Genomic DNA, 144,179 nt, shown 5'->3' on the forward strand with positions numbered 1-144,179 from the left:
CGCAGCTGTAAATACTCGGAGCTCGGCCGAGCATACTCGGCGAAAGGGTTAACAGAACATACTCGCTCATAACTAGGAGGGACGCCAAAGGAGAATAAGGGGGTGGGAAGTAGCCCCACGCATATTGATACAAATGTGACGTCCTTATAGGTAAGTATGGTTTCGAAGTAATCACACTGACTCGAATAATCATGTTTCTTAGTCATTTTTACCATACATAAATATTGTAAAAGAAAACTAAAAAAAAAATGTGCGGAATAGCATTTTTTTAACCATTTCATTCCACTTGGAATATTCTTCCTTTTTTTCAGTACATTGTGTGGCAATATGAAAGTGGCACGAAAACAAGCCTTTATATGACTATGTCGACAGAAAAATGGAAAAGTTATGGTTCTTGGGTTAATAAATTTATCTTGGCTTTGCCTTAACTATTCAATTTCAGTTTGTAATATATGTAAATATGATGGATGGATGGATGGATGGATGATCGATCGATAGATAGATAGATAGACAAATAGATTGACAGATAGATTTTAGATATACCTAGATAGGCGATTTTAAAAACAATTCTTACCTGGTATATCTCATTTTCCACCACGCAGACAGATTCAGGTACTATAAAATAGTGTATTGGTTACTTCATATTTTAGTAAACTTACATAGGGCTAAAAAAATTCATTGCAAATATTTACAATACTTAAGACCCCAAAAAATGCAACTACGTTTATTAGTCAGATGATTTTGAATACATATTTCATTATTAGATACTTATAGTTTCTAAACTGGCACTGCCAAGGATTTCAACTTTATAAGTCATTCTTACCACAAGTGATATTCGGACAGCAGGCACCTGGAGGAGTAAAGGTAGCCACTTTGAAGCCTGGGTTACATTTAGGCATTTGGCACTGACAGATTCCACATGCTATGAGAAAAAAAAAATTAAACTTCTAAAAAATGCAAAAACTCCTAAAAAATATATTGCATATATTTTCAGTAATATTTAAAAAAATATGATATATTATATGGTACTATCTAAAATAGTCTGAGAAAATTAAAGAATTACACGTACGTGTGGTGCTGGAAACATTTGGAGTTGTTGATGGAGTTGTAGGGTATATGATTGTTGACAGGGTAGATTCAGTTGATGATGATATGGTTGATGTGATTTCTGTGGACACTGGGGTTGTAGAGGTTCCAGTTACTGTGGATAATGTTGCTGGAGTTGTTTTGGACAATGTAGAGGTAGCGGATTCGATGGTTGTGGTTGTTGGTGTTGTAGTTGTTCCTGTGGTGGTTGTAGTTGATGAAGTACTGGAAGTTGATGTTGGACCACCAGTTGTTGAACATGGTCCAGTATGTCTATCTGTGGCACACACAGAGTTGCAGATGGCGTAATATTCACAGCCATCGGCGTCTGCGGTTCTATAAATGAATTCACCTGTAATTTAAAGTCCAATATGATTTATAATTAGATCTTATGAGTTAAAATATATCACAGTTTATTTAGTAATTGTTCTATATGACAGATAACTGTAAAAACAATTGTGTCATGAAAACTAATAGAATTTTTCACTAAAATTTTTGTAACAATATCTCAACGTTTTTATTTTCTTTGTTTTAATCTTTCAATAGGAACCTTCATACCTTATTTACCAAAATATATCCTGGTCATGTGATGATTAAAGAGGCACCTGACACTTTACAATGCACAATGTCTGTACTGTAAATGTGACAACTTACGGTCCATTTACATGGACTGACCATTGGCACAATATGACCGCTGACTATTACACCTTTACCGATTAGTGGTCATTTAAATGTCTGTTTACACAAGCAGACCAAAGTAAACCATGCAAACTGAGTTATCAATAATAGATCGCTCAATAAGCATAGGATGCCATGATTCTTACAAAAAAATAGGAAATACTGTCAGTTCAGCGGATATCTCCTGTGTTAGAGATAAGTATGGCAGGAAACTTGAAGGGCAGACAATCTGTTGTCATGTATTGTGCACGGAGTACGTACTGATCTCACTTCCAGGACAACTAGATTCTCAATGGTCTGAAAGGAAAGCAGTTACAACTTAGACTTTAGTCATATAAGATTAAAAAAATGGCAGAATGTGCACATATTAAAAAATAATAATTTGTACGCATTTCGGTAGAAAAAACCCTTAATCATAGATAATAATGATAATAAATAATATGATTAAGAGTTTTTCTACCTGAAACGCGAAACCATTGTGATTTTTATTAGTATGTGCACATTCTACCAATTTTTATGATTAAAGGCTAAGTTTTAACTATTTTCCTTTGGTGCTGGAGAACATCTTCTTATGGACCATTGAGTGCCATGATTCTTGGCAGCGGAAGTCCTGTTTACATAGGACAATGCACTGCCGAGAATGAAGATATTTTTTGCTGTGCAAAACATCATTTCTCCCAATGAATGAGCATTTTGCTCATTCATCAGATAATCAGCAGACTGTTTCCACTGAAAGATATTGTGAAACGAGTGTTTTTAAGAACTCTCATTCACGAATATGTTGCAGCATTAATTACCTGTGTGTCTATCACAACAACAGGATAGATTTTTATACCTCAGAAGGAACAAAAGAGGTTCCCATTGAACGCTGTTTCCAGCAACCTATAGACTGTGAGTGAAGTGGCAGCATGCACACTCATCTTCCACACCATTCAATCTTTCCTCACTTCAGCTGTACAGACAAAGAAAAACAGGGACATAGAGTCCCATCCTAATGATTGGTTGGTGTCGTCCTGTTAGGTGATAAATGTATTTGGTGAGAAAACCCCTTTAAACGGGTTAGGTTGACGTACATGGGGCTGACATTGGGCATGGAGCCACATCACTATGAGATGAGAGGTTTAATAACCTAGACACATCCCCTCTAAAGGCTATAGGGCAATTCATTAAAGGGGTGGAAGGTCTGAAGTTAAACTAAATTTTCTTGTAAATCCCTATCTATTCAGTGACATACTCTAAGCTTTATTCTAATATGCTTGTATTAAAAATTCCCTACTGTTCCCTAACTACACTATGTAACTGCTCTTCTATTTTTTTCCTATTTCCCATGTGATGGCGCTCCGTTGGGAATCCCAGTGCATGCTGTGATCCTCAAACAACGTATCATCAGAGCAGGGAACAGAGGCTGCGGTCACTGTCACAACCTCTATCTCCTCCCTGAAACAAAGCGTCATCACTGTTCTCCTGCATGGCGAGTATTCTGACACCGCTCTGCTGCCCGCTGATTATTACTGATGTTAGCCAACAACAGAGCAGACATTGTCAGTGCACAGCTCGTATGGAGGGACACAGCAGGGACAAGGGGTCGTGGCAGTGACCGCAAGTTCTGCCCCCTGCTCTGATGATGCTTAGTTTGAGTATCCAAGCATACACTCTGATTCTTAAATGAAGCGTCATCACGCAGGAAATAGGAAAAAAAATAGAATAGCTGTTAGATAGTGTAGTTAGGAAAGGATAAAGAATTTTTAATGCAAGTACATTAGAAAATAGCTTTGTTTACGGCATTAAACAGGGATTTAAAATGGAATTCAGTTCGACTTCGGACCACCCATTTAAGACTGGCATAGCACATGCCAGTCTTAATGAAATGTTCGCTGGAGCACATTGACTTGATTCATAAAACGTCCTTAATGAATCAGGTATGTCTAATACCCAGCATGCGCCATTGACAGAAATGTATGGCTGCCGGGGGCTGGCATAAATTTCTTAAGTACATTACGCCAGTTTAGTGGTGTAACTCATGGCAAATTTGATGGGCGGGTGTGACAATGCCCAGTTTCACTCATGTCCGGTCCACACCATACCCACATTGGCATAGCTGTCCCGGATTGGTGTGTCACAAGATTTCTGGAGTAAACATCTTAATAAATTGCCACTATACTTTTAACTTTACAAACTTTATTTTATCTTATAAATCTAAAAAAAATGAAAAATGAAGTAGAGTTGCTAAAAGCCTTCATTAAAGTTTTCTTTTTCCATTTTGTAAATGCAGCTTGTATGCAAACCTATGGTAGTAGATTTTATAAGTACACAATTTCATTTCATTTTGTTTAACATAATGGGACTTTAATGTTTGATATTTAATTTCAACTCTAATATATTGAATTATTTGGATATATTCCAATGCAATACTGTTTCTTAAATATACCATATTAAAAGGGCTTTCCAGGACTTTGCTTATGTTTTCCTATGGGGCTCAGGGCTGTCAAGGACTGCTCTTGCCAGCAAATCTGCGGCTTCTGGTGATGTCAAAGCGACAAAGCTGCGTCTTCTCTCCGGCTCTTTTCTGTTGACAGGACATTATTGCCAACATCATGCTGATTGACAGCCGATTACCCACAGCGGGGAGCCATCTGTCAATCAGCATGATGGTAGTAGTGATACCCCATTGACAGAGCAGATCAGAAGAGAAAGAGTTTTTCTGCTGATGTGAAGTCAAATGAAGCTGAAGAATAGCCAGCAGGAAGAGTCCGTGATGGCACTGAGCTACCAGAGATTGGCGCCAGACAGAACAGGCAGGTAGTTGTCAACTACCTGCCTGTCATGACTGTGCCTCATAGGGAAAAATAAGCAAAATCTTAGATAACCCTTTAACAGTAATTTTGCAACTAAGGAAACAAATCTTAGATTCTGAAGAGGATATACTGTAATATTTTGTTCTGCTTGACATTTTAAGAATGTTACAATGATTGACTGTTGATTGCATTCTTGCTTACCTGGTGAGAATAGCTCATTGTTCACTTTGCAGAAACAGGATGTTGTGCTGGATGTTGAAGATTCTGTGAAGGTTGAAGATACAGGTGTAGTGGATTCTTTGGTTGAAGAAACGCTGGTTGTTAGTGTTGTGGGCCTTGAAGTTGGTGAAGTAGAGGAAGTTAAGGCAGTTTTAGTAGGAATTGGAGATATTGTAGTTCCAGAGGTTGATGTAACAGTAACAATATGTGTAGACGTTAGAGTCGTAGAATATGTGCTAGGAGTAAATGAAGAAGTATACTCTGTGCTAATAGAAGTTGTCTCACTCAGAGTTACAGTACTGGAAGAAGCTGATGGGGTTGCTGAACCAGTGCTAGTGGGTGCAGTTGTATCTATTACAATTTTAGTAGTTGTTGATGGAGTCACTGAACTTGTGACAGTGCTGGTGGAAGTTGTATTCGCAACAGTGCCTGTAGTAGATTTTGTTGGAGTTGTTGAAACAGTTCTAGTGGGTGTAGATGTCTCTGTTACAGTTTTAGTAGTTGATGATAGAGTCCCTGAAGTTGTTGAGACAGTGCTAGAGGGAGTTTCTGTCACAGTGACTATAGATGATGTTGGAGTAGTAGAGACAGTGCTAATGGGTGTAGTTGTCTCTGTTACAGTCTGGGTAGTTGGTGAAGTTACTGAAGTTGTTGAGGCAGTGCTAGTGGGAGTTTTTTCTGTCAAAATGACTGTAGTAGATGTTGTTGGAGTTGTTGAAACAGTGCTAGTGGGTATTGTTGTCTCTGTTACAGTTATAGTAGTTGATGATGGAATTCCTAAAGTTGTTGAGACAGTGCTAGAGGGAGTTCCTGTTTCTGTTAGAGTGACTATAGATGTTATTGGAGTAGTTGAAACAGTGCTACTGGGTGTTGTTTTCTCTGTTACAGTTTTAGTAGTTGTTGGTGGAGTTACTGAAGTTGTTGAGACAGTGCTGATGGGAGTTAATGCTGTCAAAATGACTGTAGTAGAAGTTGAAGTTGTTGAAACAGTGCTAGTTGGTGTAGTTGTCTCTGATACAGTTTTAGAATTTGATGACGGAGTTACTGAAGTTGTTGAGACAGTGCTGGAGGGAGTTCCTGTTTCTGTTACAGTGACTATAGATGTTGTTGGAGGATTTGAAACAGTGCTAGTGGGTGTAGTTGTCTTTGTTACAGTTTTAGTAGTTGATGAAGGAGTCACTGAAGTTGTTGAGACAGTGCTGGAGGGAGTTTCAGTTTCAGTGACCATAGATGTTATTGGAGTAGTTGAGACAGTGCTAGTCGGTGTAGTTGTCTCTGTTACAGTTTTACTAGTTGGTGGAGTCACTGAAGTTGTTGAGACAGTGCTGGTTGAAGTTGTTTCTGTCAGAATTACTTCAGTAGTTGAAGATGTTGAAACAGTGCTAATCGGAGTAGCTGTCTCTGTTACAGTTTTAGTAGTTGATGGAGTCACTGAAGTTGTTGACAAAGTGCTAGAGGGAGTTTCTGTTTCTGTCTCAGTGACTAGAGATGATGTTGGAGTACTTGAGACAGTGATAAAGGGTGTAGATGTCTCTATTACAATTACAGTTTTCGTAGTTGTTGGTGGAGTCACTGACGTTGTTGAGACAGTGCTAGAGGGAGTTCCTGTTTCAGTGACTATAGATGTTTTTGGAGTAGTTGAGACAGTGCTAGTGGGTGTAGTAGTCTCTGTTACAGTTTTATTAGTTGGTGGAGTTACTGAGGTTGTTGAGACAGTGCTGATGGGAATTGTTTCTGTAAAAATTACTGCAGTAGATATTGAAGTACTTGAAACTGTGCTAGTCGGTGTAGTTGTTTCTGATACTGGTTTAGTAGTTGATGATGGAGTCACTAAAGTTGTTGAGACAGTGCTAGAGGGAGTTTCTGTTACAGTAACTATAGGTGTTATTGGAGTAGTAGAGACATTGCTAATGGGTGTAGTTGTCTCTGTTACAGTTTGAGTAGTTGTTGGTGAAGTCAATGGAGTTGTTGAGACAGTGCTGGTGGGAGTTCTTTCTGTCAAAATGATTGTAGTAGATGTTGAAGTTGTTGACGTGCTGCTAGTGGGTGTAATTGTCTCTGTTACAGTTTCAGTAGTTGATGAAGGAGTCACTGAAGTTGTTGAGACAGTGCTAGAGGGAATTCCTGTTTCAGTGACTATAAATGTTGTTGGAGTAGTTGAGACAGTGCTAGAGGGTGTAGTTGTCTCTGTTATAGTTTTACTAGTTGGTGGAGTCACTGAAGTTGTTGAGACAGTACTAGATGGCGTCTCTGTTTCTGTTACAGTCACTATAGACGTTGTTGGAGTATTTGAGATGGTGCTAGTGGGTGTACTTGTCTCTGTTACAGTTTTTGTAGTTGGTGGAGTCACTGAAGTTGTTGAGACAGTGCTGGTTGAAGTTGTTTCTGTCAGAATTACTTCAGTAGTTGAAGATGTTGAAACAGTGCTAATCGGTGTAGCTGTCTCTGTTACAGTTTTAGTAGTTGATGGAGTCACTGAAGTTGTTGACAAAGTGCTAGAGGGAGTTTCTGTTTCTGTCTCAGTGACTAGAGATGATGTTGGAGTACTTGAGACAGTGATAAAGGGTGTAGTTGTCTCTATTACAATTACAGTTTTTGTAGTTGTTGGTGGAGTCACTGACGTTGTTGAGACAGTGCTAGAGGGAGTTCCTGTTTCAGTGACTATAGATGTTTTTGGAGTAGTTGAGACAGTGCTAGTGGGTGTAGTAGTCTCTGTTACAGTTTTATTAGTTGGTGGAGTTACTGAGGTTGTTGAGACAGTGCTGATGGGAATTGTTTCTGTAAAAATTACTGCAGTAGATATTGAAGTACTTGAAACTGTGCTAGTCGGTGTAGTTGTTTCTGATACAGGTTTAGTAGTTGATGATGGAGTCACTAAAGTTGTTGAGACAGTGCTAGAGGGAGTTTCTGTTACAGTAACTATAGGTGTTATTGGAGTAGTAGAGACTTTGCTAATGGGTGTAGTTGTCTCTGTTACAGTTTGAGTAGTTGTTGGTGAAGTCAATGAAGTTGTTGAAACAGTGCTGGTGGGAGTTGTTTCTGTCAAAATGATTGTAGTAGATGTTGAAGTTGTTGACGTGCTGCTAGTGGGTGTAATTGTCTCTGTTACAGTTTCAGTAGTTGATGAAGGAGTCACTGAAGTTGTTGAGACAGTGCTAGAGGGAATTCCTGTTTCAGTGACTATAAATGTTGTTGGAGTAGTTGAGACAGTGCTAGAGGGTGTAGTTGTCTCTGCTATAGTTTTACTAGTTTGTGGAGTCACTGAAGTTGTTGAGACAGTACTAGGTGGCGTCTCTGTTTCTGTTACAGTCACTATAGACGTTGTTGGAGTATTTGAGATGGTGCTAGTGGGTGTACTTGTCTCTGTTACAGTTTTTGTAGTTGGTGGAGTCACTGAAGTTGTTGAGACAGTGCTGGTTGAAGTTGTTTCTGTCAGAATTACTTCAGTAGTTGAAGATGTTGAAACAGTGCTAATAGGTGTAGCTGTCTCTGTTACAGTTTTAGTAGTTGATGATGGAGTCACTGAAGTTGTTGAGACAGTGCTAGAGGGAGTTCCTGTTTCAGTGACTATAGATGTTGTTGGAGTAGTAGAGACAGTGCTAGTGGGTGTAGTTGTCTCTGTTACAATTTTACTAGTTGGTGGAGTAACTGAAGTTGTTGAGACAGTGCTGGTAGGAGTTGTTTCTGTCAGAATTACTTTAGTAGTTAATGTTGTTGGAAAAATGCTAGTCAATGTAGTTGTCTCTGTTACAGTTTTAGTAGTCGATGATGGAGTCACTGAAGTTGTTGAGACAGTGCTAGATGGAGTTTCTGTTTCTGTTACAGTGACTATAGACGTTGTTGGAGTACTTGAGATGGTACTAGTGAGTGTACTTGTCTCTGTTACAGTTTTTGTAGTTGGTGGAGTCACTGAAGTTGTTGAGACAGTGCTGGTGGGCGTTGTTTCAGTCAAAATGATTGTAGTAGATGTTGAAGTTGTTGAAACGCTGCTAGTGGGTGTAATTGTCTCTGTTACAGTTTTAGTAGTTGATGGATTCACTGAAGTTGTTGAGACAGTGCTTGAGGGAGTTTCTGTTTCAGTGAATATAGATGTTGTTGGAGTAATTGAGACAGTGCTAGAGGGTGTAGTTGTTTCTGTTACAGTTTTAGTAGGTGATGATTGAGTCACTGAAGTTGTTGAGACAGTGCTAGAGGGAGTTTCTGTTTCTGTTACAGTGACTATAGACGTTGTTGGAGTAGTTGAAACAGTGCTAGTGGGAGTAGTTGTCTCTATTATAGTTTTTGTAGTTGTTTGTGGAGTCACTGAAGTTGGTGAGACAGTGCTAGAGGGAGTTCCTGTTTCAGTGACTAGAGATGTTGCTGAAGTAGTGCTAGTTGGTGTAGTTGTTCCTGTTACAATTTTAGTAGCTGGTGATGGAGTCACTGAAGTTGTTGACACAGTGCTAGAAGGAGTTTCTGTTTCTGTCTCAGTGACTGGAGATGATGTTGGAGTAATTGAGACAGTGGGTTTAGTAGTCTCTGTTACAGTTTTCGTAGTTGTTGGTGGAGACGCTGAATTTGTTGAAGCAGTGATGGAGGGAGTTCCTGTTTCAGTGACAATAGATGTTGATGGCATAATTGAGACAGTGCTTGTGGGTGTAGTTGACGCTGTTACAGTTTTTGTTGTTGTTGGTAGAGTCACTGAGGTTGTTGAGACAGTGCTGGTGGGAGTTGTTTCTGTCAAAATGACTGTAGTAGATGCTGAAAGAGTTGAAACAATGCTAGTTGGTGTAGTTGTCTCTGTTACAGTTTTAGTAGTTGGTGATGGAGTCACTGAAGTTGTTGAGACAGTGCTAGAGGGAGTTTCTGTTTCTGTCTCCGTGACTGTAGATAATGTTGGAGTAGTTGAGACAGTGCTAGTAGGTGTAATTATCTCTGTTATAGTTTTTTTAGTTGTTGATGGAGTCCATGAAGTTGTTGAGACAGTGCTGGTGGGAGTTGTTTCTGTTAAAATAACCGAAGTAGATGTTGGAGTAGTTGAAACAGTACTAGTGGGTGTAATTGTCTCTGATACAGTTTTAGTAATTGTTGGCGGAGTTACTGAAGTTGTTGAGCCAGTGCTAGAGGGAGTTCCTGTTTCTGTCACAGTTACTATAGTAGATATTGGAGTACTTGAGACTGTGATAGTTGGTGTAATTGTTTCTGTTTTAGTTGCCAATGATAGAGTCACTAAACTTGCTGTGACAGTGCTGATAGGAGTTGTAGTTATTGAGGCTGTGGAGGCAGTGCTACCAGTTGTTGTCTCATTTGTTTTCTTACAAACTTTAGAACAGCATTCAAGTCTTATTTGGTAGTTATAACATGTCTGAAAATATATTTGATCACTGTTTTTACACACCAAACCATTCTGCAGGTCACATTGATATGTTTGTTTGTTAACTGTGCTGTTGTCTGTAGCTTGACACTCTATGTTTTTCTCTATTTCGTCTTGTTTGCATATTTCTATTTGCTTTGATTTAATATTTTCTAAGGTCTCGGTTTCTCTGCCACTAATGCCAGGTAATGGTGTATTTAAATCAAACCATGGAGTGTAGTGACAATCCATATATGTGCACGTTGGTGTAGTGATTACTATGTTGGTCGATGTTGATTCTGCTGTGGACTTGGAACTTGAAGGTATAGTTGACTCTGGTGTTGAAGATACTGGAGGTGTGGTTGATATGATGATAGTAGTAGGGGTTGTTGTTTCTGCATTTGTTACTACAGCTGTTGTGCTAAAAGGTGTTGTTTCACTTTTACAGACCTTAGAACAACACTGTATTCTTATTCGATAGTTAAAACACATTTGCAATGCATTATCTTGATCCCTGTTGTTACATATCAATCCACTCTTTAGGTTGCATTGATAAACTTGTTTATTGATATCATTGTCTTGTGCTCCATAGACAAAGGCTTTGCACTCTATGTCGTTTTCCATCTCTTCTTCACTACAAACGGAATATCCTTTTGATTTAATATTTTCAATGGTTTCAATGTCTCCATCGTTGATGTCAGAGGTTGGAGCGTGCAAATCGAACCAGTTGGTATAACGGCAAGTCATTTCATACGCACATGTTGTAGAAGATGTCGTTAAAATAGTTGGAGTAGTTGTGTCAAGAATTGTTGGTGTTGTCTCTGATATAGCTACTGTCGTGGATGTCACAGGAGTAGATGATACAGTGCTTGTTGGTGTAGTTGTCTCAGTTTCAGTTATAGGTGTAGATGATTCTGTCTTTGTTGGAGGTGATTCAGTAGTTGTTAGTTTAGTTGAGGTGGTTGAAAATGGAGTTGTCTTTTCACAAAACTTAGAGCAGCACTCAAATTGTACTCTATAATTAAAGCAAATTTGTGAGTCAGTCTGATCATAATTATTGCATACTAGACCATTTCTGAGGTCACACTGGTATGTCTGATTTGAGGATTTACTACTTGGTACACTAAGTACTATAGCTTCACATTGGATGCTTGTCTCAGTTTCATCTGCGGTGCAAACCTCATAACCTTTTGATTTAATTTCTTCCAAGCTTTCCTTATCACCATCATTAATATTTGACGTAGGTGCATGTAAATCAAACCATTTGGTGTATCGGCAATCCATTTTTGTGCAGGGCGGAGCAGTTGGCGTGGTTGTAGATATTTCAGTAACTGAGGTTGGAGGGCTGGTTGTCGTTGGACCGGCAGTTGTGAGAGACTCACAGCATTCTATACTTATTTCATAGTTATAGCAGATTGGTAGGTTATTATAGTTATAACAAATTAAGCCAATATCCTTGCTGCATGTTACTTTTTGTCCCAAATCCTTTAAGTCACTTTCTGGAAATGCCTTTGCTCGACATCTGACATTGTTAGGTGATTCACAAATACTATAGCCAGCTTTTCTGATATTATCAAAGGTTTCAAAGTCTCCAGTGTCAGTTTTTCCCGATTGGAAAATTGGATAAGTAACATCATACCACTGTGACCAAGCGCATTTTGCATACACTAAAAGGGAAAATAATAGATTGTGAACAGATATACAAAGTGCTGTGATCTTATTAATAAGTCTGAAATATTTAGAAGACTAATTTGCTATATGATAGCTCGTGAGCAGCATGCAGCAACCACTTGGAGAGGGGTTGGGGGACATTACTCCATGCATATGTTAATTAATAATAAAACAATATACAGTCAAGTGCATATTGACTGCATGCAAAAAAAGAGCAGAAACAACAAAAGTAAAAATTTAATTGGATGTACACTTCAAGAAAAACATTTTTTTTAGAATTGTTCCTTATATGAGTATATAGAACCTACTAATATACTTTTATTTTCAAAGGCGTTTCTACCTTCAAATATCAGTCCAGTCCTTTGTTAGGCAACTCCATTTCCAGTCATGACCTTAACGTAGGAGAGCATTTTTAGTGTCAGGCTGTATGTGAAGTGGGCTGGCTGACTCGCTTATTTAGATAGCCAATCAAACCCCCTTTCCCACCTATACAATGGCCGTGGGAGAAAAAGAGAACTGGCTTAGTTATTGGAATGAGCCAGTTGGCCAACCCCCTTCATACACCACACAGATGATATGCCAACACAGAAAAAGTTTTCCTGTGTCAAGCATAACCATAGAAATGGAATTGCCTAACACAAGATAGAAGATAATGTTTTAAAATAGAGACAATGACGTGTGATGCACAGCATCCTCAGAGGTCTGGTAGTCAATGGAAGCCTGGACTGAACAGGCCAGGAGATATGTCTTGAAACAGGGGAAAGAATCTGATCTGAGGACCCGACGGAGGACAGCGAGCAGCATAGGGGCCAGAGAGGTGAGCGGTGACGTGAGTCCAAGGTTTTTTTTGGTCTTTACAGCTTACATTTTTTTATGCTCTGGGGTCTTGACAGACCCCAAAACATAATAAGGGATGAATCAAATTTCCTGGGAAAATACAGGTGCATCTCACTAAATTAGAATATCATCAAAAAGTTAATGTATTTCAGTTCTTCAATACAAAAAGTGAAACTCATATATTATATAGAGTCATTACAAACAGAGTGATCTATTTCACGTGTTATTTCTGTTAATGTTGATGATTATGGCTTACAGCCAATGAAAACACAAGAGTCATTATCTCGGTAAATTAAAATACTTTATAACAACAGGTTGAAAAATGTTTTTTTTAAATCTGAAATGTTGGCCTACTGAAATGTATGTTCACTAAATGCACTCAATACTTGGTCGGGGCTCCTTTTGCATCAATTACGGCATCAATGCGGCGTGGCATAGGGCGATCAGCCTGTGGCACTGCTGAGGTGTTATGGAAGCCCAGGTTGCTTTGACAGCAGCCTTCAGCTCATCTGCATTGTTGGGTCTGGTGTCTTTTTAAATGCTTAGGAAGTCTTTGCAGATGTTTTTTGTTAATTATTCTAATTTACTGAGAAAATGACTTTAGTGTTTTCATTAGCTGTAAGCCATAATCATCAACATTAACAGAAATAAACACGTGAAATAGATCACTCTGTTTGTAATGATTCTATATAATATATGAGTTTCACTCTTTGCATTGATGAACTGAAGTAAATTAACTTTTTGATGATATTCTAATTTAATGAGATGCACCTGTATGCCCAAATTGGCGAATTAGAATTTTTCACATCCTCTCATTTCTATAAGTAACTTTTATATACTAATCATATTACAAACACATCTAAACATATTTTTTAATGATTAGATCAGACTCTTTAATCTATACATAGTGGCAAAAGGTGGAGGTCACGTTTAGTATATTGCGATCATGTAAGGGGAATCTTCCAGGTAGAAACGTGAAACTCGCTCGTAGTGATTTCAATCTAAATTCTAAATATTAATATAAGGATAACTCACCAGTTGTCACTATGGTAGTGCTTGGAGTTGTGACTATTGGGATAGTAGAGCTGACTGTTGGCGTGACTGGGGATGTTGTAGAGAACAGGAAAGTTGTAGATGGAGGTGTTGTTGTTGTACTGCAAGAATCAATTATTCTGGAGACTTCTCCATTGTAACATATGGCTGTGATGCAACCTCCAATGCCATCAGTGGTGTTGTAGATTGTGTCGTTATTCTTATACATCTTTCCAGCATACATGCAGCAATCTGATCAGAAGCAGAATAGGTTTAATCAATATTGTGTACTTTGAAACATCTTAATTTTCCTGACTTGTATTATCATTGTATAACGTGATGTACAATACAAAATTATATTGTAGTACCCTGTTAGCCAGAAAAATTGATGTAAATACTTTTATGCCCAAAAATGACAAAAGTATTCTCGGAGTGATTCCTTTATTGGCTAACCACAAAAAAATATATTTGCAAACTTTCGGAGCACAGGGGCTCCTTCTTCAGGCAGGATTTTGCAATCCTGCCTGAAGAGGGAGCCCCTGTGCTCTGAAAGCTTGCAAATATATTTTTTCTGGTTAGCCAATAAAAGGATCACTCCGAGAATACTTTTGTCATTTTTGGGCATAAAAGTATTTACATCGATCATTGTATAATGTGATATTGTTTTGCAGACAATTTTCATGGCACTTCTGTACAAGTAAGCTTGCATCTTTACTACTGAAGTACCTTTTACCTGTGGTGTGGTTAGGACACGGCAAGATAGTGAGGCTGCGGTACAACTGAAAATCCATCTAGTTATGGCAGTACAATTGCATCAATCATCGCTGGTATACTGATTAATAAATTACACCTCTATAGTAGTTAGAGGTTTTCAGACAGCGTGAACTGGTAAATTCTATAAATTAATCATATAGCTTTCAGTGTACCTCTCCTGTTGTAACTGCTCTGGTCTTGGGTCACTGCCCCTGTAATGTGGTCCTGTGCTCGACATAGGACAGGATTTCCTGTGACAGCAGAGCACCAGAACACTATGTTTATGGAGGTGTTAAGCACCTGCCTTGGCTTGACATGACTTCACCACCTTCCCCTCTGGTCACTGCCCCTTGCTGTGCTCCACCATGGGTTTTTAGGTTTTACAAGTGGTCTCCATGATTTCATCTGCCTAGGTCTATTTAAGGTCCACTAAGACACACACCTGTGTCCTGGTATTAAGACTCCTAGTCCTGTGTTCTGTTTGCTTGCTGTGCTCCTCTATCAGCTCCAGGTCTGCACCTGCCTTGTGACCCTGAATATCTGCTGCCTTTGTCGCTTTGGACCTGCCTGCGTCCTCTCTGCACCTGTTCTTCTGTGGTCTCCAGTGTGCCTTGCTCTACACGTGCCTTCCTGCCTGCTATACCAACGGTTGGGGTCAGTGTGCCCACCCTGACCTGAGACTTAGTGGATCCACCTCACTACGTGAGCCTAACACTGACTCACTGCTCATTTAAAAAGTTAAGTTTCTATCTATATATCTATGAAGGCGGATGGCTTAGCTATTGAGATAATCAGCTAACTCCAGAACCACATTGCTCTCACCATGTGCCAACACAGGAAGCATTGTCCTATGTCTAGCACAGGACAAGAGTCAAGGATGCAGGAGTCCTTGATGAAGGCATCTAAGGCATAAAATAGTAAATTATACAATTTACTATTTCAAGCTTATTAAACTATATTTTTTTACGGAAAACTCCTTTAAAGTCCAAAACACAAAGCTTCAAATTCTTTTAAAAAAGTGTATGTTCTAGAGATCTTACAGATAAATATCAGGAGCATCATATGTCAGAAATTAGTTCCTTCTTTATGAATATATAAATATAGAAGACCATACTGATGGATGTTCATAGAAATGAACACATACTGCCATTCTGATAAGGATTTTCCAAGTAAGTACACCAACCTCACAAGAACTACAGAATGTATTTATTAATGTATGGAGTTTAAATTGTACAATATGATGACAGATTCATTTTTTTAGTTTAAATATTTCCCTTTTAATTTAATTTAACTATTCTGTAGGCATTGAAAAAGTAATTAATTATTGTAATATACTTCAGTACCTTATTTTGCTTCCTTCTTTACCAAACTGTATGCTGTGTTTCAATATCTAGTTCATGCTCCTTTAGAAGCTCCTTTCAATGGCTGCTTGGCAAAAACTGTACAAGGTACAGGAATTACCCTGTCTGAGCATGGGATTTGGCCCAGAAAGGCTAAGACAGGAAAAGTCCCATACACAGTCTGTTTGAATGTCGTATACAGATCTTGCAGAGCAGCAGAAAGGTTGGGGACCTCTGATATAGATGAATAGCTGTCCGTCTAATACAAGGACATCTTGAGTCGGTCAGAATGGTAGATGCTCTCAGAGAGTAAATCCCTTTTTTGGCTCCACAGTGGGGGACCCTACTTTATGATGTCCACATATAAAGTGTAATGGATCTTCATGGGAATCCGCTTTCACAGTGTGAATCTGTAGCACTTTAAAAAGGAAAGATTTTTACTTGCTTACCATTAAGGTTGTAACATGTTTTGCCTTCTTTTGTACAGTTGCTGTATAAGAAAACAAATGGAAAGAGAATATAAATATTGTACCAGGCCTATCATAGCATGGTAAGCGATTTAGCAGAATTGGATCACCTATTAAATATACTATATAAATCAGCAGGACTGATCTGCTAAAGGATCGCACTGCAGCCTTACATTACATCACAAGTTCCTTCTATTACTAGCAGGTAAATTTAAAAAAAAAACAATATTCACCAATTCTTAGTGATCTCTAGAAAAAAAACTTCACACTCAATGTGAATAGTTCCTGAAAATCTTCAAATATATGGCTTCATCTATGTCCATTAGGCACGGATTGTCTGGAGACAAGAGCCCTCGACCCATCAGATAGCATACCCCCCCGGACCACCATTATACACAGATTAAAGGGAATATATCAGCAGTTGTTTGCTATGTAATCTGAGGGCAGCATGAGGTAGGGATTAAGACACTGATTTCAGTGATGTGTTACATATTAGGCTATGAGCTGTTGTTTCAAAACAATGAGTGTTTTATCAGCAGGAGCTTATCTCTGACAGACTAGCTCCCTCCAGCCAAATGATCTGACCACACCCCAAGTGCTTATTGTCAATATACAATATACATTTAGAGATGTGCTGTGAGCGGGGTTAGTTTTCTAAGTTTTGCTACAGACTACAGCTAAAAACTCTGATTGTGTCACAACTGCAGCACTCAGTAAACTAAGTGATGCATCCCTGGAATCAGTGTCTCTTTTCCTATACTATGCTGCTCTCAGATGAGGTAGCAAAAACCTGGTGACAGATTACCTTTAAACCAGCGCTCATCACAACCCTTGTCATAAAGTCACTCTTTAAATAGCTTGATCTTCGTACTTTCTATTTTATCATGCAATTTAACCTCATCTATAAATATCTATTCAAGAGACCCAAAAATGGGACTAAGTGAAGTCCTGGCAAAGAGAAAAGATGGGAAAAAATGGTCTGAGGCATTGGATATCTAAGGAAAGTTGAGCGTGCAAAGTTGTAAGAAGCCACTCTGGCATTAATAATATGCGATCATAGGTGTTATGGTGGGACTGTCTTGAAAAGCTGCTCATCATGGACAAAACAGTAAGTTTCCTTACATGAGGTTAAGTTGTGATGGTTAGACTGTTTGCATCTTTAGGATTCTATATGAAGTCCTGCACTTGCAGAATACTCACCAGACTGTGCAGGTGTCATTGCTGTAAGACGGCATTACATATCCTATGGGATATTTGTTGTCATATTCATCATAACAGTCACATTCTGGCACGCACTGCCTTGTCTCTTCATTATAGTAAGGTGTATCCTCAGGACAATTAGGGTAGCATCCTATATAGTCAGAACATAACCACAGTCAGTAGGGAAGAGTTACATTTTTGATCATGTCCATGTCATGTCACTAAGATGCCATATACTTTACTTGTCTCTCTTTACCATTGATTTTATAGTATAGTATGTATAACATTGAGCTGTCAGTTGTAGAGCTGAAGGTATAGATTACAGCTCTCTGATATATAGTAAAATTATAAAGCTAATAGCTGTACTTGCATCTTCTACATAGTAAATGTGTTTAGGTATTTAAAGGGGTTGCCAAGGCTTGAAGTTCAAGTCTACAGCCATTCTATGTGAATGCTCACAGCGCGCAGTGTGTGCACTATCAGGATTTTCCAGTGCCGGCATCGGGAGCAGATGGGCGCATGATTGCAAGTATGTGTGCCGACTAGACATGCGCAGCTCACTCAATACAAGTGACTTCAGCGAGGCAGAACATGTCTAGTCGGAAAATATGCAAATCACATATTTGTGGTCAGATAACAGCCCTCTCTAAGCACCAGTAACGTAGAATCCTGACAGTGTGCACTGCAGTCACATAGAGTGATTGCAAATTTGAGCCAGAAGTCTGGACAATCCCTTTAATAATCAGACATGGGGTATATTTATGGTTTATGGCACTAGTGTTATGCTGTAGTTGGAGGGAACCAGCCATCCTAAGATCTCCATGCTACAAGACCTCAGGTAAGTCTGGTGGATAATCAGCCCTAAGCAACAGGTTAAATGTATTATCTGACCTCTGAAAAGGTTTAAAGAACCCCAAAAAGGCTGTAAAATAAACAAGTAATACTTTGCCAGCAACTCTTGTTTCAACACTTTCCCGCTCATTGCCGGTCACCATACCTCCTGATCAGTTAGGTAGACAAGTGGTTGCAGCGGCAGTCACGTGTCCATTTGGATGGAGTAGGAAGTACAGAGAGAGAGACCCAGGAAGCACAGAAGTGGAACAACAGTTGCTTGATAAAGTAGGTATGATGACTTATTTCATTACTTTACAGCATTGTGGGAATTTGGGTTTTATTTTTCAGTAGCTGGACAACCTTTTTAATCATTAGTATGCCTACAGGTCTATAAAATAAAATAATATATATATATCTGTACAATTACTTTTTGCACTAGCCAGTAATAGAATTATATAACATAATATTCTTTTGCATGTAGTCTACCAGATTTTAAAACCAAGTAAATTTGGAAAATATTGTAAATTTAAGTCAATGTCTCACCTTCTAAGCCTGGAAGATTATGGTAACAGGTTCCTCCAGGGTTCCTGCAGGTTTTCATACATGGAGCACCACAGGCTTTGTAGTGCCACTCACAGTGGCCTTCTTGGTTGTAGAAATCACAAAACAGCGCTGTTTTTAAAGTAATAGAAATGATTAATAACATGGTGTCGGTGGCTGCATAGGGCGTCAATGAAGTGATTCAGTTTTTTGATAAAAAAAAGAAAAAAAAAAGTAAGAGATGTTTAATTTAGTTGTAAAGATATGTTCCAGATACCCTGTAAAGTGGCTGGCTGGTTCTGAATTAAAGGGAATCTGTCACTAGGTTTTTGCTACCTCATCTGAGAGCAACATGATGTAGGAAAAGAGGCCCTGTTTCCAACAATGTTCACTTACAGTATTTTTCGGACTATAAGACGCACTTTTCCCTCACAAATTTGGGAGGAAAATGGGTGGTACATTTTATAGTCTGAATGCAGGCTTACTGGGGGTTACGAGGGGTGGTCGAGCAGGGTCCCTTCCTCAGGAAGCCGGTGGCAGCAGAAGTGTGGTGATGCTGCAGGCCAGTGTGGGCGGTGAGCAGAGCGAAGTGCATCATTGCTTTCTCAGTGACCATTTTCCTGAAGCAATGGGCCACTGCAGGCAGTGCGTACACAGAATGAGATCTCAGCTGGGTGGAGATCCCAATCTGCACACACGCTGCCTCCAACGGCCAATTCCCTGAAGCCCACGGCTTCAGGAAAATGGTAACCAGAGGCGGCACATGCGCAGATTGAGATCTCGGCTGGGTCGAGATCCCAATCTGCGCACACACCGCCGGGGGCAGCCCACGGCTTCAGGAAAATGACTGCCGGGAAAGCAATGATGCACTCCGCACTGCTCACTGCCCACACTGGGCCCGCAGCATTGCCACACTTCTGCTGCCACCGGCTTCCTGAGGAAGGGACCCTGCTTTATGCAATGCACTCTGCTCTGCTTCACTGCCAACACCGGGCCCGCAGCAGAGCACCGTTGGGACACCCCCTCCTCTCACCCAGGGCCCATAGCATTGCCCCACTTCTGCTGCCGCCAGCTTACTGAGGAAGGGACCATGCCTCCTGTGACCCTGCTCCACTGCCACCTCCCCCCAGGGAAGATACTTTAATTTCGAACTATAAGACGGATCTCCATCTTCTAAAAATCTTTTTTCTCCTATTTTCCATCTCAAAGTTTCGGGTGAGTCTTATGGTCCGGTGCGTCTTATAGTCCGAAAAGTACCGTAATTTACTGAATTCAGCAGTTGTGATGTAATGTGGCTCTGGGCAGTAGCCATGGGCAAGGTGCCCGTCTTTCACGACCCAGCACGCTACATGAAGGTGGGGATCCTGGCAGGGCGTGTGGGCTTCATCTATGCAGGGACAATGCAGGCCATATGATACTGATGACTTTGGTTTGCCAGGACCAGATGTTGAGAGGGTCAATGAGGGAGACCACCAATCGAAGGTAAACAGTCTTTCACTAAACAACAACTTGGTGGGAATTATGTATCATAGATAGCGGGTGCATAACTTCATGAACATTTCCTTTAGTTCATGGAGCGTCTTCACACATATTCTCTTTCCTTCTCCAGGTTCCCTTGTTTCGGCTTCAACTAGTTTGTCTGCCTTCACCACAATCCAGCACAGTACTTCGTGAGCTTCCCTAGTCCCCACTAATGGTACCACAGCCCAGTAAGTGAGAGTCCTATATGTCAACTGGCGGTTCCACATCTTTTTTCCCTTCAACGAGCTACGTTCTTCTACTATGGCTGTTACTTAGCTTCTCAGCTTGCTGATGCCTTGGAATTACCACCCGGGGCACTCGCTTCATCTCACATTCCTTGTTCCGTCCTGGCCCGGTACCTCTTTTTCTTGCGGGCCATACTGCTAGGAGTCCTATCCCAGGACCCATCTCAGTACATCACTCTGTCCTTCTGTCACTTTTCCTCTCTCTTCTCAGGATCATGCTATCCCTTCCCTCAGTCTATGCTCACTTCAGGGACACCCACGTAATGCGACTCTGCCCACTTATCAGACCATAGGTCTGCTTCTGTTACAGGCCAGGCCCTATTGGACTTCCTGACAAGAAACTGTTACTGTCCCTTCATTTTATCCCCTCTCACTCTAGGCTAGTCCCAATCATTAACCCTAACTCTCCCTACTGTCTGGCAAAATACAACACCATCACTGAAAACATACGTCACAATATACATTACAACAATACGCGTGTCTCCAAAGGGGAACTTGGGCTTTATGTCCATCTCGTACAGTAATACAATCAGAGTTCATAGATGTAGGATGAAGCAGGGCTTTGAAAGCTTCCCCCACCCACACCAGGCTCTTTATATACATTGTCTATTGACAGTGAGCTGCTTATCACAGGAGGGGGTGAAGTCAGCCTAGAAGTCATATGCATATCAGACCTGGCAATGATAATCTCCTAGTGATAAAACCTTTATTATAAGTAAACATCAGCACACAGCTTGATAAGTGACACATAGCTGAATTCTGTGTGTCAGCCTCTATCTCCTGCCCTCTGCAGATTACATAGCAAAAACCTACTGACAGATTCCCTTTAAGAACTGCACTTGTTGAGAGGGTAACGCTGGATGAAACTGATTCAATTTTAGGTATTAAGACTAGGTTTGGACCTCATTTTGAAACCACCTACTCCACTTAAATATGTTTTCTTTTAATTATTAATGTTTTAATTATTATTGCTTTTTTTTTCAAATGAAATGCACCTAGTGAACAGCTGACCATCATTGGTCCTGATTTTGAAACCAGCTTATATTGCTTTGGAAGCTGCTACTTACCAATACATGGTTGAATAGGGTCTAATAGAGTGAAAGCGTCCCTTTGTTACTCTGTTCTGGCAAATAGAGTGGAACATGAAGATGGGACCCCTGGTATAATGACTATAAGCCAAAATAGTGCTAATGGTAATGAATAGGGGTTGTTGCATTACAACAACCACTTTAAATACTGAATAAAATTTGAAACCATTTTTTCTACATGGGAATCTCCATAGGGTAAAGTCCAACTCACGGCACATTGTTGGGGTTCTCCAGCTGACGCAAGTTCCGGCTTCACTACAAGCTTGGGCGTATGATGCAACCGCGGTACAGAAGCACTCACAATCTCCACCAGTGTCACAGGCACAAGCATCGCTGACACATGCATCATAATATTTTAGTGGATCCACCTAAATAAAATAAAAAAATTGGTGTAGGTCAGTATTCAGTTTCGTGACCATTATACTGCATGTAAAATGATTTTGGTATCTCTCAGAATTCTCAACAGAGTATATACTGTACGTCAGGTATTTTTGGTCTAGTAAGGGAACTTGTCATGTTGACCATGCAGTCTGATCGATGGGTATCATGGTTTAAGAGACGATGCCGAGTACATTGATGCATAGTTTACCCAGCAGACTCTTAAGCAGTGTTCCTCAACCCCAGTCCTCAAGAGCCACCAAGAGGTCATAAAAACATGATCTGTTGGTGGCTCTTGAGGACTGGAGTTGGGGAGCACTGCTCTAAAGACACTTACTGTATGATTACAGTTCCAGTTATAACCATTAATCTAATTTTTATTCAAAATATATACTTCAGAAAGTCTTACCAGAGCATGACAAGCACTAAAAGTGGAGCTAGTGATGACACTGCATTGTCTTTGGGCCCATGATTTCCTGTAGGGGTTGAGGGAACAGGGATCCTTGAGGGTCATTGCATCTGGGCAGCTCAGTGATAGCTTCCAGCTGTTTCCAAACTCAACCACATTTCCTACTACTGAAAGACTTCTAGTAGTGAAATCATTTACTGCATTTCCATCGTAGTTACCACACAATCCGCAGACTTGACCCTATGGTTAGAAATACAAGATGGATTAATATCAAATCGCTAAATAGACTGAAATAAAACAAGTATACTGAATACAGTTGTGACATTTTTTTTTACGAAGAACTGTTACATTTTTACAAATATTCTTCTAAGATACCTGAAAACTTGGTTCCAACTTGATAAAAATAGTAGTCTTTGTGTCCCATACCAAAACCAATCCATTGAGGGCTTCAATAACCATATAGATGCCCATCTGCCGCACTTTGTAAGGTACATACACTCCAACATCAAGCTTTACAACCTCAAATTTTTCATCGCCTAGAATCAGCTGATAATTCTAAAGAAACAAAAAAAGTCATTCATTACAACAGACATTTTACCTCTATCGCATTTCGTTTGCGCATAAAATACATTTTTCCAAAGTGTTAACAGGTTTAATTGTATAAAACTTTACTTACGCCAAGGAAGACCTTGATGGCTTTGGAGCAGGTGGTACCTGTGGATCCGCATGGAATATTTTCTGTGATAACACGGAATGTTCCTTTGGAGGGATCGTCACTACAGTAGTCCTGGATATCAAAAAAGTAAATTGGAAGTATCATTTTATGAATAGAGACTATTATGTTTTGTATTTCGGTAAGCAAATTATTAAAAACCAACACTTACTTGAACCAAGGTGTATTCGCAGTCACCGCTGAAGATATATCTCTTAGTGTCAAACGTGATGTAATTACCGTCCCCGTATACAGTGCAGGTTCCCATACATTGATCGCTAGTGCATTCCCAGTTTCTGTTCACACAAGTACTAAAGAAAAAAAATGTAAAAAAATAACAAATAGTCTTGAAATTTTACAAACGCCCAAAATAAATAGGGAAGCCCTAAAGAAAGCAAACTGAACACTTTCCATTATAAGCAGGTATATGCACATGGTCTTAAAGGTTATCTGTCACCAGGTTTTTGCCACCTAATCTGAGAGCAGCATGATGAAGGGGCAGAGGATTCCAGTGATGTATTACTTACTGGGCTGCTTGGTTTAGTTTTGAAGGCCTAGTAAATATGTTTCCATCCAGGTAGTCCTCCATATTCATGAGATCTCTATAACCCCGCCCCCACCACTGATTGGCAGCTTTCTGTGTACACTGTGCATAGGCAGAAAACTGCCAATCAGTGGTGTGGGTGAAGTTATACAAAGCTAAAAAATCAGTTAATTGATAGATCTGCAGATGATATAATAGTGAAATTATCAAAATGACAGCAATCAGCCTAATAAGTGATACATTACTGTAATCGGGGTCTCTGTCCCTATATTATGCTGCTCTCAGATGGGATAGCAAACCTGGTGACAGATTCCCTTTAATGAAATCATTTTCGCGGCATACATAAAGTGGGTGTGCTGTACAGCTAAAATAAAATGGGGGAAGTTCTGCAATGATTCTTGGCATTGCTGTTGCCAAAGTAGTGCAGATGAACATTAGAAAATACAAATCAATTATATTTACCTGGTATCTATTTTTCTCTGAAGGCAGCAAGCATGCATTGCAAACTCCGGCCGTGCCATGCTAGCTGAACACATTGCTGTCTGCTCTTAGAGAATTGCAGGCAATTTTGCACAAGGAACAAAAACAGAACTTACTAAATTTCTGACTCCCAGGTCACTGCTGTGAACAATGTTGTCAGAGTATTATGCCACTTTTACGGACTCACAATAAAACATACAAAAACGAAACCAAAATGGATTTTCCTGGGAAAAATGTTAAGGAACATCCTTTCCAGGGTAATGACTTGTATATAAGGCAAAATAAATAACCAAAAACAAAAATGCTCCTCCACACCTTGGGCTATGTTCACACGTAGCGTTTTTGATGCGTTTTTGTACTTTTGCATTGCTTTCAACAGTGAAAAATACATTCACCAGTAAATGTAATTTTAACATTTTACTACCTTATCTGGACATGTTGTGTGTGACATATCATTAGACACATCCTGTTTCATTTATGAAGGAGGGACTCTGAAAGTCACAAAGCCTATTTTTATAGGGCCATCAGGCGGCCCTTACTATTTGTAAAGGGCCAGCAGTCGGCCCTCACTATTATTAGAGAGTCATTAGCCGACTATGCTTTGTTGTTCCCATTATTAAAGAGTGGGTCTCCTATACTGTTATTGTGTACTAGATGGTGGCCCGATTCTAATGCATCGGGTATTCTAGAATAGGTATGCGGCCGACGGGGCGCAATTAGCAGAGCGGTGTTTAAATTTTGCGTCAAAATCGCTGATTGGTCGCGTTCGGCAACCGCGACCAATCAGCAAAGCGGTGTTTAAATTTGGCGGCAATATTGGTGATTGGTCGCGGGCGGCGGCCGCGACCAATCAGCGAACCGTGTTAGTGAGGACTGGAGAGCGTGTTTAAATTTGGCACCAAAATCGCTGATTAGTCACGACCAATCAGCAGAGCGGTGTTTAAATTTGGCGCCAATACTGCTAATTGGTCGAGGCCGCCGGCCGCGACCAATCAGCGATTTTGGCTCATAATTTAAACAACGCACTGCTGATTGGTCGCGGCCGTCAGCCGCGACTAATCAGCGACATTGGGGCCAAATTTAAACCCCGCTCTGCATCGCTCTGCTGATTGGTCGCGGTCGCCGGCCTCGACCAATCAGCAGAGCGTTGTTTAAATTTGGCGCCAATCTGGCTGATTGGTCGCGGATGGTGGCCGCTACCAATCAGCAGAGCGGTGTTTAAATTTGGCGCCAAAATCGCTGATTGGTCATGGGCGGCGGCCGCGACCAATCAGCGAACCGTGTTAGTAGTGAGGAATGGAGAGCGTGTTTAAATTTGGCACCAAAATCGCTGATTAGTCTCGGCCGGCGACCAATCAGCAGAGCGTTGTTTAAATTTGGCGCCAATCTCGCTGATTGGTCGCGGCCGTCAGCTGAGAACAATCAGCAGAGTGAGGTTTAAATTTGGCGCCTATACTGCTGATTGATCTCGACCAGCGACCGCGATCAATCAGCAGAGCGTTGTTTAAATTTGGCGCCAATCTCGCTGATTGGATGCGTCTGGCGTCCGCGACCAATGAGCAGAGCGTTGTTTAAATTCTGCGCCAAGCTCGCTGATTGGTCGCGGCTGGCGTCCGCGACCAATTAGCACAGCAGTGTTTAAATGTCACGGCAAGATCGGTGATTGGACGCGGCCGCTATTTAAATGTGGCGCCCAAATCGGTGATTGGTCATGGTCAGCGTCCGTGACCAATCAGCACAGCAGTGTTTAAATGTGGCGCTAAGATCTGTGATTGGTCGCGGCAGCTATTTAAATGTGGCGCCCAAATCGGTGATTGGTCGCGGGCAGCGGCCGCGACCAATCAGCAGAGCGGTGTTTAACTTTAGCGCCAAGATCACTGATTGGTCTCGTGCAGAGAGCGCGACCAATCAGCGAATCGTATTGGTGAGGAGCGGGGAGCGGAATCGTATTAGTGAGGAACGGGGAGCGCCGCTGCCTGTGCGGATACTTCCACTCCGAGAAGCCGGGAGATGAGCGACTGCTCGCAGCAGAAGTATCGCGACCCGCAGTGCCGCTCCCCGGTCCTCCCTTCACACCTTAGCCGCTGATGTCTCCACAGTATCCGCATAGTGTTACAAAGGTCCGGACATTTGTGTGAAAAATCGCTGATTGGTCGCTGGCGCTGCCCGTGACCAATCACCGATTTGGGCGCCAAATTTAAATATCGGCCGCGACCAATCACCGATCTTGGCTCCACATTTAAACACCGCTGTGCTGATTGGTCGCGGCCGATATTTGAATTTGGCGCCCAAATCGGTAATTGGTCACGGGCAGCGCCAGCGACCAATCAGCGATTTTTAGCACAAATGTCCGGACCTTTGTAACACCATGCGGATACTGTGGGGACATCACCGGCTAGGGTGTGAAGGGAGGACCGGGGAGCGGCGCTGTGGGTCGGGATACTTCTGCTGCGAGCACCCGCTCATGTCCCTGGTTCTTGCAGCGGAAGTATCCGGACAGGCAGCGCCGCTGACATCCAATTGGTCGCGGACGCTATTTAAAATTGCCGCACAAATCGGTGATTGGTCGCTGTCTTGGCCCGCGACCAATGACTGATATTGGCGCCAAAGTTAAACACTATTGTGCTGATTGGTCGCGGATGCTGACCGCGACCAATCACCGATTTGGGCGCCAAATTTAAATATCGGCCGCGACCAATCACCGATCTAGGCTCCACATTTAAACACCGCTGTGCTGATTGGTCGCGGCCAATATTTGAATTTGGCGCCCAAATCGGTGATTGGTCACGGGCAGCGCCAGCGACCAATCAGCGATTTTTAACACAAATGTCCGGACCTTTGTAACACCATGCGGATACTGTGGGGACATCACCGGCTAGGGTGTGAAGGGAGGACCGGGGAGCGGCGCTGTGGGTCGGGATACTTCTGCTGCGAGCGCCCGCTCATGTCCCTGGTTCTTGCAGCGGAAGTATCTGGACAGGCAGCGCCGCTGACATCCAAATGGTCGCGGACGCTATTTAAAATTGCCGCACAAATCGGTGATTGGTCGCTGTCTTGGCCCGCGACCAATGACTGATATTGGCGCCAAAGTTAAACACTATTGTGCTGATTGGTCGCGGACGCTGACCGCGACCAATCACCGATTTGGGCGCCAAATTTAAATATCGGCCGCGACCAATCACCGATCTTGGCTCCACATTTAAACACCGCTGTGGTGATTGGTCGCGGCCGATATTTAAATTTGGCGCCCAAATCGGTGATTGGTCGCGGGCAGCGTCAGCGACCAATCAGCACAATAGTGTTTAAGTTTTGCGCTAAGATCAGTGATTGGTCGGGTCCGAAGACCGCGACCAATCATCGAATCGTCTTGGTGAGGACCGGGGAGCGGCGCTGCCTGTGCGGATACTTCCGCTGCGAGAACCCGGGACATAGCGGGCGCTCGCAGCAGAAGTATCCCGACCCGCAGTGCCGCTCCCCGGTCCTCCCTTCCGCATGGAGGTCAGCGGCGCCGGCGGTCCTTCCGCTGCTACCGGCCGGGAGATGAGCGCCTCGCGCCGGTCATCTCCCGGCTGCATCGCCGCTCAGCTCCGTCCCGCAGATGAGCCGCTAACGGCCACCATCTTTTTTTAGAAATCCCCCGGCGCTGATTGGCCGCTGCCGGACCAATGAGCGACGTGGGATTTCCTGGACAGACAGACACACAGACACACAGACAGACAGACAGACAGGATAAGACGATTATATATATAGATGCAGTGACTCCAAGGGCTGCCAAAAATGTGGACACACCCCAATATCCCTTTGAAGAGACATAGAGGAGGGCCTCAGTAAAAAAAAAATTTCCCATTATAAAGGAGTGGGACTCCTATAGGAGTAATTCCCATGCTGTGACTGCAAGGGCTGCATAAATTTGTGAAATACCCCAGTACCAATTTGAAGACATAAAGAGATGGGCCTCAGTAATGACATGTTCCCATTAGAAAGGAGCAGTTCTGCTATACAGTTATTGCGTATGCAGTGAGTACAATGGCTGCCTAAATTTGGGAAAAACTCCAATACTGATTTAAAGACACAGAGATGTGGGCCTCAGAAACAACATGTTCCCATTAGGAAAGAGCGATTCTGCTGTACAGTAATTGCGTATGCAGTGAGTATAATGGCTGCCTACATTTTGGGAAAAACCCCAATACCAATTTAAAGACACATAGAGGTGGGCCTCAGTAATGACATGTTCCCATTAGAAAGGAGCGGTTCTGCTATACAGTTATTGCATATGCTGTGAGTGCAACGGCTGCCTAAATTTGGGAAAAACCCCAATACCAATTTAAAGACACATAGAGGTGGGCCTCAGTAATGACATATTCCCATTAGAAAGGAGCGGGTCTCCCATGCTGTTCTTGCGTATGCAGTGACTGCAAAGGCTGCCAAAAAATTGGATGCACTCCAATGCCCCTTGAAAGAGACGTAAAGGAGGGCCTCATGAAAAAAATCTTCCCATTATTAGGAAGTGGGTCTCCCTTACTGTTATTGCCTATGTAGTGAATGCAAGGGCTGCCAAAAATTTGGAAGCACTCCAATGCCCTGTGCAAGAGACGTAGAGGTCGGAGGGCCTCCTGAAAACAATGTTCCCATTATTAGGAAATGGGTCTCCCATATTGTTTGCCTATGCAGTGAAGCAACGGCTGCCAAAAATTTGGAGGAACTCCAATGTCCCTGGCAAGAGACGTAGATATGGTGATATGGTAGATATTGTGATGATATGGTGGTGGAGGATGAGGATGAGGAGAAGGAGGAGGACAAGAGCAAATAGACAAAATCAAGAAGCGTATACCCATGTCTGAGTGTAAAGAGGTGCATGGAAAATAGACCTCCAAAAAAAAAAGACACTGGATTTGAGATTGTTATGCTGCTATCATTCTGTGGTGTTGAGAAGTCTGGCCCAAATCCAGCCCTTGTTCATTTTTATAAGAGTCATCCTGTCAGCATTTTCAGCTGACAAGTGGATGCGCCTATCAGTTATAATTCCCTCGGTGGCACTAACAACCCGCTCTGACAAAATGCTAGCGGCAGGGCAGGCCAGGACCTCCAAGGCGAAGAGAGCCAGGTCATGCCACGTGTCCAGCTTGTATATCCAATAATTATAAGGCACAGAGGAATCACGGAGGATGTTGGTACGGTCAACAAAGTACTCCTTCAGCATCTTCCCAAACTTTTCCCTCCTTGTGAGACTACCCCACGCATCAGGGTTTGTGCGATGGTAGCGTCTGAGAAAACTGTCCCAGAACTTTGACAGTGTTCCCCTGCCTCTGCTGGATTGGATTTGTGCCTCTCTCGCCTGTACTCCTTGGTTGTCAAACGAACTGTGACCTCTGCCTCCAGCATTTTCAGATGGGAATTTTTTTTAATAATTCCGAAACAAGGGCCTTCTGGTACTGCCCCATTTTAGCAGACCTGTCCACCACGGGAATAAGAGATAGAAAGATCTCCTTGTAGCATGGGTCTAGAAGTGTCACCAACCAGTAATGACTGTCACCCAAAATTTGGACAATGCGAGGATCACGGGAAAGGCAGCGTAACATAAACTCAGCCATGTGTGCCAGATTGCTGACAGGCAAGACTTCTGTGTCTTCACCAAGAGGATTATTAATCATGCTCTCCTCCTCATCTTCCTCCTCCTCCCTCTCCTCAGGCCATCCACAATGAACAGACGGTATGACAGTTGTGCGAGTAGTACCATCTATAGTGCAGGAAACTAGCTCCTGTTCTTCCTCCTCCTCATCCTCTTCATCCTCCTCCTCATCCTCTTCATCATTGTCAACCAATCCACATTGGGATGAGATGAGGCTGGGCTGTATGGAATCACCCTGTGTGGTTCCTTGCTCCATCTCATCGTGCTCCGCCTGCAATGCCTCCTCTTTAATTGTGAGCAGAGAGTATTTCAGAAGACAGAGAAGCAAGATGGTGACGCTAATTATGGCGACATCGCCGCTCACCATCTTGGTGGAGTCGTCAAAGTTTTGGAGCATGGCACAGATGTCTGACATCCATGCCCACTCCTGAGGTCTTATGTGTGGTGGCTGACGTGAATACCAATGGCCGTGTTGATGCTGGTAGTCAATAACTGCCCTCTGCTGCTTACAAATCCTTCCCAACATCTGCAACATTGAGTTGCAAAGCGTGGGGACATCACACACCAGTTGGTGAGCTGGAAGCTGCAAATGCTGCTGAATCACGACAAGGGCGGCGGAAGCTGACTTTCTAAAATGGGCACACACGCAGTGTACTTTGACAAGCAGATCCGGCACATCCAGGTAGGTTTTGAGAAACCGCTGAACCACGAGGTTAAGCACATAGGCCAGGCATGGTATGTGTGTGAGCTTGCTTCAGAGCCGCCACCAGGTTCCGGCCATTGTCACACACAACCATGCCTGGCTGTAGTTTCAGTGGTGTCAGCCACAGATCTGCCTGCTCTTTCAGAGCTTTCCACAACTCTTAAGCGGTGTGCGGTTTGTCAGTTTGTCAGCTAAGAATATTATCTTCAGCACAGCCTGTTTTGCCGCTTGGCCGAGGCAGTGCTGCAGTGCTTCCAGCTTGTGACTGATGTGGTCATTTCGGAGATGGAGGCTGAAGAGGAGGAGAAGGTGCAGGAGCTGTAGAATGTGGGGGTAACCCTGATTGACCCAGGGCCCGCAATCCTCGTGTTCCGTCCCAAGGTCTGACTGGGCCCCAGCTTCCACTATATTAACCCAGTGTGCCATCAGTGAGATGTACCGTCCCTGCCCAAAAGCACTTGTCCACATGTCTGTGGTTAAGTGGACCTTCCCAGTAACTGCATTGTTGAGGGCACGGCTTAGGGTTCTGGGACACGTACTTGAGTAATTCGGGGACGGCACACTGGGAGAAATAATGGCGGATGGGGGCCGAGTACCGAGGGACGGCCGCCGCCTTCAGGTTGCAGAAAGCTTCCATCTCCATGAGCCTAAAAGGCAACATTTCGAGCGCAAACATTCGCGAAATGTGTGAGTTTAGTAGTGTGGCCTGTGAGGCGTTGGCTGTGTATTTGCGCTTGCATTCCAAGGACTGTGGTAGGGACAACTGAACCCTGCTCTGGGAGAAGGACATGGACGTGATTGCTGATGGTGCTAGTTGAGAGTGTACAACGACAGGTGCAGTTCGGGAGACATCTTTGCATGCGCCATGGACAGGGGATTGGCATACAAGCACAACAGCGGAACAAGCAGTGGTGTCACCTGCAGACACTGTTTCTGGACCCTGGCATTCGGCCCACTTAGTTGGGTGCTTTGCTTTCATGTGCCTGATCATGCTGGTGGTTATCAGGTTGCTAGTTTTGCTACCCCTGCTGATGCTAGCCTGGCAGATGTTGCAAATGGCCTTTTTAGGGTGATCTGCAGAGTCTTTAAAAAAGAAATAGACTCAGGAAGACCTAACAGTTGTACTGGCAACATCTGTCGTGTTGGTGTTCTGGGGAGTGGTTACCCACCTTGTGTCTGTGGCCACCACACTGCTTGTTTTTGCCTGTTGTGGTGCTATGCCTCCCTCCCCATGTGTGCTGCTGTCCTTGCTCTGCATGTAACCTTGCCAGGTTGGGTCAGTGTCTTCATCACCCACCACCTCATCTTCCACTTCTGCACCCTGGTCCTTCTCCTGACTTTCTGGCAATTGTGTCTCATCATCATCCACCTCTTGCAACAGTAATTGCATTTTCCCACCGTTGCCTTCTTGTGACCGTGGCTGCTCAAATATTTGGGCATGGCTACACGTGAAGCTGGCCGGGCAAGAGGCCCGACTCTATAAATGGAAAAGTGAACAGCTCTTTGGAGTGTCCAAGTGTGGGATCATTTGTCTCCAGGCACTCGGCATGGTGGGAGGAAGGAGGATCAGGGTGAGGAATATGCGGTCCAGACTCATGGCTACTGAGACTTGACCGTGTGGAAGGCAGGGTGGTGGTGGTGGCAAAGTGACTGGAAGCATTATCTGCTATCCAACCAACAACCTTTTGACACTGCTCTGGGTTCAATAGTGGTGTACTGCGGTCCCCTAGGATAGGAAGGTTGAGCGACAAGATGTGGGTGTTTGCTGTGGCACAATTTCAGCTGCATGCACCATCACATCCACTTCTCCGTCCCTTGCCACACGCCTTGCCCATTTTAAATGGAGGACAATATTTTCCACGTCCACTACAAATGGCTTGATTTGAACCGCATTTATATGTGATACGTCTGACGGACACCCATTGTTTAAATAGCGGCCCTGTAGTTTACTATTCTTCACAGCGACCACGTGTGGATAGCTTCAATGACACACTGATGTAAAACTCTAAATGGAGGACAATATTTTCCACGTTCACTACAAATTTCTGGATTATTATCGCTGTAATATGGGATCACGTCTGATGATGGAAAAGATCTGGCTGTATTCTGCAGTGCTAACAAGCAAATGAAGCACTAAAATGGTGTACACTGGATTGCTTTTTAAGAAAATAATTAGGATTAAGATAAAAAAAATTAGCCCTGGCTCCTGATATCTGGGGCTATGTCTACGGATATTTGTAACAGTAGGAGCAGACAGAATGTGCAATGGACCCTCTTGTGCTGTATTTACTGCCACAAACCCTGCCTGCCTGCCTAACTCCTGCAATCACCACTGAATATATGCAGCTGGATTAGTCCTCAGAAGGACTGTTAGTTCAGATGGATATATAGATATGTTGTGGAATACCTATACTAACTAATAAACAAGTAAATCTCTCCCTCACTCAGCAGCAGCTCTCCCTACTCTGCCTTTTTCCGGGTTAGACTGTGACAAGCATAGCGGCACCAGATCTTATATAGACCCGATGACTCTGTGCAGCTAGCCAATCACTGTCATGCCCACAACCAACATGGCTATGGCATTACAGTGTGTGGCAGGCAAAACCTGCATGTTCATTGGCTCTCTAAAGAGCGTCAAACATGCAGGGCGGGGACCCGCGCTCCCGCCCAAGCAACCCGGAAATACTTACCGAGTGCCGAGCATGTCTAGCACAGTGATGCTCGAGCGAGTACCGAGCAGTGGCGAGCATGCTCGCTCATCACTAATCATCATCTTTACTCCTCTTTGCAATGTCTACTAGATGTTTTCCCCTGATACCAGTCCTAGAGATTTAGGAGCATGCTCTTCATCTCTATATGGTTCTGATGATCACATTCTAGGTGGACTTAACACTCGCAGCTGAAGAGAGAGGACATTGGCAGCATTTCCATCCCATTATTCCCAGCCATAAACTGGTGTTGTGCTCATCCCTGCACAGCTCCAAAATTTAAGCTTCTTTCATCCTTTTCGTATCTTTTTTTTCTGGAACCAACTAACCCTATGTTCGCACCCTTTTCATCTCCTTTTTAACATATGCTTTCCAACCAGATTATTGGTAAAGAAGTCATGCCCTAGACATCGAAAAAATCATATGCGTAGTTCATACATTTGGATTGTAATTAGTGTTGAGCGAATTTGTTTGGCATTTCAAATTCGTGTTCTTGTTCGGGGTTCCGACTTGTTTGCACCAAAAAATTGGCTTCGCCCATGAACATCCCTGATTTGCCAAACAAATTCGTTCAGCACTAATTGTAATACATGTAAATTTTTACTAGCCATTCACAGAATTACAGCATATCCTTCGTAAACATCAGCAACAAACTGTAAGGCACTAGAAGTTGTCACCTAAAGCTGTAGTAGATAAATGCAGTTCATGTTTGCACACTCCACAGGCTTCACTAGACTGGAATAACCACCCATGGTAAAAAAAAACATATTTATAATAATTTACAAGTATTTAGTGTATGATATGGAGATGGACAATCTCTATCCTAGAGTTGTACACCCCAAAGATGAATACATTATAGTCTTGCCCTTGCTTGGTCCATGCATGGTTTTCCTGGTAGTAATTTAAAAGGGTTGTCCAAGCTTGTGGCTCAAGTATGCAGTCACTCTACGTGACTGCAGACTTGTGAATCCTCACAGCTTGCAGAATGCCAACTGACAGGATTCTGAGCAGGAAATTTGCATACATGTCGTCAAATGCAGACTAGATGCGCGTGGCCTCACTCTATACAAGTGAGGGCAGATACAGTCTAGTCAGAATGTGGCTGGATATATGCAAATCTCACACTTGCACACATGAGTGCCCACTTAGAGCGCCAGCACCGATGAATCCCGAGAGTGTGCAATGTGCGCCGTGAGGATTCACAAGTCTGCAGTCACATAGAGTAACTGTAGACTTACGCCCAAGCTTGGACAACCCCTTAAACAAGGTATTTTGTGATTAAAAGTAAAGTTTTTGTAGAAGAATAGCTTATTTCTATAATTATTGACAACCATTTTAAGTAATTATTTCTCCTGCAATGGAAAAGTAAATTTACACAAGCATGCCAAGGCCATTGGGGTTCACCATTTTGACTAATGGAGAGTTATCCTGTATTTTATCCATATGCTTTAACTTGACTTATGGTTAGGGAACAACTTTGGGTTTTAAAAACTTTAACATTTGATTACAAAGATTTATTTGCATGACACATTCGAGGCTGAAGCACTCACCAGCTGTTGCAGAGCATTTTGATTTTTGAGCCTGGTGCGTAGACTTCATTATTGTGTATACATGGACACTGCTCCTCTGACACGCATGCTCCGATCCCATCAGATATAAGGCCATCAGGACAAACACAGCCAGATAAGCACTGAGTACTGTACTGTAAAAGCCATGGAGATAATAATGTAAAAGTTTTGTTTTACTAATTATCTTAAATGTTGTAGAACTGAGCTTGAAAATTGTTCTAAAACTGAACTTTAATGCACCTACGGTTTGCGTGACACAGCACAAATGTGTCCTAATATTGCAAATCACTGGTGGTAAGAACATCATTCAAGCCTAACTGTCATGGGTGTTTAGCGTCCACTGTACAAAACAAGCAGATTTGGGAGTAGCTGATCATTAGGCCATGAACGTACAGTAGATATAATAGAAAAAGACTTGAAGATGGAAATGTTATGCTTCATCTTGTGTTGACTTTAAGTTAAGTGTGCAAACAAGAATGGAAAATTTCCATGGAAAATTATGCTGGACATGTCTTCCTTCTTTAATACAGTATACTTCTACTCTGGTGACACCCAGTGTTCTCTTTAAGCTGAGCAATCTGGAAACGGAAAAAGCTAAAGCAGCATACTAACAAGATCAACAAGCCAATTACAGGTATACCTATCTGAAGAGTATAGTAGTTTTCAACTCTATCATTTCCAGAGTGCATAGCTTATTGGAAAAATAGGGTCAGAACATTGGTTGCATTCACCCTTCCCCAGCAATTGAGACTGAACCCGTAGGATAGGGTGCCCACGGACACCAGAGCCTATTTCAGCCGGATGTGCATCCAAAGATGCAAATTCAGATGAAGTGTATTGCAGTGCAGAGACATGCTGGCTCCCTGCACTGCAAAACATGCTGCTGGCCAATCAGAGGCTGGTAATTGATATCGGTGTGCCTGTCTTCAGCGATGGGGAGTATTATACAATGAAGGGACCCAGTATGGGGGACATTATACCAAGACGGAGCCCCAGGATGGGGGCATTATAACAGAAAGAGTCCTAGGACAGGGGAAAATATACCAGGAAGGCGCCCAGGATGAGGGATATTATTACAGGATGGGGGCTAGGACAAGGGAGATTACTACAGAATGGGGCCCAGGATGGGGAACATTATTACAGGAAGGGGGCCATTATTACAGAAAAGGGGTAGAAAGAGAAACTACCGCACTCCTACTTTTTTAGAAGGGGGTCATTTGCAACACCACCACATCCACATCCAAAACCACGGCGGCCAGTCTGGGACTAAAAAATAAGAGCACATACCGACTCCCACAATACTATCATGCGGCTGAGACTTTTATTCATTTTATTGATCAAACTTTCCAAAAACTACGGTCTGATATTGATTTGGGTCAGATACATTACCACCACAATCTATCCTCTTTGGATAGACAAGCACTAAAAACTTTGGAATCAGACCATTCTATCATTATCAAACCGGCGGACAAGGGTGGGGCGATAGTCGTCATGGACAAGTCCTCTTATCTCAACGAGATCCAAAGGCAGTTGGAGGACAGTTCAGTGTATCAAAAGCTGACACACGACCCCACCTCTACAATTAGGGATCTCCAAGACCCTAGAACACCATTCCCTGAATGGGACAATAGATTCTAAGACTTGTGAATATTTATCCAAAAAATTCCCTATCACCCCGGTGTTCTATACACTACCGAAAATCCACAAGAATTGAGAGAGTCACCCGGGACGTCCGATCGTAGATTAAATGAGATGGGACAAAAATTTACAGATAGAGGTTACCCATCAGGCACCCTATCTCAAGCATTAGAACCCACCACCCAAGCTCGTTTTACTTCCAATAATCAAATTCCTTTTGTACACACCTACCATCCCATAGCCTTTATACTTCATAGAAAAATCAGACAACATTAGAACATACTCCAAACAGCTTACCGAACAGTCCCTGAATACAAAGCCCCTTTTCTACCTTGCTACAAAAGAGCTCCTAATTAGAGATGAGCGGTGTTCGACTAGAACTGTTCGCCAATCTCAAATTCGAGCTGTTTTGGGCGGTGTTCGAGTTGTTCGACGAACCCGAACGATTTGCAAAAAATTCGGCTGTTCGAGGTTATGTTCGATAACTGTTCGTGCACCAAAAGCGTGTCCTGCATGTCTGGCGCTATTTAGAGCACCAATCATGCAGGGATTGTCTGCCACTCACTGTAATGCCACAGCCATGGTGGTTGTGGCATTACAGTGATTGCCGAAATCGATGGGAACAGTGCCAACAGTGAAACATGAAAAGCCGGCAATTCAGCAGCGGCATACACCTGTACCCGACAATTTAGAACCGAAAGAATAGAGCTTCACACATAGATTAGATAGATATAAACATGTCAGCCACATATATACGAAGTACAGTGAAAGTGCTGCTTACTGTACTTGTCATTTAGCGTAAAGGATTTATCAAAAAAAATAATAGTGTTTTCATGCACTGTGCATGAGGTGAGCCGAGTTCATTGGACATTAACTCGGCTCATCTGGATGCCCTCACAGAGAGACACTGTGGAGCGCAAGCAAGCCTGCGCTTCTCAGTGTCTGCGGGATGACAGGCTGGATGGCAGCGTTCTGCTGCGGTCCAGCCTGTCATCTCGATGTAGCAGAGCTGAAGCTGTCATGGGAACCATGGAAAGGTAAGGATGATGTTGCTTTATTATTTTTCTTTTATTTCAGGAGATCGTTGGCTTCAGCTGGAATGGGCGTGATGGTAAGTATGGTTTAATTTAGAACAATAAAGAATTGTGTGTTTATTTCAATTAAAGGACTTTTTTCTGGGTGTTGTGTTTTTTTTAAATACTTTACTAGAAATTCATGGTGGTCATGTCTAATATTGGCGTGACCCCATGAATTTCGGGCTTAGGGCCAGCTGATAATGCCAAGCTGGCCCTAACCCCTTTATTACCCAGTGAGCCACCGCATCAGGGCCCTGGATGAGTTGGGTACAGCGCCAGAAGATGGCGCTTCTATGAACGCGCCATTTTCCGGGGTGGCTGCGGACTGCAATTTGCAGCGGGGGTGGCCCAGAAAGCTTGGGCCTCCCTGCGCTGCGGATTCCAGCCCCCAGCTGCCTAGTTGTACCTGGCTGGACACAAAAACAGGGCGAAGGCCCACGTCAATTTTCTTTAAATTATTTCATGAAATAATTGTAACGGGTCCGGGAGGCGGAACCTCTGAGCTACTATACAAGGGGGCGGCCCTTGTAAGGGAGCGGGTGGCAGTCTCTGGATGAATGGACAGGGAGATACGGCAAGTGATCAGGGCAGTCTCTGGGTGAACGGACAGGGAGATACGGCAAGTGATCAGGGCAGTCTCTGGGTAAGGGGTAGGTACGACCTGTGATGGCAGAGCCTCCGGGTAGGCTAGCAGGCAGATGGTAGATGGGTGCTCCCAGGTGAGCAAGCGAGAGTCTCTGGAATAGCAGGTGGTCACGGCACGTGACGGCGGGGCCTCCGGGCTGGCAGGCAGGCAGGTAACGGAGAAGCGCTCCCAGGTGAGCGGGCAAGAGTCTCTGGAATAGCTGGTGGTCACCGCACGTGACAACGGGACCTCCGGGCTGGCAAGCAGGCAGGTAACGGAGATGCGCTCCCAGGTGAGCGGGCAAGAGTCTCTGAGATAGCTGGTGGTCACAGCACGTGACAACGGAGCCTCCGGGCTGGCAAGCAGGCAGGTAACGGAGAAGCGCTCCCAGGTGAGCGGGCAAGCTGGTCCATAGACAGACTGACCGGAGTAGTAAAGCAGACCGTCGGACCTCAGGCAAGCAGGCAGGTAGCTGATATGCGCTCCCAGGTGAGCGGGCAGGCTGGTCCTTAGACAGACTGACAGGAGTAGTAAGGCAGACCGTCGGACCTCAGACTGGCAGACAGGTAACAAGTATTCAGGCAGGAATCAGGCAGGTAACTGGCAGGTAACTGGCAACGGGACCTGAGGGCTGAAGCACAGGTGAGACACAGGTGCAAACAACATTGCTCGGGCACCTCCATTTTGGAGGAGGTGCCTTTTATATGATGAAGTCCTCCGGCCATTGGCCGGGGACTCTTTAGGGCGGCGCGCGCGGCCCCTTTAAGAGGAGGGGAGCGCGCGCGCGCGCGCCCTAAGCACAGGGGCCGGGAAGGAGCGCGCGCCGAGAGCAGAGCAGGAGGAGGACGCCGGGACGGAGCGCGCGCTGACAGCAGAGCGGGGAGAGGACACCGGGCAGGAGCGCGCGCTGACAGCAGAGCGGGGAGAGGACGCCGGGCACGGAGCAGAGCGGTGAGGGGAGCAGCGTCCCTGCCTAGCAGAGGGCAGGGACGCCAGCGCTACAATAATTAAGAAAAAAAGGGCTTCCCTATATTGTTGTGTCCGGCCAGGTACAAATAGGCAGCTGGTGGTTGGGGGCAGCCCGTTCCTGCCTGCTGTACCTGGCTGGACACAAATATAGTGCGAAGCCCCACGTCAATTTTTTTTAAATTATTTCATGAATTTCCTGAAATAATTTAAAAAAATTGAAGTGGGGCTTCGCACTATATTTGTGTCCAGCCAGGTACAGCAGGCAGGAACGGGCTGCCCCCATCCACCAGCTGCCTATTTGTACCTGGCCGGACACAACAATATAGGGAAGGCCTTTTTTTCTTAATTATTTCATGAATTTCATGAAATAATTAAAAAAAAAGTACGTGGGGCTTCGCCCTATTTTTGTGTCCAGCCAGGTACAACTAGGCAGCTGGGGGCTGGAATCTGCAGCGCAGGGAGGCCCAAGCTTTCTGGGCCCCCCCCCGCTACAAATTTCAGTCCGCAGCCACCCCGGAAAATGGCGCGTTCATAGAAGCGCCATCTTCTGGCGCTGTACCCAACTCATCCAGGGCCCTGGTGCGGTGGCTCACTGGGTAATAAAGGGGTTAGGGCCAGCTTGGTATTATCAGCTGGCCCCAAGCCCAAAATTCATGGGGTCACGCCAGTATTAGACATGACCGCCATGAATTTCTAGTAAAGTATTTAAAAAAAACACAACACCCAGAATAAAGTCCTTTAATTGAAATAAAGACACAATTCTTTATTGTTCTAAATTAAACCATACTTACCATCACACCCATTCCAGCTGAAGCCAACGATCTCCTGCAATAAAAGAAAAATAATAAACCAACCTCATCCTTACCTTTCCATGGTTCCCACGACAGCTTCAGCTCTGCTACATCGAGATGACTGGCTGGACCGCAGCAGAACGCTGCCATCCAGTCTGTCATCCCGCAGACACTGAGAAGCGCAGGCATGCTTGCGCTCCTCACTGTCTCGCTGTGACGGCATCCAGATGAGCCGAGGTCATGTCCAATGAACTCGGCTCACCTCATGCACGTCACTGACAGCGTGGGAAAATTCTCACGCTGAAGTGCTGAGTGCAGGAGAATTCTCCCACGCTGTCAGTGATGTGCATGAGGTGAGCTCATGTCCAATGAACTCAGCTCACCTCCTGCACGTCACTGACAGCGTGGGAAAATTCTCCTGCAATCAGCGCTTCAGCGTGAGAATTTTCCCACGCTGTCAGTGACGTGCATGAGGTGAGCCGAGTTCATTGGACATGAACTCGGCTCATCTGGATGTCGTCACAGAGAGACGCTGAGCAGCGCAAGCAAGCATGCGCTTCTCAGTGTCTGCGGGATGACAGGCTGGATGGCAGCGTTCTGCTGCGGTCCAGCCTGTCATCTCGATGTACCAGAGATGAAGCTGTCGTGGGAACCATGGAAAGGTAAGGATGAGGTTGCTTTATTATTTTTCTTTTATTGCAGGAGATCGTTGGCTTCAGCTGGAATGGGCGTGATGGTAAGTATGGTTTAATTTAGAACAATAAAGGATTGTGTCTTTATTTCAATTAAAGGACTTTATTCTGGGTGTTTGTGTTTTTTTTAACTTTGACTATGGGGTTAGTAATGGGGGTGTCTTATAGACGCCTCTCCATTACTAACCTGGGCTTGATGTCAGCTGGCATTATAAGCTGACATCAACCCCAACCCTATTACCCCCTGCCACCGCACCAGGGCAGCGTGGAAGAGCGAGGCTAAGTGCCAGAATTGGCGCATCCTATGGATGCGCCATTTCTGGGGCGGCTGACGGCTGGTGTTTCTAGCCTGGGAGGGGGCCAATATTCATGGCTCCCTTCCTGGGCTATTAATATCAGCCCCCAGCTGTCTGCCTAGCCTTTGCTAGCTATTAAATTAGGGGGGACCCCACGTCATTTTTTTGGGGGGGTCCCCCATTTTAATAGCTAGTAAAGGCTATGTATTCAGCTGGGGGCTGATATTAGTAGCCTGGGAAGCTCCGTGGGTATTACCCCCTTCCCAGGCTTCAAACATCTGCCCCAGCCGTCTGCTTAACCTCCGCTAGAGCCTAAAATTAAGGGGAACCCCACGCCAATTTTTTTAATAATAAATCCTTTATTTTAATACTAAATGACAAGTACAGTAACCAACACTATCACTGTACTTCATATATATGTGACTGACATGTTTCTATCTATCTAATCTATGTGTGATGCTCTATCTTTCTGTTCTAAATTGTCGGGTACCGCTGCTGAATTGCCGGCCGGCTTTTTTAAAGAGACAGTGCATGAAAACACTATTATTTTTTTAAATAAATCCTTTACACTAAATGACAAGTATAGTAAGCAACACTATCACTGTACTTATTATATATGTGACTGACATGTTTCTATCTATCTAATCTATGTGTGAAGCTCTATTCTTTCTGTTCTAAATTGTCGGGTACAGATGCTGAATTGCCGGCCGGCTTTTTTAAAGAGACGGTGCATGAAAACACTAATATTTTTTTTAATAAATCCTTTACACTAAATGACAAGTGCAGTAACCAACACTGTCACTGTGCTTCTTATATGTGTGACTGACATGTTTCTATCTATCTAATCTATGTGTGATGCTCTATTCCTTCTTGTCTAAATTGTCGGGTACCGGTGTATGCCGCTGCTGAATTTGCCGGCCGGCTTTTTTAAAGAGAGTGTCTTCTGAGCAGTTTGTCAGCTTTTGGACACCTTTGCAGGTGTTTTCTATGTGTTTCTATGTGTTTTTGTTTGCCTGCCATTGGTTTTAACGGTGTTCGACGGTGTTCTAAGGTGTTCGACGAACAGTTCGACGAACAGTTCCTCGAACATCCCGGTGTTCGACGAACCGAACCGAACCCGAACACTACGGGGGTGGCTCAACACTACTCCTAATATTCGTGATCACATTGTACACGTTGACATTGGCATCACTTATACCAGACCCTGTCAAAGATTCCTATCTACACCCAAAACGGGGACATTTCCGTGCTTACAATGTTACCAATGTAACAATATAATTAGAGGAAATACCCTCTACCATCCACAATCAGGGAAACAATATAAGATCAAAGATTATTTCACCTGCAATTCTTCCTATGTGATCTATGTCATCAAATGCCCCTGCGGCCTCATTTATGTTGGTGAAACTACCCAATCCATCAAAGATAGAATTTCGAAACACAAATCCACCATTCGTTGCAAAAATCTCCTTTTACCCATTCCATCACATTTTGTGTCAGCGGGGCATTCTGTCTCGCAACTCAAATTTCAAGTCAGTGAACAAGTTGCCCCACCGAGACGTGGAGGAGACCGTATTCGCTTACTTAAATATAGGGAGGCACTCTGGATACACGAGTTACAATCCCTGTCCCCAAAAGGTTTAAACAAAGAATTATGATCTCTGCTCATTTATCTAAGTACCCTGCATATATTTATGTATTTACTTATTGTTATTCTCTTGTTCAGCCATCTGAATATAACATTAATTGATAATATTCCTTATGCCAGATGACTTCTATGAATGTGTATCACTCATGTCTAAAGACTTAATGAATATCTATTACCATAATAGGACTGTTTGTGTATGCAACATATTTATACTGATCTCTTGTTTTTTAGATACCACCCTAAATGGCGCTCCTATTCCTGATCCCCATCCCTCCTGTATCCTTATCTGGGTCCATCCTCCTATTTTTCTCATCTAAACTATCACCTTAGCGCTTCCAGAACCTGGTGGAACGCACAGAACAACGGTGGAAAACATCGCATGCGTCACTTCCGGTCACATGACCGGCGATCTCTTCACAGGACCTGACGAACGTCACTATGACGCCACTTCCGGTCGCGCAGGTCCTACGCCACTAGTACTACCGCTCTCATTCACTCCACTGCCACCAATGATTGGCCAACCTGTTAATACAACACCCACCCACCACCTACTTATAACTCCACCGTCCCACCCTCTCTCAGACTACCTTGAACAAATGGTGGACACCGTGTTCTGTCACCACTACGGCTGCGTTTGGCCTCTACACCTTACAGGTATATATCTCCACTCCTACTTGGACCCTTTGGCACCTTCTAGGAAGTTCACACTTACACTTTCCATTTTTCCTACAGCTACCACATCAACAAGACTTTTACCTTATACATACCTCCATCTATACTCTGGTAGGTTCCACCTTTTGCACTTCCATTACCAACCCCTTTTTCCTCCTTCCCATTCATTTCCCATGTTGTACATACAATGTTTATTTTCATGACGATATGGTTTAATTTTGATTTAATTTTACTCTTACTGTATCTTGTATATGCAGTGATCTACGTGATACTTATTTTTATTTATATGTCAATTCTGTAGTACACCAATGAAGGTCCTTTGCGACCGCAACGTCTGCTTATTGTACTATAAAATTATTAAATATAATTCAGAAATCGAGTCAATTGAGTGCCAGGTTATTTATTGGTATTATTACAGAAAAGGCCAGGACAAGGGACATTTTTACAGAAAAGGGACATGATGGGGGGAGACATTATTCCAAATGGGGCCAGGACTGAGGACATTATTGCAGAAAGGGGCCAGGACGGGGAACATTATTACAGAAAGGAGCCAGGTTGGGGGACATTATTACAAGATGGGGCCAAGATGGACATTATTAGAGGAAGGTGCCAGGATGGGAACATCATTACACGGAGGCTGAACCTGTATGTCTTTATATGATCTAGATCGCTACAAAGGCCTATACATCTGACCAACATGGAGGTGGAAGCTGAGGTCCAAATTTTGCACTGGAGCCTATCCGACTCTAGTTATGCCACTGCACAGCAGTGAAGAGGAATATCACTGTGTTAGCCTTGGTACTGCCAAAATAAGTGACTAGCTTAGTAATTTCAACTACTGTACAAAGTACAATCATTTTATATATGGCCTCCACTTACAACTTTAACAATGACATGTACAGTTCCACTTCATTGCCTACAAGAATGAAAACAAGCACAACTAAGACTACAGCAAATACGGCAAGAGGTAAAACTATGGAAAGGAAATGTTCATAAATGACCACCACTTCACAGCTTCATGTCATTGCATACAAGTAGGGCAATAGTAAAAGCCAATGAGACTACTGCAAATTACAAAATTCCTACTGAAAGCAGGGCTGTGGAGTCGGTAAGCCAAACCTCCAGCTAAGCCTCAATTTCCCTGACTTCCAACCCCAACTCCACAGCCCTGCCTCACTACTGAGCATGTACATAAAGTGCAACACAGATTCATCTCAACTAAAAGCTGAGATCCTTAGATCAGGAACAGAACAGACATTTATAGGACATTTCACAACTTTCCCAAATACTTATGAAAAAAGTTACAGCACTTACTGCATTTTACTACTGAGCCCAATTTACTATATATTTTAGAAGTCAGAGTCGGTCCATTTTATATTGACTCCGACTCCACAACTCTGACTCCCAATCTACTGCCCTGACTACAAGTACAACAGAAATGACTACTACATATACAAATGCTAATCCAACTACAGAACCAAGTGCAGCTCTACTTTATTTCATATAAGGATAACAGTAAGACCAACTTAAACCACAATCAAGGCAGGCGGCATGACTATTCAGTATATCATAGGATTGTCTCATTTTGTTTTATCTGTAATGTTAGGTGTATTTTCTTCAATATAATAGTTAAAACCATGGATCTAATATGAATATAATGTGAATGTAGTTTTTTTTCAGGAACCACTGATACCAGTAGTGAGAAACTAGACATCATATGACTTCTAGCATAACATTCTGAATATTTAGGAATTTGTGTAGTGCATAAAGATACAGCTGTATAAAACTACACCTGTGTGAGTAACTCCATTGACTAGAGATTATTGATCCTTTTAAAATTTGAATTCGGCAGATTCTCCAATTTTTTCCCAGACATTTTAAGCAATTTTTTTCTCAGCAAATCTCAAGTAGTCCAATTGCATTGGAATGGTGTATAGAACTTTTTGCCCACACTCAATAACGCATTTAATCTGTTTTATTGTTAAAATTTTGTACAGTTTATTGTTAAAATGCTACATAGTTGGTTTATAGTTTTTGCCTTGGGTAGGCGGGTAGGAGAGTGAAGGGAAGAGAGGAGAGTGAGAGAGGACCTGTGAATTTCAGGAAATTTGACTCGATAATGACTTTTAGGATCGCTGCTTCCAATAGGTGGCACTAGAGTTCAAGTTCTCTTCCTCTCTGCAGAGACAATTTGCCTATTTAATTTCCCAGAGGAGCATGCAAGACGTTTAAGTCTCCTCATACTGGTGTGCCAGACCTGGCATGTCACTCTCCACAAGGAGAAACCTTACCCCTTAGATCCCAGTCTTAGCCTCTCACCCAGCCAAGTCAGATCTCATACTTTGCACTGATGAGGGGCAATACCCCGAAACACTGTGTCTACAAATTGAGATTCTAAATTGGCTTTTATCCTAAGTCATATTTCAAGGCTCTTTAAAGGGTCCATAATGACTTGTAGGATTGCTACTACCAATAGGTGGTGCTAGAGATATAGTCCTCTTCCTCTCTGAAGAGACAATTTGCATAGGAAATTTGACTAAAATTCAGTTCGCTGCAGATCGATGAAGTCATCTCTACTATTGATTAACATTAGTTCTGTATTTGAAATCGCATGGGTATAAATGTAAAGGGGTTGGCCACTTTCCAGTCAAATGTCTGATATGCCATAACACCTTGGCCCTGATTCATTGAGCAGTTTCCTTAGGACAGGTCAATGCTATCAGATTGCTGTGCCAATACGAGGCACTGAACCATAGTTCCTTACATATTGTTGTGGCCGTTTTAAGGTACTGCAACCCAGCAGCCATTAAATTCAATGAGAACCTAGCTGCAGTACCCCAGGTCAGCCACTACGCGGTGTAAGGAGCTGTGATACTTTTGCTTCATACATTGTATAATTTCAGTGGCCGAAGGATCTGGTGACAGCTGATTGGTTTTGGTGCCCACCAATCTAATATTTTTGACCTACCCTAAGTATATGCCATCAATATCTGAATCTTGCACATCACCTTGTATGGACTTGCAAGATTTTCTAAGAAAATAAAATAAAACTTACACACTGCATATCTAAAGTCTGGCAACTCTTCTGGCATTCTGCCCCCTTAGTGCCCGCTGTCTTGTTTGTGCAGTCAAAGTAAACCTTAGGAGCAGCACACACTATAAAATACATCAAAAAAATAAATTAAGTTGATGAAAGACAGTAAAAATAATTGTAATGATAGAACAATAAATGTAATAAAAATTTATTTTAAATTACAGGATATTGAATCTCCAAATCTTGGCCAACAAGTATGTTAGAGAAATGTCAAGGAAGTTCTTAGGAAAAGAAATGATCTCTTAGATTAGCAAAGAAGTAAGCTATTCTTCTGTATGTGAGCGTCCCTATTGGTTAATCTCCAGACTTTTTTCCCTACATATCTAAGACCTGAGAATCTGTGCTGCTATGGGTCGGATGCTGGGGACGCTGTCACAAAGCTGGGGTTACCTTGAATCAGTAGAAGACCTCTGGTGCACCATTTTATTCTGGTGTAAGATCCCTTTAACAGCTTTTATATTTAATAACAGAAGAACACACAGTACGTTCTATTGTCTTCTCTTTGACATGCACTCAGTCCTTTGTTTGTTTTTCACTTTCTAGGAAATGGTGAATACATACCTGTTTGTTCTGTTCTTCCAATACAGTCTAGTTTTCCAGAGGAGCAGGTGCTGAAAAAAAATGTATCTATGAGCATGCAAGGAGTCATCTAAGGGTCAATGAAGGGTTATAAAAAATGGGGGAACTGCTTTTGTTTTTCGAAAACAGCTCCACACTTGTCTATGGGTTATACCTGGTACCATGGCTCAACCCTATTCATTAGGCCACGGCCCCACTATCAGTATTTGGTCAGTATTTGGTCAGTTATTTTTCTCAGGAGTGGGAGCCAAAACCCAGTGAGGAACAATCAGAGAAAAGGTGTGGTTTTGTCTCTCACTCCTGAGAAAAAATACTGACCGAATACTGACCAAATAGTGATAGTAGGGCCGTGGCCTTAGGATGAATCTAGGATACAGCCCATGAACAGGTTTGGTGCTATTATTTCTGTACAAAAAGCTGACCTTTTCTAATTCTAGATTACACTTACATTCTAAGTACACAAGGTCTTAAAGAAAGTCTGTCAGAGCAAAATAACTGGTCAAACCAAGTACAGGCACTGGATGCACCCTTGGATTTGCCAAAACTTTCACAAGACCTTCCCACCTACTTATTTTTTATGTCCTGACTTCTCTAGCTCCTCTAAAGCATACATGCCAAATTCTGGCCCATGGGCCAAATCTGGCCGGAAACACCAGAACCACCACCTCCATGTGGAGCCCATTATTCTGTATGGAGGATTATGTGGGGCCTATTATTCTGTATGAAGGACTTTATGGGGCTCATTACACTGTATGGAAAGCTATGTGTGGCCATTGTACTGTATGGAGGACTATGTAAAGCCCATTATTCTGTATGGAGGACTATGTGGGGCCCATTATTCTGTATGGAGGACTATGTGGGCATCATTATTCTGTATGTAGGACTTTGTGCGGCCCATTATATTGTATACTGATTGGCCCACTACTTTGTCCAAGTTTTTCATTTTGGCCCTCTGTGTGTTTAAGACTGACATCCCTGCTCTGAAGCCAGAGCTGTCAGTTAAAGAAGAAGAAGAAGGACAAGATAGATGAGAAACAAGCAAATGACTAAATGCACTGAACTGTTTGGCCCTATCAAGGGTGCATCTAGCCCTTGTGCTTGGTTTGAACAGTCATTTTATGTTGACAGTTTCCCTTTAAAGGGATTGTCCAGAACTACTTTTGTTTTACTAACAGGTAGGTGGTTGCTAACAGAGGAAGCTACATGCCTGTTCTACCCCTTGGCAATTCAGTTGCTCCACATCAATCGAGCAGCTCTTCTTCTTCCAGGCTGCTCTGTCAACAGATATGACTGCCAACATTAGCTGATTGACCATCAGCTCCCCGCAATTAAGGCAGAGGGAGCTGGCTGTCAATCAGCATGATGTCTGCATTGACGCCCCATCAACTGAGCAGAGCAGAAGAGAAGTTGCTGTCCTGTACACGTGACATCAGCGGAAGCCACTGAATCATCGTCAGGAGCGGTCATTGACAGCTCGGTGCTATCAGAGATCAGTGCCGGGCACAACACGCAGGTAAGTAGTAGTTACTTGCCTGTTATTTCCTAGGCCCATAGTAAAAAACTTTTTTAAAAAGTCCTGGGTAACCCCTTTAAGTTGTTTTTTTAAAGGCAAAACTAATAAATGATGCTTGAAGTCCAATGTTTAAGGCATTTTGATTGGTAAAATGTAGCTCCCAAGTGGTAATTTTAGGAAACATGGAAGCAGGGGTAAAGGCAGTTTTGTTTTTTTTACATATGTACATAATGTTCTTTGTACATATCAGATTCATTGACGCAATAGTATGAATGCTATAGACTAATCAGTACTCAGAGAATGTCTTCTGAATTATAGTAAAACTGATACTAAAAGAGGGCACTCACCATATGGCTCCATTGTCATGAACTACTTCACCGGGGGGCACTGCTGTACCTTTGTAGTAGCAAGAACAGGCTGATGGGAGCACGCATCTACCGCTATCATCTAGGTAGGTTCCATTCTGACAAATGCATCCATCAACCGGGACAAAGGAGATGTCACAAGTAATATCATGACTACTGAGAGAACGACAAGTGGGCTGGCAGGTGTTTATTGAATAACTGTAGGACAAGGATGCAGGACACATGGATGTGAATGAACCTGGGATATAGAAACAGAAAATGTCATCAAATGTTTTTAAGATAATTCTTAGCAGAAGAACAAAAGTATTTGGCCTTTAAATTCTAATTAATGCCTACTGATAAATGAGAGAAATAGGTCACACATGATCCACACAAATGATGATTGTATAAAACAACTTGCCAAATATACAGAAAGATTTGGCCACAATCCAACAAACCTTCTTCTACAAGGAACTTTTAGGTACATTCAGAACAATTAACCTAGTAAAAGTTATCCTGCATTTTATCTGAAGAATTTAAAAAATCACCGTAAAGGGGATTTCCAGTTCTTTAAGTAATCATTTCAAACAAGATTTTCTCAGTTAACAGAATTGATGACGTGCATAAAAAGCTGTAAATCGCTTTAATTACACACTTTGCACTTTTAAGTCTGAAAAGTCTCTCTGAAGAGGGTGTTTCCCTCCCTAACATTTCTGCAGTATGTTGCCTGTTGTTAAGGCAAATCCATCTTTAGTTACAGAGCTGCAGAGACAGATTGTGTCATGGGTATATCACTGCTACCATACCGAGCATCTTGCCTGTGTTAATAAATCTCCTCTTCTCTCATAAACTCTTTTTTTTCTCAGCCTGTGTGATGAATTATAGGGTTTTGATATTTTATTACTGGGATGGCATTTTATTCTTTGACTTGTCATAGTTTGGAGCAACATAACCCAGTACTTACTCCCCTTACGAGCAAGGTATAATGCATGTTGGAAGTAATCACACTGAAATACAGGCAGACTCCTAAGTACTATGCATGCTCTCCTTCATGGACAGAAAAACAATTTGGTGAGCATAGGCAAAAGGCACACAGGGAAACACAGTGGCTCAGTGGTTAGCACTGTTGCTTTGCAGCACTGGGGTCTTGGGTTCAAATCCCACCATGGACAACATCTGCAAGGAGTTTGAGTGTTCTCCCCATGTTTATGTGGGTTTCCTCTGGGTGCTCCAGTTTCCTCCCACACAAAGACATACTGATAGGCAATTTAGTGAGCCCCAATGGGAACAGTGATGATGATGATGTTTGTAAAGCGCTGTGGAATTAATCATACTATGTAAGCTTATAAAATAAATAACTATAAGAGAATAAAATAAATAAGAACCCTGTAACAGTGATGAACCCTGTGACGCATAAAGGCAGAGGCTTGTCAGTCACTGTCAGCGGTCGGGGAGAAGCCTGTATGACTAGTGCACAGTGCAGCCCAGTCCGCGGTACACCCATGCCTGTAATTCCCATAACAGTTTGTGTTATAGGACTTTACAGTTGTTTGGCGCACTGAGTGCTTCATTTTGGATTTTTCTTTTTTTTTTTTTTTTTTAAATAGATGTAACGTATAGAAAAAGGTTATTGATAAAGACGGGCGAACCCAAACGAAAATGTTCGGCGTTCATACCAGACAGTAACTGTTCGGGCCTCAACACCGAACATGGACTTTCTCCTGAAATCCATTGTGATGTTCGGAAGGGGTGGGGTGAGTGATAGAGATTCTTACAAGTTCGGATCTTCATTATTTTCAATGGGGTTCGGGTTCTTATGGAAGTTCGGGTACTGTTCTGGTACCCGAACCAAACGTTCTCAACAGTTCGGGTCAGGTACTAGAAGTCGAACTTCCGCCCATCCCTAGTGATCCCTGACCTAAGTGAATGTGGCTCATTATGACCAGCAAGTTGTCACGACCATAAGCAAGTTGCAAAAAACACAAACATTTGATTTTTTTTTCAGCAGGTGACAACTTGCTGTTCACAATACAACCACAGTCATATACATTATGGTGCGGTATATGGTGTGGGATATTGTGATCTTTGGCCGCTCTTTGTGTCGCGATTAGAGATGAGCGTTGTTCTACTCGAACTGTTCGCCAATCTCAAATTCGAGCTGTTTTGGGCGGTGTTCGAGCCGTTCGGCGAACACGAACAATTTGAGAAAAATTCGGCTGTTCGAGGTTATGTTCGATAACTGTTCGTGCACCAAAATCATAACTGGATTTTTTCTCAGTAATGATGAAAATTAATGTTAATACGCAGTTTGAGTGTACAGCGGGGTGGGGGGAGGGGCAGGGGATGGATCTCTGCAGGAACAATGAAGATCTCCATTTTTTTTTCTCTTTCAGCCTATCAGCAGCGCACACACGGAGCGAAGTGCTTTTTTTCACACAAGCAAGGGCATGTGTCATTGGCAGTGTATGTCACATGTCCTTGCCCTATAAGACCAAGCCATTTTCCCCGTCGCCACCATTTTCTCACTGCTGCAGCTGCGTGTTAGACGGCACCGCTGTTGCTGTGTGCGCTATACCTTGTTAATTTCAAGCCAATTTTCGCACAAATATACAGATAGCTTGGGAGTAGGGAATAGTTGTGATTGCAGTCCTTTTAAGGACTAGGTTACAGCATTTCCTACGACTTTTATCAGGGAGGTCTGTGCTCTTAAATAGATAGGTTGTGGGAGTAAAGACTAATTGTAATTGGAGTCCTTTTCAGGACTAGGTTACATCAGTTCCTATCAGTTTTTGCCAGGCAGGTCTGTGCCAGTGCTGTGCAAGTTTTTTTCACAGCATTTGGCTGAATCTAGCAAAGCTAATCCTTTTTGGCCTATTGCAGAGTGTGTTAGTCAGTGGAGTAGCCTATCTGTGTTGCAAGATATACCACCTGTGTATAGAATACCAATTTTTTTACTGCACCTAGTGAAGTAAAATCTTTTGGGCATAGCATCATTCTATTAGTCCATCTATACTGACCTCCATCAGGTTGCAAACTGAATCTAATTTTTTTCTGCATCTAGCTCTGAAAAAATATTTGGCCTTCTAGCAGTGTGTCGGACTTTCTCTATTAGTCCATCTATACTGACCTCCATCAGGTTGCAAATTCAAAATAATTTTTATCTGCATCTACAGTACCTCTGAAAAAATATTTGGGCTTCTAGCTGTGTGTGGGACTTGTTGTATTAGTCCATCTATACTGACCTCCATCAGGTTGCAAACTGAATATATTTTTTTCTGCATCTACCTCTGAAAAAATATTGGGCTTCTAGCTGTGTGTGGGTCTTGTTCTATTAATCCATCTATACAGACCTCCATCAGGTTGCAAACTGAATATAATTTTTTTCTGCATCTAGCTCTGAAAAAATATTTGGCCTTCTAGTAGTGTGTGGGACTTTCTCTGTTAGTCCATCTATACTGACCTCCATCAGGTTGCAAACTGAATATATTTTTTTCTGCATCTACCTCTGAAAAAATATTGGGCTTCTAGCTGTGTGTGGGTCATGTTCTCTTAATCCATCTATACTGACCTCTATCAGGTTGCAAACTGAATATAATTTTTTTCTGCATCTAGCTCTGAAAAAATATTTGGCCTTCTAGTAGTGTGTCGGACTTTCTCTATTAGTCCATCTATACTGACCTCCATCAGGTTGCAAATTAAAAATAATTTTTATCTGCATCTACAGTACCTCTGAAAAAATATTTGGGCTTCTAGCTGTGTGTGGGACTTGTTGTATTAGTCCATCTATACTGACCTCCATCAGGTTGCAAACTGAATATATTTTTTTCTGCATCTACCTCTGAAAAAATATTGGGCTTCTAGCTGTGTGTGGGACTTGTTGTATTAGTCCATCTATACTGACCTCCATCAGGTTGCAAACTGAATATATTTTTTTCTGCATCTACCTCTGAAAAAATATTGGGCTTCTAGCTGTGTGTGGGTCTTGTTCTATTAATCCATCTATACAGACCTCCATCAGGTTGCAAACTGAATATAATTTTTTTCTGCATCTAGCTCTGAAAAAATATTTGGCCTTCTAGCAGTGTGTGGGACTTGTTCTATTAGTCCACCTATACTGACCTCCATCAGGTTGCAAATTCAAAATAATTTTTTGTATGCATCTAGCTCTGAAAAAATATTTGGCCTTCTAGCAGTGTGTGGGACTTTCTCTATTAGTCCATCTATACTGACCTCCATCAGGTTGCAAACTGAATCTAATTTTTTTCTGCATCTAACTCTGAAAAAATATTTGGCCTTCTAGCAGTGTGTCGGACTTTCTCTATTAGTCCATCTATACTGACCTCCATCAGGTTGCAAATTCAAAATAATTTTTATCTGCATCTACAGTACCTCTGAAAAAATATTTGGGCTTCTAGCTGTGTGTGGGACTTGTTGTATTAGTCCATCTATACTGACCTCCATCAGGTTGCAAACTGAATATATTTTTTTCTGCATCTACCTCTGAAAAAATATTGGGCTTCTAGCTGTGTGTGGGACTTGTTGTATTAGTCCATCTATACTGACCTCCATCAGGTTGCAAATTGAATATAATTTTTTTCTGCATCTAACCCAGCCAATAGTTTTGGCCTAATACCACAGTTTGGCCACTCAGCTCTGCTCGGTTACCATCCATTGTTTTTTTGTGCAAACAACTCCAGAGTTGTGAATTAGTTAACCACCAAAATGAGTGGAAAAAGGCCTGCAGCTGGTGGAAAGGGGAATAGGCGTGTTGGGAAGGGGAAAAAAGGTTGTGTCCGTGGGGTAGGTGTTAAAGCAACAGTAACATCTGCAGAAGAAAGACCATCTTCCAGCCAAACTAAAATGTCTACTTCTTTTAGCGGACAATGTGATAAGATCCCTTTCTTACGGCCACGCCAATCGCTACAAATTCCAGATGAGGCACAAAAACAGCAGGTGCTTCAACGGATATCAAGTGCTCCTTTAAGTGGGCTCTCCTCCACATCAACTTCAACATCACAAATACTCCAGTCCTCAAAGGTGTCACCCAAATCGCACTTGCTTCCTCACAGCTCCCAAATCTCCAGCTGCCCGTCTGAGTATGAGGTAGAACAGATGGTTGAGTCTGCAGGACTGTTTACTCATACTATAGCCTGGGAATCAGAGGTCGACTCCAGCGCTTCTGTGAATCCAGACGAGGAAATGATCTGCACTGATGCCCAGAATCTTTATGAGTCGGATCCAGGACCAGACGCAGAAGGTTCTGACCATAATGTAGACCCTCATTCCCAAACTGTAACTCCTGTTGGTGGAGACAATGAGGAAGACGATGATAAGACTCAAATACCTGATTGGAGCGACAACTTTAGTTTTTTGTCAGGGCAGGAACAGGTTGGCTCTGAGGACGACGGGTGTGATAACGCACAGGGTGATGATGATGAGGTCGGAGATCCCACTTACTGTCAACCCACAGTCAGCCAAGAGATGAGGTCAGCAGAGGAGGTGGAGGAAGATGCTAGTGACGACGAGGTCAGGTTGCGCCTTCCTGGACAGAGACGTAGTACTGGAAGCACGTCAACAACTGCATCCTCAAACACAACTCTGCCTCTCACCACAAGTCGTGGTGGCTCTTCAGGTCGCATGGGTGCTAAGCCTTGCATAGCCTGGGCATTTTTTCAGATCGATAAAGATGACCCAACTCGTGTTATCTGTAACATTTGTCAGCAAACGCTAAGTAGAGGCCAAAAAATACATAGTTTGAGTACTTCATGCATGAACCGGCACATGGACATGAAGCATAAGTTGCAGTGGGAAGCTCAGTGTGCTACAATGCGGCCTAGCCGGCCGGGCCAACCACCGTCTGCCATATCTTGTGCATCCGCGGCCTCTTCATCCTCTGTGACTGGGGGGACAGCAGTCACACCTGTTTTGGGGCGCAGACCTGCCACCTCTTTACCCGCAACAGCCAGCGTGATTGGCAGGTCATCATTTTCTTTGGAGGTGGTAACACCAGCTGGTGTTGAGCGCTGTCCGACATTGATAGCACCACCTTTGGATCAAGGCAACCTAACATGTCCGCCTGCATCTTCCTCACAGACCGGCAGTTTGCCGGGGACACCCTTATCAACCCCGTCTAAGCACAATAGCCAGCCCTCGGTCCCTCAGATGTGGACAAGTAAAAGACCATTTCCTCCTAGCCATGAGAAAGCTAAGAGGTTGAATTTCACCATCTGCAAGCTCTTGGCTACAGAAATGCTGCCTTTCCGCCTGGTGGACACAGAGGATTTTCGAGACCTTATGTCCGTCGCAGTGCCCCAGTACCAGATGCCCAGTCGGCACTACTTCTCAAAGAAAGGTGTGCCTGCGCTCCACCAGCATGTCGCACACAACATCACCGCTTCTTTGAGAAACTCTGTGTGTGACAGGGTGCATTTCACCACAGACACTTGGACGAGTAGGCATGGACAGGGGCGTTACATGTCGCTGACTGGGCACTGGGTAACTATGGTGACAGCAGGACAAGGGGCTGCTGTCCAAGTCTTGCCGTCCCCACGAGTTGTGCGTCAATCCTCTTTATGTCAAAGTTCCTCCACTGCTTCTGCCTCCTCAACCTCCTCTCGGTCTTCCACCTGCACCCAAAGCCTGTCTGGTCATGCCACAAGCTTTCTAACTGCGCAGAAGGGATCCTGCACACCTCCTTACTATGCTGGCAGTAGGGCTCAACGTCATCAGGCGGTTTTTACATTGAAATGTCTGGGAAATGTGAGTCACACAGCTGAGGAGTTGTGGTCAGCTCTGGAGAACCAATTTCATGAATGGTTGTCTCCACTGGACCTGAAACCAGGGAAGGCTGTGTGCGACAATGCTGCAAACCTGGGTGCGGCCCTTCGCCGGGGCAATGTCACACACGTGCCTTGTATGGCTCACGTGTTGAACCTGGTTGTCCAGCAATTTTTAGCCCACTATCCCAGACTAGATGGCCTTCTGCAGAGGGCACGGTCGCTGTGTGCTCACTTCCGCCGTTCGCATCCCGCAGCTCAGCGACTTACATCTCTACAGAAGTCGTTGGGCCTGCCACTTCACCGGCTAAAATGTGATGTGCCTACCCGGTGGAATTCAACTCTGCACATGTTGCAGCGACTGTAGCAGCACCGACAAGCCCTGGTGCAATACGTTCTGACGTATAGCCTGGGCCAACGAGATTCAGAGGTGGGGCAAATCACGCTGGAGGAGTGGTCTCAGATCAGGGACCTATGCACCCTTCTGCACAGTTTTGAAATGGCGACGAAGATGTTTAGTGCTGACGATGCCATTATCAGCATGACTATTCCGGTGATTTACATGCTGGAGCACATGTTAAACAGAATTCGGAGTCAGGTGGTGGCACAAGAGGAGGTGGAGGAAGTAGAGGAGGAGGAGTTGTATGCGGAAGGGCTAACATCTGCAAGGTCCAGACGGTCGGCAGCACCAAGGCGGCAGGCATGTGAGGGTGGGGGAGATGGTTTTACCAGGGCGCATGGTAGCAGCCAAACTAGTGAGGAAGGTGCAGGAGCCCAGGAAGAAGTGGAGGACGAACTGATGGAAGACTCATCAGATGAGGGAGACCTTGATCACATTTCTGTTGTGCGAGGTTGGGGGGAGAGGACAGAGGAAGGAAGCATGATTGTTACCTCGCCACCAATGCAACAGGGACTTGGTGCTCCTGGATGCGCAACACACATGAGTGCCTTCTTGCTGCTCTACCTGCAACATGACCCTCGAATTGTGAGAATTAGAAATAATCCTGACTACTGGGTTGCCACACTGTTAGATCCCCGGTACAAAAGTAAATTTGCAGAAATTATTCCTGCCATAGAAAGGGATGCACGCATGCAGGAGTATCAGCAGAGACTGTTGCAGAATCTTACATGTGCTTTTCCACAAAATACCAGTGGTGCACGTAGTGAATCTCACAGTTCCAACTTGCCAACCGTGGGACCGTCAAGTGTTCAGCACTCAAACCGTAACAGAACCACAGTATCTGCTGGTAACATCAATTTTGCGGAATCATTTCACCACTTTTTTAGCCCATCCTTTGCAAGGCCACAGGAGACAAGAAGTCTGACACATAGTCAACGCCTAGAGACGATGGTACAGGAGTATCTCCAAGTAAACATTGAAGCCACGACTGTGTCACTGGACCCTTGCTCTTTTTGGGCTTCCAATCTGGATAAATGGCCGGAGCTAGCCACTTATGCCTTGGAGATCTTGTCATGCCCCGCAGCCAGCGTTCTGTCTGAACGCGTGTTCAGCGCTGCTGGTGGTGTGCTGACAGATAAGCGCACGCGGCTCTCCACTGATAATGTAGACAGACTCACGTTCATAAAGATGAACAAATCATGGATCCGAAACGACTTTTCTACCCCTGTGTCATCCTGGGGAGAGTAAAAGCTTGATGATTGGTTAAAATCACCCTACCAACCGTTTTAAGCTTTCAAATTACTAATCATGTTTATCTGTATCTTGACTGGAAAATAATTTGGGCTTTGTAGCAGTGTGCAGCACTGATCCTATTAGGCCATCTATACTAAAGCTTCACCAGATTTAAAATTAAAAATAATTTTTAGCTGCATCTAGCCCGGAAAATAATTTTGGGGCTCCGAGATGCGCAAGACACATAAGTGCCTTCTTGCTGCACTACCTGCAGCATGACCCTCATATTGTCAGAATTCGAAGTAATCATGACTACTGGGTTGCCACACTCTTAGATCCCCCAAACTTTTCGATCAACCTTTTCATTTTAATAAAGACCAAAAAAATGGTCATTTTTGAAATTATAAGCATTAGCAGGTTGTTAGAAACTGAAATCAAACAGTTTTCAACTCAAAACTTTATTCTAGGTGATGTTACATTTTCACATAGGACCCCTTGTTCGAAAGGAGCTTCTGAACTCTCTCGTCCATTGAATTTGTCAGGTTTTGGATGGTTTCTGCTTCAATTGTTTTGCATGAGGACAGAATACCCTCCCAGAGCTGTTGCTTAGATGTGAACTGCCTCCCGCCATCATAGACACTCCTTTTAATGATGCTCCAAAGGTTCTGAATGGGGTAGAGGTCAGGGGAGCATGGGGGTCACACCATAAGTTTGTCCCCTTTTATGCCCATATCAGCCAGAGATGCAGATGTTTTATGTGCAGCATGAGATGGTGCATTATCATGCAGAAAAATGATCTTGCTGTGAAATACACGGTTCTTCTTCTTGAACCATGGCAGGAAGTGCTGTTTGAGAAAATCCACATACATTATGGAGTTCATCTTTAGCGCCTTCAGGGATCCTAAAGGGGCCGACAATCTCTCTCCCCATGATTCCAGCCCAAAACATTACTCCACCTCCTCCTTGTTGGCGCTGTAGCCGTGTTTGCGTGGGGTGTCCATCAACCAGCCATCCTCCACTCCATCCATCTGGACCATCGAGCGCTGCACGGCACTCATCCGTGAACAAAACAGTTTTGAAATCAGTCTTCATGTAATGTTTGGCCCACTGGAGCCGTTTCTGCTTGTGTGAAGTGGATAGAGGAGGTCGACAGGATGGCGTATGCACAGCTGCAAACCTCTGAAGGACCCTGCATCTTGTTGTTCGGGGGACGTTGGAGGCACCAGCAGCTTCAAAAACTTGTCTGCTGCTATGACAAGGCTTTCTTGCCGCTGCTCTTTTAACCTGACGTAATTGCCTGTAGGAAAGAGTCCTCAATTTGCCCTTATCAGCACGCACACGTGTGTACTGTGAATCAGCTACATACTTCTTGATTGCCAAGACACTTCATCCTGATCATCGCACAATGTTGATTGTAGTCATGCCTTGACCTAAACACTCCACAATTTGTTGCTTCTCAGCAGCCGACACATCCTTTTTCTTTCCCATTTTGGCAGAAAATGTAGGCTGCTTAATAATGTGAGAGAGCCTTCTTAAGTAGTCTTGCCTTTCATTGGACACACCTGCCAAACTAATTAGCACAGGTGTCTGCAATTGCTTACAGTGATATAAAGAGCCCTGACACACATCACCATCAATGAGTTTAACTGACAAACAAACAAATTCTTCCCTTATCACTCCTAAACACTTTTTGCATAATAATTTGGAACGCAGTGTACATGTGCTTTTCCACAAAACACCAGTGGTTCACGTAGTGAATCTTACAGTTCTAACTTGCCAACCGTGGTCTGTATGGAATTGTTCAATAAAGGGCCCAAAATTAAGATAACATAGATGGGAGAGGTCTCTATGAATAGGAATTCCTAAGTATTTGATACCCTGTGAGGGCCAGGCAAAGGGAAAGTTGGATTGGATGGAATCCTATATGGATTTGGGGAGGGAGACATCGAGGGCCTCAGACTTCGCTGCTTTGATTTTAAAATTTTACCATGTAACAAAGTGATCTATTTCAGCCATAACAGCAGGGATGGATATATGTGATTGAGTGATATATACTAGGACATCATCAGCAAATAGAGAGCACTTGTACTCGGTGCCTCCCACCTCAATCCACCTAATATTGGGGTTATGGCGAATTGATGAGAGCAGGTGCTCCGTCACTAGGATGTATAAGAGAGGGGACAGAGGACATCCCTGCCTTGTCCCATTGGTGATTGTGAAAGGTGATGAAAATGTTCTGACGCACCCCCTGGGCCTAGGGACACCTGGAGCCGGACCCTTTTTGGTGGATGCTGGTGGTTGTAGTCTTCGTGGCGGCGACCCGGTTCCGTGGCTCAGGGCGGTCAAACCAGTGGCGGAACTATTTATGTGGTTTTGATGTTTAAATGTCCGACTACGCCACCCGTGGATTGCGGTCAGAGTGAACCGCCGCTACAGGGCAGACCGCTGAGGCTGGTGTTGTGGGTGCAGCAGAGTGTAGCATAACTCCCCACGGGAGGAGTATAGCCTCAGGGCAGTGTATGCGGAGGATGGGGGTGATGGTGCAGGGCAGCAGCAGTAACGACACGGAGTCAGTGATGCAGTCCAGGGCCTTTACTCACAGTTCTTATTATCCAGACCACGTCTGCAGGTAACGGCTGCCCACGTCGTACTGTGCTCACCAGGTGAGGGGCTCAGACATCTCCCAGATAACTTTGGAGCACTTCACAGGACCCCCTTTGTGTGTCCTTTGTCTGGCCTTTCTTACCAACACTTCTGTCCGGCTGCCTCGGGCCTCCTCTTGGTAAACTTGGCGCCAGTTTCCCTGACCCTATGTGGTGCCTTCCTAGCGGGTGTAGCGAGGGGCTGCGCCACATAAAATGTCAGAGCCTCCGGTTTCTAGCTGAGGGTCGTTTCCTGCCTCCACTAGTTTGGGGACCGGTCTCCCCCTTTGGCCTGACCCCTCCACGCAGGTGGATTCGGGCGTGCGGTGGCGACTCGCCCGTCCGCACCCCTGGGATCCCTTCATTCCTCGTTCCTGGAGCCTTCTCCACTCCTCTTCCTTCCTTCTCCCTCTTCCAGGCCTGGGCCTCTGTTACTAGGCCCGCCTCCGGAGCAGAGCTCATGCAGAGCCCCTGCTCCCTGCCACTTCTGCTCAGACTTCTCTGCACTGAACTAAGATGGTGCCCACCTTTTATACTCCCTTCTCAATGCACCCAGGAACTGCTTCCTCCCTGCTCCTGCACTACAGGGTTCCCCTTCCTCAGTGTTCCCTCCCCCCACTCCAGCCAGGGACAGGGACTGTCGTGCCCATCTCAGGGGCATATTGGTCGCCCTGCCCCACGGCAATGTGGTGTAATGCATGCAGGTGTCGGGTCCTGATCCACACTCCATCCTTACCTGAGAGTGAGATATCACACCTCTGGGTGAGGTGCAATACGTCTGTAGCAACCGAGCCCTCAGGGTGCTACAGTTCCATTTATCTTCAGCCTAGGTGACGTATTGCGATACAGGGCCGTGATTTTGGCTATAAAAGGGTCCCCTAGACCCCTACCCCAAGCTTTTTAAGAGAATCATATATGGCGTGCCAGGAGACTCTATGGAATGCTTTCTCAGCATCCAACGAGAGTATCTAATTACAAATTTTTAACTGCATCTAGCCCAGGAAATACTTTGTGCCTAGTAGCAGTGTCTGCTAGTCAGCGGATTATCCCGACTGTTAAGCAAGCTACACCACCTGTAGTTTAGACACTTAATTTTTTCAAAGGAAATGCTTCGGGACCATGGGATACTTAGTGAAGAGCATCAGGAGGCACCCCAAGGCATAGGGGCTGGGACTGGCAGTAGGATGCCTTGCGGTGGACAGCCGAGCTCAATCCTTATAAAAGCTTTTTAACTGCAGCAGCTTTAGTGGACACTACTGGAGCTGGAATTACCGCAGCTGCTGGCATGAGACTTGCCCTCCAATAGATCCTTGTAAATGGATTTAAACTGTATTCATTCAAATTAGAGAGACAATTTAAATTAAAAAGCTTAGAGCTGCCTCCACCACAGGGGGGCTCTCTCGACCCACCAGCGGACAGGCACCAGTATTGGGAGAGGGGGGCTGGCCGTCAGGGTTCACCGCGGCTCTGGCACAAACCCGGCGACACGGAGGTGGCACGGGCAGGAGCGGACTGGCCGTGTCGGCTTCTCACTTTTTGGATTTTAGAAGGGCATGACATGCCTATATCTGTGTCTCCCCCTCCTTTTACTCCTCCACCTCTTTTATTTTCGCATGACTATATGTACTTGTCACTTTTCCATGTGTTAGTTATGTCTTCTGAGCAGTTTGTCAGCTTTTGGACACCTTTGAAGGTGTTTTCTATGTGTTTCTATGTGTTTTTGTTTGCCTGCCATTGGTTTTAACGGTGTTCGAAGGTGTTCGACGAACAGTTCGACGAACAGTTCGGCGAACACACGGGTGTTCGACGAACCGAACCGAACTCGAACACTACGGGGGTGGCTCAACACTAGTCGCGATTTATACGGTTAGTTTATAACTGAAAGCTAGGCATAAATAAAAGCATCAATACAATTTTGTTTAGCAAGTATTTTATGAGGGTAGTTTACTGAATAATTGATTAAAACAATAATTTGAATATTTTATATTTCTCTTCATGAGAATAGCATTTTACTTACTGCAGACATTTTGGCGCCATCCTTTCAAGATAACTCCTTTCCTAGCGCAGGTGTACACATAGGAGGACAGAGCGGCACACATGCACTCCTCGCTTTTGGCACAATTGCATGAATCAAACATACAGTTCTAGAAAAAATAAATAACTAAGACTGAGCATAATATCGAACCTTTGTATTTACAATGTAAGCACGACATGTCCCAAGTGCTGTACTCAATTAATATGGGATCTATGGTGGTATTCACTTCCCAATCATGCCGACTTATTCAATTATCACTGTCGTCAAATGTTGCATCAATAAATAGTACATGTGAATTTAAGGCAATTTGTAATATATCACATCAAAGAAATCTGCTTTACTTATAAGACACTATTACCCCTCCCAGACTGCTAATACAGTGAGATGTCAGGAAACAAAGCCTATTAAAATCTATGGGAATAGGAGGAGGAAGAAAGAGGAATGAGGGGCATTCAGCACAGTGAGATACAAGTCAGATTGATCAGCAGCTTGTAGAATATGTATTTTAATTCAGTGCTGGTTTCACAACCACACAGCTCAGTACAGCTGTATTATGTCTTCCACCTGCTCTTGCTGCTGTCTGTGTACTATAGATAAGAAAAAGTCAGGATAAATAGCCTATTAAAATATATGAGGATAGGAGGAGGAAGAAAGAGGAGTGAGGGGCATTCAGCACCGTGAGACACAAGTGAGATTGATCAGCAACTTGTAGAAAATGTATTTTAATTCAGTGCTGGATTCACAGCCACACAGCTCAGTACAGCTGTATCATGTATTCCATCCTGCTCCTGCTGCTGTCTGTGTGCTACAGATTAGGAAAAGCAAGATTTCCTCTGTTTCTGAGCACTGTATATAGGATACCTCATATTAGCTAGTCTCATCTCATCAGTTTATAGAGAACTGACAATTAGAAATGGAGTTTACAGAGGAGAAAACTGGTGAAAAATGAGAGATACAGGTTAAATAATGGTCATAAATAGTGTTATTCTTCATGTACACTCATATGACAGCTTATTCTGAAAAGTTGCCTGAAATGACAGGTATACGTTTAATGATTTTGACGGCTGTACAATACAACTAGTTATGTCAATCAGGCAGAACTAATTTTACAAGTTGCTGCCAGCAGAGAGCAGCATCATATCCTCAACATAAGTTAAAAGGGTTATCCTCGCTTAGATCCTATATCAATATGTAGTAGGTATAATAATAATAATAATATTATCAGATACCTTCAGTTAGAAATGTAGTATAGTTCTTCTGATTCGTTATGTTGCTTACCCCATGTGCAGGGCATTGCAGTAACTTGTGTATCTATGGTTATGACTGTCATTATATGAGTGGTTGTAACCTTGGATACCTAAGCTACTGCAATGCCCTGCACATGGGGTATGCGACATAGCGAATCAGAAGAACTATAATACATTTCTAATTGGAGGTGTTTGCTAATATTATTCTTGTTACTTCCACTATAGATTAGGATAGGATCTTGGAGATGGAAATACCACTTTAAGGCTAACTCCGTGATAGTGACACATAGTGAGGCTTTATTTTACACTAAATGTTTACTGTATGCATCATATGGGCAAATATGGCGCTCAGTGGGCACTATTGGCATGATCTCACTTTATGCGGGCATGGTATGATAAGATATGGCCAGTAGAAGGTTCTGTGTACATAAAAGAAAACTCCAGCCTTATTAATACAGTGTAATAACCATAGGTAAGTAAAATTGTACCTTGGTGAAACTGTACAATGCACTTACTCCTCCAGTCTTGTAAGGTATTTTTGTATTTCCCTTATACGTTTTGTGATTAATTATATATTATATTTACCTGAGTGTAAAAATCCGGATTAACTTTAGGATGGCATTCTGCAAAGGGTCCTGCATCATCACTTAGCATTGAGCACCAATGTTTAGCGTACAGTTCTAAGAAGAAAAATACAGCATGTTACATCTGAACGTATGCATCTTTGTAGACGGTTACTGTAAATTAAATCAATTAAATGATGAATGTTAATAGATTTTTGGGAAAAAATTCAGGATGACTTGTATTTTCATTTCATGCTTTTAAAGGGTTTTGGCTAAAGTCTTACCCTAGTTGAAAAATAACATCATTACTTTGAGATAGTACAATATGAAAACAGAAAACCGCTTAAATCCCTACTATGTGCAAGGGTCCAGTAGGCGGTACTATTCAGTGATTAACAGTCTTTCTTATGACTGCACAAAAATCAATAGTTGTCAACAACTATGTAGGACCGCCCACTGGAGCATGTAAAAATTTTCATAAAATACAATAAAGATTTATATCAATCTGTTCAAATTTTTCTGCTCTATAATATGCTACACAGCAAAAAAAGGGACAGCCTTACCAACACCAGGTCTGATAACCAATGGATTAGCAGGATGCAGCAGGCCTCCATGATAAAGACGGGGGCAGCACAGGTGCAAAAAACTGATGCAAACAGCTATTCGCTAACCTACCTATTCATGGAGGGGGTGGCTGTATAGTATTAAACATGCACATGGATGGAGCTTGCATAGGAGGCCCATCGCACAGATACGTGTGATGCACAGTGTCTGCCCCAAACTGTTGGATCAGAAGGGCTGTCTAGCCCTATATAAGTGCACCCCACAAGACAGATGCCCCAATTCACCCAACCAATACTAAAGGGCCCGGCTGCATCATGCGTAAAAACAGAAAAATGCGCAATAAAAAGATGAAAATAATGTATAAAATAAATACATTACATGAGGTATTAATTGATATTTTGGCCAAAATAAGCAAGCTCGCAACCCACATCAAGGATCCTCACACTTGCAAGTCCTAACACTAAAATTAAAAATGGCTTACATAGGACAAAATTTTGTCCTATGTTAGCTATCTATAACATGCTGCCTAACGATAGAACTGTGTGCACAATGAAACAGGTTCCCTTAAAGGGCTGTATGTGTGAGACATATAAATAATTCTTTCTTACACCTATTAAAAACTTTAACTCCAAAACTTTTTATGTGTAATTGTTTTGTAGCACACAAATATGATGAGTAATTATTTATAAATGAATGGAGGTACAAATGGCTATTAGTTTGATATGTATATTTTATAATTTTATATTTAAACTCTCCTGTATTTGTTCCATGAGTAACTTACCATTTTCAATGCTGACGGCACATGGATTCTCAAAGCTGTTTGAAACAATCGGGCAGTCTGCTTGAGTCATCCAAGTGTTGGCAAAAGAAGATCCTGTTCCTTCAATCACACCGCTAAGAACTCTAAAGTCATCAGACTGTATGTTGTTAAAGTTTCCACAAAGACCTGTAAATCAAGGAATTAGTAAGAAACTATCATCTTCTTCTTGAAGCTAAAATAAAGTAAAGCACATGTCCCAGACTTCAGGCAGAGAGTAGTCGATCTCTGGGTGAGTGTCACTTTGAACTGTATCACCATCAACACGATACGAGGACAAATCAGTTGGATCGTGTGGTAGAATGGAGCCATGAGCTCACTGCTCCACCATTTTCCATCATTTAGGCCCTGGCCTTGGCTTAGAAGATGTCAATGTCTTGGCACAGGTGCCACAATAATGTCACTGCATTGTGCTGCCAGTACCTGCCCACACTGTGTGAAATGGAGAAGAGGACTTAGTCTGCCTGATCAGTTGAGTATGAACTTTATTCTTTTGCTGGGGCTGGCACAAAAGAGGCTTCATTATTTTGGAGGATTCCCTCAAGGAACATCATTGTTTTTAATGGCGGTTGCACTAAGGGAGCATTAATTCTTTCTAAAGTAGGCACTATTTGTATTAAGGAGGAACCTCAGGACTTTATTAATGGGTTAGGTGGAGTGATACTTGCCTTGCCCTGGGCTCTGGCAGCCCATGCAATGCCACTGAATCATCAGCAAGCACTGCAGTTTGTCGAATTTTAACTGTGTGTAATACACACACCATAAGTATTCAGCTACACTTGCCCGTTCTAGCAGTCGTCAAATTACTGCAAGTATGAGGTTTGCAAACTTAAGGTCACATCAACGTCTTTCAATAGAACATTGCGAAATGTGTCTGAGACTCACATGTTTGCCATCACGTGATGACCTCTTTAACCGCCTAATGGTGTCAAATTGTAAAGGTGTGTACATTGTGCAGCATTAGGATTCTACAAGATAATTAATTCATAATTACCGCAAACTTCATTTCTATAAGACGGATCCAGATTGATGTAGAGCTGCATAGTGGGCACAAGCTGGATCTGCAGCTGTAAGCCAAAGGTGGTTTGCACGATGATGAAGAATGTTGAAGGTTTGAAGATTGTAACACTGGCTGTGAGTCAAGAAAAGAAAGAAAAGAAAAAAAAAAGCTTGTCAACATCGCCTCCTGCTGGAAAAATAGTGGTTCTGCAAGAACTGAACTTCAGTTTTACTAGGATCAATTACTATAATTCTCTAATATGGCAGCAGTGAGACTTGCAGGATGATGGATATAGATAGATGATAGATAGATAGATAGATAGATAGATAGATAGATAGATAGATAGATAGATAGATATGAGGTAGATAAATAAATACGAGATAGATATATAGATAGATAGATAGATAGATAGATAGATATTTTCCTGTGAGTCTCTGTTATATTAAAATATTATTATATCTGCATTCCGAAATTAATAGAATGTAACTGTACTTCTATACCAATAAAAAAATCAAGATTTTTTTAAAAAAGTTTGTCCCAAAATAGACATCACAGGCATTTTGCTAGGATATGGCACCAATATCCTACTGGTGACACTCTGCTCACTTTATCTCTACTCAAATTCACTCAGCTTGTTCTTTACAGGCAATGACTGTCCATGAGGCCACCCGGAAAATGCCTACAGGAGATGAAAGGACATAAAATTTCACTTTGCTTAAATAATTGGTGGGGCTAACAGCAGATGCCCCCTAAGAGGTAAGCATTGGAAGGCAGGATGGTGGCTCAGTGGTTAGCACAACTGCTGTTCAGTGCTTCAGTCTTCAGTTCAAATCTCACCAAGGACAACATCTGCAAGGAGTTTGTATGTCCTTCGAGTGTTTGTGTGGGGTTTTGTGTCTAAGTGGAGTGCCAAGTTCCTGCCAGTAACATTGACTTTGGGTGCCCATTGTTCAGCTATGATCAGATATTATGCTTTCCTCATTCACAAATTTATATAGTAATACACTGGTGGTTTGTTAAATAAATGATGTGATTAATACCTGGTTAACACATGATTAATCCACCTCTCTCCTCGCTACCCCTCCGCTTTGCTCCTCTACAAATCCATTCATTTGCAAAGAATTTGGTTCAAACTACTCACATTGACCCACAAGGCCATCCATAATCTGTCGCTTCCATATATCTCTGAACTAATCTCCCGATATCTTCCTAAACGTACTCTCTGGACCTCCTTCTCTCCTCCACATTCATACTTTCCTCACCCAATCACTTTCAAGACTTTTCCAAAGTATCCCCCATCCTCTGGAATTCTGTGCCTCAACACGTCCGATTATCCGCCACATTCAGAACCTTCAGATGGAACTTAAAATCCCATCTCTTCAAGAGAACTTACAGCCTGCACTAACCCCTCTGCCATCTCATCACTAACGGAGCTGCTGCAACCCCCAACCTACTGTCTCCTTCCCCATTACCCTATAGTCTGTAAGCCCGCAAGGGTAGGGTCCTCTCCTCCTCTGCACCAGTTTGTCACTGTTAGTTTGTTCATTGTAATTTATATTTGTATGTTGTATGTAACCCCTTCCATGTACAGCACCATGGAATCAATGGTGCTCTAAAAATACATAAATAATAATAATGAGATGCTACTTCTGTCTGTACATAGTGAATCAACCGTACTGTGCCAACTACTGCCCATATAAAAGAGGTAAAAGGCCCATTCCTGTATAAGGGGCCCATTGGAGGATTTACCTCTTTCTTCTGTAGGCCAGTCCGAGCCTGTCCATAGGGAATTTAGATTGCGAGCCCTAATAGGGACAGTTACGATGTCTGTAAAGTGCTGTGAAATATGATGGAGCTATATTATAAGTAAAATAAATAAAATATACAAGCTACATGCCAGGAATGCTTGTTCTGAGACAAATCTTTTAAGCATATTCTTATTCGAGAGTAAGGTCCCTATTCAGTACATTTCTGCCTGGGCATTGGGAAAGAGGCCCATCATACCTGATGAGATTGGCAATTGGGTGTAGAGCGAATTCACATATACACTGCCACAAGGCTTTACATAGATCAACTGCAACAACAGAGTATAAAGGTTATTGTACAAAAACTATGCTCAATAAGAACTTCCATTAATCTTTAATTTTACACTATTATGTAGACTAGCTCAACTTACGTCTTTCCCGTTATTTATGATGAGTGTCACACTCCTCAGGCAGGTCTCGGTGTCTGTCAGACCACACATGCGAAGTTCTCCCAACACACTGAATGAGCTGTTATAACATGTCTAACGAGAGAGAAATACTCAAAGCACTGAAGATAAAGATTTGCGGTACATAAGAAACTTGGTCATAAAATATAATTCTCAATCTTAAAGGGTTTGTTCCCTTTAAAAACATAATTTGTCCCTCACTGCATTTTGTTAACAAAAAACAACACACTGTTGTCACCTTCCCCTGATCCACTAGTAAGTCTCAGTGTCTGGGGGCTGGCATCACGTTGATATCGCGGTAACCAATGATCTCAGCCGCTCTGAGCTGGACATTCCTTCTACACTGGAATGTTTTGGTCAGAGCCACTTAGTTCACTTATTGGCTCCTGTGCTCTCAAGATGAGGTTGGTGCCGCAACTAATGCCACATATCAGGAGCAGCGGCAAATACTCTACAGTGGACCACCGGACGTTGAGTACAGCGATGGTTGTTTTCAAACAAATTGCAGTTAGGGATGAATTCTATTTGAAATAGAACAACCCCTTTCGGTATCATACTCATAGATATACCTTGATCAGATGTTATTCTTACTATCACCTTTCCCATGGTCTGTATAAAAGTCCTGATCTTTGTCCTTATCTATTTTTCTGTTACAATCCCACCATCTTACTCCTTTTCCTGCTCTTTGTATTGCTTCCATTCTCACCCTCTTCTCTTGCTCACATGACTTCTGCCTTTGCCATGGTTGTTCAATGTCACATACCCACCTGACATGTGTCTAAGGGTTAGGTGAATAAGTCTAAGTAGGTCAGGTATGCAATGGCATGCTGCAGAACTGCACTGCCACTTATAGTTACATTTTGTCTTTGATCTTCAACCTTTTGGCTATCCTGGTCCACTGGTCAGTCATGAACAGTCAAATCTCTAGATGTGGACCACAGACTGCAGTTTTCTTCTGTCTACCCATAACCATAGTGATTATAGTCATGTAATGTCCAAGCAGAGATGAGCATATTGATTTGCGGCACTGCTGTCCATTGGCAAGGTCAGGTCTTTGGCCACTGGGATGGGAGGCTTGTGAATTTTGATTATCTGAAGTGGCGCGATGTCACCTGTGTGTCACGTCACATTAATGACATTGCGTCAGCCTAGCTAATCAAAAGTCATGCCAAGGATTCTGGAAGGTAAAAGATTTGTGAATCTGCTATCCTGAGGACAGAGACTACTGAACTGGTTGATTGACATGAGGACTAGTGAAGGGTGAGCACTAAAATGCTTGGGTTCTCGCTGCTCGAGCAGAACAAATTGTAATGCACGGGTGCTCGACCCTAAAGTCAGTGGGAAACTCGAGCATTTTTCCGGCAGAACCCCCCCCACATCCCCCTGAAAGTCTGGAGGGGGCCTAAAAATGATCAAATCGAAGGAAACAGAGCTCAAATGACATGGGAACAGTATGGGGAAGAACCCTGGAATAATCTCTGACTCTCAGGTCACTGCTGTGAACAATATTGTAAGAGCATTACGCCACTTTTACGGACTGACAATAAAACATACAAAAACAAAGCCAAAATGGATTTTCCTGGAAAAAATGTTAAGGAACTTTCTTTCCAGGGTAATGATTTGCATATTAAGCTAAATAAATAACCAAAAACAAAAATGCTCCTCCACACCTTGGGCTATGTTCACACATAGCAGTTTTTAATTCATTTTTGCACTTTTGCATTGCTTTCAACGGTGAAAAATACATTCACCGGTAATTGTAATTTTAACATTTTACTACCTTATCTGGCCATGTCGTGTGTGAGACATTATCAGACACATCCTGTTTCATTAATAAAGGAGGGACTGTGAAAGTCACAAAGCCCATTTTTACAAGGCCATCAGGTGGCCCTTACTATTGTCAGAGGGCCAGCAGGTGTCCCTCACTATTGTTAGAGGGCCATCAGTTGGCTATGCTTTGTTGTTCCCATTATTAAGGAGTGGGTCTCCTATACTGTTATTGTATTTGCAGTGACTGCAAGGGCTGCCAAAAATTAGGACGCACTTCAATATCCCTTTGAAGAGATTTAAAGGAGGGCCTCAGAAAAAAAATGTTCCAGTTATAAAGAAGTGGGTCTCCTATACTGTTATTGCGTATGCAGTGAGTTGAGGGCTGCTAAAAATTTGGATGCACTCCAATACCCCTTTGAAGAGACATAGAGGAAGGCTTCAGTACAAAAAATTGTCCTATTATAAAGGAGTGGGTCTCCTATACTGTTATTGCATATGCAGTGAGTGGCCGGGCTGCCAAAAATTTATTTGGACGTACTCCAATACACCTTTGAAAAGACATACAGGAGGGCCTCAGTAAAAAAAAGTTGTCCCATTATAAAGAAGTGGGTCTCCTATACTGTTATTGTACATGCAGTGACTGCAAGGGCAGCCAAATATTTGGACGCACTCCAATACCTCTTTGAAGAGACATACAGGAGGGCCACATTAAAAAAATTGTTACCATTATTATAAATAGTGTTATTGCATATGCAGTGACCGCAAGGCCTGCCAAAAATTAGGAACCACTCCAATATCCCTTTGAAGAGACATAGACGAGGGTCTCAGTAATAAAAAATTATCCATTATAAAAGAGTGTGTCTCCTATATTGTTATTGTGTATGCAGTGGCTGCAAGGGCTGCCAAAAATTTGGACGCGCTCCAATACCCCTTTGAAGAGATGTAGAGGAGGGCCTCATTAAAAAAAATGTTCCCATTATTAAGGATTGGGTCTCCTATACTGGTAATGCCCATGCACTTAGTTCATGGGCTGAAAAACATTTACCCCTGGGGGTATACATGAACATACTGAATGACATACAGAATGTTAGAGGTGGGCCTCTAAAAATATTTCCTACGGGCATCATAAACACCCTTAAAAAAATTATGTGGGTGTTGCATGATGGTCACTCTGTTGCTTTGGTGATGGAGGATGAGGAGAAGGAGAAGGGTGAAATAAAATAGACATCAGGAAGCGTATACCCATATCTGGGTGTGAAGAGGTGTATGGGAATAGACCCCTCCAAAAAAAACTACTGGATTTGACTTTATGTTCCGCTGCTATTATCTGGTGATATTGAGAAGTCTGGCTCAACCCAGCCCTTGTTAATTTTGATAAGAGTCAGCCTGTCAGTAATTTCAGTTGACAGGCGGATGCGCCTATCAATTATAATGCCCCCGGCGGCACTAAAAACCTGCTCTGACAAAACGCTATCGGCAGGGCTGGCCAAGGCGTAGAGAGACAGTTCATGCCATTTGTCCAGCTTGGATACCCAATAGTTATAAGGCACAGAGGAAGCACTTAGTACGGTTGGCAAGGTACTCCTTCAGCATCTTCCAAAACTTTTCCCCTCAGGCCATCCAAGCTGAACAGTCGGTATGATTGATGTGTGGGTAGTACCGTCTGTAGCGCAGGAAACCAGCTCTTGTTCCTCCTCCTTTTCCTCCTCCTCCTCATTATCACCCAATCCACATTGAGATGAGATAAGGCTGGACTGTGTAGCATCACCCTGTATACTTCCTTGCTCCATCTCATTGTGTTCCGCCTGCAATGCCTCCTCTTTTATTGTGAGCAGTGAGCGTTTCAGTAGACAGAGAAGTGGGATGGTGATGCTAATTATGGCGTCATCGCCGCTCACCATCTTGGTGAAGTCCTCAAAGTTTTGTAGGATGGCACAGATGTCAGACATCCATGCCCACTCATTAGCTCTTATGTGTGGAGGCTGACCTGAATACCGATGGGCGTTTTGAAGCTGGTACTCAACAACTCCTCACAAATCCTTCCTAATATATGCAACGTTGAGTTCCAATGCGTGGTGACATTGCACCGCAGTCGGTGAGCTGGAAGCTGCAAACGCTGATGAAGTATGGCGAGAGCAGCTGAAGCTGTAGGTGACTTTCTGAAATGGGCACACACGTGGCGTACTTTCACAAGCAGCTCAGGAAGATCCGGGAAAGTTTTGAGAAACTGCTGAACCACTAGGTTAAGCACATTGGCCAGGCATGGTAAGTGTGCGAGGTTGCCAAGCCTCAGAGCCACCACCAGGTTCCGGCCATTGTCACACACGACCATGCCTAGCCGTAAGTTCAATGGTGATAGCCACATATCTGCTTGCTCTGTTACAGCTTTCAACAACTCTGCAGAGGTATGAAGTTTGTCACCTAAGCACATTAGCTTCAGCACAGCCCATTGCCACTTGGCCGAGGCAGTGCTGCAGTGCTTCCAGCTTCGAACTGATGTGATTTCGGAGATAGAGGCTGAAGAGGAGGAGGTGCCGGAGCAGTAGAATGTGGGGGCAACCCTGATTGACCAAGGGCCCGCAATCCTCAGCGTTGGGAGGACATGTTCTGTCCCAGGGTCTGACTGGATTCCAGCTTCCACTATATTAACCCAGTGTGCCATCAGCGAGATGTACCGCCCCTGGCCACAAGCACTTGTCCACATGTCCATGGTTAGGTGGACCTTCCCAGTAACACGTGCTTGTGTAAGGCGAGGACGGCACACCAGGAGAAATAGTGGCAGCTGGGGACCAAGTACAGAGGGACGGCCGCCGCCATAAGGTTGTGGAAAGATTCCGTCTCCATTAGCCTGAAAGGCAACATTTCAAGTGCAAGCATTCGAGAAATGTGGCAGTTTAGTATTGTGGCCTGTGGGGCGTTTGCACTTGCGTTTAAAGGACTGGGGTATGGACAACTGAACGCTGCGCTAGGACATGGACATAGACATGGTTGCTGATGGTGGTGGTTGCAAGTGTGCAATGATAGATGCACGGCAGCAGGTATCTTCGCCTGTGCCATGGACAGGGGATTGGTGTGCATGCACGACAGTGGAAGAGGCAGCGGTGTCACCCGCAGACACTGTTTCTGGATCCTGGCACTCGGCCCAACTAGTCAGATGCTTTGCTGTCATGTCCCTGAGCATGAGGTGGTGGTCAGGCTGGTAATTTTGCTGCCCCTGCTGATGCTGGCATGGCAGATGTTGCAAATGACCTTTTTGGGTTAACTTGACAGTCTTTAAAAAAGAGACAGACTCGGGAAGACCTAACAGTTGTACTGGAAACATCCCTCATGATGATGTTATGGGGAACAGTTGCCCACCTTGTGTCTGTGGCCACCGCACTGCTTGTTCCTGCTTTTTGTAGTGCTATGCCTCCCTGCCCCTCTGTGCTGCTGTCCTCACTATGCATGTCACCTTACCAGATTGGGTCAGTGACTTCATCGTCCACCACCTCGTTTTCCACATACGCACCCTAAGCCTCCTCCTGACTTGCTGGCAAATGTGTCTTATCATCATCATCATCCACCTCTTGCGACAGTAATTGCACTTTCCCACCATTGCCTTTGTTTGACCGTGGCTGCTCAAATATTTGGGCATCGCTGCATGAGATCTCCTCTTGCCCCGCTTGAAGCGAGCTGGGCGAGAGGCCCGAATCTATAAATGGAAAAATGAACAGCACTTTGGAGTGTCCAAGTGTGGGATCACTTGTCTCCGGGCATTGGGCATGGTGGGAGGAAGGAGGTTCAGGGTGAGGAATATGTGGTCCAGACTCACTGACACTGGACCGTGTGGAAGATAGGGTGGTGGTGGTGGCAAACTGACTGGAAGCATTATCTGCTATCCAACCAACAACAATACTGCTCTGGGTTCAATAGTGGTGTTCCACGGCCCCCTACAAAGTGGGACAGAAGGTAGGGCGACATGATGTGGGTGCTTGTTGTGCTCCCTCAGCAGGTATAATTTCAGCTTGCCCACGGCTTCAGCCTCTGCGTGCACCATCACGTCCACTTCCCAGTCCCTTGCCATGTGACTTGCCCATTTTAAATGGAGTATAATATTTGTCACGTTCCCATAAAATGTCAGGATTATTACTGCAGTAATATAGGATCACATCTGATGACCACAGTTTTAGGCAGTGGCCTTATAGATGTGGTATTGGTCAGCGACCAAGTGTGAATATGTTGAACAACACACAACTGGCAGACTTTAAATGGAATATAATATTTGTCACGTTCCCAAAAAATGTCAGGATTATTACCGCAGTAAAATATGATCACATTAAATGATGGACAAGTTTCTCTGCTTCCACAATACAGCAATGCTATTAAATTCAAACAAATCTGTCTGTATGCTGCTAACAAGCAAATGGAGCAGTAAAAATGGTGTATTATATTTCTTTTCACCAAAATAACCAGGATTAAGAGCAAAAAGAATATTAGCCCTGATAACTAGGGCTATGGATATCAGTAACAGCAGCAGACAAGAAGTGCAATGGACCCTATTCTGTTGTATACACTCTCCACAAACTCTGCCTGTCCAACTCCTGCAGGATTAATATGCATCTAAATTATTCCTAAATCCTAAACTAAATGTTAGTTTAGATGTATATTGCTGTGGAATACCTCACTAAATCAACCTCCAATTCTCTCCCTCACTCGGCTGCAGCTCTCCCTACTCTGCTTGTCTGAAGGGTAGACTATGATGAGCATGGCGGCGCCCGGTCTTATATAGACCCGATGACGCTATGCAGCCAGCCAATCACTGTAATGCCACAACCAAAATGGCTGCGACATTACAGTGACTAGCAGGCAATCCCCGCATGTTTATTCACTGTCTAAACATCTCCAAACACGCGGGGCGGGGACTCGAGCTCCCGCCCTAGCATCCAGGAAGTACTCGTCGAGCGCTGGGCATCTCGAACAGTGAAATGCTCGGGCGAGTACCGAGCAGTTGCGAGCACGCTCACTCATCACTAATGAGGACTCCAACTGATCAACAGAACTAAGGGGCCATGATACAACTAGGATTGCTATGGCCCCTTGTGTGTTCAGAGACAAGAGATTATCTGTATACTTTGCCTTGTACTGCAGCTCAACCCAATTCAAGTGAAAAGACACTCTGCACTGCTGATCCACCAATGTGTTTCTCAACACCCCCCCCACCTATCTTAATGATAAAAAAACATTCCCATCAAAGTTTTTATCCTCTTAATATATTGCAATCATGATATTATATAGCACTGTGTACATACAATTGCTCATTTTGCCTTTCTACCCAGTTAATTATTTTGTTTTCTCTGCTCTATGTAGAAACAGGAAGTCTCTTGTCCTTGCATTTATCATCCCCTTCTTCAACTTCTGACCCAAATCCTTCCCTGCCATAGACTTTTGCAGTGACTCGTGACTTGTGCAGACAAAATTGACCTCCTGTTTCGACATAGAGTTTAGAAGGATTCAGCTAGTCAGTTTTTAATCACATGATGTCCTAGACCTGATGGAAAAGAGAAGAATTAGCTGGGTAAAATGAGCAATTGTAAGTACACAGTGCCATATAATATGGTGGTTGCAATATACCAAGAGGATAAAAACTTTGATAGTAGTACTTCCTTAAGTCATCATTGTGTTTGACCACAAAACCCATTAGCTTTTATTTTTATTTTCGGGTGATGCTTTATTGCATAATTACATAATCTTGAATTTCGATAATGTCTTTCTTACCTTTGATAGAACATAGCTGCAGTCTCCGTGGAATGTATAACGTGTAAAATCAAAGGAAGTGATATGAGATCCTCCCTCGACTGAGCAGGATCCTGGACAAGCCTTTTCTAAGCAGCTCCATTTGCCAGCTGAACAAGTGCTGATGGAAAAATGACAGCATTTTATACATTTTTGAGCAATCCAAAACACTTAATGTGAATGTCCAGCTTTGAAGATCATATTGCAATATCATATGGAAAGGCTTTCTTAATAAACCTTTATAGTGATTTAAACCTTGGTTTAATGAAACAGAACTCTGAATACCCCACTGAGATATTATATGCTGGCTACATGCAGCCACCAACAGAGGGTGCATGATTACCACATACCATATATATTATTATAGAGATAACTTTTTAACATTATGAGGAACACTCCCTCTAGTGGAGACTGCAGGCTGTTTGACAGTTATTTCAAGAGAACCTGTCACTTCGAGAAACATTATTTACCTGCAGATATAGGGTTAACCTGCAGTTATATTGGCTTACTAGAAGGAGAAAATTAAGTTTTATTCTCTCTGAAGCCACCCACATCCAGTCATTGAGGTGATGCATAAAGCGGTTACAGTCATTGCTTACTACACAGTGAGCATTGGCTGCAACCAATTACTAGCACGTTGACTGAGAGATTTCTCTTCAACATGTGTGTCCAGAGCAGGCTGTCAATTAAAATGCCAGGGAGTGATTACAGCGCAATACCTGTCTAGTGAGCAATGACTGTTATTGCTCCCTGCTCCACCCCTATGACTGGAAACGGGTGGCTGCAGGGAGAATAAAATTTAATTTTCTCCCTGCTGTCATTCATCTGGTAAGGCTAGGGTCACACTGCCATATATTCTCTCATCAGAGAAAATTAAGTTGATTATGCAAATCACATTCTAATGAAACTCTGATCTTGTGATCCGATTCTCTTGGATGTAGAGAAGATGGAGAAAAAAAAATTCTCCATCTTCTCCATTCTGTCAGTCCGTGGAAATCAGATTGTACTCAGATGTTATCTGAGTGCAGTCTGATGTTTTCCAGGCACTCACTGACTTGCATGACCGAGTGCAATTCAAATATCGGACATAACTCATGCATGCAGCCATTTTTTACCCGGATCGGCTCTGCCCGATGGATATATCAGACATATGCACGGCTCCAAAGCATAACATATAAATGCAGAGGAACTGGAACTCTATATTGGAGGAGCAAGGCTCATACTGCTATTAATATTTATGGAGAAATTATCTATCCAATAAAGAATTTACATATATATATATCTATATATATATATATAGATATATATATATACTGTATATGCACACAGTGGTGTGAAAAAGTGTTTGCCCCCCTCCTGATTTCTTATTCTTTTGCATGTTTGTCACACTTAAATTTTTCCGATCACAAAACAAATTTAAATATTTGACAAAGATAACACAAGTAAACACAAAATGCAGCTATTAAATTAAGGTCTTTACATTGTGTTCCAAATTATTATGCAAATAATATTTTCTCAGATTTTCCCAAATTACCTATATGAATTGCAGTCATTGTAATTTTCCAGTCAAATAACTATTAGAGTACAATTGAAAGGTTTTTGTATAAACTGCCTATGATAATAGTATTTTTAAAAAAATAAAAAACTCAAACTGCACTCAAAATGCATGTTCCAAATTATTATGCACAGCAGTTTTCAACCTTTTCATTTTAATAAAGAACAAAAAAATGGTCATTTTTGAAATTATAAGCATTAGCAGGTTATTACAAACTGAAATCAAACAGTTTTCAACTCAAAACTTTATTCTAGGTGATGTTACATTTGCACATAGGACCCCTTGTTCGAAAGGAGCTTGTGAACTCTCTCGTCCATTGAATTTGTCAGGTTTTGGATGGTTTCTGCTTCAATTGTTTTGCATGAGGACAGAATACCCTCCCAGAGCTGTTGCTTAGATGTGAACTGCCTCCCGCCATCATAGACACTCCTTTTGATGATGCTCCAGAGGTTCTCAATGGGGTTGAGGTCAGGGGAGCATGGGTGCCACACCATAAGTTTGTCCCATTTTATGCCCATAGCAGCCAGAGATGCAGATGTGTTATGTGCAGCATGAGACGGGGCATTATCATGCATGAAATGATCTCGATGGTCCAGATGGATGGAGTGGAGGATGGCTGGTTGATGGACACCCCATGCAAACACGGCTACGGCGCTAACAAGGAGGAGGTGGAGTAATGTTTTGGGCTGGAATCTTGGGGAGAGAGATTGTCGGCCCTTTTAGGATCCCTGAAGGGGTAAAAATGAACTCCATAATGTATGTTGAGTTTCTCAAACAGCACTTCCTTCCATGGGTCAAGAAGAAGAACCGTGCATTCCGCAGCAAGATCATTTTCATGCATGATAATGTCCCGTCTCATGCTGCACATAACACATCTGCATCTCTGGCTGCTATGGGCATAAAAGGGGACAAACTTATGGTGTGGCACCCATGCTCCCCTGACCTCAACCCCATTGAGAACCTCTGGAGCATCATCAAAAGGAGTGTCTATGATGGCGGGAGGCAGTTCACATCTAAGCAACAGCTCTGGGAGGGTATTCTGTCCTCATGCAAAACAATTAAAGCAGAAACCATCCAAAACATGACAAATTCAATGGACGAGAGAGTTCAGAAGCTCCTTTCGAACAAGGGGTCCTATGTGCAAATGTAACATCACCTAGAATAAAGTTTTGAGTTGAAAACTGTTTGATTTCAGTTTGTAATAACCTGCTAATGCTTATAATTTCAAAAATGACCATTTTTTTGTTCTTTATTAAAATGAAAAGGTTGAAAACTCTGCTGTGCATAATAATTTGGAACATGCATTTTGAGTGCAGTTTGAGTTTTTTATTTTTTTTTAAAATATACTGTTATCATAGGCAGTTTGTACAAAAACCTTTCAATTGTACTCTAATAGTTATTTGACTGGAAAATTACAATGACTGCAATTCATATAGGTAATTTGGGAAAATCTGAGAAAATATTATTTGCATAATAATTTGGAATACAGTGTATTATTAAGGGAAAAAGAAATCCAAACCTACAGGGCCCTGTGTGAAAAAAGTGATTGTCCTCCCTCCCCTAAAACATAAATTAACTGTCGTTTATCACATCTTTGGGAAGCTGAGTTCAATTTCCCTAGCCACTCACAGGCCTGATTACTGCCACACCTGTCCTCAATTAAGAAATCACTTAAATATGACCTGCCTTACTAAGTGAAGTAGACTAAAAGATCCTCAAAAGCTACACATCATGCTACAATCAAAAGAAATTGAGGAACAAATGAGAAACAATGTAATTGAGATCTATCAGTCTGGAAAAGGTTATAAATAGTGTTGAGCCACCCCCGTAGTGTTCGCGTTCGGTTTGGTTCGTCGAACACCCGTGTGTTCGCCGAACTGTTCATCGAACTGTTCGTCGAACACCTTCGAACACCGTTAAAACCAATGGCAGGCAAACAAAAACACATAGAAACACATAGAAAACACCTTCAAAGGTGTCCAAAAGCTGACAAACTGCTCAGAAGACACAACTAACACATGGAAAAGTGACAAGTACATATAGTCATGCGAAAAGAAAAGAGGTGGAGGAGTAAAAGGAGGGGGAGACACAGATATAGGCATGTCATGCCCTTCTAAAATCCAAAAAGTGAGAAGCCGAGACGGCCAGTCCGCTCCTGCCCGTGCCACCTCCGTGTCGCCGGGTTTGTGCCAGAGCCGCGGTGAACCCTGACAGCCAGCCCCCCTCTCCCAATACTGGTGCCTGTCCGCTGGTGGGTCGAGAGAGCCCCCCTGTGGTGGAGGCAGCTCTAAGCTTTTTAATTTAAATTGTCCCTCTAATTTGAATGAATACACTTTAAATCCATTTACAAGGATCTATTGGAGGGCAAGTCTCATGCCAGCAGCCGCGTAATTCCAGCTCCAGTAGCGTCCACTAAAGCTGCTGCAGTTAAAAAGCTTTTATAAGGATCGAGCTCGGCTGTCCACCGCAAGGCATCCTAGTGCCAGTCCCAGCCCCTATGCCTTGGGGTGCCTCCTGATGCTCTTCACTAAGTATCCCGTGGTCCCGAAGCATTTCCTTTGAAAAAATTAAGTGTCCAAACTACAGGTGGTGTAGCTTGCTTAACAGCCGGGATAATCCGCTGACTAGCAGACACTGCTACTAGGCACAAAGTATTTCCTGGGCTAGATGCAGTTAAAAATTTGTAAGTAGATACTCTCGTTGGATGCTGAGAAAGCATTCCATAGAGTCTCCTGGCACGCCATATATGATTCTCTTAAAAAGCTTGGGGTAGGGGTCTAGGGGACCCTTTTATAGCCAAAATCACGGCCCTGTATCACAATACGTCACCTAGGCTGAAGATAAATGGAACTGTAGCACCGAGGGCTCGGTTGCTACAGACGTATTGCACCTCACCCAGAGGTGTGATATCTCACTCTCAGATAAGGATGGAGTGTGGATCAGGACCCGACACCTGCATGCATTACACCACATTGCCGTGGGGCAGGGCGACCAATATGCCCCTGAGATGGGCACGACAGTCCCTGTCCCTGGCTGGAGTGGGGGGAGGGAACACTGAGGAAGGGGAACCCTGCAGTGCAGGAGCAGGGAGGAAGCAGTTCCTGGGTGCATTGAGAAGGGAGTATAAAAGGTGGGCACCATCTTAGTTCAGTGCAGAGAAGTCTGAGCAGAAGTGGCAGGGAGCAGGGGCTCTGCATGAGCTCTGCTCCGGAGGCGGGCCTAGTAACAGAGGCCCAGGCCTGCAAGAGGGAGAAGGAAGGAAGAGGAGCGGAGAAGGCTCCAGGAACGAGGAATGAAGGGATCCCAGGGGTGCGGACGGGCGAGTCGCCACCGCACGCCCGAATTCACCTGCGTGGAGGGGTCAGGCCAAAGGGGGAGACCGGTCCCCGAACTAGTGGAGGCAGGAAACGACCCTCAGCTAGAAACCGGAGGCTCTGACATTTTATGTGGCGCAGCCCCTTGCTCCACCCGCTAGGAAGGCACCACATAGGGTCAGGGAAACTGGCACCAAGTTTACCAAGAGGAGGCCCGAGGCAGCCGGACAGAAGTGTTGGTAAGAAAGGCCAGACAAAGGACACACAAAGGGGGTCCTGTGAAGCGCTCCAAAGTTATCTGGGAGTTGTCTGAGCCCCTCACCTGGTGAGCACAGTACGACGTGGGCAGCCGTTACCTGCAGACGTGGTCTGGATAATAAGAACTGTGAGTAAAGGCCCTGAACTGCATCACTGACTCCGTGTCGTTACTGCTGCTGCCCTGCACCATCACCCCCATCCTCCGCATACACTGCCCTGAGGCTATACTCCTCCCGTGGGGAGTTATGCTACGCTCTGCTGCACCCACAACACCAGCCTTAGCGGTCTGCCCTGTAGCGGCGGTTCACTCTGACCGCAATCCACGGGTGGCGTAGTCGGACATTTAAACATCAAAACCACATAAATAGTTCCGCCACTGGTTTGACCGCCCTGAGCCACGGAACCGGATCGCCGCCACGAAGACTACAACCACCAGCATCCACCAAAAAGTGTCCGGCTCCAGGTGTCCCAAGGCCCAGGGGGTGCGTCAGAACATTTTCATCACCTTTCACAATCACCAATGGGACAAGGCAGGGATGTCCTCTGTCCCCTCTCTTATACATCCTAGTGACGGAGCACCTGCTCTCATCAATTCGCCATAACCCCAATATTAGGTGGATTGAGGTGGGAGGCACCGAGTACAAGTGCTCTCTATTTGCTGATGATGTCCTAGTATATATCACTCAATCACATATATCCATCCCTGCTGTTATGGCTGAAATAGATCACTTTGTTACATGGTAAAATTTTAAAATCAATGCAGCGAAGTCTGAGGCCCTCGATGTCTCCCTCCCTAAATCCATATAGGATTCCATTCAGTCCAACTTTCCCTTTGCCTGGCCCTCACAGGGTATCAAATACTTAGGAATTCCTATTCATAGAGACCTCTCCCATCTATGTTATCTTAATTTTGGGCCCTTTATTGAACAATTCCATACAGACCACGGTTGGCAAGTTAGAACTGTAAGATTCACTACGTGAACAACTGGTGTTTTGTGGAAAAGCACATGTACACCGCGTTCCAAATTATTATGCAAAAAGTGTTTAGGAGTGATAAGGGAAGAATTTGTTTGTTTGTCAGTTAAACTCATTGATGGTGATGTGTGTCAGGGCTCTTTATATCACTGTAAGCAATTGCAGACACCTGTGCTAATTAGTTTGGCAGGTGTGTCCAATGAAAGGCAAGACTACTTAAGAAGGCTCTCTCACATTATTAAGCAGCCTACATTTTCTGCCAAAATGGGAAAGAAAAAGGATGTGTCGGCTGCTGAGAAGCAACAAATTGTGGAGTGTTTAGGTCAAGGCATGACTACAATCAACATTGTGCGATGATCAGGATGAAGTGTCTTGGCAATCAAGAAGTATGTAGCTGATTCACAGTACACACGTGTGCGTGCTGATAAGGGCAAATTGAGGACTCTTTCCTACAGGCAATTACGTCAGGTTGAAACAGCAGCGGCAAAAAAGCCTTGTCATAGCAGCAGACAAGTTTTTGAAGCTGCTTGTGCCTCCAACATCCCCCGAACAACAAGATGCAGGGTCCTTCAGAGGTTTGCAGCTGTGCATATGCCATCCTGTCGACCTCCTCTATCCACTTCACACAAGCAGAAACGGCTCCAGTGGGCCAAACATTACATGAAGACTGATTTCAAAACTGTTTTGTTCACGGATGAGTGCCGTGCAGCGCTCGATGGTCCAGATGAATGGAGTGGAGGATGGCTGGTTGATGGACACCCCACGCAAACACGGCTACAGCGCCAACAAGGAGGAGGTGGAGTAATGTTTTGGGCTGGAATCATGGGGAGAGAGATTGTCGGCCCCTTTAGGATCCCTGAAGGCGCTAAAGATGAACTCCATAATGTATGTGGATTTTCTCAAACAGCACTTCCTGCCATGGTTCAAGAAGAAGAACCGTGTATTTCACAGCAAGATCATTTTTCTGCATGATAATGCACCATCTCATGCTGCACATAAAACATCTGCATCTCTGGCTGATATGGGCATAAAAGGGGACAAACTTATGGTGTGACCCCCATGCTCCCCTGACCTCTACCCCATTCAGAACCTTTGGAGCATCATTAAAAGGAGTGTCTATGATGGCGGGAGGCAGTTCACATCTAAGCAACAGCTCTGGGAGGGTATTCTGTCCTCATGCAAAACAATTGAAGCAGAAACCATCCAAAACCTGACAAATTCAATGGACGAGAGAGTTCAGAAGCTCCTTTCGAACAAGGGGTCCTATGTGAAAATGTAACATCACCTAGAATAAAGTTTTGAGTTGAAAACTGTTTGATTTCAGTTTCTAACAACCTGCTAATGCTTATAATTTCAAAAATGACCATTTTTTTGGTCTTTATTAAAATGAAAAGGTTGATCGAAAGTTTGGGGGATCTAAGAGTGTGGCAACCCAGTAGTCATGATTACTTCGAATTCTGACAATATGAGGGTCATGCTGCAGGTAGTGCAGCAAGAAGGCACTTATGTGTCTTGCGCATCTCGGAGCCCCAAAATTATTTTCCGGGCTAGATGCAGCTAAAAATTATTTTTAATTTTAAATCTGGTGAAGCTTATTATAGATGGCCTAATAGGATCAGTGCTGCACACTGCTACAAAGCCCAAATTATTTTCCAGTCAAGATACAGATAAACATGATTAGTAATTTGAAAGCTTAAAACGGTTGGTAGGGTGATTTTAACCAATCATCAAGCTTTTACTCTCCCCAGGATGACACAGGGGTAGAAAAGTCGTTTCGGATCCATGATTTGTTCATCTTTATGAACGTGAGTCTGTCTACATTATCAGTGGAGAGCCGCGTGCGCTTATCTGTCAGCACACCACCAGCAGCGCTGAACACACGTTCAGACAGAACGCTGGCTGCGGGGCATGACAAGATCTCCAAGGCGTAAGTGGCTAGCTCCGGCCATTTATCCAGATTGGAAGCCCAAAAAGAGCAAGGGTCCAGTGACACAGTCGTGGCTTCAATGTTTACTTGGAGATACTCCTGTACCATCGTCTCTAGGCGTTGACTATGTGTCAGACTTCTTGTCTCCTGTGGCCTTGCAAAGGATGGGCTAAAAAAGTGGTGAAATGATTCCGCAAAATTGATGTTACCAGCAGATACTGTGGTTCTGTTACGGTTTGAGTGCTGAACACTTGACGGTCCCACGGTTGGCAAGTTGGAACTGTGAGATTCACTACGTGCACCACTGGTATTTTGTGGAAAAGCACATGTAAGATTCTGCAACAGTCTCTGCTGATACTCCTGCATGCGTGCATCCCTTTCTATGGCAGGAATAATTTCTGCAAATTTACTTTTGTACCGGGGATCTAACAGTGTGGCAACCCAGTAGTCAGGATTATTTCTAATTCTCACAATTCGAGGGTCATGTTGCAGGTAGTGCAGCAAGAAGGCACTCATGTGTGTTGCGCATCCAGGAGCACCAAGTCCCTGTTGTGTTGGTGGCGAGGTAGCAATCATGCTTCCTTCCTCTGTCCTCTCCCCCCAACCTCGCACAACAGAAATGTGATCAAGGTCTCCCTCATCTGATGAGTCTTCCATCAGTTCGTCCTCCACTTCTTCCTGGGCTCCTGCACCTTCCTCACTAGTTTGGCTGCTACCATGCGCCCTGGTAAAATCATCTCCCCCACCCTCACATGCCTGCCGCCTTGGTGCTGCCGACCGTCTGGACCTTGCAGATGTTAGCCCTTCCGCATACAACTCCTCCTCCTCTACTTCCTCCACCTCCTCTTGTGCCACCACCTGACTCCGAATTCTGTTTAACATGTGCTCCAGCATGTAAATCACCGGAATAGTCATGCTGATAATGGCATCGTCAGCACTAAACATCTTCGTCGCCATTTCAAAACTGTGCAGAAGGGTGCATAGGTCCCTGATCTGAGACCACTCCTCCAGCGTGATTTGCCCCACCTCTGAATCTCGTTGGCCCAGGCTATACGTCAGAACGTATTGCACCAGGGCTTGTCGGTGCTGCCACAGTCGCTGCAACATGTGCAGAGTTGAATTCCACCGGGTAGGCACATCGCATTTTAGCCGGTGAAGTGGCAGGCCCAACGACTTCTGTAGAGATGTAAGTCGCTGAGCTGCGGGATGCGAACGGCGGAAGTGAGCACACAGCGACCGTGCCCTCTGCAGAAGGCCATCTAGTCTGGGATAGTGGGCTAAAAATTGCTGGACAACCAGGTTCAACACGTGAGCCATACAAGGCACGTGTGTGACATTGCCCCGGCGAAGGGCCGCACCCAGGTTTGCAGCATTGTCGCACACGGCCTTCCCTGGTTTCAGGTCCAGTGGAGACAACCATTCATGAAATTGGTTCTCCAGAGCTGACCACAACTCCTCAGCTGTGTGACTCACATTTCCCAGACATTTCAATGTAAAAACCGCCTGATGACGTTGAGCCCTACTGCCAGCATAGTAAGGAGGTGTGCAGGATCCCTTCTGCGCAGTTAGAAAGCTTGTGGCATGACCAGACAGGCTTTGGGTGCAGGTGGAAGACCGAGAGGAGGTTGAGGAGGCAGAAGCAGTGGAGGAAAAATGACATAAAGAGGATTGACGCACAACTCGTGGGGACGGCAAGACTTGGACAGCAGCCCCTTGTCCTGCTGTCACCATAGTTACCCAGTGCCCAGTCAGCGACATGTAACGCCCCTGTCCATGCCTACTCGTCCAAGTGTCTGTGGTGAAATGCACCCTGTCACACACAGAGTTTCTCAAAGAAGCGGTGATGTTGTGTGCGACATGCTGGTGGAGCGCAGGCACACCTTTCTTTGAGAAGTAGTGCCGACTGGGCATCTGGTACTGGGGCACTGCGACGGACATAAGGTCTCGAAAATCCTATGTGTCCACCAGGCGGAAAGGCAGCATTTCTGTAGCCAAGAGCTTGCAGATGGTGAAATTCAACCTCTTAGCTTTCTCATGGCTAGGAGGAAATGGTCTTTTACTTGTCCACATCTGAGGGACCGAGGGCTGGCTATTGTGCTTAGACGGGGTTGATAAGGGTGTCCCCGGCAAACTGCCGGTCTGTGAGGAAGATGCAGGCGGACATGTTAGGTTGCCTTGATCCAAAGGTGGTGCTATCGATGTCGGACAGCGCTCAAGACCTGCTGGTGTTACCACCTCCAAAGAAAATGATGACCTGCCAATCACGCTGGCTGTTGCGGGTAAAGAGGTGGCAGGTCTGCGCCCCAAAACAGGTGTGACTGCTGTCCCCCCAGTCACAGAGGATGAAGAGGCCGCGGATGCACAAGATATGGCAGACGGTGGTTGGCCCGGCCGGCTAGACCGCATTGTAGCACACTGAGCTTCCCACTGCAACTTATGCTTCATGTCCATGTGCCGGTTCATGCATGAAGTACTCAAACTATGTATTTTTTGGCCTCTACTTAGCTTTTGCTGACAAATGTTACAGATAACACGAGTTGGGTCATCTTTATCGATCTGAAAAAATGCCCAGGCTATGCAAGGCTTAGCACCCATGCGACCTGAAGAGCCACCACGACTTGTGGTGAGAGGCAGAGTTGTGTTTGAGGATGCAGTTGTTGACGTGCTTCCAGTACTACGTCTCTGTCCAGGAAGGCGCAACCTGACCTCGTCGTCACTAGCATCTTCCTCCACCTCCTCTGCTGACCTCATCTCTTGGCTGACTGTGGGTTGACAGTAAGTGGGATCTCCGACCTCATCATCATCACCCTGTGCGTTATTACACCCGTCGTCCTCAGAGCCAACCTGTTCCTGCCCTGACAAAAAACCAAAGTTGTCGCTCCAATCAGGTATTTGAGTCTTATCATCGTCTTCCTCATTGTCTCCACCAACAGGAGTTACAGTTTGGGAATGAGGGTCTACATTATGGTCAGAACCTTCTGCGTCTGGTCCTGGATCCGACTCATAAAGATTCTGGGCATCAGTGCAGATCATTTCCTCGTCTGGATTCACAGAAGCGCTGGAGTCGACCTCTGATTCCCAGGCTATAGTATGAGTAAACAGCTCTGCAGACTCAACCATCTGTTCTACCTCATACTCAGACGGGCAGCTGGAGATTTGGGAGCTGTGAGGAAGCAAGTGCGATTTGGGTGACACCTTTGAGGACTGGAGTATTTGTGATGTTGAAGTTGATGTGGAGGAGAGCCCACTTAAAGGAGCACTTGATATCCGTTGAAGCACCTGCTGTTTTTGTGCCTCATCTGGAATTTGTAGCGATTGGCGTGGCCGTAAGAAAGGGATCTTATCACATTGTCCGCTAAAAGAAGTAGACATTTTAGTTTGGCTGGAAGATGGTCTTTCTTCTGCACCTACCCCACGGACACAACCTTTTTTCCCCTTCCCAACACGCCTATTCCCCTTTCCACCAGCAGCAGGCCATTTTTCACTCATTTTGGTGGTTAACTAATTCACAACTCTGGAGTTGTTTGCACAAAAAAACAATGGATGGTAACCGAGCAGAGCTGAGTGGCCAAACTGTGGTATTAGGCCAAAACTATTGGCTGGGCTAGATGCAGAAAAAAATTATTTTTAATTTGCAACCTGATGGAGGTCAGTATAGATGGACTAATAGAACAAGTCCCACACGCTGCTAGAAGCCCAAATATTTTTTCAGAGATAAATGAAGAAAAAAATTATTTTTAATTTGCAACCTGATGGAGGTCAGTATAGATGGACTAATAGACCAAGTCCCACACACTGCTAGAAGCCCAAATATTTTTTCAGAGCTAGATGCAGAAAAAAATTATTTTTAATTTGCAACCTGATGGAGGTCAGTATAGATGGACTAATAGACCAAGTCCCACACACTGCTAGAAGCCCAAATATTTTTTCAGAGCTAGATGCAGAAAAAAATTATTTTTAATTTGCAACCTGATGGAGGTCAGTATAGATGGACTAATAGACCAAGTCCAACACACTGCTAGAAGCCCAAATATTTTTTCAGAGCTAGATGCAGAAAAAAATTATTTTTAATTTGCAACCTGATGGAGGTCAGTATAGATGGACTAATAGACCAAGTCCCACACACTGCTAGAAGCCCAAATATTTTTTCAGAGCTAGATGCAGAAAAAAATTATTTTTAATTTGCAACCTGATGGAGGTCAGTATAGATGGACTAATAGAACAAGTCCCACACGCTGCTAGAAGCCCAAATATTTTTTCAGAGATAAATGAAGAAAAAAATTATTTTTAATTTGCAACCTGATGGAGGTCAGTATAGATGGACTAATAGACCAAGTCCCACACACTGCTAGAAGCCCAAATATTTTTTCAGAGCTAGATGCAGAAAAAAATTATTTTTAATTTGCAACCTGATGGAGGTCAGTATAGATGGACTAATAGACCAAGTCCCACACACTGCTAGAAGCCCAAATATTTTTTCAGAGCTAGATGCAGAAAAAAATTATTTTTAATTTGCAACCTGATGGAGGTCAGTATAGATGGACTAATAGACCAAGTCCCACACACTGCTAGAAGCCCAAATATTTTTTCAGAGCTAGATGCAGAAAAAAATTATTTTTAATTTGCAACCTGATGGAGGTCAGTATAGATGGACTAATAGACCAAGTCCCACACACTGCTAGAAGCCCAAATATTTTTTCAGAGCTAGATGCAGAAAAAAATTATTTTTAATTTGCAACCTGATGGAGATCAGTATAGATGGACTAATAGACCAAGTCCCACACACTGCTAGAAGCCCAAATATTTTTTCAGAGCTAGATGCAGAAAAAAAATATTTTTAATTTGCAACCTGATGGAGGTCAGTATAGATGGACTAATAGAACAAGTCCCACACGCTGCTAGAAGCCCAAATATTTTTTCAGAGATAAATGAAGAAAAAAATTATTTTTAATTTGCAACCTGATGGAGGTCAGTATAGATGGACTAATAGACCAAGTCCCACACACTGCTAGAAGCCCAAATATTTTTTCAGAGCTAGATGCAGAAAAAAATTATTTTTAATTTGCAACCTGATGGAGGTCAGTATAGATGGACTAATAGACCAAGTCCCACACACTGCTAGAAGCCCAAATATTTTTTCAGAGCTACATGCAGAAAAAAATTATTTTTAATTTGCAACCTGATGGAGGTCAGTATAGATGGACTAATAGAACAAGTCCCACACGCTGCTAGAAGCCCAAATATTTTTTCAGAGATAAATGAAGAAAAAAATTATTTTTAATTTGCAACCTGATGGAGGTCAGTATAGATGGACTAATAGACCAAGTCCCACACACTGCTAGAAGCCCAAATATTTTTTCAGAGCTAGATGCAGAAATTTTTTTTATTCAATTTGCAACCTGATGGAGGTCAGTATAGATGGACTAATAGACCAAGTCCCACACACTGCTAGAAGCCCAAATATTTTTTCAGAGCTAGATGCAGAAAAAAATTATTTTTAATTTGCAACCTGATGGAGGTCAGTATAGATGGACTAATAGACCAAGTCCCACACACTGCTAGAAGCCCAAATATTTTTTCAGACCTACATGCAGAAAAAAATTATTTTTAATTTGCAACCTGATGGAGGTCAGTATAGATGGACTAATAGAACAAGTCCCACACGCTGCTAGAAGCCCAAATATTTTTTCAGAGATAAATGAAGAAAAAAATTATTTTTAATTTGCAACCTGATGGAGGTCAGTATAGATGGACTAATAGACCAAGTCCCACACACTGCTAGAAGCCCAAATATTTTTTCAGAGCTAGATGCAGAAAAAAATTATTTTTAATTTGCAACCTGATGGAGGTCAGTATAGATGGACTAATAGACCAAGTCCCACACACTGCTAGAAGCCCAAATATTTTTTCAGAGCTACATGCAGAAAAAAATTATTTTTAATTTGCAACCTGATGGAGGTCAGTATAGATGGACTAATAGAACAAGTCCCACATGCTGCTAGAAGCCCAAATATTTTTTCAGAGATAAATGAAGAAAAAAATTATTTTTAATTTGCAACCTGATGGAGGTCAGTATAGATGGACTAATAGACCAAGTCCCACACACTGCTAGAAGCCCAAATATTTTTTCAGAGCTAGATGCAGAAAAAAAATATTTTTAATTTGCAACCTGATGGAGGTCAGTATAGATGGACTAATAGACCAAGTCCCACACACTGCTAGAAGCCCAAATATTTTTTCAGAGCTACATGCAGAAAAAAATTATTTTTAATTTGCAACCTGATGGAGGTCAGTATAGATGGACTAATAGAACAAGTCCCACACGCTGCTAGAAGCCCAAATATTTTTTCAGAGATAAATGAAGAAAAAAATTATTTTTAATTTGCAACCTGATGGAGGTCAGTATAGATGGACTAATAGACCAAGTCCCACACACTGCTAGAAGCCCAAATACTTTTTCAGAGCTAGATGCAGAAAAAAATTATTTTTAATTTGCAACCTGATGGAGGTCAGTATAGATGGACTAATAGACCAAGTCCCACACACTGCTAGAAGCCCAAATATTTTTTCAGAGCTAGATGCAGAAAAAAATTATTTTTAATTTGCAACCTGATGGAGGTCAGTATAGATGGACTAATAGACCAAGTCCCACACACCGCTAGAAGCCCAAATATTTTTTCAGAGCTAGATGCAGAAAAAAATTATATTCAGTTTGCAACCTGATGGAGGTCAGTATAGATGGACTAATAGAATGATGCTATGCCCAAAAGATTTTACTTCACTAGGTGCAGTAAAAAAATTGGTATTCTATACACAGGTGGTATATCTTGCAACACAGATAGGCTACTCCACTGACTAACACACTCTGCAATAGGCCAAAAAGGATTAGCTTTGCTAGATTCAGCCAAATGCTGTGAAAAAAACTTGCACAGCACTGGCACAGACCTGCCTGGCAAAAACTGATAGGAACTGATGTAACCTAGTCCTGAAAAGGACTCCAATTACAATTAGTCTTTACTCCCACAATCTATCTATTTAAGAGCACAGACCTGCCTGATAAAAGTCGTAGGAAATGCTGTAACCTAGTCCTTAAAAGGACTGCAATCACAACTATTCCCTACTCCCAAGCTATCTGTATATTTGTGCGAAAATTGGCTTGAAATTAACAAGGTATAGCGCACACAGCAACAGCGGTGCCGTCTAACACGCAGCTGCAGCAGTGAGAAAATGGTGGCGACGGGGAAAATGGCTTGGTCTTATAGGGCAAGGACATGTGACATACACTGCCAATCACACATGCCCTTGCTTGTGTGAAAAAAAGCACTTCGCTCCGTGTGTGCGCTGCTGATAGGCTGACAGATTGCACCTCCCCACTGCAAATGCGGGAAAGAGAAAAAAAAATGGAGATCTTCATTGTTCCTGCAGAGATCCATCCCCTGCCCCTCCCCCCGCCCCGCTGTACACTCAAACTGCGTATTAACATTAATTTTCATCATTACTGAGAAAAAATCCAGTTATGATTTTGGTGCACGAACAGTTATCGAACATAACCTCGAACAGCCGAATTTTTCTCAAATTGTTCGTGTTCGCCGACCGGCTCGAACACCGCCCAAAACAGCTCGAATTTGAGATTGGCGAACAGTTCGAGTAGAACAACGCTCATCTCTAGTTATAAAGCCATTTCTATAGCTTTGCGACTCCAGCAAACCATTGTGAGAGCCATTATCCACAAATGGCAAAAACATGGAACAGTGGTGTCCGACTGACCAAAATTATCCCAAGAGCGCAGCAACGACTCATCCAAGAGGTCACTAAACGCTCCATAACAACATCCAAAAAACTGCAAGCCTCACTTGCCTCAGTTAAGGTCAGTGTTCATGACTCCACCATAATAAAGAGACTGGGCAAAAATGGCATGCATGGCAGAGTTCCAAGATGAAAACCACTGCTGAGCAAAAGGAACATAAAGGCTCGTCTCAGTTTTGCCAGAAGACATCTTGATGATCTCAAAGGCTTTGTGGACTGACGAGACATAAGCTAAACTTTTTGGAAGGTGTATGTCCCATTACATCTGGCGGAGAAGTAACGCAGCATTTCAGAAAAGAAACATCATGCCAACAGTAAAATATGGTGGGGGTAGTGTGATAATCTGGGGCTATTTTGCTGCTTCAGGACGTGGAAGACTTGCTTTGATAAATGAAACCATGAATTATGTTTATGCTGTCTATGTCTACCATAAAATTCTAAAGGAAAATGTCTGGCCATCTGTTCATGACCTCGAGCTGAAGCGCACTTGAGTTATGCAGCAAGACGAGCTTGCAGAATTACAACAATTTTTCAAAGATTAGAGGGCCAAAATTCCTTCACAGCACTGCAAAATATTCATTGCCAGTTATCGCAAATGTTTGATTGTAGTTGTTGCTGCAACGGGTTGCGCAACCAGTTATTAGGTTTAGGAGACAATCACTTTTTCATACAGGGGGCCCTTTTCGTTTGAATTTATTTTTCCCTTAATAATATAGACTTTCATTTAAAAACTGCATTTTGTGTTTACTTGTGCTATCTTTGTCTAATGTTTAAATTTGTTTTGTGATCTGAAATATTTAAGTGTGACAAATGCAAAAGAATAAGAAATCAGGAAGGAGCAAACACTTTTTCACACAACTGTAAATATATATATTTATTTATGTATATATAGATATATTCACACGTGTATAGATATATAATGCATATCTATATTGTAGGAAAGCCAGCTAGGACAGGGCTCAATCCTAGCGCTAGAGGTCCTGATTACTTGCACATGGCTAGCTATGTCTAGAGCCAGGCCTTGTGTTCATGGTTAGTCAGTCAGTTGAGCAGTCTGTGTGTTGGAGATACTAAGTGACTAGCAAATGTGAGCTGTCGGGGAGGTGAACACTTCTGTGTGGTAGTGGAGCTGAAGAGAAGCCAGTGTTGATTTACACACTCTGCTTGCGACAACTAATGCCTCTGCTGTGTTGTGAGTACAACCGTGTTAATGTACTGTGACTAACCTGACAAAAGGACTGTGTGGTTTATTATACATTTTGGGCTGAAGAAAAACTGTTATTTTTTATTTTCCTATGCTATAAAAATCTTTTTAATTTGAAGTGAGGAGAACAACAATAAAATGTATCTCGCTTTGCACCAAGACCTGTGTCTGTGCTAAGTGAGTGTCTGCTGCTGAGTGTAAATCCCTAAAATATATAAATATATATACTAGCTATTGAACCCGTTCTACCCCCGGGTGGCGAACATTTTTATTGGTATATGGTCTCCCATGCTGGTATGTGCTGCCCCCCACCTGGTATTTGTGCTGCCCTCATTCTGACATTTGTGCTGCACCCATCCTGTCCCCACCATCCTATCCTGATATGTATGGCACCCCTCATCCCTATCCTGTAATGCATGGCACCCCTCATCCCTATCCTGGTATGCATGGCACTCCTCATCCCTATCCGGTACTGCATGGAACCCCTCACCCCCAATCCTGGTATGCATGGCACCCCATCCCTCATCCTGGTATGCATGGTACCCCTCATCCCTATCCTGGTATGTATGGCACCCCTCATCCCCCAATCCTGGTATGCATGGCCTCCTCATCCCCCAATCCATATTCAGCTATGTATGGTACCCATCATCCTGGTATGCATGGCCTCCTCATCCCAGAAACCTGGTATGCATGACACCCAATCCCTCATACTAGTATGCATGGCACCCTATCCCTTATCCTGGTATGCATGGCACCCCTCATCCCAATCCTGGTATGTATGATACCCCTCATCCTGGTATGCATGGCACCCCATTCCTCATCCTGGTATGCATGGTACCCCTTATCTCTATTCTGGTATGTATGGCACCCCTCATCCCCCAATCCTGGTGTGCATGGCACCCCATCCCTCATTGTGGTATGCATGGTACCCCTCATCCCTATTCTGGTATGTATGGTACCCCTCATCCTGGTATGCATGGCACTCCTCATCCCAATTCTGGTATGTATGGCCTCCTCATCCCAGAAACCTGGTATGCATGGCGCCCAATCCCTCATCCTAGTATTCATGGCACCCCTCATCCTTATCCTGGTATGCATGGCATCCCATCCCTTATCCTGGTATGCATGGTACCCCATCACTATTCTGGTATGCATGGTACCCCTCATCCCTATTCTGGTATGCATGGCACCATCACACCCCAATCCTGGTATGCACGGTCCCCTCGCCCCACAATCCTGGTATGCATGGTCCCCTCACTCCCCAATCCTGGTATGCATGGTCCCCTCACCCCCCAATCCTGGTATGCATGGTCTCCTCGCCCCCCAATCCTGGTATGCATGGTCCTCTCACCCCCCAATAATGGTATGTGTGGTACCCTTCATCCTGGTATGCATGGTTCCCTCACCCCCCAATCCTGGTATGCATGGTCCCCTCACCCCCCAATTCTGGTATGCATGGTCCCCTCACACTCAAATCCTGGTATGTGTGGTACCCCTCATCCAGGTATGCATGATCCCCTCACCCCACAATCCTGGTATGTATGGTCCCCTCACCCTACAATCATGGTATGTGTGGCCCCCTCACCCCCCAATCCTGGTATGTATGGCACCCCTCATCCCTTTCACGCTGCACACACATACAAAAAAATAAACACTTATACTCACCTTTCTTCCTTGTGTTCCAGCCCTGCTGTGTCCTGTTCTGCTGGTGGCCGGGGGAGGACACTGCAAATGTGTCTTCAGTAAAATGGCGCCGGATAGCGCTATGCGCATGTGTCGATTCCGACGCCTTCACTCTGCCCCCTGTCTCCGGCCAGAAGAGAGGCTCCAAGGCAATGCTCCTCCCGGTCAGGTAAGTATGTAAGTATGGCGCCGGAGATCGCAGTATGCGTTCAGTGTCTACGCGTACCTTGATCTCCGGTGCCATACACACTCCTCTTACCTGTAACGGCTCCATGCGGTCTACTGTCTGGAGCCAGACTGCGCAGGTGTGTCGCGCTTGGCAAGTCTATAAAGGCTTCAGACAGAGACGTGCATCTCCGCTTATATTATAGATATATATATTGCTATACCAATATACCGCGAAAGAAAATTCAGTAAATTATGGAAATCACAGGATCAATAGACATGTTAGTAATATGCAAATGATGAGCCCCATTTTTGACTTGGACGTAATGATAGCTGGAGATTGGTTTGTAGACCATATGGTCAAGAAGCCTTCATGAGGGAACATCACACTGGCCCTATTGCCGGGATAATGATGTGAGGTGGCATAATGTACAGTAGCCAATCAGCATTTACACTGACTTGGTTGTGGACAGAGTGGTACAGCCATTTGTCCAAAGTGTCCCAAGAGCTATTTTTCAACACTACAATGCCAGGTTGTATGTTGTTACTGTGAGCAACCATGTGGGCTACTCAGACCTGCAGCATCTCCTGACTTGTCTCCCATCATGCACAGGACATTATTGGATGGCAATTACATAAGGAGCTGCCAGCAGTGGATCTTGATGATTTGCCCAAGTGAATTCAGTGTGGCAGAACATTCCTCAAACAACCAATAATAACCTCATTGATGGCAGCCAAGTAGTGTAAGTGTTGGGATTTCTGCATGTGGCGCTAATACTCGATACTGAATAAATTGAGATGTATTGAAAATGTTTCCATTTTTTCATCATTTGCATATTATTTATATGGTCTATCCATTTGGTGATTTCAATAATTCCACAACTTTTTCTTATATAGATAAAGATACAGTAATAGATAAATATCTAGAAGAAACTAAATATGATTTACCAGGTACGACACTGGGCTGAGTATCCGGTGCCAGTTGCATAAACCTGTCCATTGTAAGTACAAGAACACTGCTGCACAGGAACACATCCAGAGTTGTCTATGTCATCGAAAACCATTCCTGAAAAAGAAAAGCAATATCAGTATCGAGATTACATTTGCTTTTGCATTCTAGAATTTCAGGCTTTACAAGTTAGATCATGATTTCAGAATTTTAAATCAATGTAATGGTTTTGACTGCGATGACAATCTGGTATAGTTGTATCTTTAGAATAGATACTAATAGATACATAGATAAACCACAATGTTAAAGAAAGGTCACTTGTTGGTTTATTTAATATTTTTGCTAATCTAATGTATATGTGTTTAGCATAGAATGTTTATACCTTTTAATAGTAAATGACTAATCAATACACAGGAACATACCTGCTGGGCAGAAGCATCCATCTGTACAATGACTGTCACAAACTAATGACCGCTCAGGATTGGTGCAAGTATTGGGGCAGGAGCTGCTACATTCACTGTACTCCATGTTATAGTTACATGACAATGCTGTGAAAAGAAAAAAAATAGTCTGCATGGTAGTTAATTTACTAAAACTCAATACACCCACGCCAAAAAATGTAAAAAAATTAAAAAAATATATCATCCTTTTTAATCAAGTTGAATTAGTCGCTATGTCATTTTTTTAATTGATCTAGATAGTGAATGTACTGGCACTTACGACAGAGTTGAGCAGTTCTCCAATTTTCAGGAACTCCACCAGCATGGGTACATTGACGGGAATACTCAGAAAAGGTGTTACATAAGCAAAAGCCTAAATCATCTTGTGCACATCTACACAGATCCTGGACGCAGGCATCAATATACTGAGCTGGATCCACCAAAGAGTTACATTGTGTAAAGGCTGTGCTTCTCAAGACCATCTCACATATTCTCCCCTGTTGAGAATAATACAGACACAATAGGAGTATGGCACAATAAGGTACCCAATCATAAAGCAATCAGAATCGACTGTATTTATTGAAATGTCCAGAGGTGTAGTTACAATGTATGGTCATAAGGGCTTGGATTAGGATCAGTTTGGTCAAACTTTAATATCAAGGAGTATTCTCAAATTGTCTCTTGAGCAGCTCTTTAGTCTCATTATTTTCTGTTTGGGGAAAGGGAGGATCTCCTCTTTGAAGGACAGTTCTGGTCAGGACCTTCATCATGCTACTGCACATTATCAGTTGGTCAGTATTTGTTCTGAGTCTACATTATTATCACTATATTTGCATATAGAGATAACAGGGCATTTGAACAAACACATGGCTCAGGAAAGTGAGAGCAGTGATTAGGAGAACTGCTCTGGAAGATGCTGATGTTGTGGGCTGGGGGATTTTAGAGAACTAATAAGAGATCAGCAGCTGAGAAAGAGGGGGGAAGGTGACCAGTTAACTGTTGTATAGAAATCTATATTCTGGGGAGTGGTGGCTGGGAAGATTGGCGTTAACTCCTCTCCTGGAATGTACCCACTAATCATACTCAGCCAGACTCTGGCAGCCGAGCTTATTGGAAACAAGCTGTGCACTATGTAAGATAAAAACTGTCACAGCATGAGAATGAAAGCAGATAGAAAAAGCAAGCCAATTTCAAACTTGCTTATTTTCATGTGGTCTAACTAACTAAAGCAATTTAATAACACAAGAATACCCCTTTGACTATGGGTAAATATTTTTTTTTCTTTTTTTTTAACAGATAAATTAGAATTTGAAATATGTCTACATGGAATGAAAAGAGGTAGATGTCAAACTCCCTAGACCTCCACTAACTATCTGACAACATCACTCAAACTAGCCCCATGTCCTTTTCATTGTTTAAAATCCATTATTTTACAAGTGCCTGTGTCAGCAATGAAACACAGTCCCTTTCGCTTGATCGGTAGTAGAGTTAAGTGACTGAGCAATTGGATGTTAATGGCCTAAGGGTAGGCTCTGAATAGTGTCTTGAAAACCCCTTAAATGTTAAATGTGAGATACTGTCATACTGCACCATTGAAGCTACTGACATTAATTTTTTTTATCACTTTATCTGGATCAGCTTGAATTTTTGGGCTCTGATGGAGTATGAAAGCTTTTCAAGAAGCCAAGATTAAAGGGGTTGCTCAAGTTCACTAATAATTATAATTGCAAAGTGCTTGTAAAAACAAGCAACATTGTATTGTGCTTTTTATTAGAAATCCTCTCCATGCGCAATAATTTTTAGTTATAATATATACTGCGTGTTGCTAGTTTTCTGGCTACCTCAGAGTGGCTGGTCTCCCAGGCAAGGATATGCGCTTGCAAGCTGTTTGCTATACAACGCTGTTTTAAAGCTGATTCGATCACTGGATCCAGCCATCTTCAGTGTACAAGACCTAACCCATGCTGCAGAAGCAAACACTAATACATCTATATAAATACTAGCTATTGAACCCGTTCTACGCCCGGGTGGTGAGCATTTTTATTGGTATATGGTCTCCCATGCTGGTATGTGCTGCCCCCCTCCTGGTATTTGTGCTGCCCCCATCCTGTCCCCATCATCCTATCCTGGTATGCATGACACCCCTCATCCCTATCCAGGTATGCATGGCACCTCTCACCCCCAATCCTGGTATGCATGGTACCCCTCACCCCCAATCCTGGTATGCATGGCACCCCTCATCCCCAATCCTGGTATGTGTGGTACTCCTCATCCCTATCCTGGTATGCATGGTACCCCATCCCTCATCCCTATCCTGGTATTTATTGGATCCCTCATCCTGGTATGCATGGGCCCCTCACTCACATCCTGGTATGCATGGCACCCCTCATCCCCATCCTTGTATGCATGGCCCCTCATTCGAATCCTGGTATGCATGGCACTCCTCATCCCTATCCTGGTATGCATGGCACCCCTCATCCCCAATCCTGGTATGCATGGCACCCCTCATCCCCAATCCTGGTATGCATGGCACCCCTCATCCCCAATCCTGGTATGCATGGCTCCCTCATCCCCATATCTGGCATGCATGGCTCCCTCATCCCCAATCCTAGTATGCATGGCACCCCTCATCCCCAATCCTGGTATGCATGGCACCCCTCATCCCCAATCCTGGTATGCATGGCACCCCTCATCCCCAATCATGGTATGCATGGCACCCCTCGTCCCCAATCCTGGTATGCATGGCTCCCTCATCCCCAATCCTGGTATGTATCGCTCCCTCATCCCCAATCCTGGTATGCATAATACCCCTCATCCCCAATCCTGGTATGCATGATACTCATCATCCCCAATTCTGGTATGCATAGCACCTCTCATCCCTAATCCTGGTATGCATGTCTCCCTCATCCCCAATCCTGGTATGCATGGCACACCTCATCCGCAATCCTGGTATGCATGGCTCCTTCACCCCCATCCTGGTATGCATGGCACTCCTCATTCCTATCCTGGTATGCAAGGGCCCCTCATCCCCAATCCTGGTATACATGGTACCCCTCATCCCTATCCTGGCATACATTGTACCCCTCATCCCTATCCTGTTGTGTATGGTACCCCTCATCCCTATTATGGTATGTATGGTACCACTCATCCTGGTATGCATGGCACCCCTCATCCCAATTCTGGTATGTATGGCCTCCTCATCCCAGAAACCTGTTATGCATGGCACCCAATCCCTCATCCTAGCATGCATGGCACCCCTCATACTTATCCTGGTATGCATGGTACCCCTCATCCCTATTCTGGTATGCATGATACCCCTCATCCTGGTATGCATGGCACCCCATCCCTCATCCTGCTATGCATGGTACCCCGCATTCCTATCCTGGTATGTATGGTACCCCTCATCCCTATTCTGGTATGCATGGTCTCCTCACCCCCCAATCCTGGTATGCATGGTCCCCTCACCCCCCAATCCTGGTATGCATGGTCCCCTCACCCCCCAATCCTGGTATGCATGGGCCCCTCATCCCCCAATAATGGTATGTGTGGTACCCCTCATCCTTTTATGCAATGTCCCCTCACCCCCCAATCCTGGTATGTGTGGTACCCCTCATCCCTTAATCCTCATATGCATGGTCCCCTCACCCCCCAATCCTGGTATGTGTGGTACCCCTCCAACCCTAATCCTGGTATGCATGGTTCCCTCACCCCCCAATCCTGGTATGTGTGGTACCCCTCACCCTCCAATCCTGGTATGCATGGTCCCGTTACCCCACAATCCTGGCATGCATGGTCTCCTCACCCACCAATCCTGGTATGTGTGGTACCCCTCATCCTGGTATGCATAATCCCCTCGCCCCCCAATTCTGGTATGCATGGTCCCCTCACCCCCCAATCCTGGTATGCATGGTTCCCTCACACCCCAATCATGGTATGTGTGGTACCCCTCACCCTCCAATCCTGGTATGCATGGTCCCGTCACCCCACAATCCTGGTATGCATGGTCCCCTCACCCACCAATCCTGGTATGTGTGGTACCCCTCATCCTGGTATGCATGATCCCCTCACCCCACAATCCTGGTATGTGTGGCCCCCTCACCGTCCAATCCTGGTATGTGTGGTACCCCTCATCCTGGTATGCATGATCCCCTCACCCCACAATCCTGGTGTGTGTGGCCCCCTCACCCCCAATCCTGGTATGTGTGGCCCCCTCATCCCTTTCACACTGTACACACATACAAAAAAATAAACAGTTATACTCACCTTTCTTCTCTGTGCTCCAGCGCTGCTGGGTCCTGTTCTGCCGGAGGCCGGGGAGGAGTGCGGCGCTGGAGCACCGTGCTGTCCCACGCCATTTTGCTGAAGACACACTGTAAATGTGTCTTCAGTAAAATGGCGCCGGATAGCGCTATGCGCATGCGCCAATCCGACGCCTCACTCCGCCCCGGTATGCGACTAAGAGAGGCGCCGCAGCAAAGCTCCTCCTGGTCAGGTAAGTATGTAAGTATGGTGCCGGAGATCACGGTATGCGTTCAGTGTCTACGCATACCACGATCTCCGGCGCCATACACACTCCTCTTAGCTGTAATGGCTGGATGCGTGATTCTGTCTGGAGCCAGACTGCGCATCGAGCATGCACAGTCTTTCGAGGCTTCAGACAGAGACACACATCCCTGGTTATATTATAGATATATATGTATTTATATATGTATATATCTTGTGACAAAGTCACTGGCAGAATACTGGAGGGGAGATATATTTCACTAAGGTTATTAGCTTCAGTGATGTGAAACATGGAAGTTTTCTCCTGCATAGTAGGTGCAGAGAGGGTTAATCAATCATTTTTAAAAGGGTATGTTTTATAAGTGAATGGCCATAGCACGGGAAGGAAGCCATTCATATCACCACCCCTGTGTGAGGTCTGTGCTTTAAATAGCCAGCCTTGTGATTCAGGTGGGGGGTTCAGTATCTGGAAAGGCTTGCTCCAGAGAGGAGTTTGCATGTATTGTGCTGAACCGTGTGTGGTTAACCCTGAGTGGCTGGACCCCGGCCATTATAAGGCCTGTGCTGCCTCTTGGTATTTTGTTTGTGCCGTTATGCCGAATGGTCTGTGTTTACTTTATGAACTCTAGGTCGGTTTATGACGTTTTAATAAACTAACCCAAAGATACAGTGTTCCGTGCCTACCTTCGTGGACAGCCGAGCAAGCCGCTTTAGCACAATGTATACATATACAGTACAGACCAAAAGTTTGGACACACCTTCTCATTTAAAGATTTTTCTGTATTTTCATGACTATGAAAATTGTACATTTACACTGAAGGCATCAAAACTATGAATTAACACATGTGGAATTATATACTTAACAAAAAAGTGTGAAACAACTGAAAATATGTCTTATATTCTAGGTTCTTCAAAGTAGCCACCTTTTGCTTTGATGACTGCTTTGCACACTCTTGGCATTCTCTTGATTAGCTTCAAGAGGTAGTCACTGGAAATGGTCTTCCAACAATCTTGAAGGAGTTCCCAGAGATGCTTAGCACTTGTTGGCCCTTTTGCCTTCACTCTGCGGTCCAGCTCACCCCAAACCATCTCGATTGGGTTCAGGTCTGGTGACTGTGGAGGCCAGGTCATCTGGCGTAGCACCCCATCACTCTCCCTCTTGGTCAAATAGCCCTTACACAGCCTGGAGGTGTGTTTTGGGGTCATTGTCCTGTTGAAAAATAAATGATGGTCCAACTAAACGCAAACCGGATGGAATAGCATGCTGCTGCAAGATGCTGTGGTAACCATGCTGGTTCAGTATGCCTTCAATTTTGAATAAATCCCCAACAGTGTCACCAGCAAAGCACCCCCACACCATCACACCTCCTCCTCCATGCTTCACGGTGGGAACCAGGCATGTAGAGTCCATCCGTTCACCTTTTCTGCGTCGCACAAAGACACGGTGGTTGGAAACAAAGATCTCAAATTTGGACTCATCAGACCAAAGCACAGATTTCCACTGGTCTATTGTCCATTCCTTATGTTCTTTAGCCCAAACAAGTCTCTTCTGCTTGTTGCCTGTCCTTAGCAGTGGTTTCCTAGCAGCTATTTTACCATGAAGGCCTGCTGCACAAAGTCTCCTCTTAACAGTTGTTGTAGAGATGCGTCTGCTGCTAGAACTCTGTGTGGCATTGACCTGGTCTCTAATCTGAGCTGCTGTTAACCTACGATTTCTGAGGCTGGTGACTCGGATAAACTTATCCTCAGAAGTAGAGGTGACTCTTGGTCTTCCTTTCCTGGGGCGGTCCTCATGTGAGACAGTTTCTTTGTAGCGCTTGATGGTTTTTGCAACTGCACTTATGGACACTTTCAAAGTTTTCCCAATTTTTCGCACTGACTGACCTTCATTTCTTAAAGTAATGATGGCCACTCGGTTTTCTTTACTTAGCTGCTTTTTTCTTGCCATAATACAAAATCTAACAGTCTATTCAGTAGGACTATCAGCTGTGTATCCACCAGACTTCTGCACAACACAACTGATGGTCCCAACCCAATTTATAAGGCAAGAAATCCCACTTATTAAACCTGACAGGGCACACCTGTGAGGTGAAAACCATTTCCGGTGACTACCTCTTGAAGCTCATCAAGAGAATACCAAGAATGTGCAAAGCAGTCATCAAAGCAAAAAGTGGCTACTTTGAAGAACCTAGAATATAAGACATATTTTCAGTTGTTTCGCACTTTTTTGTTAAGTATATAATTCCACATGTGTTAATTCATAGTTTTGATGCCTTCAGTGTGAATGTACAATTTTCACAGTCATGAAAATACAGAAAAATCTTTAAATGAGGTGTGTCCAAACTTTTGGTCTGTACTGTATATATACATATATATATATGCACTCATACACTCAAACACACTTTTATGTAATAGTGTCTGCCATTTGCTAGTGAGAGTTATATATAAAAAGTTACAGTATATATCTCTATTAGTATCATCTGAGAGCGCACAATTCAGACCAGTGGTGCAACCATGCCACTGGTCTGAACCGTCAATCTTCAGGAACGCAACTAAAAAGCCAAGAGGCAGAGGAGCAGTGTGCTCATGAAGACAAAACATAATCACACCCCTTTAAATTAAGACGGTTTTCCCGTTTAGGCTAACCCTATCCATTAGTACTATTAGTGTATATGCATGGCAAGACATCTGTCTAGAAATGGAAATGCCAAGTGCTGTAGGACTCAAAGTTTACATATAATAATAGTTGATCATTCATTTCTGTAGAAGAAATTTAAAGCCACTTGTAGCTTCATATACTGTATATATAGTAACTTAAAGAGGTTGTCCACTACTTTTACATTGATGGGTTATCCTTAGGATAGGTAATCAATGTCTGATCAGCCGGGGATCGGCACCCCCACCGATCAGTTGTCATTAATGGCGGTGGCCGCTGGCCACAATTACTCACTTGCAGAGCTGCTCCGTCTACTTCTAGTGGCCGAGGCTTGGTACTGCACATCCGCCTCCTATTCATAGCAATAGGTGGTGGATTTGTAGTATCCTGCAGCTGCCACTACAAGTAGACGGCCAGCTCCATAAGTAAGTACCTTCGGCAGGCGGCCGCTGCCACCAATAACAGCTGAGCAGCGGGGTGCCGCGCATCAGACCCTGGCCGATCAGACATTGTTGACCTATCCTAAGGATAACCCATCAATGTAAAAGTAGTGGACAACCTCTTTAATTTATGGACATCTATGGTTTGATTTCTTTGCCTTTGTGGATTGGATGGTTTGTTACATGTCAATAGCATCTTTGAAATATATTTACTTGCTGAAATTTGAACTTGAAAATTGCCTTTAGTTAATACTGTCTGCCAATTGCTAGTGAAAGTTATACATAAAAAGTTATATATCTTACATCTAATGTTAACTTTTCACCTGCAGATGGCAGACAGCAGCCAGGAGAAAATATCACAAGAGGGAGATTTTAACTCTGTAACCACTCCTCTTGTACTAACTCTGTAACCACTCCTCTTGTACTAACTCTGTAACCACTCCTCTTGTACTAACTCTGTAACCACTCCTCTTGTACTAACTCTGTAACCACTCCTCTTGTACTAACTCTGTAACCACTCCTCTTGTATGCACCTCTTTTTTTTTTTTATCTTGTCGCAATCTATCCTTGTACTTACAGTGTCTGTGCAGTTACTCTGGGCCACTTCTGTGACATCCTGGCAAGCTTCCTTTGGTCCATTTAGTTTCTGCATATTTCCAAACTGATTTGAAGACACTTGAACATCTGTTAATAGTAATATAATTATGAGACAATGGAGGAGATTTTTCATTGGTATCATAAGATACATGGAATCAATGGCGCTATATAAATAAATAATAATAATAATAATACATGATTTTATACATTGGAAAAACTGTACATTTTGACAACTTTACCAAATGGGTGCGCTTGCTGCTTAACCTCTTCACTACCCGGCAATTTTCCGTTTTTTCGTTTTTTTCTTTTCCTTCTTCCAAGAGCCATAACTTTTTATTTTTCAGTCAGAATAGCCATATGACGGCTTGTATTTTGCGGGAAGAGTTGTACTTTTGAATGACATCATTCATTCTACCATATAATGTACTGAAAAAGGGGAAAAAAATCCAAGTGCGTTGAAATTGCAAAAAAAAGTGCAATTCCACAATTGTTTCTTGGGTTTTTTATTTACCATGTTCACTAGATCGTAAAACTGACCAGGCAATATGATTCCCCAGGTCAGTATGAGTATGCCGATACCAAACATGTATAGTTTTTTTTAGATTTAGGTGGTGAAAAAAAATAGCAAATTTGTAAAAAAAAAAATTATTTTGCCTTTGTTGCCATTTTCCAAGACCCATGGCGTTTTCATTTTTTGGGACTGTGTGAGGGCTTATTTTTTGCACCATGAGCTGATATTTTTAATGATACCATTTTAGGGCAGATACAATATTTTGATCCCCTCTTATTGCATTTTATGGCAATATTGCGGAGGTCAAAATAACATAATTCTGGCATTTTGATTTTTTTTTCTCGTTATGACGTTTACCAGTCGGATTAATTTACTTTAGATTTTAATAGATCAGACATTTCCGAATGCAGCGAGACCGGATATATGTATATATATATATATTTTTTTAAATAGTTTCATTTTTAATCAAAGGCAGAGGCACTACTTTTGATGTACACGTATGTCAAAGGTAGTGAAGGGGTTAAATTTGTCACAACTCAATGGCCCATTGCAAGATTTGTCACAACTCAATGGCCCCTTGCAAGATGTTGTATGAATGTTGCATGTATTGTATTACTAATAACTTACTGTTGGTGATGAACTCATTATAAATTGGAATTCCGTTGAAATCTCCACAAAGACCACATGTCTGGTTGGCAAATTTTGTATCCAGCTCCAACTAAAATGTAGAATATCAGATATACAATTACATTTTAGTTTTTCTTCTGGACAAAATTATGAGGCTTTTCTTAAAAAGTCATTGTCTGTTCAACCAACTTTGCATAAAGCAATAGTAAAAGTGAATGTAAGAAACTTTGCGCTATGTGTTATAAAAATTTGGGCTACGTTCTCCACTTATGAGCCACTTCTTTTCCACCTTTTAAGAATTTTTGAGTACATTGGTGCCTATGGCAGAGTTCAAATGCTATGTGCCCATTACTTCAAAGGGAGCGCACTACTTCTACTAATCAGTATAGGGGCTTTTCTAGAACCAGTCATCTAGGGCACAAGCTCCAAAGGTCCATAGTACAGTAGACAGAGACATAACTTAACTGCATCATGCAGCCTGCACCGAGCCTGCAGCTTAAAGACTGGTTGCATAAGATTATAGTCACTCTCCTCTATGTGATCCATAATTAGAAAAGTATATGGATTTAATATTTTTGGATGTAGTAAAGTGGGCACTGCTACTGTGTGGCTGATACAAGAGGAGAGCAAATAAAGGAAATATTGGCCTAGTAATACAGTAGGGCACAGAGGGGGTGCTCTAATTTTGTGTGGGTGCATAGGAGTATTATTATGGGTGTACAAAGGGGACATTATGACTTTGTCGGTGCAACACAGTGGAGTATTACTTTGTGAAAGGCACAATTAATGTTTCAGGATACAAAGATAGCACTGTAAGGGTCCGGTACCTTTTCTCTGATCTGGTTTTGACTCCCACTCCTGAGAAAAAATACTGACCGAACACTGACCAAATACTGATAGTGGGGCCGTGTCCTTAGACTTTGATCACAGTGGCATCAGTTTTTCTTGGACGTGGAAAGACAAAAAGAAAGGTTCTCCATCTTCTTCATTCTGTCAGTCCAAGTGCTGTCCGATTTTTTTCACAGACCCATAGATTTACATTGTAGATTTTGCTTTGACATTTGGATCAAAATTGGACTTATCACCATTCTTTTCCATGGACCACTCGGTCCGAGGTAAAATTGGACACGTGCACAGTCCCATAGAATGTCAAAGGTATGAGTGCTATCCGTAAAAACTAAGGAAAACACTTGTTCGAGAAAACCATGAAAAAGGCACGAGCCCTTAATGTGGCCTTACAATATTCCAAGGGTGCAATATTATCATATGAGGGGTACAAATGGATATTTTCACTATGTGGAAGCATGATAGAAAGGGGGAACTTTTAATTAGTGGAGGGCACATAGGGCATATTACTGTGAGACAGCAAATAAAATTGGTACTCTTACTTTTGGGAGCAAAGGGAATTACTACCTTATGGTAGAGACAACATTGGAATCATTACTGTTTGTTGGGGGAAAATTACATTATAGGGTGCCAAAAATAGGTTTGGCTGAGCACTATATCATGGGTCTTGTACCCTTGATCTTTTAAGACCCTAATGTAGGGGTGTACACCCTGCAGCCCAGGGGCTAGATGTGGCCCACCAACTTATTTAATGCAGCCTCCAACCATATATTCAGTCATAGTTGCTTGCCGGTGTCTTTTGGCTGATTACATATATTTTCCATAGCACAGAGAAGTAGTGTAGTGAACAATGCATTATGCAGTCTGGGATTCCCACATTTGTACAATGGGGGTTACCTGATTCCTGAGCAGCATTCCAATAAAGACTACAGTGGCTTGTGAAAGTATTCACCCCCCTGGGCTTTTTACTTATTTTGTTGCATTACAACTTGTGTTTAAATATTTTTCTAATCCGATTTGTGTGTGATGCCTCAGTACTGAATAGCTTAAGTTGGTGAAGTGACGTGAGAAAAATATAGGCAAAAATTAAATTTCTGAGATCAAATAACTAAAAATTGGAATGTGCATATGTATTCGCCCATTTTGCTATGAAGCCCCTAAAACTTTCTGGTGCAATTACCTTCATAAGTCACATGCTTAGTGAAAGGAAGTCCACCTGTGTGCAATCTCAGTGTCACATGGTCTGTCAGTATATACGCTTTAACTTTTCTGAAAGGCCACAGAGGCTGCAACACCATTAAGCAAGAGACACCTCTAACCAAACAACACCATGAAAACCAAGGAGATCTCCAAACAAGTCAGGGACAAAGTTGTTGAGAAGTACAAGTCAGGGATGGGTTATAAAAAAATATATCCCAATCTCTGATGATCCCCCGGAGCACCATTAAATCCATCATCATCATCAAATAGAAAGAACATGGTACCACAACATACCTGCCAAGAAAGGACCTCCCACCAAAACTCTCAGCCCAAGCAAGAAGGGCATTAATCAGAGAGGCAGCACATAGACCAAAGTTAACCCTGAAGGTGCTGCAGAGTTCCCAAACAGAGACTAGAGTATCTGCACATACGACCACAATAAGCCGTGCACTCCATACAGGGGGATTTTATAGAACAGTTGGCAGAAAAAAGCCTTTACTTACACACAAAAATTGTTAGGCTCGTTTTGAATTTGCCAAAAGACATGTGGGAGACTCCTCAAATGTATGGAGGAAGGTGCTGTGGTCAGATGGTGGCCTAAAAGTTCAATTTTAGTCTCAATGTAAACACTATGTCTGGTACCAAAAAGTGATGAGCGAGCATGCTCGTTACTCGAGATTTACGAGCATGCTCGAATGGTTTCTGGGTATCTTCTGCGTGCTCGAATATTATGTTTGAGTCACTCCATGTGCATGATTTGCAACTGTTCGACAGCTTTAATACATGTGAGGAATGCCTGTTTGTTACCAAGTCTAAGAACATGAGCTGTTCGAAATGCGTGTGGTAATCTTATTTTATCAACATATTTCACCCTTAGCTCCTTACTATGGATTGTGATTTATTCATGAACTTTTTTTGGAAACTTCCATTTGTTTTTAAACAGTTTGGAATAAAATTTATATATTTTACTTATCCACGGCATCCGGAAAGCTGGATCAGTTTCCTAAACAGTTGCAAATCATGCACACACAGTGACTCAAACATAACATTCGAGCACAGAGAATGTTATGTTCGGCGAGAACCCGAGCATGCTCGCAGAAAGGGTTAACATAACACGCTCGCTCATCACTAGTGCCAAACCAACACAGCTCAGCTCATTATGCCAAGAACACCATTCCCACAGGGAAACATGGTGGTGACCGCATCATGCTGTGAAGATGTTTTTTAGTCAGCAGGGATTGGGAATATGGTCTGAGTCAAAGGGAAGATGGATGGTTCAAAATGCAGGGATATTCTTGAGGAAAACCTGTTTCAGTCTATCAGTGATTTGAGACTGGGAAGGAAGTTCACCTTCCAACAAGACAATCACCCAAAGCATACTGCTAAAGCAACACTCGAATGGTTTAAAGGGAAACGTGTAAATGTTTTGGAGTGGCCTAGTCAAAGCCCAGACACTAGTCCAATTGAGAATCTGTGGTCAGACTTGATGATTGCTGTTCACCGAGTAGTTTTGCCTTGAGGAATCTGCAAAAATCCCAGTGTCAAGATGTGGAAAACTCATAGAGACTTATCCAAAGTGACTTGCAACTGTAATTGCCACAAAAGAAGGCTCTACAAAATACTGACTTTAGGAAAGGTGAATAGTTATGCATACTGAAGTTTAGAGCTATTTTGTCCTATTTGTTGTTTGCTTCACAATAAAAAAAACCAAAGGTTTATAGTTGTAGACATGTTCATTACATGAATTGATGCAAACTCTCAAAAAAAACAGTGAAATTCCAGGTTGTGAGGTAGCAAAACACGAAAAATGCCAAGGGGGGTAAATACTTTCGCATGCCTCTGTAGATAAGGTGCAGAGGTGGTCATGTATGTGCCCTACTATTTGCATTCTATTTTTATATGAGAGTAGTGAAACAATCAATTATTTCAGCACCTGACATGCTCAACAATGAAGAGAGCTGCGTGCATTGTCTCTGCCTTTAGAACAGGGGTGCACAACTTATTTTGTTCCAGGGCCACATTGTTATAATGAACCACTCCCAAGGGTCACAAAAAAAATTAAAACATATTAATTTCTGTGAGTATATACCTTCAATGTCTGATAAATTGTAAATTCTACTTACAGGTCGCTTACCTTCACCAAGTTTTTCTGAAATCTTCATCAAAAACCATTTCAAATACTTCTTGAATAAACTTTCAGTTGATTTTAATGGGAAAAAGCTCCTATACTGCTGTTTTTTTACATGTTATTTTGAATATTTCCTATTAAAATCAATTGAAAGCTTATTCAAAGCACATTTGTAGTATTTTTATGTGGATAGTGTAGTAAAATCCGCTTCTAAAACTTTGCAAAAAAAACAGTGTGACAATGCCCTACTGAGGAAGAGGTAATGCATGCACATGGCTCTCTACTATTATGGGTTTTGTGCTTACTGTCAAATGTTTTTCAACTTCCATAAATTATAGAGTAGAGAGTCGTACGCATGGAAGGCCATCTGGTCAAGAAACCCCATTTTCAATGGGTCAAGAGACCCCATTCTCCTGTTGTATGAGGCTTCCAGAGACACAGTACACCATTAACATCGCCCTGATGCCCCAACGCACGTTTTGGAAAGATCTTCTTCTGGAGGTGGAGCCAAAACATGCGTTGGGGCATCATGGCAGTATATGCTGGGCCATGGGTAAGAGACTGCACTCAGTACCTCATTCTATGCTTGATCCATAGTTATTCAATTTATAACCACTATATATTCACTTGATCTGAAAGATCTTTTCATTACAAATGAGTCCATGTGTTTAGTCAGGTGACATTTGTCACATTGTTATTTGTACTTACATAAATACAATTGTTTCTCTTTGTGAACATGACCTTACATGGTTTCTTTGATCAGTGTTTGCTATGAGATATATACAGTTATGCCTTTTGCTTGTTTAAAGGTATATCATTATGGTGATGTGATCACATTATATTTCTACTAATATACCCCACATACATAGGCTCTGTATTTGCTTTGAGCTCACTCTGCTAACCTCAATCTATGTAATGATATGAAAAAAGCTTCCCTGTTATGGCAATGCTATTTAGCATTGCTCCTGTTTTTAGCCTTGGTGTATATGTTGATTTAAATAAACCTTTGATTTTTATATAATCCTTGAAGAAATATTGACTCGGTTTTTGGTGGGAGATAGGATATGCTCTGTCAATAGGTCTTGATTGTCGACGTCATGTTTATTGACAGCCGGGGAGCCAGCAATCAATCAATATGATGTCAGCAGTCACGCCCCGTCAACAGAGCAGAGTGGAAGAGAAGCCGCTGCTCTGTTAACACGACGTCAGCTGAAGCCACTAAATCACCGGCAGGAGCGGTCTGTGACTGCTCTGTGCCTGCAGAGATCGGCTTCGGGAACAATGGTTATTTCTTATGCCCATAGTAAAAAAAATGAAATAGTTCCAGATAACCCCTTTAATGTTTAACACACTGAAGATGGATGATGAAATATATTTATCAGTAACATTCCTGTTTCTAAGCAAGTGCATAAAAATTGTGATAATTACCAAAAGAGCGTCATCTTCATTCCACATAAACTGAAGACCTAAACGTGTAGCGATTTTAATGTAAATGCCACTCCTGCCAATCTGGACTCCAGAATAGCTGTAGGGAAGATCCACCCTGCACAAGACATAACATATAGGTTGGTAAATTCAAGAAATAACTACACAAGAATGTTTCCTACATGTTATTAAAGAAGTTGTCCATTACTTTATATTGCCCCCCCCCCCCAATGTATCCCCCTGGGGCCCCTAAGGATTTCTGCAAATACCTTGTGTTGCTTTTTCTGCCTGTGAGAGGCGCTATTGGTGACCGCTCACATGTATCATGTGACTCCGCGCTGACATCACGACATGTGAGGAGTGACTCAGCACTGGGGACACCGCAGTGGCTGCTGGGTTGTGGGCGGGGTTACACCCAGCATCCACTGCATGCTTTCCCAATGAATGGGGAGAGAGAGCGCGCGGTGGATGCCGAGTGTGACACTCGGGAAATAACCCCGCCCACAGCCTGGCATCCACCGTGGAACCAGGAAGATCGTGACCCCCGACTGCTGCCAGCACTTGTCGTGACATCAGAGGATGTCAGAGCCGGCTGCAGCTGGGGGTCATGTGATCCCTGTGAGCAGCCAGTGATAGCGCAGCTCACAGGCAGTATCTGCAATGTAAGCTAATTACAAAAATCCTTAGGGGCCCCGGGGGGATACATTGGGGGGGTAATCTAAAGCACTGGACAACCCCTTTAAAGTATTGGCACGGGAGCTATATACTCCTACTGTACAGGAATACTTTCTAATCAAGGGTATTTACAAGATCGTTTTTAAATTTTTAGCAATGCAAAAATTATTCCAAAGGTTGACATATTCTTTAAGCTGTGTTTATATGTAACATATAATATTGCTTCTGATACTGTATTTCTGCTGCTCAAACAATCAGTGTGATATTCTTGCCAATCACAGTTCTCATCGGTAGAGCCACTGAGCATAGTGATTGGCTGCAGCGGTCACATTTGTTATGATCATGATTTCCCTTTTGTAGCCTGTCAACAACAGAGCATCGGTGAAGAGGTAACATTGTAGCTAGGGAAGGTGAGTACTGCTAAGTTACTTATTTTCAGTGTCTTAAACATTAGATAAAAAAATATCCCAGACAACCCTATTTAAATACAGTATACTCACGGTTGTCCATTAATTGCTATAGTGCCATTTTGTAATTCTATATAAACTCCATCAATCTTTACACTGATATGGCTGATAGTTGGAAGGCTATTTTTGATTTCCCGCCTTATCTGGATGTTAAAGTCCTCAAAGTTGCTCTTGCAGTTTGATGCATACAGATAGTTGCATGTTCCCGGGAAATGAAATATATCACCATCAAAGGTCTTAAAATAGTAATTGCCCCACGTACTACAAACTTGTCCATTGTGAGCAGAACTGATGCCTGTTAAAAATAGAAAAGAGTCTATAAGTAATATTTATCTGACATTTATAATAGTCATATACAAAAACAAAAGTGTTTTGCTAAGAAATGTAAACTAATAAATCATAGGTTTCTAAAACTATTAATATTGTAAATAGTAGTTGTTGTAGAAGTAAAAGCAGTAGTAAGTGTAGTAGTAGTTAGTAGTAGTAGTAATAGCATTAGTAGCAATTGTAGTAGAAGAAGAAGTTGATGTAGCAGTAGTAGTAGTAGTACTAGTTGTAGTAGTAGAAGTAGTAATCGTAGTAATACTAACAGTAGTAAAAATAGTAGTAGTAAGTAGAAGTAGTAGTAATAGCATTAGTATCAGTTATATTAGATCTAGTAGTATTAGAAGTAATATTAGAAGTAGTAATGGTAGTAATAGTAATAGTAGTAGAAGTAGTAGTAGTAGTAAAAGTAGTAGCAGATAGAAGTAGTAGTAGTAAAAGTAGTAGCAGTTAGAAGTAGTAGTAGAAGTAGAAATAGTAGTAGTAATAGTAGAAGTAGTAAATGTACTAGTAGAGGTAGCAGTAGTAGAAGTTGTAGAAGTAGAAGTAGCAATAGTTCTAGTAGTAGTAGTATAAGTAGAAATAGTTCTAGTAGAAGTAGTAGTAGTAGACGTAAAAGTAGTAGTAGTAGTAGTAGAAGTAGTAGTAGCAGAAGTAGTGGTAGTAGAAGTTGTAGTATTAGAAGTAGTAGTGGTTGTAGAAGTAGTAATATTACTAGTAGGAGAAGTAGTAGCAGTAGTAGTGGAAGTTGTATTAGTAGAAGTAGTTGTAGTAGTAGAAGTAGTAATAGGATTAGTAGATGTAGTAGTAGTAGAAGTAGCAATAGTATTATTTGAAGTAGTGGGTGGTAGTAGTAGAAGTTAAAGTAGTAGTAATAGTAGAAGTAGCAATAGTATTAGTAGAAGTAGTAGTAGTATTAGTAGTAGAGGTAGTAGCAGAAGTAGCAATAGTACTAGTAGAAGTAGTAGTATTAGTAGAAGTAGTAATAGTACTAGCAGACGTAGTAGTAGTAGAAGTAGCAGTAGTATTAGTAGAAGTAGTAGTAGCAGAAGTTAAAGTAGTAGTAATAGTAGAAGTAGCAATAGTACTAGTAGATGTAGTAGTAGTAGTAGTAGTAGTAGTAGTAGAAGTAGCAATAGTATTAGTAGAAGTAGTAGTAGTAGCAGCAGAAGTTGAAGTAGTAGTAATAGTAGAAGTAGCAATAGTACTAGTAGAAGTAGTAGTAGTAGTAGTAGAGGTAGTAGTAGAAGTAGTAATAGTAGTAGTAGAAGTAGTAGTCATAGTAGTAGAAGTAGTATTAGTAGAAGTAGTAGTAGAAGTTATAATAGACGTAGTAGCATTAGGGCTCATTCAGACGAATGTATTAAACATCCACGTGCTGTACGTATGTAAAACTGATAGCAAACGGACAGCACACCAACCAATGGAAGTCAATGTGATAGTTCAAATTAATGTTTTAAAACATGTACCAATGGTCTGCATGTAAATAACACATTGATCCATATTCTGTATCAGACACGCAAATTATTAGGTCAATAGTGTGTAAAAAACACATCATGTACAGGTTACCATAAGAATGTCATGCATTTTTCATTGATACATTACAATTTTGAAGATAGAAAACTGTATTTGTCCTTTATATATTAACTTGTGTAGGATTTGAGAAACCGCCGAACCATGAGGTTAAGCACATGGGCCAGGCATGGTACATGTGTGAGCTCGCCTCGCCTCAGAGTCACCACCAGGCAATCCCTAAAGAGCGCCAAACATGCAGGGATGGGGCCCAAGCATCCGTTCGGGCGAGTACCAATTGCTTGCTAGTATGCTCACTCATCACTAGTAGTAATTATTGTAGAAGTAGTAATAGTAAATGTAGTAGTTGTAGTAGCAGTAGTAGTAAAAGTAGTAGTAGTTATTGTAGAAGTAGTAATAGTAAATGTAGTAAAAGTAGTAGTTTTAGTAGTAGTAGTAGTAGAAGTAGTAGTAGTTATTATAGAAGTAGTAATAGTAAATGTAGTAGTTGTAGTAGTAGTAGAAATAGTAGTAGTTATTGTAGAAGTATTAATAGTAAATGTATAAAAGTAGTAGTTTTAGTAGTAGTAGTAGTAGTAGTAATAGAAGTAGCAGTAGTTAGTGATGGGCGAGCACTAAAATGCTCGGGTGCACAATGCTCGAGTCGAGCACATTGGAATACTCTAGTGCTCGACCCGAGCAATGTAAGTCTATGAGAAACTCGAGCATTTTTCAGGCAGCTCGCCCCAGCGGTCTGCAGAGGGCCTAAAAATTGCCCAGATAGATAGGAACAGTGCTCAAATGACATGGGAACAGCATGGGGAAGACCCCTGGAAGCATTCCTGACTCCCAGGTAATTTCAGTCAACAACGTTATCAGAGGTATTACGCCACTTTTACAGACTCACAATAAAACATACAAAAACCAAAATGGATTTTCCTGGGAAATATGTTAAGGAACATCCTTTCCAGGGTAATGACTTGTATATAAAGCAAAATAAATAACCAAAAACAAAAATGCTCCTCCACACCTTGGGCTATATTCACACGTAGCGTTTTTGATGAGTTTTTGCACTTTTGCATTGCTTTCAACTGTGACAAATGCATTCACTGTGAAATGTCATTTTAACATTTTACAACTTTATCTGGCCATGTGGTGTGTGAGATATCATCAGACACATCGTGCTTGATTTATGAAGGAGGAACTCTGAAAGTCACAAAGCCTATTTTTATAGAGCCATCAGGCAGCCTTTACAATTCTTAAAGGGCCAGCAGTCGGCCCTCACTATTCTTAGAGAGCCATCAGCCGGCTATGTTTTATTGTTCCCATTACTAAAGAGTGGATCTCCTATACTGTTATTGCTTATGCAGTGAGTGGCAGAGCTGCCCAAAATTTGGATGCACCCCAATACCACTTTGAAAATTTGGATGCACCCCAATACCCCTTTGAAGAGACTTAGAGGAGGGCCTCCTGAAAACAATGTTCCCATTATTAGGAAGTAGGTCTCACATTGTGTTTGCCTATGCAGTGAAGGTAAGGGTTGCCAAAAATTTGGAGGCACTCCAATGCCCCTTGGAAGAGACATGGAGGTCAGAGGGCCTCCTGAAAACAATGTTCCCATTATTAGGAAGAGGGTCTCCCATTATGTTTGCCTACGCAGTGAATGCAAGGGTTGCCAAAAATTTGGAGGCACTCCAATGCCCCTTGGAAGAGACGTGGCTGAGGGCCTCATAAAAAATGTTCCCATTAGAAAGGAGCAGGTCTCCTATACTTGTAAGGCCCATGCACTAAGTGTATGGGCTGACAAACATTTACCCCTGGGGGGTATACATGAACATACTGTATGAAAAAATTTTTTACGGGCATCATAAACACCCTTTAAAAAAATTATGTGGGTGTTGCATCACGGACCACGGTCACCCTGGTGATATGGTGGTGGAGAATGAGGAGAAGGAGGAGGACAAGAGCAAATAGCCAAAATCAGGAAGCGTATACCCATGTGTGGGTGTGAAGAGGTGCATGGGATTACACCTCCCAAAAAAAGACACTGGATTTGAGTTTATGTTACGCAGCTATCAATCGGTCAATCCAGCCCTTGTTCATTTTTATAAGAGTCAGCCTGTCAGCATTTTCAGTTGACAGGCGGATGCGCTTATCAGTTATAATTCCACCAGCGGCACTAAAAACCCGCTATGATAAAAAGCTGGCGGCAGGGCAGGCAAGGACCACCAAGGCGTAAAGAGTCAGTCCATTCCATGTATCCAGTTTGGATACCCAATAATTATAAGGCACAGAGGAATCACGGAGGACGTTGGTACGGTCGGCAATGTACTCTCTCAGTATCTTCCCAAACTTTGCACTCCTTGTGAGAGTATCTCGCGCCTCAAGGCCTGTGCGATGGGAGGGGCTGAGAAAATTCTCCCAGAACTTTGAAAGTGTTCCCCTGCCTCTGCTGGATTGAAGTTGTGTCTCTCTCGCCTGTCCTCCTTGGCCGTCCAACGAATTGTGACCTCTGGTACAGCCCCATTTTTGTAGACCTGTCCGCCTCAGGAATAAGAGATATAAAGTTCTTCTTGTAGTGTGCGTCTAGAAGTGTCACCAACCAGTTATGACTGTCACCCAAAATTTTGATGACGGTCATGAAAAGGCAGCGTAGCATAAACTCAGCCCTGCGTGCCAGACTGCTAACATGCAAGACTTCTGTGTCCTCACCAAGAGGATGACTGACCATGCTCTCCTCCTCCTCTTCCTCCGCTCTGTCTTCTGGCCATCCACGCTGAACAGACGGTATGACAGTTGAGCAGGTAGTACCATCTATAACGCATGAAACTAGGTCCTGTTCTTCCTCCTCCTCTTGCTCATTGTCACCCAATCCACATTGGGATGAGATGAGGCTGGGCTGTGTGTAATAACCCTGTATGGTTCCTTGCTCCATCTCATCGTGCTTCACCTGCAATGCATTCTCTTTGATTGTGAGCAGAGAGCATTTCAGAAGACAGAGAAGCGGGATGGTGACGTTAATTATGGCATTATCGCCGCTCACCATCTTGGTGGAGTCCCCAAAGTTTTGGAGGATGGTACATATGTCTGACATCCATGTCAACTCCTGAGGTCTTATGTGTGGAGTCTGAACTGAATATCGACGGCCTTGTTGATGCTGGTACTCAACAACTGCCCTCTTCTGCTCACAAATCCTTCCCAACATCTGCAGTGTAGAGTTCCAAAGCGTGGGGACATCACACACCAGTCTGTGAGCCGGAAGCTGCAAACGCTGCTGAAACACGGCAAGGGCGGCGGAAGCTGTAGATGACTTTCTAAAATGGGCACATAGGTGGCATACTTTAGCAAGCAGATTCGGCAGCTCCGGGTAGGATTTGAGAAACCGCTGAACCATGAGGTTAAGCACATGGGCCAGGCATGGTACATGTGTGAACTCGCCTCGCCTCAGAGTCACCACCAGGCAATCCCTGAATGTTGATTGGTGCTCTAAAGAGCACCAAACATGCAGGGAGGGGGCCCAAGCATCCGCCCGAGCATCTCGCTAGTACTCGGTGAGTTCCGAGCATCTCGAGTACTGAGATGTTCGGGCGAGTACCGATTGCTTGCGAGTATGCTCACTCATCACTAGTAGTAATTATTGTAGAAGTAGTAATAGTAAATGTAGTAGTTGTAGTAGCAGTAGTAGTAAAAGTAGTAGTAGTTATTGTAGAAGTAGTAATAGTAAATGTAGTAAAAGTAGTAGTTTTAGTAGTAGTAGTAGAAGTAGTAGTAGTTATTGTAAAAGTAGTAATAGTAAATGTAGTAGTTGTAGTAGTAGTAGTAAAAGTAGTAGTATTTATTGTAGAAGTAGTAATAGTAAATGTAGTAAAAGTAGTAGTAGTAGTAGTAGAAGTAGTAGTAGTTATTGTAGAAGTAGTAATAGTAGATGTAGTAAAAGTAGTAGTAGTAGTTGCAAAAGTAGTAGTATTAGTAGAAAAAAATGGAATACTTTTATGGACTAATATTTGGTAGCTGTAGTAGTGACGAAAATTACAATGTTCACACTGGACATTTTTTTCCATCAAGACTACTTCATACTAAGATCACAAAAACAGAGCAGTCTGTACTGCATTGCTACCCTTTCTGTGGAAAACACCAGAAACCTGTTAGACTTGTCAGAATTTGTTGGGAAGCAATTAAATGTCTCCTTCATACAGAAACTGTCACAACTCTGTTAACAGGAACCTGTCAACTCCAAAAATGTTATTTACTTCCAAAAATGCATTTAAATCCTGTCTAGCCGGCTTACTGGAGCAGCATCTACAATGTCAAACTCAAATACTAAGTGGGCCAAAATTAAAAACTTGGACAAAGTCTCAGGCTTACCTTGATATTTATAACATTAATCGCAACAAAAAACAGTTAATGGGAAAAGGAGAAAAAATAGGTTGGGGGAATCTGTCTAGGGTAAGGAGGACCCCAATACTGTAGGACAACTTAGGTTAGTGTGGATGGCAGACAGCAGTACACAGGGAAAAGTATATGGTGACTCAAATAGAAGGACAGATAGGGAAGTCGAGAACATCAGAAGTACATGAACAGCAATGAAGCAATAATATTCGCATGGTCAAGATTGTAGGGCGTGAACAAAATGGGTAAGATCTCAATACATAGGGAAAAGATAACAATGTACAAAAAAAAGAAAATGAAGAATACATGACCAAATGGAGGAATAAAATAAATCATAGTATGAGCGTACCGGCTCCAAAGCATACCTCTGCCCAGCTTGTCAAGGTGATAGGGGGTAGTAGGTGCTATGTGCGCTGAGATAAATGAGAGACCAAAGAGGAGTGTGCGCTGATGAAGTTAGAAGAGGACTGAACTTTATAGCTGGGGAAGTGGGACATAGTTGGGGAGCGTATTACTACGGGGCATGTTGTAAACAGCCTTTTAATAACCAGGGAGCGTGCCGAACCAGAAACGTGGGATTTGTAGTATTAGTATGCACTGTCTACAGATGGGTCAGCTTTAGTAGATATTTTGTTATTTTCTCGTAGGCCAAGTATAATTACATCGAGGGTCAGATTTGGTCCGGGAGCCTGAGCTTGACATCTTTGGTCTACAGGGAGAAAAATGAGGTTTTATTCTCTCTGTATCCGGTCCCTCCGAATCCTCAGAGTGGTGCAGGGATCTGTTATAGTCACAGCTCGCTATACAGTGAGTGCGCTATGATAACTCCCCTGCACTTTGATTGACAGCCTGCTTTTCATACAAACGCTTTAAAGCAAGTTGTCAATGAAAGTGACTGGAAGCAGTTACAGCCGTGCTCACTGTTTAGTGAACGGTGACTATAACCGATCCCTGCACCACCGCAATGACTGGAAGCGAGTGGCTGCAGGCAAAATAAAATTTCATGCTCTGGTAAACTAGATATATAGGATTTACATGATATTTACTTGCAGATTGCAACAATATCTGCAGGTAAATATCATTTTTACAGGTAATAGATTCCCGTTAAAGATACAAGCCATGACAGTGATGTGAACATAGCCTAAACCTCGGTCTATTTCAGTAGTTATACATTTGCTTTGTGATCTGTGAAATGTTTTAATTTCCAAGACTATCGAGGATAATTTTTCAAAATAATTTTGGATATCATTTTGAATTAATATTTTACAATAAATAATTTGGACCTTTATATGTCATGTTGACCTATGGAAAGAATAGCTTACCTAGTCCAATAATTGCTTTAATGTTTTCACATCCTGGACTGGGTCCTGTCTCTTGCATAGTGTCAATATATTTCAAAATTTGTGTGAACATTTATGTTTGCTGTTCTTTGTACGCATTGTGCATTTTTAAATATATTTTATGTATTGTTCATTGGTTATCATTATGACCAAAAACTTAAAGGGGTATTCCCATCTTCAAGATTATATCTCAATATGTATTAGGTGTAATATTAATAATATTATCAAATACCTCTAATTAGAAGCATAGTATAATTCTTCTGATTCACTATGTCACTTACCCCATGTGCAGGGCATTGCAGTAGCTTAGGTATCCATGTTTACAACCACTTATATAGTAACAGTTAGTTGTTAGTGGTCATAACCATGGTAACCTAAGCTACAGCAATTCCCTGCATATGGGGTAAGTGACATAGCGAATCAGAAGAACTATACTACATTTCTAATTGGAGGTATTTGCTACCATTATCATTATTACACGGTAAATAAACAAAAAGCAGCCTCACCGTGTCCTATTTATATGACTCAGTCCATCTTACAATGTTATGGGTCTCCAACCAATAGCCGTGACTTGCAACTTCACATAAGAAAAGAATTTTGGTGAGTTCCAAAAATAATTAAAATCCTCAATTTGTTTCAAAATAATTTAAAAGATTATACAGGTTGGGAATACATCTCAACACCTTTCTTGCAAAAAGCCCTTATTCACTGAGATCATCTTTTTGCCAGAAACGCGTTGAGATGTATTTCCAACCTGTATGATCTTTTAAATTATTTTGAAACAAATTGAGGATTTTAATTATTTTTGGGACTCACCAAAATTCTTTTCTTATCATTATTACACCTACTACATTTTGGGATAGGATCTTGGAGATGGGAATACCCCTTTAACACCTTCATGATATGTCGCATACAGCTGCGAGAAGTGCGTTCCTGCAAACCACCATACATGTATGGCACCGCTATTTTTGGTTACCGCGGTTACCTAAGCTACAACAATGCCCTGCATATGGGGTAAGAGACATAGCGAATCAGAAGAACTACACTACATTTGTAATTGGAGGTATTTGCTAACATTATCATTATTACACCAACTACATATTAAGATGGCTACTGTATCTTACAGCAGACCATCCTTGCACATCGCTCTGAGGGGGGCGGTATTACCCCCCCACTCAATTTGGCGATCACTGTGACTGGTGCTGTCTGTGACAGTACCAATCACAGCAGTCACAATAGATGGGGTGATCGCGGTATCACCTCTGCTGATTAGCCCTTTTGGCGTTGATTGGCTGAACAATAGTTACTGACCAATCGGCGCCAAAAGGGTGGATTTAAAATAGTGATCATCGCTCTGAACGCCATCTTTTCCTCAGAGCTGGAATGCTGAGCAATTGTGTAGATCCTCTGTTACCTGAGAGAAAGAATTTAGATTGGTGTTCAGTGTGATCTGTCCTGTGCTGTGCTACATGCTGTCTGTGTGACTGTTCTGTGATCACAGCAGCAGTTCCCAAATCCCTGTCCAAGCTTCCCTATTTCATTTCAAAGGAAGGCTAAAATTCTGACAATATTTGTCCAGTAAGAGGGCCAGGTATGGAATTAAGCTGTACAAGCTGCGCTAGAGTACCTAAGGGTTTACCTACATATTTAGGGTCTATGAGGGGATGGACACCCAGATTGCCTACCCTGAATGCCCTCCTGTCCTGGGGGGTGAGTGGGAAAATTGTGTGGGAGTTGCTGCACCCATTGCTGTATAAAGGTTATCACCTCTACGTAGATAACCTTTCATCAGCATCAAACTCTTAAAGGCCCTCTCTGTCAGGGGTTCAGTTGCATGGAGCACCGTGCAAAGAAATCAGAGAGGCCTCCCTAAACCATTAATTGGGCAACTGCTGAGAAAGGCTAACAGAAGAGCCCAATGCAGCGACAACATGCTGGTGAACAAGTGTGAAAACAAGAGGGATGCTCTTATCTTGAACACCATACACTGTGACAACAGATCCCATGTCACTGTCCGAAGTTCTCATGTCACTGTACAGGCCCGGTGCCAGCAACGGGCGCACCCGGGCAAGTGCCGGGGCCCTGAGCAGGTGGGGGGCCCACTCACCGTCGGGCACCCCGCTGCGCTATGGGACCCGTAAGCGGAGGAGAGAGGCATCAGCACCTGCTCCCCCCCCGCTTGCTCAGGGCCCCGGCAGCCGGCACAATACTTATCCCTCCCCGTGCCTCTGCAGCAGCTCCGATCTCTTCCATTTCCTCTGACTGTGACGTCTCAGGTCAGAGGACACGGTGACGTCTTTCCACCATGCCCTCTCCTGAGCCGTCACAGCACAGAGCGGGAAGATGCCGGCGAAGCTGGAGCCCAGAGCTGAGCAGCGGCAGCAGGTGAGAAGTGAGGTGAGTATTTGATATTTTTTTTATGTATGGAGGTATGGGGCATTATAAAGGAGGGGGTGACATCCTGCATGGGGCCATATATGGGGGGGGGGCAGAGTGACTTCCTGCATGGGGCATTATAAGGGGTGGTGACATCCTGCATGGGGCATTATATGGGGGGGTGACATCCTGCATGGGGCATTAAAAGGGGGGGAGTGACATCCTTCATGGGGCATTATAAGGGGCGGGGGAGTGTGACATCCTGCATGGGACATTATATGGGGGGGAGTGACATCCTGCATGGGAATTATAAGGGGGGTGACCTCCTGCATGTGGCATTATAAGGGGAGAGGGTGACATCCTGCATGGGGCATTATAAGGGGTGGTGACATCCATCATGGGGCATTATATGGGGGGAACAGCCTGCATGGAGCATTATAAGGGGGGAACAGCCTGCGTGGGGCATTATGTGGGGGGAACAGCCTGCGTGGAGCATTATGTGGGGGCACAGCCTGCATGGAGCATTATATTGGGGCCAGTATTCTGTATGGAATGTTACATGGGGGCCAGGATCCTTTATGGAGTGTTATACGGGGGCCAGTATCCTGTATGTAGCATTTTATGGGGGCCAGTATTCTGTATGGAGCGTTATATGGGAGATAGTATCCTGTATGGAGTGTTATATGGGGACCAGTATAATGTATGGAGTGCTATATGGGGGCCAGTATCCTGTATGGAGCACTTTATGGGGGCCAGTATTCCTTATGGAGTGATTCACCAGTTTCTGAGCTATTGTGGAATTTACAATAGATATCGATCATGTAATGTAAGAAGTGAAATCTTTGGCCTTGTACTATATATATATTTTTTTTTTTTTTTTTCAGCGGTATCTGTGCATCATGAATTGTGGTATGTGTTAAAGGGGCCAACTGAGACTCTTTCGCCCAGGGCCCACAAAAACGTGGAGCCGGTCATGTCACTGTATGTAGTGATTTCAAAATTCAGGTGAAAGTTTATTTACTGTTGCATTACTCCCTGCACCCAAAATTTGTCTATTTGCACGTCTACAATTAAACTTTCATCTGCATTTTGAAATTAGAGTGTGCAGTGCTTTTCTCTATGTTGATTCTGGAGTTTCCACATCCCCTCTACCAGCATCTCAACTTATATACTGTGTGCACGCTAATCTTGTCTATATACTGTTCGAGGTACCACAACAGAAGTCCCAAAGCCAGATTGTATTCTCGATTACAATGAGGTCATGGGGGGCGTAGATCCATTTAATCAGGTCCTCAAACCATACAGTGCCATGTGAAAAGCTAAGTAAGGTATGAAAATTGGCCATGCACATTGTACAGATGGCACTGTACAATGCTTGTGTGCTGTTTCGATGTGCAGGCAATACGGGGACCTTTCTTCAGTTTCAGGAGGTAGTCATCAAGGCCCTAATGTTTGACACTCAGGAAGGTGAGGGTTCCAGTATTTATGAAACTGATGGTGCCCATATTTTACCAGGTCAACATTTTCCTGGTTAGGTTACCTAAACAGTGAGGAAGGGAAGAATATGAAAAAAGTAAAGAGTATGCTCCAAAAGGGGAATATGAAAGACACAATTTACCATTGTGAAACCTGCCCTGACAAACCTGGCCTTTGCATTAATAATTGCTTCAAAGCATACCACATGTCCATAAATTAATAAAATTTGATTTTACCCTGTTGACACATCACACTTTTATAATCTGATGTACTCCGCACAATTTACATATACCACAACATTATAAATTCATACACCAGTAAAACCAAAAGCATTATTAATTATCATTACTATAACTATGCCTCTATATATATAAGGTGCAAGGAGGACGTGTGGTGTAATCTCTCTGAAGTCGGCTCAAGCTAAGTTACTTTCCCTCGTGTTTGTCTCCCTTGTTGTCTTTAGTTGTTAATGGGGACTGACTAGTGCTCATCCCTCCCTTCCCTATCTAGGGTCTAGCTCTACGGAAATGCAGGGTTTAGGTTACTGTGTGGCAATTGGTGAGGAACCAATATAGGGACGATTGGGGAGACAGGGTGATATCAGATCAGCCTAGGAGGTCTCCACTCCACCTTTCCCTAGTGTCTGGGCTCCCTTCCTCTCATCCCTTCGTGTTGCACTTAGTCTTTCCCACATCTTATGTGACATTATCATCGGCCGTGCACATTTAGAGGAAAAAAACAACAACTGACACTTGGGTTTAATTATGTGTTGTTTTTTTCCTTTCTTTCTTGGTATGGGTTCAGTTGCAGAGCTCGCAGAGCGGCTGCGCGGTCTGTCTCTGGATGTGAATGACCTCCGCTGTGAGGTTCAGAAACAGCATCAGCGGCTAAAGGTCGCTAATGTGGGGGTCTCTGCAGGTAGGCCTGTCCAGCCTGAATCCAAGGTTGCCCTTCCGGACAGGTTTTCATGAGGTAGGGACAAGTTTTTTGTGTTCAAGGAGGTCTGAAAACTGTACTTTAAACTTCATCCTTACTCCTCCGGAAGTGAGGAGCAGCGAGTGGAAATTGTGATCTCACTGCTGCAGGGAGATCCGCAGACCTGGGCTTTTTCTTTGCTGCAGGATTCGTTTTGTCTCCAGTCTGTGGAGGGTTTTTTGGGGCCCTGGCCCTCATCCATGATGACCCTGACTGAGTCACCTTGGCTGAGTCTAGGCTACATTGCCTTCAGCAGGGGAATCGGTCAGTGGAGACGTACAGTTCTGAGTTCCGTAGATGGGCAACAGATTCTAAATGGAATGACTCAGTCCTTAGAAGCTAATTCTGTGAGAGCCTTACAGAAAGGTTGAAAGGTGCTTTGGCAGTATATGAAACCCCTGAGCCCCTGGAGTCTGCCATGTCATTGGCTATATGTATTGATACATGCCTTCGGGATAGGCGGGTGAGATCACCTTCTCTGGGGCCTTCTTGTCGGGGTTATGTACCTCTGCCAAGGGAGCGGTCTCGCAGTGAACCCGTACTGAGGGAGGTGGAGGAACCCATGCAGTTAGAGGGTGCCTCTGTATCATACATTTCCCTGGAAATTCGCAAAAAAAAATGCGTATGTTTTTTTTGTGGGAAATAGGGACATTTTATTGGGGTTTGTCCATCGACTCCTAAGCAAAAGGAAACTCGATTAACCCTTGGTAGTCTGGAGTTGGATAAGCAAGGGGTGCATTTATCACCAACCTGCAGTTCCCAGTTTGTCCTGGCAGCAGAGGTGGTGCTAGAGAGCAAAACCAAAACATTTCTGTGTTTGTTGACAGTGGAGGTGGAGTCAGCATGGTTGATGCTGAGTTTGTGAAAACTCATGGTCTTGCTTTCTGTTCTTTAGCTAAGCCTATTCCCATCTTTGACATCGACTCAGCGCCACTTGCACAGAAAACATTAACTCAGATTGTACATAATGTAAAACTGAGGGTGGGGTCGGTTCACTGTGAAATAATCCCTTGCTATGTCCTGGACGGTCTTCCTACTCCAATTGTTTTGCGTCTTCCCTGGTTGGTGAAACATAATCCGCTAATGGATTGGTAAGCCAGGGAGATCTTTGAATAGGGAGATTACTGCCATGAGAACTGTTTAGATATTTCCCTTGCTACAGTCTCTATGGAAATATTACCTGCTTTTCTGTCTGATTTTGAGGACGTTTTTTCTGAGAGGGGGTGTCAGGATTTGCCTCCTCATCAGGCATATGACTGTCCTATTAACCTGACCCCGGAGCTAAACTACCGAAGTCCAGACCGTATAATCTTTCTGGCCCTGAGAGACAAAACATGAAGGATTTCATTGCGGAAAGTCTGGAGAAAGGACATATCAGGCCCTACGTCCCTGTTTAGATTTCCGGGAATTAAATCAAATTACCATCCGAGATCCATACCCTATTCCTCTGATTCCAGATTTGTTCAGCCAGGTTGTGGGAGATAAGGTATTCTCCAAGTTGGATTTAAGGGGAGGCTACAATCTGGTTAGAATCAGAGAAGAGGATCAATGTAAAATAGCGTTCAATACCCCTGAAGGGCATTTCGAGAGTCTGGTTATGCCTTTCGGTTTTACCAATGCACCTGCGATGTTCCAGCAAGTCATAAATTATATTCTCTATCATTTGGTGGGGAGGTTTGTGGTGGTCTATCTGGGCGATATTTTGGTTTACTCACCTGATTTGGAGACATATTGGGGGCATGTTAAACAGATGCTCCATATGTTAAGGGATAACAAACTATATGCCAAACTGGAAAAATGTGTTTTCGCAGTTCAGGAGGTGCAGTTTTTGGGGTACTTGTTGTCATCTTCGGGTGGATCTGGAGAAGATCCGTGCAGTCCTTGATTGGACCGTCCTGAAAACCTGAAGGCTCTACAACATTTTCTGGACTTTGCTAATTTTTACCCAGAATTCATCCAAAATTACTCAGTAATCATGAAACCCCTTACTGACATGACTAGGAAAGGGTCTGATTTTTCCAAATGGTCGGATGCCTCCCTCCAGGCTTTTTCTTCCTTAAAGAATTGTTTTGCCACGGCACCTATACTCAGTCAACCCGATGTTTCCCAACCGTTTATTGTGGAATTTAATGTGTCGGATGTGGGGTTGGGGCTGTGTTGTCTCATGGTCCGTCCCCTGTTAAATGACGTCCATGCGCTTTCTTTTCTAAAATATTGTCTTTGGCTGAGAGAAATTATAAGGTGGGTAATAGGGAACTTTTGGCAATCAAATTGGCGTTCTAAGAATGATGACATTGATTGGAGGGGGCTGTCCATCCTATTACTGTTATTACTGACCATCAGAACCTGTCATATCTCCAATCAGCTAAGCGTATCAACCCAAGGCAAGCCAGATGGTCCCTGATTTTTACTAGGTTCAATTTTGTTGTCACTTGCCGTCCAGGGGTCAAAAATGTCAAGGCTGATGCTTTGTCCAGGAGCTTCCCTGGTGGTGGTGACCATGAGAACCCTGCCCCGATATTACAAAAAGGGTTAGTGTTTTTGGCATTGTATCCTGAACTGGAGGGTGAGATGTTGGAGGCTCAGGGGGACGCCCCTGCCTCCTGCCCTTCAGGAAGGTTATTTGTACCATCTAATCTGCACCACAATGTAATTAAGGAACATCACAACTCTGTGCTTGCTGGTCATCCAGGTGGTAAAGCAACCGCGGACCTCCTCTCTCATCGTTTTTGGTGGCCAGGGTTGCATCGGGATGCGATTGAACACGTATCTGCTTGTAGTATTTGTGCCCATTCTAAGGTTTCGCATACCCGTCCGTTTGGTACTCTTCTTCCACTACCTATCCCTAGCAGGACATGGACACACTTGTCCATGGATTTTATTACTGACCTACCGGTATCTGCAGGCAAAACGGTGGTTTTGGTGGTTGTAGATAGGTTCAGTAAAATGGTTCACTTCGTTGCATTACCTGCATTTCCAAATTCCAAGACACTTGCTCAGGTGTTTATAAATGAGATCGTGAAGCTTCACGGGGTTCCCTCTGATGTGGTGTCAGATTGGGGGACCCAGTTTGTTTCCAAGTTCTGGAAAGCATTCTGTTCTCGACTGGGGGTGCAACTGTCTTTTTCCTCTGCCTTTCACCCTCAGTCGAATGGACAGACCGAGCGCATCAATCAGAATTTGAAGACCTACCTCAGGTGTTTCGTCTCCGAAAATCTGGAGGATTGGGCATCCTACTTACTGCTGGCAGAATTTGCCATTAATAATCATCATCAAGAATCCACTGGCAGGTCACCGTTCTTTGGTGCATACAGTTACCATCCACAATTTGGTACCATTGGTGGGAGAGGAGCTCCGGGAGTTCCTGAGGAGCAACGTTTTGCTTTGTCTCTCTTATCAGTGTGGCGGGGGGTTCTGAGTCATTTAAAGATCGTGGGACACAGGTTTAAACGTATGGCTGACAGAAAACACTTGTCAAGTCCGGACCTGAATGTGAATGACTTTGTGTGGTTGTCTATCAGGAAAATTAAGTTGAAAGTACCTTCTTGGAAGCTTGGACCTAGATTTATTGAATAAAATAACCTCCATTATTAACTCAGTAACCACAATGTTTTCCACAGTTCCTTACTCAAGAAATATGTGGAACCTCTTGAGCCCTCATCCCTACCACTGCCCCCAATAATGGTTGATGGTAATCTGGAGTTTCAGATTTCGAGGATTGTAGATTCTCATCTCCAACATCGTTCCCTACAATACTTGGTTCACTGGAATGGTTATGGTCCAGAAGAGAGGATGTGGGCTTCAGCATCAGAGGTGAACGCTCCCAGGTTGGTTCGTTCATTCCACACCTCTTATCCTGAGAAACCTGGTCCTGAGTGTCCGGAGGCCACTCATAGAGGAGGGGGTACTGTCACAGGTGTGTCAGATGTGACAGATGTAGCGCCGGCGTCCCTGCCCTCTGCTAGGCAGGAACGCTGTTCCCCTCACCCCTCTGCTCCGAGCCCGGCGTCCTCCTCCCGCTCTGCTGGCAGCGCGCGCTCCTTCCCGGCCACTGTGCTTAGGGCGCGTGCGCGCGCGCTCCCCCCCTCTTAAAGGGGCCGCGCGCGCCGTCCTAAGGAGTCCCCGGCCAATGGCCGGAGGACTTCACCATATATAAGGCACCTCCTCCAAAATGGAGGTGCCCGAGCAATGTTGTTGCACTGTTCACTACTCTGCTTCAGCCCTCAGGTCCCGTTGCCAGTTACCTGCCAGATACCTGCCAGATTCCTGCCAGTTTGCTGTCTGATTCCTGCCTGATATTCTGCTACCTGCCTGCTAGCCTGAGGTCCGACAGTCTGCCTTACAACTCCTGTCAGTCTGTCTAGGACCAGCTTGCCCGCTCACCTGGGAGCGCACATCAGCTACCTGCCTGCTTGCCTGAGGTCCGACGGTCTGCCTTCCAACTCCTGTCAGTCTGTCTATGGACCAGCTTGCCCGCTCACCTGGGAGCGCACATCTGCTACCTGCCTGCTAGTCTACCTGGAGGCTCCGCCGTCACGTGCAGTGACCACCTGCCTGTCCAGTGACTCCTGCCCGCTCACCTGGGAGCGCTCATCTGCTGCCTGTCTGCTAGCCTACCTGGAGGCTCTGCTGTCACGTGCTGTGACCACCCGCCTGTCCAGTGACTTCTGCCCGCTCACCTGGGAGCGCTCATCTGCCGCCTGTCTGTTGGTCTTCCTGTAGGCTCCGTCGTCACATGCTGTGACCACCCGTTTATCCAGAGACTCTCGCCTGCTCACCTAGGAGCTCACGTCTATCATCTGCCGCCACAGGTCGTACCAATCCTTTACCCAGAGACTGCCCCGGTCACTTGTCGTGACCTCCTGCCCGTTCATCCAGAGACTGCCCTGGTCACTTGCCGTGACCTCCTGCCCGTTCATCCAGAGACTGCCCCGGTCACTTGCCGTGACCTCCTGCCCGTTCATCCAGAGACTGCCCCGGTCACTTGCCGTGACCTCCTGTCCGTTCATTCAGAGACTGTCCCAGTCACCTGCTGTGACTGCCTGCCCGCCTACCCTGGTCGCCACCCGCTCCCTTACAAGGACCGCCCCCTTGTATAGTAGCTCAGAGGTTCCGCCTCCCAGATCCGTTACAGTTTGCTCGGGCCATGGAACCCGGTGGCACCCAAGCTCCCTCGCTTTCGGACCTATGTCATGAACTGTCCCGTCAGAGGTCCCAACAGGAGTCCATCCTGAGTCATCTGCGCAATGTCAACTCTTTCCTGGACACTCTGACTGCTCCACCAGCAACCACCGCTAGTGTCATGACTCGCAGCCCGGCAGCGCCGCTGCCCACCAATACCATGGCATCCTGCCCCGGACCCCGGCTTTCTACACCTCCACGCTTCGGAGGCAACCCCGCTCAAGCTAGGGGCTTCATAAACCAGTGCACCCTGCACTTTGAACTATTGTCCCACCAGTTTAACTCCGACCGGGCCAAAATTGCCTTCATCATGTCCCATCTCACCGGGGAGGCCCTGGCCTGGCTAAATCCTCTATGGGAGAGAGGAGACCCCCTGGTGTCCGACTTGCCTGCCTTTCTCACGGCTTTCCGGAAAGTCTTCGACGAACCCGGACGGAAGACCTCATCCGCATCATCACTGCTACACCTCCGTCAGGGAAATCTCACCGTGGGCCAATATGCCATACGATTCCGTACCCTTGCCTCGGAGCTGGCCTGGGATAACGACGCTCTGGTATCCGTCTTCTGGGAGGGTCTGTCCGGCCGTATTAAAGATGAACTTGCCGGTCGGGACATTCCTACCACTCTCGATGACCTAATAACTCTTGCCACCCGGATTGACCTACGGTTCCAGGAGCGTTCCAAAGAGGTCACCCGTGAGAGGAGGTTTCCACGTCTAGCTCCTACTCTTCAGAAACCCGTCACTCCCTCCGTCTCTCCCCAGGTACACTCTCCTGAGCCTATGCAGGTCGACCAGACCAAGATGGTCAAAACCCGTCAGGACTTACGCCGTGCCGAGGGGAGCTGCTTCTACTGTGGCAGTAAGGAGCACCGGATCCGTACCTGTCCGGAGAGGTCGGGAAACGCCTGTGTCTAGGTTCGCTCAGAGAGGTCGACCTAGACAAGAATAAATCCTCTCCATCTCTGCTGCTGTCAGTCTCAATTATCTGCGGGGAGAATCGTTATTTCGAACTAGCCCAACTTGACTCTGGAGCGGCCGGGAATCTTATTTCACAGGCCCTGGTAGAAAAATACCGCATTCCCACCAAACCTCTGGCTATACCATTATCTGTCGCTGCTGTGGATGGGGGCCTCTTACCACGTCCCATCCAACTCATCACCGAATCCGTAACTCTGCAGGTGGGAATGCTGCATTCTGAGAGCATCTCTTTTCATGTTCTGCCTGGACTCTCTCACGCCCTCTTACTAGGTCTACCTTGGCTCCAGAGACATGCACCCGTGCTTGACTGGCAGACCGGAGAAGTCCTTCGCTGGGGACAGGACTGTCATAAGACTTGTTTGGTTCCTGTTCATCCCGCCCGTCCTTCTCCTTCCCCAACTAATCTACCTGGACTTCCGATTCCCTATTGGTCATTTGCTGATGTCTTTAATAAAAAGGAGGCAGAGACATTACCCCCTCATAGACCATACGACTGTCCTATCGACCTGTTACCCGGTACTACGCCTCCCCGTGGGCGTATTTACCCATTGTCCGCTGCTGAGACCCGGTCGATGTCCGAATATATTGAGGAGAATTTGGCCAGGGGATTCATCCGGAAATCTACCTCCCCGGAGGGAGCGGGCTTCTTTTTCGTAAAAAAGAAGGACGGCTCTCTCCGTCCCTGTATAGACTATAGAGGCCTTAACCAGATCACGGTGAAGAATAAGTACCCCCTTCCGCTCATTCCAGAATTATTTGATCGTCTGAGGGGGGCTAGAATCTTCACCAAACTGGACCTCCGTGGGGCGTACAACCTGGTCCGTATCCGTCAAGGGGATGAATGGAAGACTGCATTCAACACCCGGGACGGCCACTATGAATATCTGGTAATGCCCTTTGGTCTCTGTAACGCTCCTGCCGTCTTTCAAGAGTTGGTCAATGACATCTTCCGGGACCTTCTCTACTCCTGCGTAGTGGTGTACCTGGACGACATCTTGGTCTTCTCTCCGGATCTCCAGACTCACCGGAGAGACGTTCGTCAGGTCCTGCTCAGGCTCAGGCAGAATCACCTCTTCGCTAAATATGAGAAGTGCCTCTTTGAGCAGACCTCGCTTCCGTTTTTGGGCTACATTATTTCTCAGACCGGCCTTCGAATGGATCCAGAGAAACTGTCTGCCATCGAGAAATGGCCCCGACCGGAGGGGTTGAAGGCCATTCAGCGGTTCCTGGGCTTCGCCAACTACTACCGCCTCTTCATTCCGCACTTCTCTTCCCGGACTGCCCCAATTTCCGCGCTCACCCGTAAGGGCACTAATCCCAGAGAGTGGCCGCCCGAAGCAGAGGAGGCCTTTCTTTCCTTAAAACAGGCCTTCTCTTCCGCCCCGGTGCTGCATCGCCCAGATGGCAACAAGCAGTTCTTCCTGGAGGTTGACGCCTCCTCCTCTGGAGCCGGAGCGGTACTTACCCAAAAATCATCTTCCGGGAGAATGGTAACTTGTGGCTTCTTCTCCAAACTCTTCTCCTCTTCTGAGCGCAACTATTCCATAGGAGATCGAGAGTTATTGGCCATCAAGCTGGCATTGGAGGAGTGGCGTTACCTGCTCGAGGGGGCTCTTCACCCGGTAATAATTTACACTGACCACAAGAACTTGGCTTACCTTCAGCATGCCCAGAGACTTAACCCGCGCCAAGCTCGGTGGTCCTTGTTTTTTGCTCGCTTTGATTTTATTCTTCATTTTCGCCCGGCTGACAAAAACATCAAGGCGGACGCCTTGTCCCGATCCTTTCTGGTGTCTGATCTCGAGGAGGAACCGAAACACATCATCGATCCCGCCAGAGTAATGCAGGTGGCTCCCGTGAGTCTAAATCGTCTCCCTCCCGGTAAGACGTTCGTATCAGTACCTGATCGGGAGAAGATCCTACACTGGGGTCACTCGTCTAAACTAGCTGGCCACGCCGGTCAGAAAAAGACCCTCCAGCTTATTTCCCGGCACTACTGGTGGCCTACCCTGCACAAGGACGTAATAGACTTTGTTTCTGCTTGTGTGTCCTGCGCCCGCAACAAGGTTCCGAGACATCTGCCAGCCGGTCGCCTCCTTCCGCTCCCAGTACCTGCTGCCCCCTGGCAGCATATAGCAATGGACTTTATAACTGATCTTCCCGTCTCTGCCGGTTGTACGGTCATTTGGGTGGTCGCTGACCGCTTTTCCAAGATGGCTCATTTCGTTCCCCTGCCAGGCCTCCCGTCTGCACCCGAGCTGGCTAAAGACTTTATCCGCCACATCTTCCGTCTTCATGGCCTGCCCCTCCACATCGTGTCGGATCGTGGGGTACAGTTCACTTCACGCTTCTGGAGAGCCACTTGTAAACTGCTAGACGTCACCCTGGACTTCTCCTCCGCTTACCACCCACAGTCTAATGGTCAAGTGGAGCGGATCAATCAGAACCTGACCAGTTACCTCCGGCACTTCGTTAATGCCCACCATTCAGACTGGGTGGATCTCCTGCCATGGGCCGAATTTTCTTACAACAATCACGAGAGCGAATCTTCCTCCAAATCCCCGTTTTTTGTTGTCTTCGGTCAGCATCCTCGGATCCCATTTCCCGTCTCCACCTCGGTGGACAATCCGGCTGCGGAATCTCTTGTTAACAAATTTTCCTCCATATGGGAGAGTACCCGATCCGCACTCCTTCTGTCATCCGAGCGTATGAAAAGACACGCTGACAAAAAACGTCTGGATCCTCCTCAATTCCGTCCAGGGGATAAGGTCTGGCTCTCGTCCAAGTATGTCCGGCTCAAGATTCCTTCCTATAAGTTAGGGCCTCAGTTCATCGGTCCTCTGGAGGTCATCAGTCAGATCAACCCGGTGGCCTATAAATTGAAACTCCCGGCCAACTTACGGATCCCTAACTCCTTCCATGTATCTCTCCTCAAACCTGTGGTACTTAACTCTTTTTCCAAGTCTACAGGTACGCCTCCTGCTCCGGTTTCCGCTGAAAATGAATTTGAGGTAGAGAACATTCTGGCCACCAAAAGGGTAAGAGGGAAGACCTTTTTTCTAGTAGATTGGAAGGGGTTTGGTCCTGAAGAGAGAACGTGGGAGCCCCGGGAGAACATCCATGCCCCTCTCATCCTAGCTAAATTTCTCTCTGGCCTAAAAAAGGGGGGGCCTAAAGGGGGGGGTACTGTAGCGCCGGCGTCCCTGCCCTCTGCTAGGCAGGGACGCTGTTCCCCTCACCCCTCTGCTCCGAGCCCGGCGTCCTCCTCCCGCTCTGCTGGCAGCGCGCGCTCCCTCCCGGCCACTGTGCTTAGGGCGCGCGCGCGCGCGCTCCCCCCCTCTTAAAGGGGCCGCGCGCGCCGTCCTAAGGAGTCCCCGGCCAATGGCCGGAGGACTTCACCATATATAAGGCACCTCCTCCAAAATGGAGGTGCCCGAGCAATGTTGTTGCACTGTTCACTACTCTGCTTCAGCCCTCAGGTCCCGTTGCCAGTTACCTGCCAGATACCTGCCAGATTCCTGCCAGTTTGCTGTCTGATTCCTGCCTGATATTCTGCTACCTGCCTGCTAGCCTGAGGTCCGACGGTCTGCCTTACAACTCCTGTCAGTCTGTCTAGGACCAGCTTGCCCGCTCACCTGGGAGCGCACATCAGCTACCTGCCTGCTTGCCTGAGGTCCGACGGTCTGCCTTCCAACTCCTGTCAGTCTGTCTATGGACCAGCTTGCCTGCTCACCTGGGAGCGCACATCTGCTACCTGCCTGCTAGCCTACCTGGAGGCTCCGCCGTCACGTGCAGTGACCACCTGCCTGTCCAGTGACTCCTGCCCGCTCACCTGGGAGCGCTCATCTGCTGCCTGTCTGCTAGCCTACCTGGAGGCTCTGCTGTCACGTGCTGTGACCACCCGCCTGTCCAGTGACTTCTGCCCGCTCACCTGGGAGCGCTCATCTGCCGCCTGTCTGTTGGTCTTCCTGGAGGCTCCGCCGTCACATGCTGTGACCACCCGTTTATCCAGAGACTCTCGCCTGCTCACCTGGGAGCTCACGTCTATCATCTGCCGCCACAGGTCGTACCAATCCTTTACCCAGAGACTGCCCCGGTCACTTGTCGTGACCTCCTGCCCGTTCATCCAGAGACTGCCCTGGTCACTTGCCGTGACCTCCTGCCCGTTCATCCAGAGACTGCCCCGGTCACTTGCCGTGACCTCCTGCCCGTTCATCCAGAGACTGCCCCGGTCACTTGCCGTGACCTCCTGTCCGTTCATTCAGAGACTGTCCCAGTCACCTGCTGTGACTGCCTGCCCGCCTACCCTGGTCGCCACCCGCTCCCTTACAAGGACCGCCCCCTTGTATAGTAGCTCAGAGGTTCCGCCTCCCAGACCCGTTACAACAGACAGTCTCCCTGCAGTTGGTTGCAGATCTCTTCATTTGGCATTACAGATGCCTTCTTAGATATGTATCACTCTAGGACCCAGCGACTACATCCCTCCTGCTAATTGGCATCCAGGCCTGGGTGTTTAAATACTTTCTGTTTGCTACAAGGAGGTGCCGGTGATATTCACATGTTCCCTTGTGAAGGCTTGGAGCTATTGCAGTCTGCTTACTTCCTCTGAGGTGCTAGGAGGACGTGTGGTGTAATCTCTCTGAAGTTGGCTCAAGCTAAGTTACTTTCCCTCGTGTTTGTCTCCCTTATTGTCTTTAGCTGTTAGTGGAGCTGACTAGTGCTCATCCCTCTCTTCCCTATCTAGGGCCTAGCTCTAGGGAAATACAGTGTTTAGGTTCCTGTGTGGCAATTGGTGAGGAACCAATATAGGGAGGATAGGGGAGACAGGGTGATTTCAGATCAGCCTAGGAGGTCTCCACTCCCCCTTTCCCTAGTGTCTGGGCTCCCTTCCCCTCTTCCCTTCCTGTTGCACTTAGTCTTTCTCACACCTTGCATGACAGATGCAGATGTAAAGTAGACATATGGTAAATGCTATTCATTAACTATTTTGTGTGATACAACTCTTTGGTTTAAGGGCATAAAAATTAATGGTTTGAAAATTGTGAAATTTTCTAATTTTTCTCCAAATTTCTGATATTTTCACAAATAAACTCAAATCATATCAAACAAATATTACCACTATCATGAAGTACAATATGTCACGAAAAAAGAACATTGAAGCGTTCCAGAGTTATTGCCTCATAAAGTGACACTGGTCAGAATTGAAAAAATTGGCTGTGTCAAGATGAAAACGGGCTTCAGGGTGAAGGGATTAAGATTTTTGGAAGATGTTAGGTATTTCTGCCAAATATGAAAACATAACTTTTCTAGCAAAGGTACCCAATTCTATCGCCACGCACAAATGGGTTAAAATAGCCATTGAAGAAGTATAGAAACACTGGATACATTAATACATTGTATAGCATCGTGTTTCGCCACAGTTCTTCCATTTTGCCCGCTGGAAGAAGTGTGGCGAAACTGCATTGTTGGGGTGGGAGCAGCTGGTGGTGCAGATCCCCTTCCCCCATAGCTGTAAGTAAACATATGCTTAAAACCATCAATTCTAAACTATAATCATGTACATGGTGATTTCTAAGCACACTTAGTTTTAGGTGAAAATAATCTTAGCACTAGCACTTTAACCTAATTGATCTTATTCATGGATATACAGGATTATGATTAGTCTGATTGTGTAAGCAGCTCTGGTTCATACTGGCACTAGCACTTTATTATCTATCTTTATTTTTATACTTATACTCAATTGTAAGTAAAATCTCTACAATTGATCTATGTATTTTCTGCACCATCCATGCTTACTCTATGTGGGTAATGCTTACTCTATGTGGGTAATCCTTGCTCATTTTTATGTTGTTTTAATATGTGTCTAAATAAAAATTCTTGGCTTGGTTTTTATACCTTGAGAAGGCGCTGATCCGGCACAGAAACGCATTGGCATTAATAAAAAGCGTTCTTGAATCGCAAGACTTTTCATTCCCGCAGCGCAGCCCGCCTAATTGTGCCAGCTTCCATTTTTGCCATTATACATCTGGAAGAACCCTTTTCTCCAGCGACGGGGCAACAGCTGCTTTCCATTCCTTTATAGGTGTTGTGCCTGCACACAACACTCTTAGGTGAGTACTAACATCGATTATACCTATCCCTTGCCAGACGGTATTGCCCTATTTTGTGTGCGCTTCTGTCCCTCTCCAGAGCTTCTAAATAAAAATTCTATATTTTAAATATAATTAAGGCATGTTTCTCTTCTAAAACCTGAGACTGAAGACCTCAGGTAGTGTGATATATTATCTATTTTGAAGTGTTATGCACATTATTATCTCTGACAAGTGTGTTTAATGGGGTATACTGTATTTTTTTTAATAATTTACATTTTTTTAAAGTTTATAAAATGCTATAATGTCTTAAAAACCCCTTTTACCATCACCAGTTACCCATCTTTTGTCAAGTTGAATATTAAGCTGTCTTGGACTGCAAACCTTAGAATTTATGGAGGAGCTAAAATATTGCTGCTCTGTGAACAATGGGTGAATAAATTCCATTATTCTCACTGATAAGTACTAAAGCGCTGTTCTTTCTTTTTTTTTGATTGATGAGTAACCTTTTCTTTAAAATCACTGTACCAAACTGTGGATTTCTTGCAGTGCTGTTGCCTTCTCTATTTACTTAAAATTTATATATGGTGATAAAAAAAATGATATCGGATCAAAGAGACCTGTCTGTAGATGTGTTAATCCCATCATTTATTATGAAATGTTACAAGGACTTTTTTTAGGCTACTAATTTTTAATTTAAAGGGGCTTTTCCAGAATCTATATATTTTTTTCAAGCTCTCTATAGTATTTTAGCCTCAATAAAGTTGCCCAGATACTCACTGGCTAATTTCTTAATTATTTTTCTGTCTCTCGCTTCTCCATTATTGTAGGTTCAGTGTGTAGTGGGTGGTCCTTCAGTGTTCCTTATGTGACAACTGTAAACTACATTTCCCACAAACACATGCTTCTTCTCTAGCTCCTTGCTCTCCTCAATACACAGGTGCTCTAAGATGTGTCCTAATTGAGGACACAGGTCCTCAATACACAGGTGCTTCAAACGGGGCCCTCAACTATCATTGGTCTTTAATAGTATTACTCTTCTCATATGGGGCCCCTAAATTCCAAGGCCTGCGTACAACTGCAATGCCTGCACCCATTATAGTTACACCCTTCACCTTAGCTACTTCTCCAACTGCTCTGTGATCTGCCAGTGGCCACCGAGATAGAGCTGAGACACGCTGCTGTACTTAATATCATATCAATATCATATCAATACAAGTAATTCTTGTTCGTCCCCACCACCCTGTTCTAATCTTCCATTTTATGTATTTTTCCCCACTATATGTTCTCTCCAAGCTCAAAAACCTGTTTGTGTTGCCCATAGCAACCTATGACAGTACAGCTTTCATTTTTCCAAAGCTGTTAAAAAAATAAAAGCTAAGCTCTGATTGGTTGCATTGGGCAATAAAGACACTTTCTGTTTTAGTCAATGTAGCTAAAAGCCTGGCTGTATTTATATTGCATCAATAGGTAGGAGCCGTCCATTATAACAAATATGAACACATTCATATTTTTACAGGGTTAGTCAGGGCAGTGCTGGGACAAAAAAGCAGCCCTGCCAGACAAACCCCACCAGCCCACATATTATAATACTCCCCACCCCCAATCAGTGAGTTTTCCTATACGTTTTCGTGCCCCTCATTACTTTCTTAAAGGAGTTAGGCCTCTTTCTCACGTCCTGATATTTCCAGTACCAGAAAAACCAGTACCGGAGATATCCATGTCCATGTGCTGCCAGTGTGCCGCATCAGGAGCACATGTACTGGCGCCTGGGAATCAGCATACAGTTAGCACTGTTCCCCACGCTGCGATCAGTACCAGCAGGGACAATGATGAGAGTAGTAGTGTCTTCTCCCGCAGGGTCCTACTGTAAAAATAAGAATAAAATAAAAAAAATCGTTATATTCACCTGTCCTAAGTGTCCCCCGCTGTAATCCATGAGACCAATCAAGCCGAGGAGCCGGGGAGAATGATTCCTGCAGCGAACGGACCCCTGGTCTGTGCTGAGCTCAGTGAGTGACAGGACACCGCTCCTGAGCTCAGCTCCGGGGCCGCTTGCTGCAGGAGTCATTCTCCTCCGGCTCCTCAGCGTGATTGGTCGCATGGATTACAGCGGCAGACATTTAGGACACATGAGTATTAGGATTTTTTTATTTAATTCTTATTTTTACAGTTGGAGACAGTGGGAGCAGACACTACTACCCTCATCATTGTCCCTGCTGGTGCTCATCGCAGCGATGGCAGGCTACTATGATGAGGGCAGCATTCAGCACCCGGCACTTGGGAACAGTGCTAATTGTACCACTAATTTCCAGGCGCCGGTACAAGTCATACAGATGGCATCCGTGTGCGACATGTGTTTACATGGACCCATTGACTTGAATGGGTCAGTGTGATCCGTGCTGCCGGCCAAAAATGGACATGTCTATGTGTGGATCACATGGACACATGGTCCTTGGAAACATGCTGATATGAGCGTAGACCCATAGATTTGGGTCAGTGTCCTGGTACATGTGGAAACTGTCACCACACATACTGGACACACTGACGTGTGAAAGAGCCCTTATTTGAAGAGACACATGTGAATGGTGCAGCAGTCGGACCCCCAATGATTGGAAAGTTCTCGAGATAGGGGATTACTTGAGATAATCCATTTAAATGGGTTTTCCAATATTTATTTTTATTTTTCCATAGGATTATTGAAAATAATAAACCATTATTAACCCTCCCATTGTCTAATTTTACCTCTCCGGCCACAGGACAGAAGTTGTACTGTGCAGTGTATATATACAGGGCAGGAGAAGTGGTACTGTCCAGTGTATATATACAGGGCAGGAGAAGTGGTACTGTGCAGTGTATATATACAGGAGGGGAGAAGTGGTACTGTGCAGTGTATATATACAGGACAGAAGTGGTACTGGGCTGCAGGGTCAGACTGGGGCACCGGGACACCGGAGAATTCTCTGGTGGGCCTGGGTCCTCAGCGGGCCCCCGTGCGCCCTGCTCTGGCCAGATTGCCCTCATCCTGTGTGGTGGGCAGGGAGCGATCCCTCCAGCTTCGCTGCCAACAGGAGGAAAATGGCAGCTGAGTGGAGGGATCCATTCTCTGCTTCCTGTCCGGCGCTTCCTCTCTGACACAAGCTCGTGCTGCTTGATGACGTCATCATGCAGCTTGAGTCTGTGTCAGGGAGAAAGATGCCAGGCAGGAAGCAGAGGACGATGCTGCGGGGAAGCATGCGGAGAGGTAAGTGTTTTTTTTTTAAAACTAATACACTGGACTGGAGATGGGGGGAAATGGGGACAGCAATGGTGATGGAGGAGGTGGGGGGGACAAGAGGGAGAGCAATGATGATGGAGGAGGTGGGGGGAGATGAGGGTGAGCAATGGTGATGGAGGAGGTGGGGGTAGATGAGGGTGAGCAATGGTGAGGGGAGATGAGGGAGAGCAATGGTGGGGGGAGATGAGGGGGAGCAATGGTGATGGAGGAGGTAGGGGTAGATGAGGGAGGGTGATGGAGGAGGTGGGGGGAGATGAGGGAGAGCAATGGTGATGGAGGAGGTGGGGGAGATGCGGGAGAGCAATGGTGATGGAGGAAGTGGGGGGAGAAGAGGGAGAGCAATGGTGATGGAGGAGGTGGGGGCAAAAGAGGAAGAGCAATGGTGATGGAGGAGGTGGGGGAAATGAGGGAGAACAATGGTGATGGAGGAGGTGGGGGGAATGAGAGAGAGCAATGGTGATGGTGGGGGGAGATGAGGGAGGGCAATGGTGATGAGGTGGGGGGAAATGAGGGAGAGCAATGGTGATGGAGGAGGTGGGCGGAGATATGGCATGACAATGAAGGAGGTGGGGGGAGATATGGCATGGTGATGGAGGAGGTGGGGGAGATATGGCATGGCAATGATGATGGAGGAGGTTGGGGAAGATATTGCATGGCAATGGGGGAGGTGGGGGGAGATATGCATGGCATGGTGATGAAGGAGGTGGGGGAGATATGCAAGCATGGTGATGGAGGAGGTTGGGGGGAGATATGCATGGCATGGTGATGGAGGGGGTTGGGGGAGATATGCATGGCATGGTCATGGAGGAAGTAGGGGGAGATATGCATGGCATGATGATTAGTGTTGAGCCACCCCCGTAGTGTTCGGGTTCGGTTCGGTTCGTCGAACACCGGGATGTTCGAGGAACTGTTCGTCGAACTGTTTGTCGAACACCTTAGAACACCGTCGAACACCGTTAAAACCAATGGCAGGCAAACAAAAACACATAGAAACACATAGAAAACACCTTCAAAGGTGTCCAAAAGCTGACAAACTGCTCAGAAGACGCTTTCCTTAAAAAAGCCGGCCGGCAATTCAGCAGCGGCATACACCGGTACCCGACAATTTAGACAAGAAGGAATAGAGCCTCACACATAGATTAGATAGATAGAAACATGTCAGTCACATATATATGAAGTACAGTGACAGTGTTGCTTACTGTACTTGTCATTTAGTGTAAAGGATTTATTAAAAAATATAATAGTGTTTTCATGCACTGTCTCTTTAAAAAAGCCGGCCGGCAATTCAGCATCTGTACCCGACAATTTATAACAGACAGAATAGAGCTTCACACATAGATTAGATAGATAGAAACATGTCAGTCTCATATATATGAAGTACAGTGATAGTGTTGGTTACTGTACTTGTCATTTAGTATTAAAATAAAGGATTTATTATTAAAAAAAATTGGCGTGGGGTTCCCCTTAATTTTAGTCTCTAGCGGAGGTTAAGCAGACAGCTGGGGCAGATGTTTGAAGCCTGGGAAGGGGGTAATACCCACGGAGCTTCCCAGGCTACTAATATCAGCCCCCAGCTGAATACATAGCCTTTACTAGCTATTAAAATGGGGGACCCCCCAAAAAAAATGACGTGGGGTCCCCCCTAATTTAATAGCTAGCAAAGGCTAGGCAGACAGCTGGGGGCTGATATTAATAGCCCAGGAAGGGAGCCATGAATATTGGCCCCCTCCCAGGCTAGAAACACCAGCCGTCAGCCACCCCAGAAATGGCGCATTCATAGGATGCGCCAATTCTGGCACTTAGCCTCGCTCTTCCACGCTGCCCTGTAGCGGTGGCAGGGGGTAATAGGGCTGGGGTTGATGTCAGCTTATAATGCCAGCTGACATCAAGCCCAGGTTAGTAATGGAGAGGCGTCTATAAGACACCCCCATTACTAACCCCATAGTCAAAGTTAAAAGAAAACACAAACACCCAGAATAAAGTCCTTTAATTGAAATAAAGACACAATCCTTTATTGTTCTAAATTAAACCATACTTACCATCACGCCCATTCCAGCTGAAGCCAACGATCTCCTGCAATAAAAGAAAAATAATAAAGCAACATCATCCTTACCTTTCCATGGTTCCCACGACAGCTTCAGCTCTGCTACATCGAGATGACAGGCTGGACCGCAGCAGAACGCTGCCATCCAGCCTGTCATCCCGCAGACACTGAGAAGCGCAGACATGCTTGCGCTCTGCAGTGTCTGGCTGTGACGGCATAAAGATGAGACGAGTTCATGTCCAATGAACTCAGCTCACCTCCTGCACGTCACTGACAGCGTGGGAGAATTCTCCTGCACTCAGCGCTTCAGCGTGAGAATTCTCCCACGCTGAAGCGCTGAGTGCAGGAGAATTTTCCCACGCTGTCAGTGACGTGCATAAGGTGAGCTCATGTCCAATGAACTCAGCTCACCTCCTGCACGTCACTGACAGCGTGGGAGAATTCTCCTGCACTCAGCGCTTCAGTGTGAGAATTCTCCAAAAGCTGAAGCGCTGAGTGCAGGAGAATTTTCCCACGCTGTCAGTGACGTGCATGAGGTGAGCCGAGTTCATTGGACATTAACTCGGCTCATCTGGATGCCCTCACAGAGAGACACTGTGGAGCGCAAGCAAGCCTGCGCTTCTCAGTGTCTGCGGGATGACAGGCTGGATGGCAGCGTTCTGCTGCGGTCCAGCCTGTCATCTCGATGTAGCAGAGCTGAAGCTGTCATGGGAACCATGGAAAGGTAAGGATGATGTTGCTTTATTATTTTTCTTTTATTTCAGGAGATCGTTGGCTTCAGCTGGAATGGGCGTGACGGTAAGTATGGTTTAATTTAGAACAATAAAGAATTGTGTGTTTATTTCAATTAAAGGACTTTTTTCTGGGTGTTGTGTTTTTTTTAAATACTTTACTAGAAATTCATGGTGGTCATGTCTAATATTGGCGTGACCCCATGAATTTTGGGCTTAGGGCCAGCTGATAATGCCAAGCTGGCCCTAACCCCTTTATTACCCAGTGAGCCACCGCATCAGGGCCCTGGATGAGTTGGGTACAGCGCCAGAAGATGGCGCTTCTATGAACGCGCCATTATCCGGGGTGGCTGCGGACTGCAATTTGCAGCGGGGGTGGCCCAGAAAGCTTGGGCCTCCCTGCGCTGCGGATTCCAGCCCCCAGCTGCCTAGTTGTACCTGGCTGGACACAAAAACAGGGCGAAGCCCCACGTCAATTTTCTTTAAATTATTTCATGAAATAATTAAGAAAAAAAGGGCTTCCCTATATTGTTGTGTCCGGCCAGGTACAAATAGGCAGCTGGTGGTTGGGGGCAGCCCGTTCCTGCCTGCTGCACCTGACTGGACACAAATATAGTGCGAAGCCCCACGTCAATTTTTTTTTAATTATTTCATGAATTTCCTGAAATAATTTAAAAAAATTGAAGTGGGGCTTCGCACTATATTTGTGTCCAGCCAGGTACAGCAGGCAGGAATGGGCTGCCCCCAACCACCAGCTGCCTATTTGTACCTGGCCGGACACAACAATATAGGGAAGGCCTTTTTTTCTTAATTATTTCATGAATTTCATGAAATAATTAAAAAAAATTGAAGTGGGGCTTCGCACTATATTTGTGTCCAGCCAGGTACAGCAGGCAGGAACGGGCTGCCCCCAACCACCAGCTGACTATTTGTACCTGGCCGGACACAACAATATAGGGAAGGCCTTTTTTTCTTAATTATTTCATGAATTTCATGAAATAATTAAAAAAAAAATACGTGGGGCTTCGCCCTATTTTTGTGTCCAGCCAGGTACAACTAGGCAGCTGGGGGCTGGAATCTGCAGCGCAGGGAGGCCCAAGCTTTCTGGGCCCCCCCCCCGCTGCAAATTGCAGTCCGCAGCCACCCCGGAAAATGGCGCGTTCATAGAAGCGCCATCTTCTGGCGCTGTACCCAACTCATCCAGAGCCCTGGTGCGGTGGCTCACTGGGTAATAAAGGGGTTAGGGCCAGCTTGGTATTATCAGCTGGCCCCAAGCCCAAAATTCATGGGGTCACGCCAGTATTAGACATGACCGCCATGAATTTCTAGTAAAGTATTTAAAAAAAACACAACACCCAGAATAAAGTCCTTTAATTGAAATAAACACACAATTCTTTA

The 144,179-nt window shown here is 44.0% G+C and overlaps 1 protein-coding gene across 1 annotated transcript; it reads right to left on the bottom strand.

Annotated features, from left to right (window-relative positions):
- Positions 1-15,798: 15,798 nt before the first annotated feature.
- Positions 15,799-113,693, bottom strand: LOC141173626 (mucin-5AC-like). Its single transcript, XM_073657927.1, has 28 exons — positions 113,501-113,693; positions 112,122-112,404; positions 110,950-111,064; positions 105,348-105,438; positions 104,190-104,296; positions 96,294-96,510; positions 95,996-96,121; positions 95,573-95,690; positions 75,720-75,858; positions 68,160-68,270; positions 67,988-68,057; positions 65,978-66,115; positions 64,948-65,112; positions 63,625-63,719; positions 61,775-61,901; positions 48,710-48,965; positions 46,832-46,881; positions 46,232-46,332; positions 34,752-34,903; positions 23,310-23,448; positions 23,102-23,212; positions 22,801-22,980; positions 22,426-22,665; positions 21,850-22,006; positions 18,788-18,916; positions 17,411-17,561; positions 16,193-16,233; positions 15,799-15,842 (listed from the first exon to the last, which is right to left on the bottom strand). Exons 1-28 carry the CDS (start codon positions 113,691-113,693, stop codon positions 15,799-15,801), a joined length of 3,846 nt encoding a protein of 1,281 aa, XP_073514028.1.
- Positions 113,694-144,179: the final 30,486 nt, after the last annotated feature.

Source organism: Phyllobates terribilis, unplaced genomic scaffold, assembly GCF_046119375.1.
Source record: "Phyllobates terribilis strain yellow unplaced genomic scaffold, ASM4611937v1 Scaffold_13__5_contigs__length_258822181, whole genome shotgun sequence".
Taxonomy (NCBI): domain Eukaryota; kingdom Metazoa; phylum Chordata; class Amphibia; order Anura; family Dendrobatidae; genus Phyllobates; species Phyllobates terribilis.

Bases quoted from the DNA above. Each gene is read 5' to 3' on its own strand.
- LOC141173626 (XM_073657927.1), bottom strand. From the start codon at position 113,693: ATGACTACTACTTCTACTACTACTATTACTACTTCTACTACTACCTCT. The intron at 75,859-95,572 runs GTAAATCATATT...TTTTTCCATCAG, and splicing joins TCAGCCCAGTGTCGTACCTG to CACTTGTTCAGCTGGCAAAT. The intron at 22,007-22,425 runs GTAAGACTTTCT...TATTTTATTTAG, and splicing joins TTAGTGCTTGTCATGCTCTG to GTGGATCCACTAAAATATTA.